This window comes from Condylostylus longicornis, unplaced genomic scaffold, assembly GCF_029603195.1.
Source record: "Condylostylus longicornis isolate FDR11 unplaced genomic scaffold, ASM2960319v2 ptg000040l, whole genome shotgun sequence".
In the NCBI taxonomy this organism is placed as follows: domain Eukaryota; kingdom Metazoa; phylum Arthropoda; class Insecta; order Diptera; family Dolichopodidae; genus Condylostylus; species Condylostylus longicornis.
The window spans coordinates 13233018-13349718 of record NW_026578009.1 but is presented as its reverse complement, the minus strand read 5'-3'; the positions used below and the strand labels follow the sequence as shown (position 1 = coordinate 13349718).

Sequence of the window (116701 nt, the reverse complement as noted above, 5' to 3'; positions counted from 1 at the left end):
AAGTAAACAAGTAGAAATTTAAGTTAATTTCAAATTAGACTACAAGTAAGTATTTTATTTCTAAAATTAAGAATAACATTATAAATTTTAGCTATTTTTTCCTAAATATTTCTTTTTTGTTTCAAAAATTTGGCCTATAATTTTTTTGAAGTGGCAATCGTGGTATATACGTAAACATATTTCAGATGACATCTTGACATTACAAAAAATTATCACTATTGTATGATGTCAATCAAATTTTTAAGTTTGAAAAAAAATTTCCTGTGACTCAAGAAAAAGATACTGAGATCAAGATAATCTCATATATAAAAGCCTATTTTGACAACTCATCGGTTAAGGGTTCCGGCAGGCATACATTTTTTAGTTTAATAATTACAGTTTGATCGCAAATTAATTATATAAATAAACAAACTATATATTTGAAATTACTAAATTATTGATTGCTTAAATGAATGCGATCATACAGCTGCATGTATGTGAGCTTGAATATAAACATATGGAACATGTACAAATAAGCATTGAAACAAAGTTAAAAATTGCATGTTTTTCTCGGCCCTAACAAAATATATGTGTGATTACTCTAATTTTTAAAGTACGTTATCCATTAGCCCTTATGCGTTCAGAATAAAATTGGTCATGAATACTGGACAATAATTATAGAATTGAGTTAACAAGTGGGAAAACATGCTGCGACTTCAATAATGTGCTTTCGACGTAAATTTCACAAAGTATCAAATTCTAAAAAGTTTTGTAAAAGCTCTTGACATTCTACTTTTACTAAATCGATTTATACGTAGTGGAGACGTAAAATAAAAGTCAATCGGGTATTGAAAAAATCGAGCACCCTTTTCTTATACCTTGTCATAATATATAATTTTTTTTTTTTTTTTTTTTTTTTTTTTTTTTTTTTTAATTTGTAACTAAAACTGGTCCCAAAGGACCAACCATCAGTATTATTTTGTTGATCTTATAAGCTACTTAATGTAAACTTCAGGTAACCCAGTGGTCCCCCCAAGTTGAATCTGATGTATCAGGCATGCCCATATGTGCCAGTTAACAGAAGTTGGTTAGATCAATTGGTTTGGTTCTCTTGAGTCTTCTTGTGATATGAGACTCGTCAAGAAGCCGTTTGGCTTCAGCGTTGACGTGATCTCGTAACCTGTTGTTATGCTTATTGGCCGCAATTTCAATTTCATCTTTGACAAAATTAATTTTTAAATCTCTGTGAAGGTCGAAGTTACGAACGTACCAATGTGCGTTGACCATGTTTCTCAAAACCTTGTTTTGGAACCGTTGTATTTTCTGAATATGTGTCTGCTTTGCGCATCCCCAAAGTTGTACGCCGTATAGCCATATTGGTTTTATTACCTGGTTATAAATCAATATCTTGTTACCTATTGAAAGCTTGGAGTTTCTACCCAATAGCCAATAAAGTTTGCTGTACTTCAGATTCAGCTCGGCCTTTTTTATTTTGACGTGCTCTTTCCACCTTAACTTTGTGTCTAGAGTCATCACTAGATACTTTGCGGTTGTCTGGAATGGGACTATTGTGCCGTTTATGTAGATAGGTGTGTGCTGGTTTATATGTTTATTTGTAAAGTTGATGTGAACTGACTTTGTCTCGTTTAATTTAATGTTCCATTTTTTTGTCCAATCGTAGACAAGGTCGCTGGCCTTTTGTAATTTGCTTGCTGCTTTATTTGGGTCGGCATCGGTTGTTAGCAAAGCTGTATCGTCAGCAAAGGTGGCCACAACAACGTTTTCTGGTACCGGAAGATCGCATGTATACAATAGGTAGAGGATGGGGCCCAGGATACTACCCTGTGGAACTCCCGCTTCGATGTTGTACAAATTTGAATATTCGTCTCTTACCTTTACTCTGAATACCCTGTCAGACAGATATGATGTTAAAAGACTCACATACTGTTTAGGCAAACAGTTGCCAAGTTTGACCATAAGGCCCGCATGCCACACCTTGTCAAATGCCTGGGCTACGTCGAGAAATATGGCAGAACAAATTTGTTTTTCTTCTAAGCATTGTTCTATTACATCTGCAATGCGATGAATTTGATCAACCGTTGAGTGTTTCTCCCTAAAGCCAAATTGATGGTTGGGGATGATATTTGAACTTTCGATAATTGGTTTTAGTCTTCTCAGAAGAATTTTTTCGGAAACCTTAGAGATCAATGGCAGGAGTGAAATGGGCCTGTAGGATTTTACGTCGTTTGGCGGCTTTCCAGGTTTTTGTAACATAATTACCTCTGCCACTTTCCACATGCTGGGGAAATGTTGCAAGCGAAAAACTGCATTTATTATAAAAGTTAGCATAGTTACCGCTTTTTTTGGTAGGTTGTTAAGGATCTCGTTTGTAATAAGGTCAAATCCTGGGGCTTTCTTATTTTTACAGCTGGACTTAATTTCATTTCTAACTTCAGCTTGGGTAACCAGAGTAATGTGCGGATTTTCGAGAAATACATTATTGTTTGGAGGTAAGTATTGAGTATAGGTGTTAGGTTTAAAAATGTTTGCCAAGTGTTCTGCAAATGTGTTGGCTATATCTTCATCATTTCTCGCCCAAGTTCCGTTGTTTCTCCGGATTGGAGGAATGTGAGAAATAGGTTTTTTTAAATTTTTTGTGACCTTCCACAAGGAGTATTCGCCTTTTTCATTTGCCGATAATTTTTCCAGGTAACTCTGCGTCGATGTTTCTTTTAATTTGCGTATTTCTCTTTTTAATTGTTGAGTTTTGCGGTTAAGTAAGTTCTTGTCTGAGGGATCTCTTGTATGTTGCCATCTTCTTCGAGCTCTTCTTTTCTCATTGACTAAATTTCTTATTTCTATGGGATATTTAACTCCTATCGTTTCTAAACTCAATTCCTTCGTACTGCTCCAAGCAGCTTGTTGAATCGCATTTGTGAACTTTACTACTTGATCTTCTAATTGTTCCGTCGTGCGAAGTTTAACTTTTAAGTTGATTGACCTTTCTAACTGCTCTTGAAAGTTACACCAATTCGTGGAATTGTTAGTCAACATGGGTTTAGTTTCCCTAGAAATAATTTTGTCGCTCAGTGTTAAAATGACTGCTGAGTGGTCAGAACTCAGATCATAATTATCCTTCAAATCTATGAAATTTGAGGACACCCTCTTACAGATGAAGAAGTCCAACAAGTCGGGGATTTTATTGGGATCTGTGGGCCAGTACGTTGGTTTACCGGTACTATGTAAGTCGCAGCCCAATTCAGCCGTTGCCGCTCTTAACTCTTTACCTTTCGTTGTTGTTAATCTGGAACCCCAGTCGACATGTTTGGCATTAAAATCGCCGCCTATAATGAATCTGTCCCCCATAGCCTGAAGAATATTCAGATAATCGGGTTTCTTTAAATCGTATTTGGGCGGACAGTAAATTGCACCGACCGACAGTTTTTGTTGCATGGTTTTGATACCAAGAATTGTAAGCTGGATATCTTTTTTTTGAATACAGGATACCTCGTAAATTTTTATATTCTCCTTGATAACAATTGCACTACCTGCCTGAGCCTGATTGTCCGGGTGGTGAGTTGAATACGTTTCATAGCCTGTAAATTTTTTGAATGACTCCTTTGTCCAATGGGTTTCAGACAATAAACAGATATCAATTTTTTGCGTGTTCAGGAAGACTTCGAATTCGTGAAGTTTGCCGTTTACTCCATTTGAGTCTGCTATTCTGATGTCGTTACGAGTCATCATGGTTGCGGGAGAGCTACAGCTCCTATTGTATTTGCTTCGATAGCGTCAAGTCTGGTTGACAAAACTTCGAACATGTACATAACATTGTTAAGCATTTCCGTAATATTATTATTGTTATTATCTTGATCGCTATGATTATAATACACGACGTTAGCGTATGACCTTCCCAGTATAACTTTTGCGGATTTATTGGGCCGGTTGTGTTGCGTTACCTTTTTGTTATAAATTTGCTCGTACCTCCTCTTTTGGAGCTCTTTAGCGACAATACACCCCCTGTAGTTTGCAGGATGCGGGTGTCCACAGTTTGAACATTTTGCCGGGGTGTTTTTTGGTTTGGTACATGTGATGGTTGCATGGTTTCCAGCGCATTTAACACAAATGTGACCTCTCTGACAGTATTTTTGTGTGTGGCCGTGCCTTTGGCAGCGTTTGCATTGAGGGATTAGTTTGTTGGATTTGACAGGTTCGATTTTAACTTTCATGTGATTAATACATATATTGAATGCTATAAATTTTTTTAACATCCTCAGTGTTTTCGAACGATAACATAAATAAAGGCAGTTTGATTATCTCTACCTTTCCGTCATCAAGTCTTTTTTTTACGAATCTGTTGACCACTTCGGTGATTTTAAATCCTTCGTTTAGAAGTTCGTTTTTTATATCCTCTGGGTTGCAAGATTGGTGTAAGTTCTTGACCATTACCCTAATCGGTCTTGTTTGTTTGTTTTCGTAACTGTGCCATTCAATTTTTGCATCATTTGCAAATTTGGTTAACTCTCTATATTCATCCGCAGATTGAACATTAACCTTAATTTGATTGTTGTTCATTAGGCTTGCTTGAAATTTTATATTTTTGGCCTTTAGGATTTCCTTAATGTCCGAATAGTTTTTTATATTGCTCATAATAACCGGGGGTGGTCTTAGTGATTTGGTTTTGGTTTCTTCACTAGTCTGTATGTGCTTTGTTGCCTTTGGAGTTGTAGCTGAGGTCTTGTAATCCTGGCTAACCGCCTTGACAGATGGGTTATTTTTCGTGATATTCCGTTGTAAGGTCGAATTTGTTAATATAGTGTTATCGTTTATTTTCCTTTGCTTTGGTTTCGGTGTAATGTTTGGAGTATTTGATTTTACTAGAGTAGCTTTTTTCTTTCTGTTTTTTTGTAAAATCCACGCTGTTTCCTTGGCCACGTTGGTGTCCTCGATATCTATGTCAACATCGACTCCAATCGCATCTTTGACCTCGTTATCTGGTTTTTCAATGTCTCTCTTTTTTAAAACATTTATAGTGCGCTTTAGTTCTTGAATTTCTGCTAAGGCGTTCCTAAGTTGAGATTCGAGATTTAGGATTTTGATTTGGTCACTATTATGAGTAGTTGGAAATCCCGCGAATGCTTCCTCAGGACTAGAATGAGGCGACATTGGTCTTTTTTTCTTTTTGTTTTGTGGCTGAAGTACCTTTTCTTGCGGATTAATGTTAGTTAGGTCTGCTAGAGACTGACTTCTCGTTTTTTTCGGTGATCTGAGTAGTTTATTACTCCTCGCAAAAGGATTTGGTAAATCCACATTGGAGTTGCTTAGAAGATTTGATCCAGTAGCTGTATCCAGCACCATGGCCTGGTTAACCACCATTGGTGCAGAGCGGTCGCTTGATGACGGTCCGTGGGAGCCCACTCGTTCGCTCACTTCACGTACCGGTTCTGGGGTTCCGATCCCCTGTCCCGTAACTTGTTTTATATCATTATTCATTGTTATTTTTTTTTTTTTTTTTTATGTTGTTGCGTTTTATCCCTACTGCCAGGTCTAAGAACTGCCGTCCCACTGGGATCAGACGCAGACCAGGGAGCCGCCCATTCTGGGACAGACGCTTCTGGATTTTGCAGTTACTTCGATTAAGAGACATGCACGTGGGAGTCCAGATAGCTATGCTACCAGTCCCACCGTACAAGTCCCCCTCTCTACTTCCTGCACGGACTACCCATTAGCCTGATGCATCAGTTTCCAGGAGGAACCACTTGGAGGTTGGTAGAGCCGATTTCCCCCTCCCTAATAATATATAAATGTTGCCAAAAATAACCGATAAAATAAACTAGCATATATTTTCAGCAATAAACTGCTAGTTATCAAGTTTTTTCCTAAAATGCAGCATAAAAATGTTGTTTTTAACGATGTGGTAACGTTTTATAAAAATGAAATTTTCAAGTAAACGTCAATATTGTATTAATATGGTAAAAATTGTATTCTGAAATGTGCGAAAAGCTTTAGTTGTTTTTTTTACAATGTAAAGGTATTGAAAGCTCTGAGGCGGTAGTACAACTTATTAATACCGTACTCAAATCTTTTTTAAAACATTATTGAAGTCAAGGATGGTTTGCGAAAATACGATTTTTATTAATAAATTTAAAACACTGACTTTTACTATTTTATTTTATTAATTCTTATATATTACAAAATATTTATACAGATAGAAACTTAAATTCAGTACATATTTGTAATAAAAGTTATGTAATTTAAATGATTTAAAAAATTGTTTACATTTTTGTTTAGACTACTTTTGTAATAAATTAATTTTCTTTTATCGACAACTAAGTAATTATGTAATTTTTAATTGTATATATATCTTAAATTAATATTTCTGCAAATAGTATGTCTATTTCATTTATAAATCATTATCGTTATTTGATGATGCCATATATTGATCAAGCTCCTTATCCAAATCTTCTTTTTTGATGTCCTCGCGTTTGGTATTGTTATTGCCACCTAAAATCAAATATTTTATTCAGAATAATATAATGACTGAATTTCAAATTATTAATGGTTATAATATCCACAATTTTTATGGAATATGAAGCGTTGAATCAAATTTTTCACTGCTATGAGACTTCACTATTGTGAGTTAAAATACTTATGGACTACCTCTAGTGGGGCCACGACCACCCCGACCTCTACTACGGCTACGGCCCCTACGATTGACCGTTGCACTTTTTGTTTGTATTTTACCGCCGCGTTTTATTGATCGACTTCTTGCCCGACTGCGCGATCTTCCTCTTTGGCCTTGTACAGCTACGGAATTCCTGAAAAAGTATTTCTAATCAAAATTTAATTTACGACAAGATTTTACAAAAACCATACCTTATTCTAGATCTTGATCTGCTTCGCCCTTGTCGCTTCATACCATTTTGATTAGTTGATAAAACAGAATTAGAAATTGATGCGCCACCGGTCGAATTCATCCTTTTAGTAATCCTTCCACGAGCAACACGGCCAATTCCACGACGTCTATTTAATCCGCGAATTACATTTTTATTTTGTACAGGTACACGTTTTATTCCTAATCTACTGTGTACTGATCTAGATTGACTGGTTGATCGAACATTTCTATTTGTATTTAATCTTCCTCTACTTCTTGACCGTGATCTTGCTCTTCGTTGCTGTTGTTGATTTTGCTGTTGAGTTATATTCATAGCTATATTTCTTCGTGTCAAATTTGAAATAGAATTTGATCTTTGTCTATTTCTACTGCGAGAACGAGATCTACCCCGAACTTGATTTATTGAATTGTTAGGTATATTATTATTGCGCCTTAATCGCATTCTTCTTCCACCTTGTGGAGATATGCCAATTTGACTAGAACGACGTCTATTGATACGTCTTGGTAGACCAACACGACCACCTAAATTAAGGCCTGAATTCGACCGTTGTAATGGAGCGACTGGCTGAACTAGATCTGCTTTCATTCTGTAGGAGAAAGGTTTGTATATTTTTTTAAAAAGAGAATAGTGATGTGTGTTTCAATATTAATAATGTTTTTAATATATTTTTCAAAGTTTTTATATGATGAGTCCCAAATGAAACCAAAGTAAAATTTCTGTTTCATTTTTCTTTCTGTCACAAAATATATTATTTTTTTTATATAAAACTTTAAAAAAATCATTTTTAAAGTTCTCTTCGTTTTTATCAATCCTTCTATTGATGTGCTTTTCATAAGTTTTCTTTTCAATCAAAATCTAAATGCTTACGTTGCGACATTTGCTAAGCTTCTTGCTTTTATAATTTTTCCGTTAGGTGCTAATCGTAATGCTAATGCACTAACATTCTTACTCCGACCACCTCTTTGTATTCCAGCTTTTAAGCTTCTCTGTAAATTGCAAATAATCAATACAAATATAACAATAAATTAGTTCATAGTTGTTTCCATTTAGTAAAAATTTTTTAAATTTTCAAAAGCATCAGATTTTTTCTCATTCTTGAGATTCTAACTAAAAACTGTTTTTGTTCTAAGCAACGTTACTGATCTGATAATTTTCAAATAATTTCTGTTATTATAATATTAAAAATATTGAATTCCATACTCGTTTCAATTTGAGTGCAGTTTCCATTTTATGTTTTTTTTCCAACTGTTGTAAAAATTTTCTGTTCGCAACAGATCCATTTTCACTTAGAAGAAATCTTGATGCAGAACGTGAACGTTTTTTTTGTTTTTGTTGTGTAGTGCTGCCAAGTGACTGCATGGCTGTGAATCGAGCATTTAATGATAAACCAGTTGAATTATTCACATGAATTCTATTTACAGACGGTGATGGTTCCATTTTGTTGAGTTTTATTTTAATATTATTGCGTTTTAATCAATTTTCTCGATATTCTATTGTTACCACTTTTTTTTTTATTTAATATAAGTCAATCCAAATGTTTTCAGTTTTTTGCAGTAATTTGTGATATTCTCTTATTTCTTTATTAAATTTATTGCACTGGGAAATTTCAATTTTTTATATCTGAAAAAATTAAAGACTATAATTAATAAAATATGTATTTGTATTTCTCCCTGCTATTAATACCCGCGTAGGTATATTTAGACGGTTAAAATAAACTTGCGGCTGAATAAGTTATTTAGCCATGTCTGACTGTCTAAATTTCTTTCGATGAAAATGTAAATTGAAAACAGAAAAAATTAAATATTGCAAGTATGGTTCAAGCTAATTTTAACTACCTGTAAAATGCAAGAGAACTATGTTATAACAGGTGCACATGTAAACGTTATACATTGTGTACTTATTTTCTTTGAAAAAATTTTTAGAAAGGTGGGATATTGAAACGTTTAATTTTCAGAGATAAATATACATATGTATACTTTCTCAATATAGTCAGTACCTATTTACCAAAAACCACCTTTTTTTATATTTGTGTAAAATAACTATGTACCAATGTGTGATTATATAAATTAAGTTTTTAAAAAAATAAATTTTGAAGGACGGCGAATTATTAGAAAACTACTGCATATATAATGCATATTTGATAAATATATATAGACTCACAAAAGAATATGCTAATATTATATTTCAACTTGCAAAACCTTGTAAATATTTTATTACGAATATTTTTAAACATTGTATATATTTTATTACGAATTTAAGAGATAGTTACATACCTACCCACATAAGTTCGTAAAGGTATAGTGGTTCTTTAATCGGAAAATTCATTTGTGTAGTACGAGGTGGACCTGTGGTAATCAATGGTAATTTTAAATTTTTTTGGAAATTATTAAAATATTAGATTAGGGAAATATAAGACAAATGGCAAGTAACAAATTCTTTCATTATCTTTTTCAAAGTTAAATTCATGTACCTTCTTATATGTATCACATCGCCAAATACATTATTACAATGCATATACTAAAACTACATCAATACATATATTATGTGCATAGTAATTTTAAAACACAGAATCAGCATATTTAAATAAAAATTTTTGATCCTCTTTATAAATTTTAAAAAATTCTGATGAGGCAGAGTCAACAATAGCTGATGTGGTATGGACAGTTATGGAACGCATATTATTCAAATTTTAAAAATATTTCCTGTTTCCATTTCAAATTTCAAAAATAGAATTTATGTGTTTTTTTATTTTCACATTAACCAAATGTACACGAGCATACTAACTATGAGTACAAATATGTATGTACATATATACATATATACATATATGCATGACACAAATTTATAACTACATACATACACACATATGTATATACATGTATTTTGTGTTTTTTTCAATGCTTAGCATTAAACGTTTTTTTAGATTAAATTTATTTTAGTGAAACATTATGTTTCATATATAATAATTTATTTGTTTTCTTAGTGAAAAAAATTTTTTTTCTGGCTGTTGAAAAATAATTGCAAGATTTTAGCAATATGTATGCATATATATTCATAAAAATGTGTACATATTATATACATATATATCTGTACGTACTTACCTCTGGCGAAATATGGTCCGAATTCTTATCAAAATGTTAAATTTAATATGCGAAAACAAGTTTGTTTTAATATGCAATTTGATACTGAATTTATTAAAATTTTCAATTTTATTAAACCTGCGTAGGTAATGGTACTTTATATTTGTTTTGTCGATATTTTAATTTTCTTTTATTCAACCTCTTTTGTTTGCCATATAATTAATCTTTCGAAAATGGCCGACTTTCTTTCAATCTTACTCTTTTGCTTTTCAACTTTTTTATTGTCAAAATATTTGTTCTGCTTGTTTTCTTTTTGTTATACTAATGATGACATTTAAACCAAAGTATATCTACTAACAAGTAGTTCGACTCTCCGTTTACATCACACTAATGCAATCACTCACCAATGTTTGTATACAAAAAATTCCCTTAGTTAAAAGAATTAAGCAGTATAGCTTGTTATTTTCATTTTTATACACATAAGAATATTTGGGAGAGGGAAAGAGCACGCAATAGATGTCAACCTATTTTTTTATAATGTATTTTGAAAGGCGACACTTTATTATTTGCTCGTATATAAAGTATAGGGAAAAATATTAAGAATTTTAAAAGCGACACAATATTTTCTGTAATTCATTCCAGTACAAGGTGGCAAAAAAGGTGTATTCATATTATAAAAGCGAAGCGGAAAAAAAGTGTTTAAAAACAATTATTATAATTTATATGAAAAATAATAAAAATAAATTTTAAAAAGACGTACAATATTAAAAAAAATTTTAAGTAGTTGTAAAAAAAAAATTTTTTTTATAATAATGGGTAAACATTAATGGAGGCAAAAAAGCCGACACGAAAATTTAATTTGTTGCCAAGAGATGTGCAGAGCTTTGTTCTTTTAAATGAATCGGTAATAACTATATTTCATAAAGTAATCAGTATGCATACACCTTTTTTTCTTTATAAATGTACATGCATGTGTACATTCATACATGAAATTTCAAACTCTTTTGCTTTCATACATTCGAATTTTTTACCTAAGTTTTATAAAATGAAAAATAAATTTTGTTATTATCAAAATAAAAATAACAAAATTTTTACATAACTTAATTTAATTTTATTTTAGTTCAATGTTTTTGATACACTCGTTTGTTTATAATATTTTGTTTCTTTCTTGCCTACACAACTCTTATTACCATCTATGTCTAAAAAAAAATGGAATATTTTAAGAATTTGGAAGCAAGATGCAAATGAAAACTAACGGAATGGAACGAGTCGAATTACTTATTAGTAGATATACTTTGATTTAAACATTACATCCCTTTTTAAAAAAAAATATACGTCAAATATGTACTGGAAAAAAAACGTTAAGTTTACGTACGTATTAAAAATACTACATTGCCGAAATTTTGTAGATATATTATGGTAATAAAGTTGAGCCTTAAAACAATAACTAAATATTTTAAAAACAAATGTTTACTTCATTTCCTTCGCAATATAAAAATGAAAAAATAATTCAATTAAATTTTAATAAATAATAGCTCATTTAAAATTCAATAAAATAATAAGCATAAAATAGCTAGTGTCGTTAAACGATTAAAAAACAACTAGTTTATTTTTTGACAACGTCAAAGTTAAAATTAATAAAATAACTGAGTTAAAATTTTAAAGAGTTACGTGATGGAACTTATTTTATGTATGTATCAAATAGGCAGTATTATACATAGTAGCAATTAAAATTTTTATGTAGAAAGTTTGTTTCTTTAAAGAAAATCTGGTATCTTAGAAAATAAAATACCTATCAATTGAGTTCAACCTATCAACAAAATATACTCAATAAAAGCCAAAAAAAAAATTAAAAAAGTGGCACCTTTTATGGCTTTATGAATTACTTTTTAAAGTGGACAAGAAACTACACTATTCAATTTCCTTTTCTTTTGTTTGATGTTGTTTGATGAAATCCAATAATATATTTTTTGAATCATTATTTGGCTATTAATTAAAATCTAATTTGGTGATTCACATCCTGTCTAGTATAACGACGGCGAATTATTAGAAAACTAATATATACATATTAGATATATTATGTAGACTCACATAACTATCATATCATATCTTTAAAAAATGGGATGTTTTACTTAGTAGTCATAGCTATTTCAGTTTTAATAAATAATGAATTGATAGTCATATTATTTAGAAATTAAAAAGTTTTGAAAAACGTGTTTTTAAAAAATTAATAGTTTTAGACAACTGAGTGAAATATGAGCTTGTGTAACCCTTAAATTATTTGGCCCGATCATTGAAATATTTGTTTTACCTGGTAACACTTATAAATATGTCAGTTTTTTTTATCATAAGAACATTAGAAACAAATATTAGCGTAAAAACACTTGTACTAATAAAAAAAATGAGCTTTTAGAATTGTTTAAAGTCAATAACATTGTGGAATCATAATAGAAAAAATTACCAAAATATTAAACAATCATGTAGAGCCAAGAACCCGTTTGAAGTCGGCAAAAAATAAAATTTAGGTAGCTAACTTATGAGCCTAATATTTAAAAGTTTAGTTTGAAGTATATTAGCTATAAGGTACAACGTGTCGTATTTTAAGGATTAGTAACGTAAATATTAATGATAAAATTTAGGTTTCATCTCAATTTAATAAATACTAAATAATGGGGAATATTGTTCCAGATATTGTAATATGGTTAAAAAATTATATATAACTTATAATTTTAAGTTAATTTAAAAATCAATTTTAGTTCTTTCATCATTGGGACTTTTGGAATAGTTCACTTACTTTCAAATTTTTTGCGCCTATCTCTAGGTGGAAGTGAGTCTGAATTGACTCTATCGCAATTAGTAGAAATTCAAAGCCAGGAATATGGATGGTTGCTTAAACTTTTAGTTAACTCTTTTGGTTACAGTTGTGTATTCGTACCCGGAATTTTGGTATACAAATATATAAATCGAACAAATTATTTAGAAAAAACTGGTAAAAGCAGTATTTCAAAGATAAATTTAATACATATTAATATAAATTTTTATTTAAGATCCAACATTAATTCACAAAGCAGTTCAGAGTTGTTTGAAAGGCACCACAACTTCCCCAGAAATCGATGATAGAATAGATCCTCAACAAAAAATTATTAAGCCGAGCAGAACCGCTACTAGAGATGCATTTTTATTAGCTTATTGTTTTTTTGGCTTGATGGGATCTTATCTAACATGGGGTGTTTTGCAAGAAAAAATTATGACCCAAGAATATACTGATTCCAATGGCAAAAAAAGTTATTTTAAGGATTCGCAATTTTTAGTATTTACAAACCGCCTATTAGCCTTTTTTGTTGCGCTACTATATATTATATTAAATCAACAAAGTAGACATCGTGCTCCATTGTATAAATATTCGTATGCTTCATTTTCAAATATTATGAGTGCCTGGTTTCAATATGAAGCTTTGAAATTTGTAAATTTTCCTACACAAGTTCTAGCTAAATCATGTAAAATAATACCAGTAATGTTAATGGGGAAAATAATTTCTAGAACGAAATACGAATGTTACGAATATTTTACTGCCGGCCTAATATCAGTCGGAATGATATTATTTATGACTGGTAGTACGGATGAAGGAAAAGCTTCTTCCGTAACGACTTTAACGGGGGTGTTTTTATTAGCAATGTATATGATATTTGACAGCTTTACAGCAAATTGGCAAGGAGATTTATTTAAATCTTACGGAATGAGTTCAATTCAAATGATGTGTGGAGTCAATTTATTTAGTTCTATTTTTACAGCTGCTTCATTATTAGTTCAGGGTGGATTTTGGGCTTCTTTTGATTTTGCTGTTCATGTAAGATAAAATAAAATCGAAATAGAAATAATTTTTTAATAATGAGAAACATTTAAAAACAATAATTTCAGCATCCTAAATTTGTTTTCGATTGTGTGGTTTTGTCTATTAGCTCAGCTGTTGGCCAGTTATTTATATTTTATACTATCTCAGTTTTTGGACCAGTGATTTTTACCATTATTATGACTTTGCGCCAGGTAAGATCAAAAAAATTTTTATTGAATCATATTAAAACATTAAAAGTTTTATGCAAATGAAAGTTCAAAGTACATAATATGTATTAATTTTTAAAAATATATAAGTTTGAACGTGCTTAATATAATCGTGAAATTAACTAAATAAAACCAAATTTTTGGTTTTTTTTTAAAGCTAGAGCAATTAAATTAATACATTATTTTGTTAATAATTAAACAATGTATCTATTTGCGTACATTATTTTGAAATTAAAGACAGCTGAATAAACTAAAACATTTGCATATTCAATACGTATTTTATGTTATATTTTTGTGTATTACTTTTTAATTTCTTTTTTGAATTTTAGGCAGTGGCAATTATGTTATCATGTTTTATTTATAATCATAGTATATCTGCATATGGTATTGTAGGAGTTTGTGTAGTTTTCTTAGCTATATTTATTAGAGTTTATTGTAATCATAGATTAAAATTATTGAAAAAGCGACAGGAAGCTAGCAGGCCGAAGATGCAAGTATAGTTCGTTAGTGTAAATTTTAAAAAATAAATTTTTGAGTAAAAGCAGTTATGTATTCAATTAAATTACTTTCATCTAGTATTCAATTACAAATTATTATGATTAATTCAGATAAATGATAGAAAACTAAGTTATGTGTATATAGAACGAATTCGTTGTTGATGTTATAAATGTAATTGATATGTGCTGTTTACTGTTTTATGTAAAAGATATATATTATTATTAAAAATAAAAACCTAAATGTACATACATATTTATGTATAACTAATAAGTAATGAATCATATATCATATATACTTAACAGCATATAAAAATAATTTTATAAAAGAAGTAACAAAATTTTTATGTGGCTTGTATTATAATAAATTAGTTGAAGCAGTTGCTCAATTAAGTTTTAGACTATTGAAAGAATTTTATATTTTATCTTAATCATTTTACTAAAATAAAATTCAACTATTCCCATATACTTTGAATTTTTACATTAAAATAGCAACTCCATTCATAATTTTAAAAAAAAAACTTTGCAATAAAAATTTTGCTCTATCTGATATAAGAAAATAGTTGAATAATTTCAGTTTCCTTTTGAAACTGAACATGAGTTTCCCACCTTGCGAAAAATTTATAATAATTAAAAATACATTCTTATATAACTTCAATGTATGAGTCTCATTTTTTTTACTTTACATATATACATATATAACATGAATAAAATTAATAAGTTTGCAAGGCTGTGCATGGTTTTTATAGTTGCACAGGATTTAATATTTTATGGATTTAGCATATTTTTTTTAAATTCGGTTAACTTGATTTATAAAAAAAATTTAAGCTTTAACAAGAAAAAATAAAGAAAAGTTGAAAAAAAAAAACAATCATATTTCTGTGTATGTATAAAATCAAGTAAATAATTTGGAATAAAATTTATATGTATCTTATACTTTTAAGATTTAAGATGAATTCATTTGGACAGATCTGGAGTCAATGTGATACTCTTGAGTTTAAAATTTGAAAAAAAAAAAATAATAGTAAATTAGCTGCAATGTTCAATAGGAAAAATTAATTAAAAACAAAATATGTATATATAAAAACTTACATAAATGTAAATATATTTGTAATTTTTCAATATTAAAATAAAACTTTTAGTTAGGAAAGAAGTTATAGCGTGAAATCTACATGAAAGTTTTAGTATCCTTTTGTTATAAAAACTTATTATTGTCTAAATGAATTCAAATTTACTAAAATAAAATATTGGTTTTTATTTTTACTTTCCACATGAAATGCACAAAATATTATTTTTTACTTTTATTTGTTTTTCGTTAGTGTATTATATATAAATATGGATGTTGTAAAAACTTAATATGTATTTTAAAAATAAACTATAAAAACAAAGTCGTGAAATTCAATTATTGTTTTAAAATTTTGTTTTCTCGTTAGTACCAACAAGTTTTAAGTAAAAACAAAAAACTTTTTTGCTTACTAGTAGAAAATATTAAAATTAAGAGTTCAGAAGTTTTAAATGAATTCATTTATAAAGATTATTTTAATAAAATTAATTTTTATATTCAAATTTGTTTAATTTGTTTTCATTTAATTTTTTTGATATAATGAAATTGTTTCCTTAAAAGATAACTGTTGAAAATGATTGGAATCATGTTTACGTATTTATAGAGATAATTGGAATTTTTCTAAATTAGTTAAAGTTTATTTTTGGTTTTTCGTGTTGATTTCTTTTCTTTGTATTATGAACCCAAATTTTGTATGGTAATTGAAAATAACTACCATCCAATCGAAAGGTGAAAAATTACATGCATGAAAGAAAAAAGTATTTATTGTTTTAAAATTTCTGTATTTATTCAACTGGGATTTTGTATACGTAATACTAATTTTCTTGGATATACTAATTAGTTCGGAATTAAGGTTTTTTTTTTGAGAATTGACATATTTGGAAACGTGATGTTTATTTGCTTACTTTTTTGGTTTACGTACACATATTATTTTAATTTTAGAAATGAAAAATTGAAAAACACATTGTGTACATAATGTACATCTTATTTGTATGACAACGAATCATAAAAAAGCGTTTAAATAGGTTAAAAATATACTAATGCGTTTGTTTCTTTGAAAAAATAAGTGATAAAAGAGATAAATAATTTGTTTTTTTATTTATCATTATTATCGTAAAACATTGTTTATACATATTTTATGCGTGGTAATTCTTTTTGTGATCCACTATGCGTTTTTAAGTTAATTGTTTTATTATAATACGACCCGGACTTTTGTGGAATTGTAAGTATCTTATTTTATGTTACATTATGGTTTTTATATTACTAAGTATCCTTCAACGAAATCTTGAACCAAACGGTATTTTAAATACTATTAATCTCAATTTTTCTCTGATTCTATTTTTGAATTCTATATAGGAATTTCAGAAAAAGATAAAATATAGGTCGTAGCAGAGCTGAACATGTATAATTGTATGATAAATATAATTTTTGAAAATCTTTGTAAAATATGGGATATTCTAGCTAAATTAGAAAAGATGAGCCAAATACATATTAATAACATATAATAGCTCATATCTGTATGTATGTGCATTAATATAAATTAAAACATTCATGGTATAGCGCAATTATATATACATTGTGCATTTTAATAATTTCTTATCAGTTATCAGTTAATTAATTCAACACTAAATTACAATATTTTTTTTTTCGATTTTCATGATGTCATACTTGTAGCTTGTTTAGTAAGGCACAAGAAACATTATTAACCTAGCAGAACAAATATTCAATAGCAGCAAACGTAAACAATTATAAGTGACAATTAATATGGAGAAACAGATTAAAAATTTTCATTTTAAATATAATTTTAAAATTATATTTGATACTAGAAGGGCCAGAATACATAATACCAAATCATTGTAAAGTCTTAAAATCGACAAGAAAACTACACGTTACATATTTAGATATATATATATATATATATATATATATATCGCATGGTAGCCAATAATATAAGTATATATATATACATATGTATACTTAATAAATAGTAAATATGTTTACATATTATTACATTTTGAACAAAAAAAAATTATGCTGGGCTTTTTTTTATTTGTGGCATTTTAATTTTTTATATAACAAAAGAAAACAAAAGAACTTAAGTAAAATTTAAAATAAAACTAAAATATCTACTTTCTTTTGTTTTCAAATTACCTTCGAAAAGGAAACGAATACAATTATAAAGGAGAGAGGGGGGAAAATAGTTACCTTAATGATCCTCATGGATGTCCTTAAAAATATGATGAAAAATAGTAAAAAACAATTGTTTTCCTCATTTACTCATAGTGCAGTTTTTCTTCTCTTTCTACTCTTAACTTATGAATTTTCAATGTAAAATGTGAACCCTTCAAGGTCAGACATATTTTCTTTTTGTTTTTGCTAAGAATAATATAATTTATGGTTTATGTATGGTTAATTTTATATAAGTGCAAGCTGTTAAGAGGAACTTGACAAAATTTTTACTTATGTTACTTACTGGAAGAAATTAAAGGTTATTTCAGTTTTTTTGTTTGCATTTTTTCTATTTTTTTTTTTTAATTTGATCAACTAAAATTTTATAAAGCCGCTTAAGAATATTGTAAAAAATGTTAGCACAGGGTGTTAAATTTTAACACAAAAACTGTGAAGACTATAGTATAACAAATTGTTTTAATTCCATTTAATATTAAAAAATAAACAGTCCCTTTCATAGCGCAAGTAATGATTAACTTGCATTTTCTTACTTATACGGTATACCTAAATTTGAATATCGTGCAACACTTATTCTTTTGTAGATATGGTAAGTTAAGTAATACAAAAGTATTTAACAGGGTCCTTTTACAAAACAAATTTATCACAGTTTTTTTTTAATATTTTCAATATTTTGCTAAGAGAAAAGCTTTATAAATTTTATCTGATTTGTAGCTATAAAATATTAATGTTTTGAAGTAAGAATAGGAGAGCTATAAAATTTCAAAATAAGATTCTTCTTTTTGACTATCTTTTCCGAATTTAAAATTATTCTATTATGATTTATGTTGGCTGAGTTACTGTATTAATATATATGTAAGATTTCTTAATATCATATGGGTAAACAATTTATATTTCATGAAACGTATTGTTATTCCAATTCTAAAAAAAATTTTCCTTTTTATAATTAACATTTCATATATATATATTTGTGATCTTAAGAAATTGTAGCTTAATTAGTTCCAAATAATAGAGAGGCATTAAATGTAACTTTTTTCAAAAAATAAATTTAGAATCAAAAAAATTTGATTCTAGAGATTATTTTTTTTAAAAAAATAGATTTGTAGGTATACAATATGTATTTTGATTCATTCATGCAATTTGAGTACGCAAATGCACACATAACTTAATTCTTAAGATTTCAAAAAAATTATAAACGATATAAGTATATTATTGGGCATCATTTTGCATTGTTTTATTAAAAGTTATAGATATTGAATTTAAAACAATTATTATATGTTATATAATTCATTCCAGACTACTCTAAGGATTAAAATTTTGTTTTAAAAAGCGCTTATTCTGAGAACTAATTCATGTGATAGTGTAGTGATCATGAAAATATTAATTACAAGAACATATTAATTACTGTTAAATGCAAATGATTCAGGTCAAAAATAAAATTTTGAGAAATAATTTATGTTTGCGTCTTATTGTGCTTTCTAGAAAAGATTCTGAGTCAGTGTTGAAGAAATAGCTGAATATGTATATTAGCTGAATAATACATTGTATCAGTATCGAATTGATTTAAGCTACTACAGCTTTGTATAATATCCACTTTTAAATATTGTAGAATTATACAAATTAAAAATGTATTGATGTATGTACATATGTTGTATTTATAAACATTTAATTTTAGAATCATGTGTATACACATTAATGCTTTTTAAGTTTGCAATTTATTTTTATATTATTAAATTTCAAATAAAATATTAAGACTTTCCCTCCTATATAGAGAAAAAATATTGTATAACAATTATCAGTATATTATGAAATTTTATGATTGAAAGTGTGAATAAGAAAAATACATGTACATAAAAAAGAATAGAAAAAAATAAAAAAAAAATTAGATATTTTACGTTTGTGTTTTAAAATGATAAAAAAATAAAACAAAAAAAAATTTTTATAAATTTTTTTCAACAGCAATTTAGAAAAGTGCACATATCCTTTTGGCATTCATTCAAATTAAGGGGAGCATTAAAAGTATTTTACAAAAGTCGTCGTTGTTTTAAACAGAAAAATATTTCAAGGATATTTTAAGATTGTAAAAAATAAAAAAAAAATTGTTTTTTTTTTTTTTTTTTGAATATTTAAGAAAAATACTTTTTTTCAGAAATTTGAATTTCACAAGAAAACAAAAAAAAAAAGAAACTTCCTCAATAGAAAAAAACCAACCTTTTCAAAGGTTTTTATTTTTTCCTTTTATATGTGATACAGTTAAAGGTGACTACGGATATAACAAAGTCACATATGTACTTGTTTTTTCTTTTTGTAAGCACTCAACTTGCAAATATATAAATGCATATTATATGTAAATTAACATCTTTATGGTTATTTTAATTATTCTTAAGTGATATTTTGTATTGATTGTAGGCTTATATGTGGATTGTATTGTATATTTGTAAGTTTTTAACAATTCATTTAATATTTTTCCTTTTTAAATATAAAATTTTTTGAAATGTAGGACTGAAAGTGTAGAAACTAATTTTAAATTTTCCATTTTATAAATATTTCTAATTTGATTTTTCTTACCTTAATCCGGGTAAGGACTGAGCCAGTGTGTCTTCTTCATTTATTTTTTTTTTGAGTTATTGACATTTTCAGTCCAATTGATAAAAATTCGACTCTTTCTTATTCGAAATGAACTTTATATAATTTGAATTATGTTTTTTCTGAAATTGTTTCACGTAAATTAAAAGGAATTAATTCGTTCCTTTGATTACGTCATCCATCTGTTCTGCAGTTGCATGAAGAAATTTCCATTAAGTTAAAGGAAATTCGAAGTTAAATGTTGTGGTTTTTGATACGCCGCAATTTATGCAATAAATTTATAATACTTATTCTTGATTAGTAAGCTAATAAATATTTTTTCCCTTATTCGAGTCCGTTGGAGTGTAACTGAGTTCGTATGATTGCAGTAGCTACTCTGAATGCGTTTCTATTGCATTTAGTATGGAATTTTTCTTAAATATGTCAACACTTCAGAAGTTTTATGAAACAGCTTTTGCAAATGTCATCTAAGAATTTAAGATTCCTTTTAATACAAAATGATTGGTAAAAAAATCAAATACATATATACACAAGCACCATTTATATATTTATGTTTATAAGGTAAACGACACTAAAATATTAAAAAATATTTTAGTAACTGTCTTACAAATATATATTTACAAACTATTTATGCATTGTAGAATGTTGTTATGTAAGGAAAATTGAGATGCTCATTCTTTCTTTTTGTAAATTCGAAATTGTTTTAAATTTATTTTATTTATTAATACAATATTAATTAATAAAAGGATCTTTAATTAACGGTTAGTGATTAACTGAATTTGAACAGAAGAATGACTGTGCAATGACGAAAAATATCGTGAAAATAAAATATAACGGTAACATAAAATGTTCGTTATTATTTGCTTTATTGTGAGGTCATTAATTTGATTTCATGGCATTTTTACGAAAAAAATTATTCAATTAGCTTTCAGAAGAAATTTTTTAATATATAAGATGTGCGATCAAATGAAAACTGCAATTTATTAACATTTTTTAATCATTTGAAATAATATTTCTTATATAAGATTCAGAATATCCCTCATGGAAAATTAAAATATCTGTTTACATAAATACATTATACACACATGCAATTATACATTTGAATAATTACAATTACAATACATTTAAAAATTTAACAAATCCTGTTATTTTGTAGTTTAAAAATAATTGTTGTTACGTAATTGGTAATATTAAAATTTTTATAAAAAAAAAATGCATCAAAAATATCCACCACAATTTTCATGTTTCGTATTTTTATTAAAATATTTACTATAGAGAGCAAGATTTTTCATTGTTTTTCACAATAAAATAAAAAAACAAAAACAACAAAAATGATTTTAATTATTATACTTGTTCTTGTTTTTGGGTTTTATAAATGCGAAGGGTTAATTTACTGAAATTAAAGATAATTTTCCAAAATTACACTTGAAAAACATTTTTTTTTTTTTCAAGAGTATTTTCATTTTTGTTCAAGGTTGCTACCGTTAAAATAATGTCTTCTCACACAAATATTTGTTAGGTGTTCTTCCGTGACCTCTTTTGTTAATATTATCATGCCTATTATAAGTTGGCAAAAACAAAAACAAAAAATCAGGATGAAAAATTTGACTTGTTTACTTTTAACAAAAAAAAAATTGGTTTTTCTTCTTCCTTTTCTTCTTATAACAGAGGATAAATATAATCAATTTTTTAAATATTCAAATTAGGCATAAGGGCTCAATTTCAAATAAAAATTAAAACCTGTATAAAATAGTAGAAAAGAAGAATGCATTTTCTTTTTCATAAAGAAAAATAAATATAAAGGACACAAATTTATATTAACATTTACCTTACCTTTATAAATAATGCCCTTAAAATTAAAAAACGAAAAACAAGAAAATCAAATTTTGTATGTTTGTATATGTATATATGAATTACGTTGACGGTAAGTATACCAATTTTGAATTGCATATGTCAATCATAGGATATTAAAATTGAATGTAAATTATTTTGTATAGAATAAAATATGTCTATGACTATTTAAAAATATATGATTACGATATATTGTAATATTGAAAAAAATATTATGATAAATACTAAATTAAAGTTATTTAAATACTTACAAACTCATATTTGAAATTTTTCAGTAAAATTCGAATACTAGAATATTTTAATTTATTGCTTTCCTAAAAAAAGGAATTTTTTAAATATCATTACTTTCAGTGGTTGGATATTGCACAGCATAAAATAGACTTTAGTGTAGTTGTTTTCCAATATTAAAATTACTTGTCAAAAAAGTGACTTAGCGCGTTTTGGACGTTAGTCCAAATTATTAGGCCTCAGAAACTCTTAAAATTAGTATTATATGAAAAAAGAATAAATTATAGTTAATATTTTAAGACTTTCGGCAAAAACCTTAAATGTAAAACATTCCTTACAAAAATTCTCATGAATTCTGGAATAACTTTGAAATCAATAAAAAAAAACACGGTATTTAAAACGGTATCAAGCAGCTTCAAGAAGTGTATAAGTTTTCTGATTTAATAAAAACTTTTAGATTTAAAACTTCCAATAAAAAGAAGTTCAAAATGCCTTTTATTGCTGATTAAATATGGAACTATTGTTCTATTATGGAACAAAAAATATTTCATATTACGTACAACAGCGTATATGTATAAAGAATTAAATCGAATGTACTTTTAATGCAAATATTCCAAGTTTTTTATATAAGATAACTTAGATTCTGAGAAAATCTTAAATTTAGAATAGAATTTAATAATAAAGATTAAAAATCTCAGAACATTTTCAAAAATTTATAGAATTTCTATTCAACAAATATCACTAAAAATTCGCAGGTACATGCGTATGATTTATTGTGATTCGCTTATTTACGGAAGACTTTGATTGTAAGGGCACTTTAAAAAGTTATATTCGAAAAATTTAAAATTTTTTAATTTTAATATTTGTTGCCATTTTTTTGCAAATTAAACCACATAAAAACGAAATTTTATATTTTAAATCCTATACAACGTTACCCAAAAAAAAAATACTAAAAACAAAAATTTTTATAAAATATATTGAAGTTTACTTTAGTGAAGGGCACATAATAAATTGGTTAACACCAACTAAAAATTCGTAAAATTCACCATAGTTAATAATTTTCGTTTAAAATGTGCTAAGAGCATTTTTGACATATTTTTTTATTAAATTTTTTTTTGTTGCTTTTTCGTCTTGTTTATCCACTTCAACACTGTTTATCCACTAGAATGTTGAGTTAACAAAAATAAAAAAATAAAAAGTAAATTGTAAAAGTAAAACATAAGGTTTAAACCAAAAAAGAAAAAAATTGCACTGTTGACATCGTTTAACCACCAAACAAATATCTTAAATATACCGACTTTCTTGTAAATATACCGATTCTTGCATACACACATAAACATATAGCTATACAGGCTGTCCGAGACTTAATGGTATTTGCGATGCAGAGTGATAAAATTCATTCAGACGAACGAAAAATACCTAGTGACATTTTTCTTTTTGGGACCTTGTTCTCAAGTTATGGGGCCTCTAAGTTGAAACATGCAAATACTGTTTAATTTTCACATTTTTATTTTTCAAACTTTATTTCACTATTTATTCCAACTTAACAAACAACCAACGATATATCAGTAGTTGCAAAGACTTTTTTAATTTCAGAGATATTCAAGTGCAAAGACAGAATTTTTGAAAAATTTTTTTTACGAAATTTTTGTTTAACCGTCATTTACCCATAATTCTACGTTATTAACCTATCACTTTTTACAGGAAGAAGAGCCCTGTATTCTGCCCCTCATTTTAATATAACATAATGTGGGAAAAATTTTATAACTAACATGTCTATCACACGAAAAATTTAGGTTAAAACCTTAGAAAGCAAACAAAAACAAAGTATTTTTCAAACAAAAAACAAATTTTTTTAATCTTTATTACACGGGATTTTGGGTCTTTCCACGCATTTTTTCTTTTCGAAAATGAAAGACATTTGCATTACCTCTATTTCTCTACAAAAAATTTCCAAAAGTTTCAAGAATATCGTACCTACGAGGAAAAGTTAAGATCAAATTAAAAAAAAACTACAAAAACAAGTTTTTCCGCCACAAATTAATTATAATCCAAGTAATTCTCACCCTTCAACTTTCTTTGTATTTTGCATCGAAAAATGTATTATTCGAAAAATGTAATTAATGACTTTCAGGTCCAGCTAATGCGAAAAATTTTAATTCTCTTATTTTTTACAAGAATAACATTGCGTCCCGGACACTCTGTATATATTTGCTAAATGTTATAAATTTATATAACATTAATGAAAAAAATGTCCTTATTCTTTAATTTATATAAATTCAACGAAAAATTGTAGTTGTTTATTTTGTTAATAATTAAAAATGGACACTGTAACATAAAAAAAAATCAAAAACAAAAGAAAAAACGAGAATTAAAAATTCAAATTTAAATCGATGACACCTGGTATGTGTAAATTTTTTATTTCTTTTGAGGGTAGTTGGATAAAAAGTATGGAAGAAAACACTAATATACACAAAACATATTTAATTTATATATATATTTATGCATATAAGGATATACATTTGAATGATATATACACTTCAACACCAATTAAATATTTATTAATATTGTGTACATTTGATTAATATGTTGGGTCTGGTATTTAAAATATGGTCTAGATTACACGTAGCAAACAGATCGAAAACTGCTTTATTTAATATTGTAGTAAAGCAAACATACAAAAATTACAAGTAATATAGAGCGAACATATGGTGATTAGAACTAATTTATAATACTTATTTCAAAATTATTAAAATAAAAAATTAATTTATTAAAAGAATAACATATACACATATATGTATTTATTTTCGAAAAGTAAATGTTTTCTATTGTTTCCATTTTCCTTTTAACATCTTGAATTTCTCACCTTGAGTGAAAAAATTGAAAAATTTTAGATTTGTTTGGGATTTACAGAAAGCCTTGAATCATTAAAAAAAGATAATTCTACAAATGGTTTTCCTTACCGTTTTTACTTTTATGTAGCATTTTCAGTTAAATTCTGCATTCAAAATTTCGAAGTTAAACTCGATGATGGCTCGAAAAACTTCGAATTCTGTTTTGAGCAACAATATTAGTTATGGCAATTACTGCTCACTCCCTAAAAGTATGCAATTTTTTTTTTAAATTCAAAGCTTATAACATTTCTGGAAGAAATAATAAGATTAATGTCAATTAAATATTTCTTAAGAGGATGTAAGTAGTTACCACTTTAATATCAGTGTGTACCAAATATAAAAATGTGTTTTTTTTTTAAAATATTGCATGTGCGATAAATGAATCAAATCTCTTTAATTTAACAAAATATGTTGATGTCCAAAATAACTGAAAATATTTATGTAAAAATTGCCATCAATTGAACTTAATTAACAATTAATTTTATTTTAAGATCAGAATAATATAAGAATAGTAAGAGATTAAATGACTGTTATCCAATTTATGTATACAATAATTTGTTTAAAAGTGAATGCAACAATCTCCCATATATTTCTTAATTTATTACAACTGAAATCATAAAATAACTTATCACTAATTAAAATTTTGAAGAAGGAAACTTAAGAAAAAGATTCTTATATGATATTGTATAATAATAATATGCAAGATAATAATATGAATGTGCATATGTGTAAATATAGTTTCTGTAAATATGTGGTAGTTATAGAATCTTTGAGACGGAGCTTAAAATGTTAATTTTTGTTCAGTATATTTAAATATTATTATGGAAAAATAAAAATAATTAAATATTATTTATTAAAATATTTTAAATTTATTAAAATGTATTTAAAATTATCCAGAAAAAAGTGTTAAATAAGTTATTTCTTGAAGAAAAAAGCTTTAAAAAAATTATTATTCATTGTTTATACCTTAAATGCACAAATTATGTACAAAAACTCAGAAAAAAAATTTATATATGAACTTTATTATTGTTTATTTTTCTTTTTTTTTTTTAATTTTCATTAAATTTCTGTCAGCTTTTAACAAAATATTCTTATATTAAGAAAAAAATTTTTTTTTTTTAATTTTATTTCTTCATAGTTGTCTTCTTATCAGAACAAGTGTGCATTAATATTATTTCATTTTGTATATAGCTATATTTGAATGAAAGTCCTAAGGATATAATAAACTTGTCTTTTATTCTGTCAACCTATAGAAAATAATATAAAAATAATAATTCAAATTGTATTCATATATACGGATTGCATTGTGTATTATGTGTGACTGTAAAAGCACAAATCTATTGTGAAACGCAAAAATATTAAAAAAATCTATACATATGAATGTAATGTGAAATATTTGAAAACATTTTATATAAAAGATTATTTGTATTCTTACATTCTTATATACATATATATATAAAAACTAAAATATTATATATTATAGAAGATGCTATAAGAAAAATTCTTTTGTCTTTATTTTTCTCAATATAAGTTTTTGTTATAAATTGTATACAAAACATAAGAATTTAAATGCCTTTAGTTAAAAATAAAACCATTATGCAACTGTTAAAAGGCCATCTTTAAAAACAAGAGCAGCAAGAGTATAGTGTTAACTATACACACATTTATATCAGTAAATTATTTACTTGTATATTGCAGAATATTAAATTTTTAAGAATTTTTAATTTATGCGAACAGTTGTGAATAGAGCTTTAATATTGCGTAGATTTATAATTGATGCCCATATTTTACCCATATGATGATTCAGTATGTTTTTTATATAAGCTTATAAGTAAGTTTTTTTGATATAAGGTAATTGTTAAATATTTTAGGTTTACCCACCGTACTATGTGTACAATTTATCAATTTTATGTCAAATATCAATTTTATAATTCATTTCACATCTCAAATTTAACATAAACATTTCAAATTCACATTTCACAAATCGAATATTTACTATTAAATTATAATGTTTAATTTATAATATTTAGACGGTGTTGAAAATTTAGCTCTTGAGATCAAAATTAGTCTTCTGTTCAAAATGTGTTTGTTCTGTTTCTCCAACTTTGAAAAATACGTGATACGGTAAATTTTGTTTTTGTAATTTAAATAAACATTACGTTTATTTTAGAGTATCCAAGAATATTTCACATTAAAAAATACGATAACAGTTTCGATTTTCAAAATGTCAAAAGTTAATTCCATCATTTATTGTCAAAAGCGTCATATGTATGTCAAAAAATTAAATGAACTCTGCCAAATATAAAGCTTTTTTTTGGAGTGCGCTAAGCCCGATATGCAACACTTTTACTGTAAAAAACAAGCACGTATTAATTTTTTAACAAATCGTTTTTTAACAAAAGAATATTATGTTAGTACATTGGCTAATTTGAAATTACATATGCAATATGTTAAAAATATTATAAGACGTGGTAAAAAAAAAAAATAAATATTTTTAATATAAAAATGAAATTATTTTAAACCAATTGATGAAAATGTTACTAAATTTTTTATTATAGGAGTTGTAAAAATCAAAACAAAATAAAAAATTAAAAAATGTTCTTATGTCCTAACAGAAATAATAATTTTGATCTTGTATATGAATCGAATCCTTATGCAGAAACGAATAAATATTTAGCAAAATAATGCAGGTATTGAGAAACAATGTTTCAATTTTATCCTCTTTGGATAATAATTTTGCTTACTGAATGTGATTCTAACACTTTAATCTCATAATTTATATAAGACTTAGTTCAGCTTGTTAAAGAATTGCTACTTTATAAAAACATTTTTGTAATTTATATAATGTTATGGACGTTTTTTATACATACAGAAATGTGGAAATAAAGTATTAAATGAAGTGATTTGAATTTTCATTTGACTTGCAATTAAACTACATAAGCAGTTCATTTTTCTAATCAAAACTACTTATGAGTAGATAACAAATTTTCCGATAGTTATAGTTTTGATTACTTCGGGCCTTATCATTAAAATATTTTATGTCATAATATAAAAGGTCCATAAATAATTAAAAAAAAATTACATTTAATTAAAATTTGGAGTATTTCAATTAAATCAAAATTATAAACTAAATTTAATTTTTATTATAAATTATTGATAAATTATGCATAATTTACCAAATCAATTTCCACATGTTCTTTCTCAAAAATTTTCTATTACAAACACAAGCATAAAAATCAATTTGTGAATATTGTAATGTTTTTTTCATTTTTCTTGCAGATTTATTGCGTCAATTTTATATATATATATATATACGTATTTTATGTACATAGGCTACTATAATGATGGTATAAAAAAAGTACATAATTTTACGTGCCTATATAGTTTTCATTTATTTCTTTTATTTTTCTTTTTTTTTTCGTTCAAACCTACAAAATTCGATTTCAAGGTAAAGAATTACCAATTATCTTTATTATTGAGTCATTAAATATAAAATGAAATGAGGTGAATAATAGGAATTTGTGCTTTTCGTGACAAGTGTTTATGAGTATATGCAGAATGTAAATATCGTACACATTATATACTTTATATATGTACATTATATTGAGACTATATAGAAAATTTTTTATATTTAAATGAAAAAAAATGAAAATTGTGGTAGGTGTACATGCAAATTATCTGATTAAAAACATGAATTGTATATTTATGACTATATACTACAATAAATTAAATATGTTATAATGTTTTTCAACTAAAGGTAGTCATTCTAACTTAAACTAGTCATTAGAAGAGAAGTTTACACAAATTAATTTATATATTGCACATATTTATGAAAATAACTCTGTGATATTCGAATACATTTCACAAACTCTTATGATTTTCTTAGAAGAATAATATAATAAGGAAATTTCCTGTAAGTTAAGCAAGGTGAGTACGAATAACAAGGGAAAATAATTGACTAATTTCAAAAAGTTGAAATTTGAAACAATATTTCAAATTTTAAAGGGTTCAGGTATTTTTCAATTACTGAGAACAGTTAAAGGCAAAAATCGGTTTTAATTTTAACCTTTGACATGTGGTAAGTGGCTGCAAGCTCCACTGACTGCAATATTTCAGGACTCATAACAACTTTTTTTTTTAATTAATTTGAAATGAAAGAAAAAAAATCTGATGTGATCAACACATAACCGACCGCAATGTAAGCTTTTAGTAACATATCTAGAAAAATGTAAATTTGACTCCCTAAAAAGTTCACAAGTTAGTTTCGGTAATAACCAGAACTCAAATAACAAATTTCAAGAAATTCAATTAATCCGTTCCGTTCGGTTTCCGAGATGATCTTTCCAAAAAAATTCATTGTTTTGAGACCTCGAACTCAAATATTAAATTTCATGGAAATGGCCGCAAATATTAAATTTCATGGCCCGCAAAAATTGGCCTCGTTTAGTTATTGAGGTCTGATATATCGCAAAAGTGGATCAATCCCGGCCATAGCCAAAATAAACTCACATATAAAATTTCATAAAAATCGGTTTAGCCAAACTTGAGATACAAACATACACACAGATCGACAGGCCGACAGACCGACACCTCTCTAAAAATAGTTTATTTACGCTTCCCCGCTATGGAGAAGTACGTTCCCTCCGAATACCCGACATAGAAAATTTGGTGCTATCACATAACCTACTTTATTGTACATACAATGCGGTCGATAAACATTTGAATATAACTTTACAATTAAAGTTTAATTAATGATGTAAATGAGACTGACAAACCATTTTCCAATTTTACTTTTATCAATTAAAGTCAATGAATAAATATGAAATATAAAAACAATATCATTATATATGTCAAAACAGAGTCAATTGTCAAAATTAAGTACTTTCATTTCACAAGAATTTAAAACCTCGGAATACTTCGAAGTAGTTGAAGGTATGTAATTAGTACTCGTAAATGAAGTGTTAGCTTTTCTGTTGAAATTCTGTTATACAAGATTAAAATCTAACCTATAAATTTAAATAAAGAAGATTTGAATTTTATTTTCTACTGACATAAAAATTTATTATCAGACGAATTACTTGGAGAAAGCATCAACTATGTTATCATGTAAACTAGCATTGCATGAAAAAACAAAAACAATTATAATTTGGATTTTAGGGGTACAAAATGTGACTCTATCAAATTGTAAAGCAAAATCGTAAAAAGCAAAGAAAAAGGAATATGAAGAAAATGCTAGTAAGGACTAAGGTTTATTGGTATGGAAAACACACAAATTTTTTTTTTTGAAGCCATCTACTGAAATAAATAAGCGGGACTATTCCTTTACTTGTCTTTTTTATATAGGGTGATGTATTTGGGAGTATTTTATTCTGGAATATACATTATTATGCTTTTAGAGTGTTATATTCGTATAAAAAGGACTTATGCTCTTAAAAAATTAGTTTTTGTACATTAATATTAAGGTACGAATGTGGATGTGCCAGATGAAAGGGTAAGTATTAAATTAATTCTTTTCCTTATGTGTTGATATATATAGTTGGTATTTAAGAATTGCATTTTGAGGTTACAAATTTGTATCGCCAATTTTTGAAGTAAATATAACAGCTACCATGTTATATGGAGAAAAAAAAAACATAACAAATTTAATTTTTCATAAAACGTTTATTATTTCATTTCATATATCAATTTATGAATTTTTTTTTATTGTTTTTTTTTTTTTTTTGTTTTTTTTGAATTATAATCATTTCTATGTTATCATCATCAATTTTAAAATCAATTTTTATATCTATATAATTTTTTAGTTATACATAATATTATATTTTATGCATATTTCCTATACGTATATCATACAAATCTACATATATATACTTATATATGCATCCATATATATATATATATATATATATATATATATATATATATATATATCTATATATACATATATCTATATATACATATATATATATTTTGCTTAGGTTTATAATTTAATTCATTTCGTTTCTCTATGTAATTATATTTAATGTATTTGTCTCTTAATTCATATATATAACATAATTAACTTATTTCAACTGATTATATACATATATAATATATCCATATATATATTATATTTATGTATATATATATGTATATATATATATATATATATATTTCAATTTTGTTAGAACTAAACAAATTCCTTCTTTTTTATTATTTGTTTATGTTTTTTTTGTTTCTAGTTTTTGTTTTCATTGTTTTTTTTTGTTCGGTTTTTATTCTTATTAATTTATTAGGGATTCACTTAATTTATATATTCATTTTGTATCTGAATATAATATACATATATATATATATATTCAGATTTTCATTTATTTTACATATATAAAATAAATGAAATTGCATTTATAAATCGATATATATATATATATATATATATATATATAAATATATACATATATATAAATATATATTTTTGTCTCTATTCTAAAATAATAGGTAACTAACACCACCTTGCACGTTGGGTATATTTAAAAAAAAATTTTTTTTGTTTTCGTTCTATATATTTATACTATACATGTATGTAACTAACGGTAATAATTATTATTTTTTTATTTTATAAATTAAAAACAATTGTTAAAAAATTGTTTTTTAAATTAATTGTTAAAAAAATTGTATTTTAAAGTTTCTGTAATTTAGACAAACAATTTTTTAAAAATTTAAATTAAATAAAATTAACAGAAAAAATTGCTATGCCTGTGATTGGCGTTTGATTTTACGTAAAATTTAAGTTTTAAGTTAATTAATTTAATGTAATAGATTACAAAAATTTAAAATAATGCTTTATATAACAGAAAATATCAAGAATTACATTGAAATTCAAAGTATAGATTACAAATTATAAATTATTTAATCAAATAAATTCATTACACGTACATAAATGCAAATTGTCATTAATTAAAATGATCGATACTTTCATTAATGAAAATCAACAATTATTAATTATTTTCAAATAATTATTAATAAAATTTGACAGCATTGAACATGAACAAAAATTATTAATAATAATTAATAATAATTGATGAGAGATAATTTTGCATATAGTTTTGAATAATTTTTAATAATTAAAAATCATCATTCAATAATTTTAATTCACAATATAAAAATTTTCAAAATTAAGAAAATTATTTCCTTATTCTATACGAGTATATTTGATTATTATTTTAATTAAGGTACATTCAATTAGTATAATAAAATAATTAATAAAGAAATTTTTTGTATATATACGATTATACCATGTTATACAATAAGAATAGATCAATTTTAAAAATTAATAATTTAAAAAAAATCATTAAAAATTATAAATCATTTTTAAGTTAATTTCATTTTAAAAATATATTCGATATATACACAAACCCATGATATATACATATATATTCGTAATATACGCACGTATATGTGTATGAAACAATAATTTAGTAGTTATTTTTACAGAAAAACTTTTAAAATGAAAAAGAAATTTAAAGTTTTCTTGTATGTCGATACACGAATGTATGTATAATATGAGTATGTAATTATAATTAGTATATCCACGCAAACATTATAAATTTAATATTAAATAATTATTTATACGTATCTTCAGTATATAATGTCATTAAAATTTGGATTGGTATTATTTTGTAATTATGTTTTTCAATTATATGTATGTATTTCGGATTTAATTGATAGTTTGATAATTCAACTTGTAATTATGAGATTATTTTTACTATGAGGACTTTAAATTTTAAATTACGATATATTTTAGTATGTAGTATCATTTGAACCATATTGAAATAAAATATTTTGTGCAAGTTAGTTGCAAAAGTAGTTCTATTTGCTTTTCTTAAAACATTCGAAATATTACCATTGATTTATAGAATTCTTATATATTTCATAAAGATAATCATTAATTTGAAAAATCGATTGCAATTATACATATCAATAATTAATTAATATTATTAATTTATTTAAAATGTGATTGTAAAGTAATTTTTTGCATTTTCTGCAGAATATAACTGGTGTAATAATTATGAAATCCATAACATAATATTATTATACCTAATATATGGTTGCAAATACACTATTATACGTTTTAGATATGGTCGAATTTGACGGTGAGTTGAGAAAAATAATTATATTTATTGATCAGAAAATATTTACCGTTATCTTTTTTATTTTTATAAAAATTCGGAACAACCATGAAAATAAACCATTTATTAGTTTCAAGAAACTGTTAAAATTTTAGAGTTCCATAATTTATCATCTTCGAGAAAAGGCATATCCAAAATTTGATCAAAAGTAGATTGGAAAAAATGTTTACTTTTAATGTCTATTTTGTTATTACGAGTATAATATTTTCATTTTTTAATGCTATTTTTCCGACTAAATTGACAAGAAATTGGAATTTTTCGAAGTTTGAATTTCTATAATTTTTAGAGGGATAATATAGTTAGTGTATGCCTTTGTGAAGATTAAATATTAAAATTCTTGAATTGAATTTAAAAGCTTGATTATGATATTATGGAACTCAAGGAAGATATTTACTAGTATAAGGTATATTTCAATTTTTAATAATTTTCAAAATGCATGTGGGAATTTTGTTTTCACATTCAAAAGAAAAATTATTGTAATTAATTTAAAAGTTTAGATCAAATTAAAATTATGACATTTATCCCATATAACCTATGATTATACAAAAAAGTAAAAACTTTACTAATTATTATATAAATTTAATGTTTGTTTGTAAATAAATAAATATATGTACGTATATATAATGCATATTTAGTTTTCATCAAAAAATAATAAATAATTTATAATCAATGTAATTCTTGTTTTTTTTTTTTTTGGTTTTACAAAATTAATAAGAAATAATAAAATAATAAAAAAAGAACATAATAAAATATTGTTAATATCATTATTTTTCTTTTACTTTTACTATATATGTGTACATATGTAGTCTTATATAGATTTTTATCCATTTCCTGTTAACAACAATAACTCTGATAATAGGTTTTACTTGCTTATTTTTTTTTTTGTTTGACTCTTTGTTGTAGTTTTCCAATAAATATAACAGAAATAATAATTCTTAATGTTTAACGTATATTTTCTTATTTATGTTCATATATATATAATTAATTAATTATTAAGGATAATAATAATAAAAATATTGAAATTTTCATTGAAAATTTCTCATTTCTTTCATTTATTTTTTGTTTCTGTTATAATTAATTTATATATGGCTTCTAATTTCTTTATTTTTAATTTTTATTTTCTATTAAATTTTTTTTTTTTGTAAAAAAGTAATTAAACTATTTTGACTTAATTTTCATTTTTAAACAAATATATTATGTATACATATATATATATATATTGTATATTATTCATGTATGTATTTTATAATTTTTTAAAGTATCTAATAATATAAAAGTATAAGACATTTAATTTATTATTTTTATTTTTGCATATTTATATTACACATATTTAAATATTTATTTTGAATATATTTTGTATATATTTTCTATAAGTTTTTTCGTGTTTCAAGTTTTGTTAAAATTTAAATATATAGAAAATTAATACAATACATATAATATCTATGTAGATATATATATATATATTGTAAATAAAAAATATATTGAACATACATTATATATGTATATGATATTTAAATTCAATAAATAATAAAATATTTTTAATTAAATTAAATGAAAACAAAAAAAATTTTTTTTTTAATATTTAATATTTAATATTTTTATAGTTTTATATATTTTGAAAAAATTTCTGTCGTATCTAATGAAAATTATATATTAATATTATTTTCCTATTATATATATTTGTGTATATGTGTATAGTTTTTTAGTTTCTTTTATAAAAATGAAACGATTTTATTAATTAATAACAAATTTTTTTTGTTTAATTTATATATATATATATATATACGCATGTAGTTATACAAATTCAATACGACTTGGATCAGTCTTTCAAATAGGCATCTATATATAGTATGTATGAATGTATATAATTATTATGTGTAAATTATAATGATATTATATGAAATTCAATGATTTCAAAGTGGCAATTATAATTTATAAACGCAAACAAATCAATGATAATTTTCCTACGTTGCCCTTAAATCAGTGATTAAAAAATATAAGATAAAATGTGTGTTGAAATATTATATTTCACCATAATTTTAAAGAAAGGGTTTTGTTTTTTTAACCCTAATTTATTAAATGTAACCACAATCTTTTTATATTACAATTTTATTTTATTTGACAATCTGAAATAACAATTTTAATGTGTGACACTTTCAAAGTAAATAATATTATTCTTAGTGTCTCTTTAAAAATTCATAAAATTTATTTTTGTACAATATTTACGATTATGATGGTTTTCAAAAATTTATTAAGGTGTCCTTTCTCTAGTAGTTTCTTTTATAAATTCTAAATCTAAACATTTACATTTCTGCTTTGAAGTTTTAGCTTGTTCTTTGAAAAAAGAATTCGTCTACGTTTTTTTTATGCAAATGAGAAAATTATTATAAGATAATTATGTCCTCTCTCAAAATTTAAATTGCTTTGAAAGTTTTACAAAACATAACAGTAGTTCATAGTAACTAAAAGGAGAGTGTAACGTGAGAGAGTAATTGAATACGGTAGTGCATAAATTTTATGTAATGCAAATAAAGTTCTTGGTATTCGTATTTTATACAAAGTCAATGTACATGATATGTGCAATTCTAAGTAATTATTCTTTTACATCAGGAAAAAGATAACTAACATTGACTTGTTTTTTTTTGTGCTTTTAATATGCAATTCAATATTTAATTGTTTATCATAACATTGGTTTATCGAGCAATTTATAGAATAAAATAATTTGAAATTCAGCATTATTATTTCTATATCTGCTTCTATTCTCTTCCCTTCCAACAGAAAATAAAATAAAATTTTTTTTTTTCGACTTACACTTCGAGTATATCGATTAAGGGGTATTTTGAATGAAAAAGAAATGGAAATGACGACGTTGCAAGAATAATTGTTACAATTGTTTTTATGAATTCGATATTTAAATGTTGTCAGCAAGGATGTCGTACGTATTTAAAATAAAAAGATAGTTAATTATAACTCGCATAAATGTAAGATGTAAGTATGAGTACTGAAACGAGAAAAATATTTTATTATTTTAAATTTTTAAATATCATATACATATATAAAATATACCTGTACATTATTATATTTTTTAAATTCTTATAATATTATAATTATATAATTATATTTAAATGTTATAATAATTAATGATTTTTCTGAAATTTTTGCAACAAAATATAATATATGTATGTAGTATATAGGAAAACCAAAAAGGAAATTAATTTATATATTTTATTTGAATTGTTATAATAATTTTTCATATAGTTTTATAAATTATGTACCTATATTATTATATATTAATGAAATTTAGCATAAATATTACACGCAATTTATATATACTTCTAAAATCTAAATATATACGATATATATATATATATATATATATATATATTATTTATTTAATGTTTTCTTTTATTTCTTTATAATAAATAAATAAATTGTATTCAAAATTAATTAAATATTATGAAAAACGACAAAATTAATAATATCACTAATTAATCAATATACATTTTGTTTTTATTTAATTATAATATTAAATAAGTTGTATACTGAAATCTATATACATTTACCTATAATTTAATGTTAACGCAGTGTTTTTTTTTGTTTTGTTTTAATATTTTTGCTTAAAAATCGAATATAATATTTCAATTTTGTATAATAATGATAATGAAAATAATAATTTTTACTTTTTATATTATTTTATGAATTATATCAGTATATATACAGTAGCCTCGCATTTATACATATATTAACATTCTCAGATATATGAACAATCAATTAATGTGAATACATAATTTTTTGACAACTCTGTTATATGCGCTAAGGGTCACAAATATAATGTACTTTATTTATATTAAAATTTTCCATGTTTTAAATAATTTCAAATATTATTTGAATATTAATCGAATTAATATTTCAATAACTCTTAATACTTTACTTAATACCCTTTTTGGCTATTTTAATCCGCTGTGATGTTAATTAGTTATTATAAATGCAAGTCCACTGCAATTTACTATATACATTCATAATATAAATAATATAATTGAAAAGAACAAATTTTATGACAATTTTTTTAGGAATAATATCGCTTTCTTTATATTTATGTAAATATGTACTTTAAAAATGCAATTGTATGAATAAGAAAATTAATTTTAAATTAATAACTTTTATACATTCATTAATAAGTGTAATGAAATTTAAAGATTTACGAATATGTTTCAATTTTTATTTTCAAATTTAAGATGGGAGGAAAAATTTTTCAATTATTGTATAAGAACTATACGATTATAAAAAAAATTTCAATTAAAACACTCTCCAGAGCACTAATAGTAAAAGATCGAGAAAATGGTTGTTTTTTTTTTAAGAAATTTTAGTAATTTCGATAAATTTTCATATATAATATCGCAAAAGCATGAAAACAGCCAGCATCAAGTGCAATTATTGTTTTAAGCATAAAAAATTATTATTAAAATAATTGTTATGAGTATTAAAGTAATCACTTAATTATTTTGAAAAGTTTCTATTACAAAGCCAAAACTTTAGTTAAAATTCAGAATTCAAAAAACTATTTCTTACAGTTCACATGAATCAAAGAATTTCTATATGCCAATATCAGAGTACACTGAGAAAAATGTGAATTAAAAATTTGTTAAATGTAATTGAAAGATTTTTAAACAAATTTAATGCAAAAATATTAAGAAAAATTTTATTCTCTTTCATTCCATTTTGTCTTTGTTTATTTTGATTTAGGTAATTTTAATTTCGATGAAATTTTTTTCAGGCCTTTTATTGTTCATAAGAAATTTTGGTTATCCTCTTTTACTTTATTTAAGGTTATTGGTATTTTTTTTTAAATATTACTTTTAATAAAATTATAAATTAAATAAGTATAATCAAAAATTTTATATAATAATTTTATTAAATAAATAAATATAGCCGTTCATACGTATTTATACAAATATATTCATAAATGCAAAGCAGTGCTTTAAGTTATTCTCGTTGTTTATTTTTGAATTTTTGTTTTAATAAAAAGACAGGAAGTGATAAAGTGCAGAGAAATGTGTATATTATACATATATATAGGGAAAATATTTAAAATGCAATTTTTAATGTAAATTTGGGGGTTTTTAAAAATTCATCTCTTAATGCTAGAATTGTAAAGCTATAAAAGCTTTATATTTAATTTGTACGTCCAGTTTTAAAAGCTTTGAGGCCTTAAGAACCTTAAGAACTACATTTTCAAAATTCTGCATTCTTTGGCTTGTTCAATAATTAAAATTATATACTTGAATAAGTTAAGCTCGCGTTAGATCTGCATATAGATCACCCTGTTTAGACGCTTTCAGTTATGTTATTTAAAATAAATACGTAATATGATTGATAGCAATAGAAATTTTTATTTTAACAGTTTGAAATTTTTCAATGGAAATTAATACGTTAATTGAATTTTCCAAAATGTATAAACAGTTTCTTATACCACTGTTATTTGTGGGAATATACAGAATAGTTGAACACGATTGCAATATATATTTAATTTTTAACTAACAAAAACAAAAAAAATATATATATTACATAAAAATCTCAACGTTCTTTAAAAAAGTAGGTTTATTTTTTCAGGCGGAATTACATAAAAATACGAATATTTTTACATTATTTACCTTTGAGTTACACTTTTGTACTGGAGACGTATAATAATTAGAAATATTATTTACCACAAGGAATGCATTATTCGCTTCAATGCATTCAAATCCTACATTAGCATTTGCAATTGAATAATTCATAAATTTTTTACCTATTCAATTATTGAATTGGTATAGGTAACGTGCACTTGAAAATTATTTTAAATGTTAGCTCATATCTATTATATTGCTTTCATAGATTTCATATTTTATGATTTCTATTGCTTTACAAACATAATTTTATATAAAATTTGATTTAAGTTCTATATATGTATATATACACAAACAGTATTTTATAAATCAAGTGACTATACCAAATTTTTCAACTTAAATATCTCACGTCAGAAATTTATTAGTAACTTCTATATAAAATTAATAAAATAACCAATAAAATCAAAAACAATTCATTTCTACAACAAAAAACAATATTATGCAAAATACGATAAATAAATATTACTCTTAACTATATGTGTGTATGCATATGAATGCTCATCTCTAACAATTTTAATAATAATATTTTTAAACATTTTGTTGAAATAATCACAATGTGGAGAGACCAATAGTTTCCATATATTTTGGTTTTGTTACTGTTTCTATTTTTCTATTTAAAATTTAGGAGTAACTAAAGGAAAACTAATAAATAAAATTTCATTTTTTTAACCACATGTTTTTTTTTTAATTTTTTTTTTTTATAATTTTAACATATTGTCAAGCACTGTATTTTTTTAAATTTTTATATAGCTTTCTTATATATTCTTTTTTTTTTAAACTTCATCATTTCTTATTTACTTCTTATTTATTTAAAATTTTTTCCTATAGTTAAAATTGTGTTTTGCTTTGAACATGAAATGGCTAAATATAATTTTTATGTTTTTCAAATGGTTTTGATTTGCAATGATCAATTCTTTTATTCGTAAACATCAAAAAATATTTTATTATAGGCAGAAATTAACATTTAAAGCATTGTTATATTTATTTAAGTTGTAAAAATTATTAAAAAAAACGAAAAAAAAATAGAGTTGACCGTGTCAACTCTGGGATACCCATACGAACTTTCTATCCTATGTACGAATAAATATATCATGGCTGACTATGGGGCACACCATAACTTTAACTTACCATATTAATTTATGCAAAATTTCAGCACTAGGTTTTCAATTTTTTCTAAGATATAGCCAAACTACTATTGAAGTTGTATGGCAGCTACCAGAAAAAGCTAAGCAATTTCAGTGAATTTTATCAAGTGAAAACCTTGGTCCTATACTAATATACGTGAAATTTCAATACCACAGCCTTTATAGTTTCTGAGGTATAGAAAAATAAATTTTGAAGTATAGTATAGCAGTTACCCGAACCAGTGCCCCAATCATATCCAATTTAAATAGGGTTGTGGCATTTACCGAAGTAAATCACTTTTGAAAATTTGGTGAACTTAGCTCAATTAGTTTTTGAGTTATTGTTGGGACGGACAGACGGGCAGACGGACAGACATGGCTAGATCAACTCAGAATTCGAGGCTGATCAAAAAGATATACTTGCGTCTATATCTTAAATCATTATTTCTTAGCGTTACAAACGGTAAGGCAAACTTAATATACCCTTCGAACATAGGTTCGCACTGGTATAATAATTATGCTTCTACGTTTTTTTGATTAAATAGTAAATAAACTAAATAAAAAGAATTATACGTTAAAGTGTAAACATAAAATTTTAAAGTATTTATGAATATTTTTTAGATTAATACAATGTAGTCGAAAAGGACAATGATAATATTATGTTTTATGAAACCAGTCAAGAAAAAGACAAATGTCACCATGATGTCACAATGGATCACCAAAATCACCAAATGTCACAATGGATCACCATGAATAAATTGGCTTCCTATATTAAAACATTCAGCATACAAAAAAATCCCAAATATTTTTTAATGAAAAATTTGAGGAAGTTGTTGTTCAATATAATGAAATCTTAAAAGAAAATTCCGTTTATTAAAAAAAAGTTGAAGTATTGCCGCAGCTTCGATAATAGGTGAAATATGGAAAAAATTTCAAACAATTATGTACAAGAGCGGGTTTCGCTCATGTTTCTTTAATAAATATTATTACAAGCTTTACCCGACATAATTACAGTAATTGTTATTACAGTTCGATAGATTCTTAAATATTGGAGCTAACTGGTATTGGTATGAAATAATTATTTTGTTTTATTAACTAAAATATATTTGACATTTACGAATAAATTAAAAAATTTTTTTTCCTTAAATAATTTTAAATTTTTAAAAGAAAATTATTCACAAAAAATAAAAGCTCTAATTGCAATTAATATATTTAATTTTCCAATATTTTCAATTTCCAATAAAAAAAATTTTACCAAATCCTTTAACACACAAAATTATAAGGTACTTTACATTAAACTCTTTGTTTTTTTTTTCTTTAAAAATATTTAATAGTTTATTGAGTTTTTTTTTTCTTTGTTTTATTCTCTCTTTCATATTTTAATTTATAATAAAAATTTTTTGTAAAATTGCTTTTCTGTTGCATATTTTAAAAAATATGATCACAGTTGATATAAAATGGTAATAAGATTAATAATTTTTGTTTTTTTTTTCTCTTTTTACAAATTTTTCTCTCATAATTATAATTTTTATGCATACATATATATTCTCCATATATATATGTATATAGCATCAAATTGAAAAATTTCAAATTTAATAATTTAAAATTCCAAAATTCAAAAAATTCTTTTCATTTATTTGTTTTTAATTTTTTAATATTATCTTTGTTTTTTAAAATTTATAATTTAATCTTTAATGAATATATTTAAAGCAATTAATGGATGTGCAACAATTTATGTATTTAATATCTAATAAAAAATACATCCTAAGTATATTATATACATATATATGTATATACAATAAAAACTCATACACGTAAATATAGTATATATTATATACAAGTATTTTTATTTTATATGTATATATATACGGTTTAGTTATATGTATATATTTTGATAATTTTTTTTAAATCCTACAATTAATAGGATTAAAATTATTCTAAATCACTAAAAAATATTAATTAATTTTGTTTATATAAGATACTTGTTAATATATTATTATTAATATAGGAATAATTATATAGGGGGCGCAACCATATATACATAGATAAAATTTTTCGAATCATTTTCGATGAAAATGAAAATTGAATTTATGAAATATCGTACACAGAAATTTTTAATATAGAAAATATTTTCGAAAAGTTATAATATTTATCTGATATATTTTCTCTGCTCACTATATATATCACGCATAATATACGCAATATATAAATGATATGGAAAAATTAAAAGAAATTTTCATTTTCGAACCAAAGGAATTTTTGTTTATTTTAAATATTTGCGTGTTTCATTTGGCATTCTTCTGTAATTTTCGTGAACTTTAAATTGAAAACAAAAAAAAAAATCCAATTTTGAAAAATCATTTTAAAATTTTTGCCCTTAAAAAAGAAAAGTGGACAGGCCGAAAAATTGTGTTGGAAGATTTGTATATTTTTATTTTACCCAGAATTTAATAAAAAATTTGTGAACGGATTTAAAAACTTTAGGTTTTAGAAATTTAAATTTATTAAAATTATTTTAATCTTTAAGTACAAGTTTCTTTGTTTTCTTACTTTTTTCTAACATTTAAGATACTAATTTAAGTAGGCATATGTATCAAGATATAACCGAATTCATATACATACATAAATTAAAATAGATAATAAAAAATTAGATTTTTAAGTGAAATTACCACTTGTTAGTATTATTGGCATAACTGTTTTTGCTTTACAGTATTATAAATTATAATAACTATTATGCAAACAGTAGTATAATAACTGTTATACATATATATATAAAGACCATAACAATCCTCAATTCCAAGTTTTGCAGATTTTTTTTATCATACTTTTACGTATTACATGAATTGTAAAAAATTTCAAAGAAATTAAATCTGTTCTATTAACTTTTATACTCTGAAAAGCTTTACGCAATATTATGTTAAAAAAAATTAATAAAATAAGTACATTTTCTATTTCCCATATAATATATGCGTACATGTATGTATGTAAATATAATTATAATAAATACTATTAACTTATTAATTTTACAAAAAAAACTAACAACTCTAATTTGATTGACGCCCCCCACGGTCCCCCGCTTACTCTTTCATAATTTATTTGATTAAATATCAAATCATTCCATACATGTATATTATTTTATAATAGCTATTATGATTATATTATAACTGGTATGATATATATATATATATATATATATATATATATTAAATTATATAACTATATATTTAAACGAATGTAATTATACGATATAAGCACATTACATCAATATATGTACATGTATATATTTAATATTTTAACAAAATTAAATTTATAATACGAGAAACTAACTACATTATGACATATTGTGCCTACGATATATTATTAATTATTAAACTATCTAAACACATATATATATATATATATATATATATATATATATATATATATATATAAATAATTTTCTTTCATTTATATAATATTGTTTTTCTTTTAATTTTTTTTTTTTGGTTTCTTTTGACAATTTTCTGTATAAACATTTATTCTATGTTTAAAAAAAAACATAGAATATAGAATTATGTATGTACGTAGTATTATATAACTTTTTTATATAATATATAATTATTTATATAACACTATTGTATTTTTTCACCTCAGAATGCAACAAATTGCTTTTATTTTTTCTTTTTTTTTTGGTTTTTCATCAAATTCAATCTGTTAAAAAAAATTTTTACACACATTATAACAATTAATTTATTAATTTATTTAATTATAATTTTATTTGTTATACATCTGTTATACGAGTACTGTTATATATTCATATATATATATATATGTATATATGTATTTTAAAAGTCGGGTTTTCATTTTAATATTCTAATCATTCTACTATAATTTTTTTCATTATTTTTCTTCTTCTATATTTTTTGTTTTTATAACCATCTATTTTTTCTTATTAATTCCTTAATTTTTTCTTAATTTAATTCCGGGCAATTCTACTTTTTATTATTAATTTTATAAATTATAAATTTGTTTTTTTTATAAATTCTTTATTAATTTCTTATTGTGTAATTTTTTTATTATTATTAATTTTACTTATATTAAATTGAATTTTTTGTTTTCTTATTTTTTTTTTCAATATTTCTAATCAAATTCCATTGTTTCAATTTCTTTTAACTTTGTTTTTTATAATATACTTTATTAATTGTTTTTTTTTCTTTTTCTAAATTTGTTTACACATTATTTAAAATTAATTAAAGACTTTGATTGACACTATAATGGAAGAACAAATGGGTTTTTTTTCTATTTTTTTTTTAATTATTTTTTTTTCTATCATTAAGTAGCTATATAATTTAAATGGGCATTAGTAATTAAGCCTATGTTAAAGATCACTACTAGTTGATGGAATACCAAGATTGCTCTCCAAAGTGTCATCCTTATGTCAGAGTGGTGGTTTATATACTTCAATAGCTGGTGTTAGCATATCAACACGTGTTGATATTGATGTATCACTGAAAATTAAAAGAAAAATGGAGAAAAAATATATGCATTAATAATTTTAAAAAAAAATCGATAAAATATTTTGACAAATAAAATAAATGTAATGGTTATTTAAAAAAAAAAATGTATCATTGCAAAAAAAATTAATATTTTGTTTTTGAGAGAAATCAACGGATTATTTGACATGATTATATGCACGAATGTATTGAAAAAAATTGCACTTTATCTGATCTTCAAAAATATATTTTAAATTAGAATAAGTTTTGTTTATTATTGTATAATAAATTTTGTGCTACCAAAATCGTTACACAGGATTCCAGAAAAGCAAAAAAATAACAAAGAGAGAGCTTGTGCCTATTCTAATAATTCACAATCAGAAAAATTTAAAATAATACCTGAAATAATTTTTCAATTTGTTTCTTAGTATTTTTTATTGTACTTTATTTGGAACAATATTGTACTTTATTTGAAACACCATTGGGCTTTCACAAAACCTGTTATAATTTACCATACCAGAGGACAACGGGGTAGTGGAAGGAAAACGGCACATTTGTGCTAATTGAGATCTGGTGGATCGGTCCAAGACACAATTAATTTCACATTACCAAAAAGTGACATAACAAGTGACAAAACAAGACAACTTGTCTTTATATTAATTAACTTAAACAATTTTTTTTCTTCGATTGTTTTAGATATGAGAGGGTATGAGAAAAGGATTGTAATACAATTATAAATATTAGAATTTTTAAAATATTTGTTAAGGCATTTACCATAGAGCAATAGAAAAGCATTTGATGAAATAATAAGCTTTAAGATCTTAATTAGACAGCCATAACATTAAAATTATTTAATATTTGCAAAAAAAAATCTATATTTAAATAAAAATTATATGTATTTTAATAATAAATCAGTGAAATAAGCGAGAGATACTATCATAATGATTCACTGTATGCAAAATGAATTTTAAATTAAAAATTCCATTGAATATTATTCCAATATTCTATTGAAGATTATTAAGAAATATTTCAAAATATTTATAAGTTTCAATTTATTTTTATAGAAAATGTTTTACGTAAAATACAAATTTCATAAGGTTAATATCAAATAATTATAAGTATTTAATGACATGAGTACATATTTACGTGTATATGTTAAAATTATAGTTCATAATAATTAAAAAATTACCCTGAAAATCATTAAAATTATACAGAATCGGAAAAATAATTTACAAAACAAAATTTAAATGTATATAAATGCTATTAACTTCTATAAATGAAGATAATAAACAAATAAGGATATTAAAAATGAAGGCGGTTGAACTCTACAGAAACCTTAATTCTCACTTCCTCAATCTAGGCCCATTTTATTTAGAAAATAAAATTTCATAGCGAATTTCTTTGTAAAATATTTTTTTTTTTGTGAAATTATAAGTCAATTTGATAAAACAAAGTAAAAACCAAAATTCATTTTCCTCTCCCAAAAATTTTGAATCATTCATTAATTTTTAGATTAAAAGGTTAAAATCCTAAATGGAAAACATTCATATACGAGTATAGCTACTAATAATAGTTTTATTAAAAAATATATTTTTATACTTACGATAAGCTTTCCAAGAAAATTTTATTCGTACTCGTATAATATTTTTCATTAATTCATGGATTTTATATTTCGTGTTATTCGCAATTTTTTATGTAAAAAATTAAAGGTGCAGTTACTCGAGATCAATGCACTTATGTTTTTTTTATTTAATTATCAATTCCGTTTCAACGTTTTGTATTTTGATAATCAAATTAGAATTTCAGGGAAGTGAATCATTTATTTTAATATTAAAAGATAGCATAATGTTTAAATACTTTCCTGTTACGACGGCTCAGAAATATTATGGTTTGAAATATTGTCATGTAATTATATTTTTATTGAGCTTCGATTTTAAAACCGGTTTCGGTTAATTTTATTTGTCTTGAAACCTAGGAAATTTTTTTACAACTAAAAGTTTTAAAAAATTAAAAAAAATCGTTCCTAATTCAATTATTTAGGAAAAAATTTAATTGCAATCATTATTTTGAAATTAATTCATTCTTATACGCCATTGTTAATACTACATTGTCTTACCCTATCCTTATTTTGTGAATAATAAATGAGATTATGTATTGTGCAAGACTATGTCATAAATCTAAATAAATAATTTGAAATACTACAATAATTGTTAAAACTCTTTCTTTACTTGACATGCACATTAATTTTCTCATTATAAAAGTGTCAAAATAACATGAAAGAGAGTAATTGACATCTTTTTTTTTTATTTTATTTTTTTTTTTTGTTTTGCATAGTCTATTTATTACAATTTCCTTCATATTACTGTTGAATATTGCGAGAAAATCATAATATTTTTCTCTCATAAAATATTGCACATATTTTGTACATAGATAAGAAAATATGCATATAAGATTGATATTGTATTTCTGTATATAATAGATTCTTTATTACTAAAATCGAAAAAAAGAGCAGAAATTGCTTTGAAAGAAGAAGAAAATATAAAAGTTATTAAATGTTTTTTCCCCATTTTATTTTGATTTAATTTTTCATTTTTTAATAATCATATCGTCATATCAAAAAGTCAAATTTTAGACAAAGGAACGAGAAAATCAATTTTTTTGCGCTTCGTCATTTTCGTATATGTCAATTTTACCTAAATATATATAAGGTTATAGATAGTATAACACTTTTTATTATTATGTATACTTGTTATGTATTGCATGTGTACAAAAACATGTTCGTATAAAGGAATTGCCATATTACTATATTTTTATTGTTTTCTAGTTTATATTTTTCACATGTTTGTAACCTTTATAAATAAGCTATTGCTAATTTACGTATAAGCACATATGCTTGTTTGAAAGTATGTTGGCATTTTGTTAGTCAGCACATACAAAGTAGTAACCATATTCATTACTTATAGAAGTTTTAAGAATATTACATTTTCTATAGTTTATTTTATATTTTTAAAAGGGTGTAAACTACATTTTTTTTTGCGGGCCAATAAAAATTTGAATCATAAAAAAATTAATTGAATTTCATAGTATCTTGGATTTGGTAATTTCAATATTATAGTTGATTATAAGTTGAATTTATCGTTGGCTTTATAAGTCCCAAATTAGACTTTATTTAAAATTTATTTATGGTTTTATAAATTGTTAATAATTATAAGAAAAAATTTCATTTACTTAGCTATTTTTCTAATAAAAGATTTGGCAACTGCAATGATATAAAAAACTGATTTATGACGATAAAAATAATCCTCCGAAATTCTATTAAAAAATATGCAACAGACGAACTTTAAAGTTGAATATTATAAAGGAGTCTCAAATTTCTTGTATTTAACTTCAAGTCCCCTAAATATATGCAATTTTTTTTTTTTTATTTTTGTTTTCTGTTCGATAAAATTATTTAAATAGCCGAGCTATTTTTTCATATTTTGTTGAATTCTGCATATTTTATGAAGTTCACTATGAATTCAAATACATCAATTCGAAATTAATACATCAATTCGGCGAATCATATAATTTGAATTTGTAATGTGGCTATGGGGTGAATCATGCGAAACGATTAGTAGTTCGTTTTACAAGAATTCGGGATATTGGACTGAGTAAAAACTAAAATTTATTAGGATCTGGATACTGTAATATAACCGTAAGATGTATACAGTTATTGTCTGAAAAACATACAAAACACTTTAAATGTTCGTATTAAATTTCAAGATCTTCTTATTGATAGTGTGTAAATTTCTGTTTATTACAGAAATTTTTCAATTTACTATATCATTGATTAAGTGTTAAACACTACTGCTTTACAATTTGTGTATAATTTCGAAGTTACCTTTTTTTACATTGTACTAGAGTATAGTAAGTCAAAGGTTATCGATTTTCGTAGACGAAAAAAGTTAAACGAAAAAAATTTAGTTTCTTTTTTCCTGTTTTTATTTTTAACAGATTACAATGTTTTTTTTACTTATATATGTGTATATAACATCGTAGTTATTTTTTAAGTAGTATAATAGAAAAATTTTTTTAGTATATATGTGTAAAAATATTGTAATTTTATAGTAATTATAAATGAAAATTTTTCTTATTACCGTATTACAAATTATTTGCTTTTGTTATAAAAGTATAATACAAATTTTTGAAATAAAATTCTATAATGTTAACAATAAGCTATACTTGAGAAATTTTTATTTTGAAAGTATAAAGGACTATAGGTATTACATTCAAATATAATTTTAATATGCCATTGTTTAAGGTTGATTTAAAAGGATTCGTCCTTATAATTACTGCTGAGGTTACATTTCAAAAGTGATTTTAAGATTTCTTATTCAATTCACTTCTATATATTAATTAATTTTATTTTTTTCAAAATCATATCGAGATATAAAGAATCGGATTAAGGTATTTGAAAAATAACAGAGAAGGGATTATGAAAGATACATGTTATTTGAAACAACAACAAAAAAAAAGAAGGAAATCAACTTATTTTTTTTTTATTTTAAATTGAAATCTTGAGAATTTTCCCTTTTTTTTTATATATAATGATTTCAAGTAGCTGTCATTTGCAGATGTTGGTCATAGTTCAATTATAAAATTTTCTATAGAATTTCTCTTTAGATTTAGATTTTTAAATCATTTTAGATGTAAGAAGAGAAAGCTATTGTATAGTTTTTCCAATAGAATTTAAAACAGTTTCATTTCAAAAGTTTTTCAGTTTTCCTCATTTTTACATTAAGTACATAATTCAGAACAAAAAGTATTACAAGTTAAATTTTATGGTACATACAACAATAAATTGAACAACTTAGATTTTTAATTACTATTAAATATTTTTTAATTAATTCAGACTCTTCTCTTTTGTTTTATTATATTCAAGTTTCTTTAGTATCTGTTCAATATGAATAATTGAATCAATCTTTTTAATTAGAGTAGCTTTCAGAAAATTATTTCTAAAGTACATTAAATAAAAAATAATTTAAAATGCTCGTTTAAAAGCTTTTTATTATTACTTTTAATTGCGGCTTTTATCCATTTTCCAATGAAAGTATAAGCAAAAACACCTGCAGAAGAAAAAAATTTTGTTAAATATTTTTAAAAACCCTGTATATTTCGAAAAATATTCTAGCTCTGAACAAAAATTTTTGATTTTTTAAACGATTGTATATAATAACGTACTCGCATTGCTGATTTGCCCCGTACACATTTGTATTATATGTATATGTAATTCGCTATAAAACGGATTTGTCTAACCTAGCATAATTTCTATTTATTTGTTTCTTTAGTTTTGAATTGCTTTCTACAACACTGTGGTAAATTAAATTCTTCTTTAAGTATGTGTAACTTTTAAGTATTTTTCCTAAAACAAAGGCTTAGAATATTAATCTTAATAAATTTTTGAAAAATGCAATAATCTTTTTGAATATTATTTCTCAATTTAGCATATTTTTATTTATATAAATTCAGAACCACCACAGTTTCCTCTTAAAAAAATATAGTTATATTCAATTTAATAGAGGAACATTAATCTAGGTTCAACTGTATATAATTTGACGGTATATAGATTAATATACATAAGTATTTGCTTTCTATTTAAAAAAAAATAGAATAGTTTTAAAAAAAAAACTTTGTTTCTAACTATTTCAAATGAAACGAACAAAAAAAATATAACATAAATAATAACATTAACAAAATCATCAATATCGTAATTAAAAAAAGCGAAAAGAAACGAAAAATCCTTGTATAGTATAATTTTTTTGTAAGGACACTACGTATATAGTACCTAAAGAATGAAAAAATACAATTAATAAAATTCGATATAGCAATACGTATAGATGTATGAATGTGTGTATGACATACAACTGATTTATTCATAAAAGTGAGGTTTTATATATATACGTTGGTTTTTATGCAATACGTATGTAAATATAAGATGTACTCAAACTCATATACAGTTAACTCATTGCAAATGAAAATTTCTCGCAATCATGTTAGAATTGACTTTATACTTGTATACGTAAAGGATGTATATGTATAAACATATATATTTTTCAGTTTTTTTATATTCTTTACAGATTTTTATATTTTCTTTACTTGTTCTTGTTTTCTATTTTCACACATGTTCACATTGAATTTATTTCAAATGGTTAGCTTTGTAAAAAGAGAGAGGTCACAACTTATAATTGGCAATTATTAGAAGAAGAATAAAAGGAATTAGAAAGGATTTTCTTGTATTTTTGCTTTTCGTTTTACTTATAAACCATGAGGTTATTGTTTACTGTACCTAATAACCTCATATTGTGTACTGTATATAAAAACCTCATAGTTTAATATGTTGTCTTTTATGTAAATTTCTATATGTATACGTATATCGATTATGAAATTTTTTGATTGTTCTATAATTCTCATAAATTATGAGTTATACCTAAAAACTAATTAACACTAATGAAGTAATCAAAGTCATACTCTTGCATATAATTATATAGAATTTCCATTTCTATTATACTTGTATAATAATAAATACTGTAAAAAATAAATTGAGAGGAAGTTAATGATTTAGTAATGCAGCACATTTCCCTTTAAGAATTCAAAATATCAATACTTTGTATTTATGTATAGTATAAGGATTTTTTTGAATAATTCTTTTATCACTATTATAATTTTGCAAATATTTAATATTAAATCTTAGAGTCTTAGAGTGATAGTTTAAAAAAAATTATAACATTGTATAAATCTCGGACTGCATTGTATAAATTTCGAATTATATTACTAATAATTGATGTAATTAAAACTGTAACATTTTTGCTTTTACAGAAATCCGATAGAATTTTATTGTAATGTTTAAGAAAAATATTAAATTTTACAGGTTAAAAAGACAAGAATTTGAATTGCAGCCCCTTGAAAAAGTAATATTTTCATTCGATTTATCTATTTTTGTACAAAATTTCATTTTTTTACCTGAAGCAGTGTATAAGTTTTATAAATAGATGTTTGACTATAACGGCAAATTTATTGTTATCATAAAAAATGTGCAATAATATGCATAAAAAAAATGAATACAAAAAATTTTAATGAATTTGGTTTGACACCCAATACGAAATCATGACATAAAGAACATATACATATAAACGAACAGGGGATTATTAAAATTAATTAAAGATTATTTAAATTTATATACGTATGTTTATATGAATTTATGCAAGTTATTTAATTAAGATTATAAATAAAGAATAATGTAGTATTAAAATGATTATTATGAATATTTCATAAAATTTATAATCCTTTATAAATCCTTTATAAATAAATTTACGTAATATTACATAGATAACACATAATATTATGTACACACATATGTATGTATAAGAACGTACATGTAAATTATACATTAATTAAGAAAAATCTCGATGTAGCAAAATTTAAGGTCTATGGTTGCCCGTATAGTAATTGTTATCGTAATTATTACTGTTTCTTAGCCTAAACTGTTGTATGGGTTCTAGTATCCATAAAAATTACAATCAAAGCAGTTGACAAAAAAACTAAATTTTGAGTATTTTTAGGAACAATTGAATATTTAAATTTATGTATGTAAAACTATAAATACAATTAATAATATTTATACTTAAAAAATCTTTAATCCATAATTTTAATAATTTATTGTTCCTATCGTAAAAAATTGAATGACAAATATAAATTTTCATTATTATTTGGTACCTGATCTCTATTTTATTTATTTGTTTACGATCTTAGACGCAATTTTTTTAGCTTTTATATAACAGATTCTAAAAAAAGCGAAAAAAATAAAAATCTAACAATCTTAAAATTGTTAAAATTCCGTTTTCAATTTTCATTTATCTATTTTCCCCTCTCTTTCACGTAAATATTGTTCTATCTATAGTCTAAACTAAATTTTACTCATTTCGTTAATTAAAATATATTAAAATATCCGTCTAAACTTTATAAATATTAAGGACGTGTATGTAAGAACTAAAATGCGAAGAACATTATAAATTTATCGTTCTGTTTATAATGCTGAGAATAAATGCTTATGAGTATGCTGTAATATACTCATACGAGTATAATTATAATATATTTTAATATATATTGAGATATTCTTGCTCAGCCCTGGATTCTGAACCAAATTTGCCATATCTTTCTGTTCGTGTGTTCGTTCACATTAGCTACAATTCGAGGAATAATCGAGCTAAATTTTTACAAGTGGTTTATAATGAGGTATTCGAAAACCTTATTTAACTAGATAATATTTGACTATACATGATTTACTACTTATTTGACTACATAATTTAGAAACTAGAAATACTACAGCATTGAATTGTGTATAAATAAATATATTGATTTGATTATTATATTTTTGGTACAAGTAATGGAGTAGAAAATACACAAATTTTTATGTTAATTGACATATGTGATTTTTAAAACTATTCGGTCATATATCGGGAGCCAATAAAACTGCAATACTAAAATGATATACAAATGAGCACATTAACAGAATAATAATTTTCTTTTAAAATAGTTCAGATTATACGAATTTTTATCGTAACTGCAATGGAATATTGACATTAAATGAATTTTTGTGATAGCAGTCATACAAATTCAAAAGTTATTGCATTATTATTTTGGTACCTAAGATACAACATATTTGCAAGTATAGTAATAGGGTCATTAGTTTTCATTATTTCAAGGGTTATTAAATCATATTTTAGATAAAATATTCAAGCTACAATGATAAAATTGAACGTGAAATAAAAGAAGGATCATGGCTTTTAAAAACTGTAGATGGTATGTATCCCATTGGATAAAATTTTAATTGTTATTCATTCGTATTGGTATCACAGAGTTGACATGATCACCTCTACCTATTCTCGTTCTTTTCCTCTTATTATATATAATGCAATCACTACAAATATAATTTTGAAAGTCAACATTAAAATGCATGAACATAATTAAGTGTCGTCTTAAGTTATTATTATTGTGTATCTTGATGACGCTTTAAAATAATATTTACATTTTGTGCCGTTCATTAAAAAGAAGAAAAAAAAAATACAAAAAAAAAATATTTTTCTCTTTTTTCGTAAAAAAAAAAATATAAAGGAAATTTTTGCAACAAGTTCTATTTTTTTTAGCACAAAATAAAATAAAAGTGCTATAAATGGTGACACGGTGTGTATTTAATGAGATCTGGTGGTTAATTTTGTTGATATAGTTAAAAAGTAAAAAAAATGAATGCCATTTAGATGAGTTCTTTTTTGGAATATACTACGAAATTTATTATTTTTAAAAGTTCAAAAATTTTATTCTAAAACATTAGAGATTTTTAATTTTTTTTCTTGCTACTACATCTCGCGTATATACAATATTTATACAAACGATTATTAGTTTGTTATTCATAATGGGGGAGAGGAGGTCTAAAGTGAAATTATTTGTACAAATATAAATATACAAAGCAGCTATTTAGGAAAAAACAAAACGCATTGGAATGTTAAGTACATATAGAGAAATAAGAAAAAAAAAGAAACAAAAGAATTAAAAATACTATAGCAATAAAAGTAGACATTGGTGAAAAATGTTAAAGCGTGCAACTAATTAGTATACTGATAACCTTGCTCTTAAGTTTTTCGCCTTTAAATTTCTATTATAATGCAAGTGTCATTCTCATAATTAGAAGAAGGATGCTTTTTTTTTGTTTTTGTTTTTTATTATATTCACATAGCATAAATGGTGACGTGATTTTTAATAACAGAAGAAAAAGAGAAGGCAAAAAGAAAACAAAAATAGAGAAATTATATAGAAAATGAGAGAATAAAAAAAAAATTTAATTAAAATTCAACTTAATGTCAAGTTCAGAGTACACCTATAACTATGCTTGAAAAATCTTTTTTTTTTATATAAGTAGTCATAAAAATACAAAAATTTTTTATAAGAATTTTATTATGTTATTTGAAAAGAATATTATAAAGGTCCAGTTAAATGGAAAACAAAATAAAACCAAAAAAAAAGAAAAGGAGTTTATGCAAGTAATTTAAATTTTGTATTAATGGCAATTAGTTATGTTGATTTAGGTCATATGCGCAAATGATATCATAAAAAATGAAAAAGGTCAAGGCATAACAATAAAATACCCTTATATAATATATGTATGTATTTGTACGATGAACTGTTGAAAATTTATAATATTTTTAATTTTACTTATGAAATTTACATTTGTCAGGGTAATAAGCTGTAGTATGCGCGAATATTTCCATTTAATGAGCAAAAGCCAAAATTTTTTAAAAAAAGTTCATTTAACAAATTTAGACTTTGTGTTCGACAACTATTTAAAAGTGTTTATAATTTCATGGCTTATTATTAGTAACAATTCAAAAACGTTTTATACTGGCCAGATATTTTATGTGTTGAAGAATGTTCTTCAACATTCTGAAATTATGAGATTTTTTTTTCAAAAATATGCTTAAACGTATACGGGATTTTAAATATCATAAAAACAAAAATAAGAAAAGGCAAAACCTCGATTTTTGCTTAAATTCGAATGCTTGATATTTCGTAAAATACAAAATCAAATATCATGTTGTATACCAACAAAAATTCCATGAAAATTCGTCAAAATCGCTGTAAGTCGGCAACCTTTGAGATTTAGCCTAATCTTAATCCTACCTTATAATACTTAATCCTAAAACAAAGTTTTACCTATTTTAGACCCTCTACCAAATTGTATATCTTGCTGTACACCTTTCTGATTCACCATGTATAGTACATCTATATTTTTAAGAAAAATCAACAAAATTTTCTAAAGTCGGTGAATGTTCCCTATTTACTATGAATTACTTGTTAATTTTTTTAATGCTATATTTCTCACATTTATTTATGAATTTTATAAACAATCTTTAATACACAATTCAATGTATTTTTTACTCTTAAATATTGAATGAAGTAAATTTTTATCTCGTTTTTATATTCTAATTTAAATTGAATCTTACAAGAGTTGTAAAAATGATTTTTTTTTTTATTAAAGAGCATATAAAAATTTTTTCAACATATTGAATCACTTGTTTTACTTATTTGCAAAATGTATATACACACATTTTATCAGTCAAACATAACATCTACACTAGATTTACCCATTTTTTAATATTTAACGTGTAAATATTATATAAGTATGAATAAATTGAATTTATTTTGAGATAGAAAAAACATTGCTTTTTTTTAATAAACTATTCTTTTTGTAAAAATTTCTTTAAAATATGTTGAGGGATTTTACATTTTTAAAATAGAAAATGCAAAAAGATGAGTAAAAATTGAAATGAAAACACTATACATAAAATATTAAAAATGAAAAAATAAATAAAAATATACATTTACACAATTTTATATATATACAAACATATACATATTAAAAATATTTGTATTGTATACCTTTATTTCTGTGTTTACATAAAAATTCAATTAAATCAAACTAAATAAAAATATTCGAATATTAAAAAGACTTATGAAATGAAATACTCTTGCAACTCTATATAATATTTATGTGTTTTCCTATATGTATACATACATATATATAAAACATATACACAAAAACTATCATATTATTTATATATGTATGTGCACATAAATTTTCTTCAATAAATAAAAAAAAAAGTAGAATAGACATAAAAAAGAAAATTAATATAATGCCTGTCAATTCTAAGTATATTAGTTGTCAGATATTAAAACTAAAAATAATTTTACTAAAAGTACATGGTAAGTGGTTAGAGCTTACAGAACAGAAAGAGTGTTTGTCATAAAATTTCGATATTATAAAATTCTGATATTAAAAAATATTGCTTAAAGATATCAACAGTAATATTTGGGCTTATTTTCCTTCCTTCTTCCAATTAGCTATAGAACTCCAACAACCTTCTTTATTTTGCAGTTCTTTTGTTGGTACATGAACATTTTTACGTTGTCAACATACAATATCGTCCAAAAGTGTTTTAATTTTAGCGACCGTTCAAATACGATTCCTACATATCTTTTAGTGTTACATGTATTTTATTGAAATCGTTTTTAATTGATCAATTTGGTCCTATTTTTGGATTTTTCTCAATTGTTTCTGTGAAACACAAAACTACTTTGGTTTTCCCTATCATATGTTTTTTGTTATATGAAAATAGAATGATAAACAGAGTAACAAAACAGCAATATTTTATAACAGTTTTAAAACAAGCCGTAAAGTATGCAATTTTTATTGAAAGTTAAAACTTGCATTAATGCGTTGTAAATAGAAAATTGAATTCATTTACATAGTTCATTAATTCCAGCAAAAAAATTTTGACAATATTTTAATTTAGTATTGTTCAATTAAAACAGGAAAATTAAAATTTAAACAACTAGTTAGCTAGTTACACTAGTCTATCTATTCATGTATATTATTAAATTTAATTTAAATAAATTTTAAAGAAAATAAAAAAAACAAAAGAGGGGCTCATAAAATTCTATAAAATTTTCTATAGTGTTTTACACTAGTGTAACCTATTTTGAAAAACAGAAAAAAAAAACAAAATAAAAATGAAAATAATAATAAACATAAAAAAATTAATATAAAGGACGAAATAAAGAATGTTGAAAAAAAAGGAAGCGAATCAAAAATTGATTTTTTATAGCTTTTATGTAAATAAACAACAGCTGCACTATCAACCACCAGTCCTTAAAATATGCTCGTACTCATGATTTCTATACGTACATAAATATATGTATAGGATCACTATATTCATTTATATACTTTCATATTTGTAACACACAATATTTTTATGTATATAAAAAATTTATATAAAATTTTATATATTTTTATTTTTGCATAATATTTTTTATTAAATCCTTGATACAAGTACATATGTGTCTATACAGGGTGTCCCATAATTTATTTAGTATTCTCGAAGAAATTCATTATATTTTATTAATATATGTTAATAAAAGAGGGGTTTCACGAGCAAAAATGATTTCGTCGAGTTTATTTTGCCTCTAATATTTTCCGAGTTGTAAGGAGTTCAACTTTAGAGAACTCCAGAAGGAGGAGCAATAATAATGATAAATAATAAGGAGAATTTCTCCTATTATCTTTTATTTACATGGATCTATTTTGTTCACCCTATTTCGGGAGTACCATTGAGTCGCGGACATCCTGTACATGGAGAGAATTTATATGTACATATTAGCAGTTTTTTTTATATATAAAAGAATTATGATGTAAGGACATTGAACACAAAAATTTGCATTTCATTAAATTGTTATATCTACATAATATATTATAAAATGTGAAGGAATAATTTTTAAATATATGTATATATAGATATTAGGCACAACAATTATATGTATAGATTTTAGTATATGTATAGATACTGGGGTATAAAATAATGTATAATAAAAATGCATGAATTATATGAATTAAATTATTTTCTATTCAATATAAAAGATAATAATTTTATAGGAATGAATAAATATATAAATATAAATATGTGTTTATCTATGTATATAATTACTAAAATAAGAAAAGACAGCCTCTTAGTTTTAAATTAGTTGTTTCGGGTAAATTAATTTTAAAGATTTTCAGTACATACTTTTGGGAAAATTTGGAGGACTCTAAGCAAAATCGATATTATTCAAAGGTAGATAAATTTCTTTAAAAATTTTATATTTTAATTTTTATTTGGAATTTTTTTCACTATTGGCAAATATTTCGAATTATACAATACTTTTTCGAAAACTATTTGTTCAAGTTGCGAGGAGTATATTTTTTATTTTAATGTAAGCATTTCTCAATTATTGGAATTTAAGAAAATTGTACTGAATTCCAAATTTCAATTCATATTTTGAATTGAACTTTGAAAGATCTACTCTCTTAAGAAAATTAATTAATTATTTTAAATAAATTTTAAAAGCATTATCTAGTTTCAAAAATTTATTGTCATTTATGTAGTGCTGTTAACTGTTTTTAAAACTAGAGCTAATTGTTTCAGTTTTCAAATTTTTTGCTTTGTAAAAGCGCTGGCAGAAATAGAATTAAGTTTTAAGATCTACCAACATGAACTTAAATTATGTTCATTCATTGAAAGCTGAGTTCCAATATCATATTTGAAATTACAAATTATTTTTCAAATTTTTAGAATTTTTCTTAAAATAATTCTAAAATTGTTTTTACACTAGTGCAAACATTATCAATGCGTTTTTGAATACTGTTTCTGAAAGCTCAATATCAGTTTAAAGCCTGGTTTGTTAGAATACCAGATATTCTATAAATACAGAAATCCAGAATATTATGTCAATTAATAATTTTTTTAAATTTAAAATAATATGATTTCGAAAATTGAAAAAAAGAATTGCTATGAGAAAGCGAATAGTATTTAACATTAAATAATAGTAATGACGAGCCCTACACAACAATATGAAAAAAACTGTACTTTAATTGACTGTAGGAGAATTCGAAACTGTTCATAATATTTTCGTTCTTAATCTCTTAATAATTACTGTTTATTAAGAACCTTAAAGTTTCTAATATTCCACAATAATAATATAAAATTCATATTTATGTTTATTTCGTTCTCTGAAAAATGTCGGAATTTATTTAATTGAATATTAAGAAATTTTTGATAACAATTAAATATTTTTTTTTAATTTTGAATTTGATTGTAAGCGGAATGTGTCCTTTTAGAGTTTTCCACAAATTTTCTTTCTTAAGTTAAAATCGTTAAAATATAAACTATAGGCTTTCTTGCAAAATTTGTATTATTTTATTATTTCTGTGTTGCATATTTAATTCATTCAATACATTATATAGACTTTGCATAAATTATTATTTCAGTTTCTTTCATTTATACACTACAGCCCTATTAATTCTAAATTAAAAATAAAAAAATTAATATTAATAAAAATTCGAATATACGAGTATTCAGTTTAAAATTGAATAAGGAAATTAAATTTATATTTTATTGAATATCTCACACATATAAGATATGTGCGTGCACATTTACAAATTTATGTAAGTATAATATTGCATATTTGTGTATTTATAGATTATTAAAGTATTATGAAAGTATAAAAAGTATAAAAAATTTCTTTTTTATTAATTGGAATTCATATGAATATTTTTAGATATAGGCATATAGTATATTTTTTTTAAGGATAATTAAATTGTAAATATAAATTGAAAATATATGCAAATGAATTTAGAAAATAATTTTATAAGAATAAATTTATATGTGTGTATATATACCGGGTGATTAAAAATGATATACAAAAATATTATTGATTAGAAAATTAAAAGTAGGTCAAGTTTTATTTCCTTATTACTTTCATTCCAAAATAGTTAGAAGAGATTTAATTTACTCAGATAATAGAGGGCGTGAAAATTAGATATCATATTTTTTTGTCATTCATCCACTTTTCGAACGACAAGTATTTGAACTTTGAAAATATTGTTGTTTAGGTAACTGAATCGCCCTGTATAAAAACCAAATTTCCAATGGAAATTATCAAATATAAAAGAAGGAAATTTATTAAACAGGAAATTCTGATACTAAAATAAATTCTAATTTATTTCATTTTCCGTTACAATTAATTTTTGTTTTTTTTTTTTTGTATCATATTGCGTTTTAATAACTTAGTGAATTTATTTAATATTGCATAATTTTAGGGAAATTTATATATAGTCACTTCAAAATTTGCAGTAATATATGATTCGGCTTTTTTTTCTTTTTTCTGAATTGTATTTTAATATCGTATTATTACAATTTAAAGTAAAGGATATTAAGAAATCAATTAATATGTCTAATTGGATTTAAACTTGAAGGATAATATGTATTTTTGTAATCGCTAAATAAATTTTAAGTTAGTGAAGACATCTTGGAATACAAATGTCTACAAAAATTCCTCTGTTTATTTAAAGTACATGTAATGAATTAATTAGGTAAATGTGATGAGGCAATTACTAATGACTTACAAATAGTATACCAATAACATACAAATAACATTATTTTCGTAATATTTTATCGCAATAGCATACAAACTATAAAATGTTACAATTTAGTAATTAAGAAGTTAATATTTATTAAACTTTGACAATGTGTGGAACGCCAAGATATATATCCACATAAAATATGAGTACTTATATTTGGAATCGAATTCCAATCACGAGCAAAAACGCCTTTTTCGAAGATTTACTAAAGCAAACATTTGGAAAGGTAAAGCAAAAATTTAGTATGCATTAAAATGCAGAATATCGTCGAATAAAGGTCTCGAAAAATTCTCTATTCTATCTACTCGGAGACATTTTAAAAAATATTGTCTTGCGATGTCCCAGGTTTCGAAAGAACTTCAGAATTTGCTTGCAAAGATCGAGCTAATCAAGCTAAAATTTCATATTAATTGTCATTATAAAAGTGTTAATGATATCTATTAGGATAAACACATAGTTGTAATTACTCACCATTCACCAACTATTCTTTGCTCAATTTGTTGTAGTTTGGATAAAAAACAAGGACAATATGATACCTATATATATATAAAAGGAAGCTCAATATTAATAATTAGTAAAATTCTTGGAATTTATGAAGTTTATATTGTTATATGTATTTGAGCTCGTAATCTTACTATGAAATGGAAAATTTTGTTAAAAATTTTCAAAATTTTGATGAGAATCACTTAAGTAAAATTCCTGCAAAACAACTCGAATAATTTAGAGGCGCATAAATAATTTGATAAAGCATATTGAAAGTTTCTGATAAATAATTATTGAATAGTTATCAAAAATCATATTTTAGTAAAAAATAATATTAGTAGTTATTATGGCCCCCCATAATAACATTAAGACAGATTAGGACAAGAAAATCTCACTTTATTTATGGTATTCTAAAAATTTCTTCATATATATGTATGTTAAATATACAAACATCTTAATTAATTTTATAATTTATTTTTAATTAAAATAATTAAAAGTTCACGTATACGTAACGTATAGCCAAGAAGCGTATTACAAAAAACAAACTTGTAATCAAGTGTATATACAGGGTGATTCAGCAAGCAATAAAATTTTTCTATTAGAATTCGCTCCAGCTCGTTAATTTTAATAACTTTAGACGCCAAATGGTGTCTAGATTTCAAAAATATTTTTTTCAAATTTTTAAATTGCACCCAATCTGAGAAAAATGCATTTAAAAATTTCAAACCATATAGGTACCATTTCTTACAAAATTTGGCAAAAATTAAAAACCTATCAATTTTCTTTACCAAGAAAAGTTTCGAAAATAAATTTTTTGATTACTAGATTTTTTTTTTGTTTTTCGTAATACAAAATTCTTTTAGTTTTTCTTTTCAAAAATTTCAAATTTTTTAAAATCAATTTTTGTTCTTCAATTAAAAAGTTTGTATAAAATTTCTTTTCAATTTTGTTATTATTTGTTCACATTTCAATAAGAATATTAAAATTCAGATACAAATAACGGCTCTTAAAAATATCAACTGTTTTTTCGAGAGACTTTTGTCATCAGAAATTAATGATAGTTGATAATTACAGCGCTTAAAATCAACTAAAATCAAAAATAGTGAAAAATAAGGCTAAAAATCTTCACTTAGAAATGATTTTTGTGCTATATCTTCTGGTACCATAAAAAATTTTAATGCTTGAGCACTTAAATTATAATTCTATAAAAAAATTTCAAGGCTTTAAAAAATTTCTTACGAAATTATCTAGCTAAAAAAAACTGAAAAAGTAAAACAAGGGAAAAATTTAATTTCGAAGGTACATAAAATATAGAATCAAGCAGCATGTCTATTTTAAGTCCTTTACTAGACCTTTTAGAAACTATTTTTTTAAGTTCCTATCTTTTTCAGAATGGAAGTTATAATCCCAAAAACTTGGATAAGTAAAAAGTTCGGAACAAAAGTTTTACCCATTTTCGATCTTGTAATCAATGGTTGTTGTTGTATAGCTTTCTAAATCAACCTGTATATAATTAAAAAATTTTTTTAACTAAGATAAAAGTTACTATACTTGTTCAACTAGAGATTATAATAATTTAACGGTAAAAAATTACAAAGTGATATGCGGTATAGACCATCTTAATGAATGATCAAGGCAACTTTTATTATTACACGTATTATACATTTATAAAAATTATTATGAGTACATAATATTCATATCACGCCCTGTTATACATATAAATTTCAAAGAGTTTTTATTTAATTACAACAGTAAAGGACTTGGAAGAATAAAAAAAAATTAAAAATTCTAAATTATTTTTAATGGTTGCTTCCTTTAATATTCAAGTAGTTTTAATAAATAAAATTTAATTTTTATATACTAAAAACAAACATAAATTATTTTATAAAATCATGCTCTTAGTATGTGATTTAAGTATACGCTTGATGATAATTTTATCTTTGCGTTTGTAACGTTAATATAGGATTTTAATTGAAAGATGTTGTTATTTCGTAAAACAAGAACTAAAGAAATATTAATTTAGATGAATGCTTCAAAATTGAACAGATTATTTAAGGAGCTATAATCATTAATGAATAAATTTTCTTCTGAGAAAAAAGGCATACTGAAGAATAATAGTGAGGGTTCCAAATCTTAAGTTTACAATATTCAAATGCGACTGGTAATTACGAGTCAATTTCATATATTCTCGACAATTCCCTTCAAATTGAATTCATATTTAATATCTTGCAATTCTTTCTGTATTTTATTTTAAAAAACTAAATTTACCATTAAATTTACCCACTAATAAAATTGTTAACAAAAAAAATTTTAGCCATCATTAAAAAAAAATTGCTTAAGAGACGTTTTTGTTTTTGTAATAAATAAGGTGCTGTCGTTCGTAACTAAAGTTATAAGAATCCAATTAAAGTGCTTATAAATGCTTATAAATGCTTCTCTTTTTTCTTTACTTCATTTTTGTTCTGCGAAATATTTTGAATCCAATTATTAAGCAAAGCAGTTTCGTAAAGCATTTCATTCGTTTTCGTTGGAACTAATGATTACATTTCAAAATAATTTCTAAAATTTACTTAAAATCATAATAAATTTGTTTTTCTGTCATATATAGAATAGCGTTTTGTTTTTCTGTCATATATAGAATTTGAGCTCTTGTGGCACATTTTTGAAATATTTAATTCCTAATTTATTTCAAAAGAAGAAAACTTATTTATTAATGACTAACTTGTGTACAATTTCTAATTTTTTTTTTCATATTCCAGAAACATTTTAGTTATTAAAGTTCAAATCAAAAACATTTTCTTCCGAGAATCACCTGCTTAACTAAACATTAGTAGCGTGAACACAACAATAGTAAAATTTTTTAATTTATTCCTAAGCATAAGTGTGATAAATTAAAAAACTTTCTGCAATATGTCAGATAGCTAGCTGGCTATATTTTAAATTTTTAAGAATTCTATTTTATAAAATTGTTAATTGCTGTTTAAGTAAAATTTAAAATTTGACGAAAATAATAAGATTTGCTATATGGTACAGAAGAATAATTGAAAGAAAATTATTATGATTTGTATGTATATAGCTAGTATAGACAAATTTTGTAGTAAACACTCTATTTCCCATAAATTCCAATATTTCTAATTAATTTTGCATAATTTTAATATTATTAACAAAATGAGGTTAAAATTTTATGAAATAAGAGACTATGAATGTGGCGCAGCCTCAATAAACTTGAATATACATAAATGTATTAACATATCATGATTACCATGGTTTTCATATTGTATTTCGAAGAATTTAAAATTTTTAAAATCAATATTAAGCCCACTCTGCATATTCTGCAAATCTTTTTTTAACAAAAATTCTGCAAATAATCTGTTTTTACCGACCGCATTGTGTATACAATAGGTAGGTTATGTGTTGGCAACAAATTTTGCATATCGAGTTTTCGGTGGGAACGCACTTCTCCATGGTAGGGAAGTGTAAATAAACTATTTTTAGCAATCTGTCGGTCTGTCTGACTGTGTGTGCATGCGTGTAATTCAAGTTCGGCTGATTTCATCTTAAGATGGAATTTCTTGAAATTTGATAGTTGAGTTCTGGTTGCTACTGAAAGTAACTGCCGAGCGTTTAAGGGAGTTCAGATAGCAAAAAGCGAAACTCTACTAAGAGCCAAATTTACATTTTTCTAGTTATGTTAACATTAAACTTACTAATGCCCTAAAAATTGGAAAGAAATATTTTACAGACATTTTTATAATATTCTGTAACACTTTCACTTAACTAGACAATACACATTGCGGTCGGTTATGACCGTAGTCGATTTTTTTTTTATTAAATTAGTGAATTTTTTTTGTGGATATTCACTTTTAAATTGCAATTTATTCATTTATATAATGTCTCTATACAGATAATTTCTATCTTATATTCATTTTCGTTATCCATTTTCAGTATTTGCATGAAATATAATTGTATGTTAGTTAGAGTATATAAAATATAGCCATATAATTTATAAATTAAATGCTTATTATTATATATGTATGTTTTTCTGTGCCTTGTTATGTTAACATAAAATTTATATAAATTAAATTTCCTTTCTTCATTCTCTAAATTTATGTTTAACTCTATAAGTTTAACTCTAAATATCTTAAATTTCTTATAATATTTTAATATTTAATCAAATATTGGGTTTAATTATAATTTTAAAGTTCATAATGGTTATATATTACATAAATATATATGTACATATACACATATCGTTTATACATATAAAAGCACATTATTTATTAAAAATATGATTTATATTAAGTTGGCAGGCATGAATACATAGTGCTCCAATTTTCTTTTTTTATTCTGATGCTTTCTTTGGTTTTGAAAAATTTTTTCGAAAATTTTCATGTTTTTTTTTTGTTTTCAAAAACCCTTGAACTTATCGTTTTTCCTAAGGTAAAATACTATACATTTTATTTTATCTTTTTCTTTTTTTATTATTATTATTGGTTTTTCTTTTTTGTTACTGTTTGCCCTCATTGTTATCTCTTGTTTTCTCTTTCTATCTAGAGTGAAAAAAACAAAAATAAAAAATAGGTCAAAATGCATTTAAAATTATTTTACTATACAAACAAAATTTTAAAAACCAATACATATCCTTGTATACACGTATATATATAGTAAAGTATATAATGTACTTCCAAAGCAATGCATATAGTGTAAAGTGCATTAGTATATTATTGCATACTCACGTTTATATTAATAATATGTAAGTATCTATATATTTATATAGAGATGTAGTAAAAGAGTGTCTGAGGAAAACCGAAAAAATTTATTTTCAAAGGAAGAAAATTTATACGTTTTGTTTTTTTTTCTTTAATATTATTTTGTTTTTTTTTTTTTTTGAAAAAGAGAGGAGCAATACTCGTATATAAAAGGAGAATTAATTTTATATATAAAAGAAGAATAAAAGCCTCGACATTTTTGTCTTTTTTTTATTGTTGTTTCATTGAAAATTATGTAGATATATGTATATATGATGAGCTCCCCATACTTTTTTTTTGTGAATTTTGTGATTTTATTATGAAAAACCTAGAAAATGTGTGCCAGCAGCATTTTAATTACGTATACGTACATATATATATATTTGCACATAAATTTTATCTATGTAATATGGTTATTTATATACTATTAAGTAGTTTATACACAAATAAATTATGTACATTTAATTTCGAAATAAATCGATTCCATGTCCATGCTTTGTTCGTGATAATTTTTGAAATCAAAAATAGAAAAGATATACTTAAAAGTTCCGATTTTGGCTTTTCAAAAATATTAAGATAAATTGTATATGTTTTGTATTGTTTATATGTGCTTATGTGTAAAATTGAAGATTTAATATTATTTCAAATTAATAAAAATTTCTTGTACATATGCCAATTCTTTTTGTATAATAAGTTTTTATATATGCATTTAATTTCTAAGTACATTAACTATTTCTGCCGTCCTGGTTTATTTGCAAAGCTTAACATATCTTTAACGATGATGAATATTTTTAATTAATGTGAAGTTTTTAAATTTCAATTTTCAATAATTTTATAATTTTTAAAACTTTGCTAATATTAAATTATATATATATATATATATTTATATTGGGATTATTACTCGTATTATGCTCGTACACAAAGTTTATTACAATTTTTATATCAAAATTTTATGTCAACTCTTTATTTGAATGACTATTTAATTTTCAATGTTGTAACACTTTTTCATTCATTTTTAAGTACAAATTTACAAATTTTTAAACAAATTTAGAAAATTTCAATTAAGAAAAGATCATCTCCTAAAAATTAATACTTTCATGCATAAATATTTTATATAGACTTAGGGGAAGAGTAAGAAATTCAATATTTGAATTGAAAATATAAGCAAAAAATTAAGACCAGTATAGGTATTTTATTAAAACTGAATGAAATCAATAAAATTATTTACACTCATGTTAGTTAGTTTTGCCCACAAAGTTCCAAAGGGTGATGAAAATCACAAAGAATCATATTGTGATACAAATACTTACACAATTTTATATACTCTAAAAAAATAATTAATTTAAATTTGAATACAATAATATTTAAAAAATTTCATAAATGTTACGATGAATTATTTTGACCATATTATGAATTTGATATAAATTGAGGGCTCATTTTTCTATTAAAATTCCAACAAATTAAATTGATTTCAAATTTAAGGAATTGAGTAAATTGAAATACAGCTTAGCTCACGAATTTGTATGAAGAAAATAAATAGAAATTATATAAAATTATATTTTCACCGAAAAAGAGTCATAATAGCTACATGTAGCTATAATGAATATTTAAATTAAAATTTAAATTTAAATATTATGTTTATATCAATTTTACAATGATTTTCGAAAAAAAAAATTAATATTGTGTTCATTCAAAGAAGCATATGATAGCTTGTAACCTATTTCAATATCTCTTCAATATTTCAAAAAAAAATTTCCAATATTTTGTTTAAGTAAAATTTAATAGCTTTTAAAATTTTCAATAGGAAAAATAAAATAAAAATGGACATTTAAAGTTTTTATTTTAAAATTATACTCTCACATAAAATACAAAATATATTTCCATGTACAAACAATATATAATGATTATATTTTATATATAATCATTATAAACTGTAGGGTATATTGGTTTATATATACCTACATCATGTATATATGTATGTATAAGGAAAAACATAAATATACATTGAGGAATATAATAAAGTCTATACGATGAAATATTAAAATTAGGTCAAAACAAGGATATTCCATGTATCTATTATATACTTGATAAAAATATATTCATTCAAATATATATTTATATATATATATATATATATATATATATATATTTAACATTCATTTGATAGATAGGTATCATATAATTTTTCAAGTATACCTTTGTACAATGTTCTTAGTCAATATGTATATAAATTAATAGGTATATATACAGTAGGCATACTATATATATGGGTGTTTATTAAAATATTAAGATAGCATTTTATATTATACGAGTATGATATTTAAAGTGTATGATTCAATATTTGTTTTTATAAGATTTTTAATATATAAAATAATGATTTATGCTCATGTATAAATGTACAAACATATACATTTAATGGAGTTTATATTTTGAAAATAAATGAAATCATGATTCATATTTAATTTATTAATTATTTAATAATAAATATTTGCAAAAAAAATTACGTTAAATATGTTTTTTCTTTTTAATTATTTGGATATTGATGTTTTTCGGTTTATTAATATTATAATTGAAGAAATGAACAAATAATGAATATTGATCCTTAGAAATAATATAATATGGATGTATGTATGTATGTATGTATAACGAATTGGTGAAAATTGTTTTGGATTAATTCAAGCCAATTATTTGTAAAGTACGACTTTCTACTTAAATTTTTAATATTAATGCACCAAAATTATAATATGCAATAGATAATTATTGCATATATTTAGGATGAAAACAAAAACTGTGTATAATTGTTTTATAAATTTTAAATTTCATGTATAAATAGGTAAGTTAGATAAATAATTTCCTTGTATTTAAATAAAATTTTTATTTGAAGACAAGTGACAAGTTCTATATTGTTATAGAAATTGGAAAAACCTTACCATTATGGAATGATTTATACCCGAAAAAAGTGTATTTTTAAAGTGTAATTTATATCTACAAATTGTTAAAATCTTATGGAGAAGGTAACACAAAATTCTCTTCTACAAAGAACAAATTTGTCAGATTCAAGTTCCATTTGTATTTCATTATTATTATTTTATGAAATTGTTAATTGAATTAATTTAAGTAACGTAGAAATTTTATGCAGACACACCAAAAAAAGGCGAATAAACTGACATAGAGCGAAACTGAAGAAAGTGAAATTTTACTAAATTTGAAATATCGTAAATATTCCAATTTTGCAGGAAATGTACTAAAACGATTCTTAATCAAAAGCATATACAAGCAATACGATTCGATATAGTAAAATCGAAAATATTAATATCGAATCATTTTGGAAGAATTTAATTTTACAATACTGACATTCAACTGATCTCTATAGGATTTAGTTTTGCGTATACAGGAAGAGAATCAATAGTTCTTGTTAATAAATTTATGCAGCAAAATCTTGATCAGAAAATCTAGATTTAGTCATTTTTAAATTATTGATTTGATGTCCATCATTCGGGTTAAATTGCAATTCAAAAACTTGAAATAATTCAAATGATTAAAGACTTATAAAAATTACTTTTTCTTAATTGAAAATTTAAAATCTAAAAATTTAAAATTCATTTACATTCATTTAATAATTTAACGATTTAGAAACATTAAGTGGTGATACTCATAGTCGCGTGTTTAATTACTAAAGTTTATATACGTAGCTGCCATATTTGTATTTATATTTTTTTTATATAACTTTTAAACAAAGTTCATATTAAAATTTTTTAACTTTAAAAGTTATGAGTTTTATTTAAAAATTTTCAACTTTTATATTATTTTTTTATAGTGTTGTTTTATTCAATTCTGCTAATTGAATTTTAGAGTTCACTGGAATTCAATTAGAAGAATAGTTTAGTTTTTTTTTATTTTCTTTTTCATTTATGAATCTTTAATAAATGGGATCAAAAATTTGTGGGATTTTATGTAAAAGTTTAATTTGAAAAAGAATTTTTGCGGTAAAATAAAAGGGTAAAATTTTTTTGCAAAATTTTAAATTATAATAAAAGTATTTTAACTATGTTTAAAAACGTTTTATATTGTTATTAATTATTTTATATTTTAATTTTGAAAACTCTTATAACAATAAATAAAAATATTATGAGTTTATTGTGTGAAGAACTTTTGTATAACAAATTCAAGTTGTTCCGGGAAAAGGTGTTAATTAATTTCCTTATCAAACAAAGACTAAATTCCGAAAATTTCGAAATATTACGATTAGAAATTTTTAAAATCGAATTTTTTGTTCATTTTATGAAAGTGAGAGCATCTATAACTAAAGGCAAAACTAAAGGACGAATAAAAGTGTATAACAGTAAATAATTATTCTACAGTAATTGAAACCTGAGCTACAGTTTTCATTATAATTCAAAATATTCCAGTTTATTTAAAATATGAAGGAACATCTACAGCCAAATAAAAACAATTTTCCAGAACAAAATATGTTTTACCGCCATGCAAAAATTGCCGTAGGTGGAGGTAGTTGTATTAATCTCTATAATAATGCTCATCTTGAACTCCAACACTTTAAGTTTTCAGATTTCATGACATACTGGTACCAACCCAAAATAATATTTTTTTAATTTTTCTGCGCTATAGTTGAATTAGCGCACCGGTTTCAGTTGACATTGCGTTTCCAGCTGTTGTGCTGGGAACCAGTTAAATATAAGCCTAGGATAAAGTTAATATTTTTAATTTTTAAAGATTGCCAGATATTTTTTCTAGCCAAGGATTTCAATCGAAATCTTAAATCTGTTAAGTCTGAGTATGCTTATGTATACATGTATCACACATTCATAGATATTATGCCAGTTACAAACATAAACATACAAAAAAAAACTTTAGAAATTTCCTGTTATTTATTGCATACAGAATTTTAAATTGCAGCTCAATCGAAATTGTTAGTTAAAATCAAAAATAACTTATACGAAATCTCAAAAAACGTTTCTTACTTGATATAAGTATTTCTATAGCAATTCTTCTGCTTTTAGTAGTGAATAATAAGTAAACTAATTGTATGTTCTTTTCTCTTTCTTGTAAAATTTTAAAAAATCAGAACTTGGCTTAGAGCCAATTGTTTAACCATATCTGTATATAACTAATTTTCCAAAATATTCAATATTATAACTTACAAACTGAAAAGGCAAGAAGCAAATTTTTTACATAATACAAGTATATGTAGGCAAACCAGCGCGTTATCGTTTTTTTTGGATTATATGTTACTCACTTCAATACTTGACCAACGTGATGATACAAATCAATATGTTAGTCAAGTATTTTCCAAGTTTTACTTTAAATTTTTACAATTTAATCTTAATGTTTTTTCCCAAATTTGATTTTTTCGTGCATAGGAGGCCATTCCTAAATTACGTAATAAAATTTTCCCACCCTTCAATTTTTGGGAATGCAACAAATGAAATGCAACAGCATAGACATGAGACAAGCTTAGAGAGTCAAATAAATAAGAATTTGGAAAAAATTTCGAAAATTTCTGAAAATAAGTGAAATTATATGCGACACATTATTTGCAATGTGTGCTTATAAGTTTTGCAATATTCAACATTTCCACTATAATTTAAAAAGAATACTAATTTAAAATTAATTTTAATTTTTCGAGTCAAGAAACTTTAAAAGGATATAATAATTGTTCGCAATACTTATTTCTGTTGTCAAGAACGTAAGAAACGGAAATATGTATACAATACGAGTATATATGAAATAATAAAAACACAAAAACAAAAATAAATCAAACCGGAAACCATCGTTTTTGTAACCACATGTTGCAATTGGATCTTAAAACTCAATAAATATCTTAAATAATTTCAATATCGTAAATATCTTTGTATACTATAGTTGTATATATTTTTTTGGAAACATATTTTTTTTGGATATACATTTTGAAAACAATATAATACTTGTATAAAATATGTGCTATAAGCTCCTGTTATTTAGTATAGAGACAGTGTTATATTTATTATAATAAAATTTTATTCAAGCAAAATTCAATTTAAATTTATTCACTGCAATTTGTAGATTTGATATAATGTAATTTATAACAAAATTTATAACAAATTATAATATACATATATATTTATTGAACTTTCTTTTGAAAATAAAAAAATTAAAATTTTGTAAATTTTATACAATTTTAATGACTAATAAAATTAGCCATTAATATTGTACAAAATAATGTAAAAATTTAAAACTTCTTCCAAACCATACTGAATTCATAAATCGCGGCTAATTATAAGTCTCTGAATAAGTTTTGATCTTAATAGTAGCTAAGTGTTTGTAAATTTAAGTTGAAGACCTTACAGCAAAAAAAATCATAATGACAAATTCTGAATCCGTAACTTCATGTGTATTCAAAACAATGGTTTGAGATCTGAATTGACAAATATCTGATATTCAATAACATTCAATAATAAGATTGTGTCCATAATCTTGTCTTCTTTGATAATACTATAAATTTTTTGTTATTTTGTGTTCAATAAAGTTGAAAATTTCTGGAACATAGTTATGCACAGTTAGCGAATAAAGTTTTGGGTCAGACTACAAAATGCTCATCAAATTTCTGCAAAATATTTAAATTTATCAAATATGATTTGAATTTGATTCAATAACTTTTTGTTATCCGTAAAAATAAATTTGTTATAATGGAATTGTATTTTTCATCTTTTGATCTATGTGGCCTTTAATCATTGTTATACATTGTATAATTAATTTATTTAAATATTTAATATTATACGTATAGAAATTCGATGTTCGTGCTTTAAAAGTTTCAAAAATGAATATTTCAATATTAAACGAAAATATATTTTATACATATAACCATAGAATCATAATTAAAACAACAACAAGCAACAAAAATTTTTTTTATATCTTATCTGTGACTTCTAAAAATTTTAGAAGTCACAGATAAGATAAGAATTTTAAAAAGACCATAGAAAAGAAAAACTACACCGCAATTTAAATGGAAAGTAGCAAAAAAAGTGAAAAATTTTGTGAAAAAATAAAAATGGAAAACCAAATATATAAAATATTCCATAATTAAAATTCAGAAAATGTAGAATTTTCACCATAATCATCATCTGCACATAGATGTAATATGAATTGGTAATTTTAATTAAATTTTAATTAAAATTTTAAACCATTTTGGCTTTAATTTTTTTTTAAGTTGTGCGGTTTTCTATTTTATATTTTGAGAGTTTATGTATAAAAACATTTTTGTAATTGTTGTAATAAGCATAAAATTTTTACAAATATAAATTTTCTATTACCCACAGTCACTTTCTACCATAGTATCAAGAGGATTACAGTATTTGAAGAAGAGAGTATCCACAGGAATACTGTCTTTTTAAAACTTATTTCTGAAGTAATTGTTAATAATCTTTAAAACGCAACAAAAATGTTTTTAGCTTTTCCCAAAGTGAAAAGAAGGCATGTAAAAATGGACTTTTGTGAATGTACTTTGTGAATGGAATCGATGAGTATTAATGGACTTTCTCTTAATGAATGAGTTCTAGTGGACATTTTCCCTTATATATGCGATCGGTCATATTATCATTAAAATTTCATAGCAATTTTTCAGAAAGAAAATATTTTTGGCCCCGTGGAAGTAAACATTTTTCTGTAAGCCGATTAAAATCATATTATTTCTCACAGTTTTGCGTGCATTTCATTTTGTAATTTTAATATTTTCACTTTACATTAACAAATTTCAAATTTAAAAAAAAAATATCATTTCAGGTCAAATATATTTGTTCAGGTTATTTGGTTTCATCCAATAACACTATTAATTTCATAATAAATTTGAAATGGATTTCAAATTTTCCTTTTTTTTTCAACATTCCTATATGATATTCAATTCCATTTACGTCCATTTAGTTAAATGGTGTAGAGTTTGAGACAAAAGCATTGCAATCTTAAATAAAATAAAATAAATTCCATGTTGAATTTAATTTCCAATTGATTTTAAAAAATTTACTTTGAATTTGAATAAAACTTTCGAATTTTCAGAAAATTTCGTGCTGTAGAATTTTTATTTTATAGATAGTAGTGCTTACACACATGTCATATATGTTATTAGAAATATTCTTTAGCAAATATTTTAAAATATTTGCTTTATAAGTTCAAATAGAGGTATATGAAAGCATGAATTTCTTGTTATCATTCTCATTTATATGATATTTTGCTTTGCGGTATTTGCAATATACGATTGATTGCAATAATTGTCGTAATCATTGATAAAATGATGACTAAATATTCATACTTTCCAAAAGACATATTCCCTGAAAAGTTTAAATTGGCAAAACTTTTTTTAATTATTATTAAAAAAAAACAAATGTTATAATTAAGAAATGAAGTACAAATTTTTTAACATTATTGTTTAACTAAAAATAAAAAATCGTATAAAGTCTCAAATGAAATAATGCATCATCAGTGCGCTCTCGTCACAAAAATAATAACAAAAATTACCACTTTAGTATAAATATCACGAAAATGAATCTAGATTATTAAAAAACAAAAACAAAAAGAGACAAGCAAAAAAAAAACTAAAAAGTAAAATATTACGTTTTCCACCCACGTTTTATCCTTCGTAAGCTACATTCATACTGTTGTATATAAATATATGTATGTGAATAATAATATGCACCTAAGTATCAGTGACAAGTTTTTCATAACTAAAATTCTCATAACGAAAATTAATTTTCTGTTTTTTTTTTCACCCAATTTTTATAATGTATATAGGTATGTATATAACAGTATACGAATAAGGGAATTTTAGATTCAAAGGGGTGTGATCGGGTATTAAAACTTGTGCATAGTTTTAAAATGTTATAAATGCCTAAGACAATAAATAATTCTCAAAAACCTCCTTGATTAAATAAAAACATGCGTAACTTGCTTCCAAATTAATGCAAAAAATATTTTTTCAAATTATTTCAAAATCCTGACTTTTTAAAAAAAAATGCATACTTCCAGGATTATAAATTGTAATAAAATTATAAATTAAAGTATTTTGTGTTAAGTAAGGGTTTATGTAAGTAAGGGGAAATTCCCTTTAATTTACATAAAAATAAACTAATAAAATTTCTTAATAAATGAACATAAAAATTTTTTATTCAAAAAATTACTGAATCCGTACAAAAATAAACTATTGAATTTCTTTATTCTATTAAATTATTTTATTCTAAAAAGCTATACCATTTATACAGTGAAGAACGCCACTGATTTTCTCGTATTATTTATAATAATGTGCATATATTGTAATTATTTACCTACTATACTTTATTATTCTCTTTACACCCTCATGTAAATTTTTTTTTTTGTAATTTAAATAGATTTTTTAGAAAAATGAAGAGTATTACGACATGTAATGCAAACAAAAATAAGCAAAAGATGCCGAAATAATTTCATTGAATACGAAAATAATGCATTAAATGAAATGTAATTCAAAAAAAATTGTAATAATTTATAAGCATCTTTATGATTTAAGAGAATTTTAATTATAAGTGCCTATAATACCAATTGATTGTAATTTTCACATTTTAACATAAAAAAAAATAAGTAAAACTTAAAACGGAATTTTCGAAGACATAAAATAAATAACCCCCACATTTTTAAGGAACGAAATTATATGAGACCCTATACAATCTATGTAATATATCTAATCACTTATTATAGATATAAATAGGCAAGTAAAAGAAAACCAATATATAGTGGAAGCCACATACTATTGATGTTATTGATTGATACAATGAAAATGCAAAATGTTGGCTTAAAGTATGAAAAAAAGAAAAAAATTTTATAATTCCGAAAATTTTACTTATTTTAAACAAAAATTAATACACAAAATTCTGAAACACAAAATGCTATAAATTTTTCGATTCGGTTTGTAGCACTCAGAAATGAATGTCTGAGGTATCGACTTTATATATTTTCTTAGAAAGAATATAATCCTTAGTCGATTTGGCTAAATATGAAAAAAATCTTATTAAAAGAAATTATATAATGCTCTTTGTCATTAAAATAGCAGTTAAACAACTTTAAAAGCCCCTTGGCCATGGCTCAAAAACTCTTGAAGGTACAAAGTTCAAAATTTGCATGAAAAAAGTGATGTAAGAGGTCCTTTATTTATATTACTTGAATAATTATTATAAAATCATGTTTTAAAAAATACTTAAGCTACAGTGCAAAAATTTACAATGACGTACAATAATCAAATACTACAATCACTCAATGGCCGTTTAAATTATCCGTTGTCTAAAATTTTAGCAACTTTAAGAAACTAATAATGAAATTTATTTTGCTGGAAGAAAATTTTTTACCTCTATCCTCAAATTGTCGGCTCTCAAAGTTCAAGAAATCGAAATTTTCGACGCTTTATTTTTCCCAAAACAACAAGATTTTCCAAATTTTTATAAAAGCAAAAGGATAAATTCCAAGCCATCAAAAAATGTAATTATTTCTTAACTCATTTGACCGTCCAATTTAACCGTTTTGTTAATAATTCTTTCATTTTTAGCACTTTTCCAAAAAATTTTTTGAAAAAAGTGCTTATTAGTTTCACTCTGTCCGTCCGTCCGTCCGTCCGTCCGTCCGTCCGTCCGTCCGTCCGTCCGTCCGTCCGTCCGTCCGTGTGTCTGTTTACAAAACTTCTACACCCTTGAAGATAGAAAGCTGAAATTTTATATATACATAGATCTTTACTAGAAACTTATTTTCGTAGAACAAAATTTTTACCTATCTCCCCCCCTCTAGAAGTTATACCCCCCCAAAACCCTAAAAATGGCCTTTTTTAAATATTTGTTGCAATGAAACCATAAGTATTTTTGAAATTTTGCAAACGCAGAAAGGCAGCGGCTTGCTTCCCCTAGCGCGGTATACTATAGTTAAACTTTAGAAAAACAAAATGGCCGTTGAAATTTACCGTTATCTAAAGTCCTTTTTTTCCAAATTTTTGATGTCGTTTTTCTTCTAGATCCTATATTCTAGAACTTTGAAATTTTAGGGGCTTTTAGACATTAACAAATAGTTCATTTCGTTAGAAGAAATTTTTTTTCCATCTCCACCCCCTCTCAAGTTATCACCTCTTGAAAATCGTAAAATTTGAATTTTTGACACCCTATATTTCCGAAACCGCAAGCTTTTCCAAATTTTTATAAACGCAAAAAGCTAACGGTAAATTTCGTGACACTAAAAAATATAATTATTTTTCTTAACTCACACAATTAACCCTTAAAATCGAGCATAATGTTAACCCCTTTTTATGTTAATTTTTGCTTTATTTCAAAGACTGCATATATGCGTCATCCTAAATATATGCAATCCTAGTAATAGTTTTGTATATGAATGAAAATAATTTTTATAGTGTGATAGGTATACATAGACTGTATTTAAAAGCAGAATTTTCACTTGTTGAAGGGAAAAGTGCTACAATACAAACCATTGGTTTGACCCAACTTTATTTTCTCTATTCCTAAACGTATGCAATAAAATTGTGGTATGTATATGAATGAAAGTAACTTAAAGAATGCTTGTAGATTGTTTTTAAAAACAGTATTTCCACTTTCTTAAAGAAAAGGTGCTACTTTCCAAACCGCTGGTTTGTATTCAACTTTATTTCATTTCATTTATTTATAATTTTTTTTTTGTTTTAAAATTAAAATCTTAAAATAAATTTAATATTTAATTTAACTACAAAATATCTAAAATTACAATTTAAATGAAACCTCCTTTTTCTTTATTCTTTTGGAATTTCTACACCTGTACCAAGCAAATTTAATGCAATTATACGAGTACAAAATTCCTGCATGCTTTCGTTTGATACAAAAATTTAAAATAAAAATTTTAATATTGAAATTAATTCTTAATAATAATTATTTTTATATATATGTACTATTAATTATTATTATAATTGTAATTATTATAACTTCTAATATTATTAAAGGTTTTAGTTTAAAACACGTTTACACTGACACAATGTATAGTATATACATATATGTATATTAGTACTTACACAATGTATTACAAGTTATAAACAGTAATAATAAAAATTTAAACACTAATATTATGAAAATGTTAAAGCAAATTACATGTCCTAAAATAATTTATTTCAAGGACAATAATTATATGAGTACTTTATATACCCATAAGTGAAATTTATATATAAGAAAAAATCAAAATATTTATAAGTACATACGTCCTTATATACGAAAATATAAGAGGGTACCTTCCGAAAATTAGTAGTAATTTTGAAATTGAAATGTATACATGTGCATATATATACTATGTATATATATAGTTGTTTATATAAGGTCACAAAATAATAAAATTTAAATATTATTAATATTATATAGAATTTTTTATAATAAGTATAAGAAAGAACATAAAGCCATTTAATGTTCATTAAAATTTAAAATTCAACAAGAATCACATTATTGTGTTATATATACGTTACATATTACACTATGTTATATGTACATATATAGTTATATTTAGTAGTTTAGTTAATTATTATCACATGCGGTATAAAATCTAGCCATATAAATACACATGTAGATCTATATGCATTATATATGTTTACATTATATATACAGATGCTCAAACATTACATTATTTACAAATGTAAACAAACGATTTTTCCATTTATTGCTTCAATTCATAAATTTATAAATAATTTTTACCAAATTACTAAATACAAATTTCAAAATGTGTGTACTCTGTAATAAGAAACTATGTACGTATAACAGTGTATAACAGTGACAGTTATTGTTTAAACATTCGTATACCGTATATACAACCTTATTAAAAATTTTAAATATGCATTCATCCCTTAGGCTTTAATAGAAAAAACATCTATATAGATTTAAAAGAAAATTTTTGAAAATATTTTTGTTTATATTTTTTATATAACAGAAAAATTAACATACGTACATATATATATTTATGAATAATTTAAGTATGTAATTTAAACTTATGTTCTAATGAATTTTTATTTATTCATAAAAAAAACATACTGGTTAATATATCAAAATTATTTTGTTAAAACAAAGGTAAATAAAAGATTTTAAAAAAAATAATTTGTTAGTGTTTTGTGGATTTAGATGAAAATTTTGGCCTTGAGAAGTCCTAAATTACTAATATTATACAATACTAGATTCTCTCAAAATTTATCATTTCTTCAAAATTAAAATCACATAGAATTCAAGCAATAATTTTTAATTAAAATTTTTAATACTTTACTTAACTCTACTTGACTATTTTGAACAAAAATTTTTTGGAACTCCTCAGTCTTTCTCGCGAAATTCCTAAAGTTGGCAAAACATAAATTTTTGGTGCCTATTGTATACTTTTATGGTATGTTAATTATTTCAGGTATTGAAAAGTATTAGAACACAAGAAAATACAATTGAATCTGTTAAGTAAATTAAAAAACTGCCAATATTAAAATTATACATATTCCAATATAAAGAACATTTTTGTGTATTTAAAATATTTGGGTAAACTAAGTTCAATATTATTTTATGAAGACACTCTGTATTGCATTTTTTAAGTAACATACATGAAAATTGTCAATAAATTGTAAAATTGATTAATTAATTTTTTAGCTTAATAACTATAGTAACTTTAGAATAATTTTATTATTTGACATGTTTAATTTTTTCTAATACTATTAAAAATTAAAAATTTTTTCTAATAAAAAAAGCCTAAATTCATAATACATTTGCATGCGCATGTAGGGATGTTGTCATATCAAATGATTTTTATGTCTTATTGAATGACTTACCATAATTTTTGTACCCGAACGGCGTATGTTTGAAGGATATACTAAATTTGCCTTACCGTTTGGAACGAAAAGAAATAATGGTCAGCGTCGAAATTCTAAATCGATTTAACCATGTCTGCTCATCTATCCGTCTGTCTGTTTGTAAAATGGAAGCCATATATGTTAAAAGTTGTTGAGATTTCATGAGTGCTAGTGATTGCTGCTATACAACTCTAGAAGTTATTTGGTAAAATCTCAAAGCTTATTCACCGCATAGTTTTGAAAATTTGCACAAACAAATTTGTTAAAACTGCTATGTTTGATAAAAGCCGATGAAATTTTTCGACAGCTTTTGGTAGCTGCCATACAGCCTCATAAGCTTATTTTCGTAGCTCAGAAGTTATTGAAGCTACAAAGATGAATTTTGAATATACGAATTCGGTATTGTATAGCCACCATTTTCTGTAAAACTCTTTTAGATGGTATGAGTTTATATGGTAACTACCATATATGTATATGATAGCACTGGATATATAAAAAGCAAGAGGTTGCATGATTTTGCATGTCAATAATAGCCGACATTTAGAATCATTTATTGTCGTTTCATCTTCATTAGAACCATATTTATTGTCGTTTCAAAAAAAATTGTATTTAAATAAATTGCAAGTACCTAAATATAACAATACAAATTTATATATTACAAATGTACAATAATAATGTCAAATTGCCTTAATAATCTTTAAAGCATAATCTCTAAAGGAATTTAATGAATGGTTGAGATTTACCCGAGTTCTGTTATGTTTAAGAAAAAATCAATTTTATTAATTCACCGGTTATTTACTTTAGTACATTATTATTTCAATAAATAATTTCTTTATAAATTATATTAAAGGTACATTAAACCATGAAATTATCTTGTTGGTCGTCAGTTAGGTGAATTAATCAACTGAAATATTGAAAATAGCTAAATCAATCATAATTCAATATTAAAATTTAACGAACTACAGGTTAAAGACAACTTAATATGATAAAAACAAGTAAACATTTATGGGTGTAATTTGGAAGGATAAAGTAATTTATTGTATTCCAAAAAATAATGGCAACTTTCAAGAATATTAATAATGAAATTGTCGTTTCCCAATTATATCATTACTTGATTGTATTTATGTATACATACTAAAAAAAATTATTGAAATTGAAAAATATTGGCATTCAACCAATTAAAATTATTTCAAATTTGATTAGGATGTCTGAAATTATATGAATTTGCTTTCTAAAATTACGGTTTAGGGAGAACGGAAATATGTTAATATACTTAAGTTTTTCATATATTTTAAAATGATTATTTTCTCATCCTATATGACTGAGCTAACAAAGACTTTAGTAAAATTAAAAAATATATGTTATTAAAATGCGGGATAAACGAGAATTTTGAAAAGTTAAGCACTTATATTTTAATTATTTCTGCACGCATGATAAAATAATAAAATATATTCCTTCGAAACTATTTATAGTTGAAAAGTTTCTAATTCTAAAGTTGAAATAGAATTGCAATCACGAATTACAAAACAATTATTGGTCATTTAAAAACTTATTTTATTTCAGAATTTCTGAATCGAGGATATCGGAGTCACTCAACCAAAGCCTAGCAGTTCAAGTCGAGAAGTTCAAATCAAAAAATTAAAGTGAGAATTCACCAGTGTGACCAATTCTTGTCGGAATCGAAATTGGAAATTAAAAAACTGGAATTGTGATTAAGTAAGTAAATTTAATCATATTGATATTGAACTTTAAATTATAGACAAGTTTGTAAAATTTAAGTCTATTTCGACGGTGTTCAGTTATATAACACGCATTGTATTAGAATAGCTTCTTTATTAAACTAAAATTAAATTGCATTTTAAAATTATTGCTCTTTATATTAAATTAATTTTTTATGTGACTGAATATTTTAGATCTTTACAGAAACTAATTAAAAAACTCAGATTTTTACAATTCTAAAAAAGTATTCTGTATGCACATTTTATTTTTAGGGAGCGCATTTTTGCACAGTAAGTTTCCAAATATTGAAAATTTTTCATGTAGTTATAAGAAATTTTATTAATGACTTTTTTTGCGAAATATTTTTATTATGGTTTTTTGTATACCAGACCCAAATATTTAAATTAAATAATAAAGAAATTTAGAACTCTGACCCATAAACAATTGATCATTTTGATATCGACATTAAAATTAATACCGTACACATGTTGTGCTAAAATTCTCTTTAGTTAAAGAAGGACAGCTATATTCATTAAGTATATACTAATATAAAATAATGATGATTATATTGATCTATTTAAGAAAATATTATTTGCGAAATAATTGCTTAAAAAAATACAATTTTCTAAATTTTTACAATAATAATTATGTGAAAAGTTTCAATATTAAATTTTTGTATTTAAATCACTATGAGCTCAATATTATTTAATCATGTAATCATTATTATAATTAAATATATTCCGGTATATTTGAATTATAAAACGAAAAAATGAATTTACATATGAAGGTACCAATGAAAATTATACCATAAATATAACAGATGTGTATGAAGATGGTGCAATTTTATTAAATATTAGAATATTGCATAATCTCTCTCTGTCATAATATACGAAAATTATATTCCTCATATATTTGTATTATACGTGTGAAGTCATTTAGATTTTTGATATTATTATAGAGATCTACATAAAATGCAAGATACCGTAAATAATATTCATTTATATGTATATATGTAAATCTAAAATAAATTATTATTAGAGAACAGATGTGACAAAGAAAGAAAACTTTACTAGTACAATCTTTTATAAAAAGGTTACAGTAGCACATACTTATTATCTACATATATAATAGCATACAGGAACAGAAAAGGAAAGAGAAAAACATAATGAATATAAAAAATTTTCCATATTTTTTTTTTCTTTTTCTTACATAATTTTTGCATTTTAAAAATTGATTTTACGTCAAAATTATTTGCTTTTTTATATTTTATATACAATCTAGCAGCTACCATATTGAAAGTTGAAGGTGATTTTTCAAAAATCAAATTAAAGATTTTTTAAATTTTAAATATCTACATATTATATAGCTATATATATGTATGTAGGTTCATGTATACATTATTGAAGATATTTATGATTTTACAATATTTATAATTATTACAAGGTGAAACAATATTAGCAAAAAATTTTTTTTACAACACGTACAAATACTAAAAAAATGTCTAACATTTTGTTCAAGTATGCTTAATTTGGTATGTAAAATTCATAATTTATTAAATTAAAAATTGAATGCTCATAATTCAAATTAATATAGTTTGAAATATTGGAAAAAAAAATAAATTTCAATATAATTTTCTAGGAATATTTATAGATCTAATTTTTAGGTACCATTCATTATCTTGAATTATTTCAAGATAATACTTTCATAAATTTGAATTAAAATAACTAGTTTATTCGTAATTAACAAATCTAATCGGTTTCAAGTCAAAATTAATATTTTCGATTCTTTTAATAAAAGTTCCCCCAAAATTCTAGTATTCTAAGTGTATTTTTTTAAAAGAACGCTTCACTATTTTTTCCTTGTAGACACAAGTATATTTTAATTGATTGATCTCCGTTTTTTTGAAGAAATAAACAGTGGTGATTGACTGCAATGCTGCCAAAAATTATCTTCTGTATAGGAATTTGAATGTTAGTTTTCGAAATATCTTATACTTTTCTGTAATATAATCTTCTTGTTTTGTACTTAAAATTATCTGTTTGTTCATTTATCTTTTTTATTCCCAAAATATAATAATCAAACGACAGTGAAACTAATTAATTTGGGAATAGGAATCATTAACCTAAAAAGAAATTACTTTGTAAAAATAATTTAATTATTTTTATAAGTCTGAAATCATTTTATCAGTCTAGTTTCAAGAGGAATATTATCAAGAATGGTATATCGTGTATAAAACAAATTGTAAATCGGGCAGAATTCGATCATGTCCTTTTACAAACAAAATCAACAAAACGCCTGTAATTACGCTAATTTTGATATTAATTTTTGTTTTTTTTTTTTACAAAGAAATTTTATTAATATTTTCAATTTTATGTTCTATTTCAGGAAAAGTAAATACAATCAACTATATGCTATTATTATTTTAAACTTTTGGACGAAATCCATTACCAATTTATAATTTACGAAGCTTGTTGAATTTTGAAAGATTATGAAAAAATCACGTTCTACTTAAAATTACATTCCAATTAAACAAGTTATGATTATCTACTTTAAAAATTTGGATTAAAACTAACAAATAGAATAAGTGTTATACGAAAATTTTGGGTTCTTTTTTTGCACTCTGAATGATTATAATGTATATAGTTAATATTCTTTAATAATAATCATTACTTATATAAAAATATTGAATATCAGATGGGAACAGCACATAATCGACCGCACTGTTTCATAAGATTCTGAAAATATCCTTATACTGTCACAATATTTAATGGCATTTGAAATAAATTTTAATATTTATTGCAAGATCTACGAAAGATTGTGAGTAGCTTTTGGTTAACATAGCTAAAAAAATATACTAAAATACAAGAATAGTAGATTCACGTCTCCAATGGAGAAGTTTAGTGCCATCACATTACATCCTTTATTGTATGCAGCACGGTAGGTGAAAATACGATTATAGTCGTGCTTTATCTTATTTTCTACATAAAATAAAATATTAAAATTTTTAAAATAATGATGACTATGCAATTAAAAACAAACAATTTCCTAAAAATTATCTTAAAATTTAAATTATCCTTTTTAGAAATTTCCATCATAAGTACACAATTACAATATGATAAAAGTTTGTAATTTTTGCACAAATTATACGTGCATTTAAAAAAATAGCTTAGGTAGATAATGCTTCGGTGGAATATTTTTCTTTGAAATTATATTTTTAAAAGAATCTATTATGATTGTTATAAAACATTTTTAACTTACATATACATAAACATAAGTAGGTGCATACTGTACAACTCATTGTTTGCATAATTTGTTTATTAGCTTAGCTTTAAGCAAATGATTTTATCTTTTTAATAAAATAAATGCATCACACCCTTAATTTTGTTAAGGTACAATAAAAAACATGCGTTTTGTTAAAATTTTGTATATTATATAATAAGTGGCGTATAAAATGCAAAATTTTTTGATCTATACAAAATACACAGCTGACTAATAAATTTAATTTAAAATATAAATTCAATACTACTGTCAGGATGCGTTTCTTTCGAATAATTTTGACTATTTTCTCCACTTTTGGCTTAGATCTGCTTCGTTTTTTGTCATATAAATCGTGAGTGGGCAATTCTTAATCTTAAGTAATTCTATTTTTGGTGAAATATTATGATTTTGAAATTTAATCCAACCTAAATTTAACTCAATTTTACAACTCTATAATTCTACATCATTAATATACCATCATTGAAAAGTCTATTCAAAACGGTTTAATAAAAATTCAAGATTATTAATAATTCTTGTCTGGTGAGAGTAAAAAGCCCAAATTTTAATACTGATATCACCTAATTAAGAGAAAATTGATGGCCGAAGAAAGAAGTGTTTACTTGTGAATTAAAGATGCTGCTAAGGTATATATGGTATATTTTATAGCTTGATCACTCACTTTGTAGCTTGATTTTTGTCTTCAAAAACTTTCACAAACAAGTTAATTGAAATACTTAGTTAAAATATTTGCAACACTTTTATTTAATGTCTCAATATAATTTATAAATTTCTACATAAAATAAAATTTATAAATAATTTATAAATTATATTGTACTCTAACTGTGCCAGTATTTTCAAAACATTTTCCAATTTGTTCTGAAGAAAATTGGGTAATGAGTTTATTGCCTCATAACAGTTTATGAAATACAAGTTTTAAAATTTAAGAATCATTGAAATAAATTAATATGAATAGCCTACGTTTGATAAACTTAAAATTTTTCCAAATTAATTTTAACGATCTTTGTTACAAATGGCCCAATCCCAAGAAAAAATTATATTGAAATATCAAATGATGACAAACAACAAATTTATCGCAATTTATCTCTTCTTTGACTAGATGATATTGATTTTTTGAAAATCTTCTGCTTCTTAATTAAAATTTAAATTTTCGAAACTTTTTGAAAAAATAAAGTTCTAATACTTTTAATAAACTTTGGTGAATGCTTTTTTTTTTATAATATTCGAAAAAAGAAATAAAAATTTCAATTTTTATACCTTTGACACCTCCTAAATTTTAGTGGTTTGGGTTGTTCCAATTCTTCATACAGTGTCTGACTCACGTTATTTTAATATTCTAGCGCTATTTTGACAACTCTAATAATTATAGAAGTAAGTAAATATTATAGAAATATTAGAAAAAGCGATTAGGTAATCAACATAAAATTTTAATTAAATGGACTTTTTAAATAATTAGTCAGAATTATTTCATTAACATGTCTTTGTATGTGTAATACATAAAGGGGAGCTGTAATCAAAATAAGCTGAACAGCATTATATGTACAAATCTCGCTGACTAAGGGGCTAGCCCTTTAAAAGCAGTTTGGTCCTTTGGATACTCCGGTGATCATCTTGCTGGATCATTTTACTAATAGCTCCCCTGAGCAGCTTTATTTGTAACAAAATTTTCGAAAAAAATGTTCAACGGGAATTTTTCTTTAAAATTTCTCGTATTATAATAAAAATTTTATTTTCTATCTAAATAACGGTTCCTAAAAATGTCAACTTTTTTTTCGAATGATTATTTTAAAAAAAAATTATTAATGATTCAGAAAAAAAGCACTAAAAATTAATAAAAATAGCAAAAATTTGTATGAGTTTATATTTTTATCAGTGGTACATATTGTTGCATATAACTTTCTGAATCACCCTGTTTACATATAATATGTTTGTATACTATACACTTTGCATTGAACTAAATGTGATCCAATTTCGTAAAGTCTATTTTAAGAAATTTTAATTTTAACACATTTAATTAACATTAGTTTAACATTAACATATTGACTAATGAAAGCTTACATAAAACTCTAGAGGACTTAGAAACTTAATACATTTTGTTAAAATTAAAGCCGGAACAGTTAATTGCCTTTGAATATTTTAAGTGTAATTATTGTACTTTCTCGTTTGCTCAAATTTTATGTAGGTTTTTATTTTTACTTTTATTCTTTAATCTTGTACACTTTCATTATTTTAAAGTGTAAATTTTCATGTTTTCGCTGAAATTTAACGTACAATTCTCCTACACGTAATTTATTCAATTCCCAATGTATTATTAATAGATAATTACTTTGGTTTCATTATTATACACCATGTGTTAACAAAAAATTAAAAAATTTTAAAATTTTTCTAAATACTATTAATAACATTTCGTAATTAAAATTAAATTGCTACACATATGTGCACGTATAAGAACCGTCTAATTATTACTAACGTGATTGCCTTATTAATTATTAATTTAAAAATTTCTAATTTCATACTATTATATATATACATTATATAGATAATTTTACTGTAATTATAGTAGGGGATTGAAGATGGAATTGAATTTTTATGTTATATGATTGTGTGTTGCTTTTTTATCCCAGTTCTAATACCATACTTTGATTTCTACATATAAAATTTGCGTAATTTTTAAAAATATTTCAAAAAAAACTTGACTCTCTGAAAGGCAATTTCTTCAGTAAAAAAAATAAGATTTCAATGATATTTTTATTTTGAAATTTAAATGAAATATGTAACTATATTCATTCGGATAAAAAATTTATAAAAACAAAAAATTCTGTCATATTTCTCACATATTCTCGTTCGTTTTGTAATATAATTAGACTTGTGCACGAAACATGTACTTGTCTCAGATTTAGCTAATTAATTAATTGAAACATTCTGCATTGTGAATAAAAATTCTGAACTAAAATAAATTATAGTTATGCGGAGAAAATTTAAGTACAATTACAAAATAGTTTTATATACTTTATACTGCATTAAATATAAATTTAAAAATTTATTTTTCCATTTTTGCAGGCTGATTTGTTGAAAACATTATTTATTGGGCTTGTTGCTAAATTAAAAAAAAAACTAGACAAAATGAATAAAACTCATAATATAAGTTTTTTACTTTTTCAATGAACATATCAAAAATTAATTAGTTTCGTGTTTAAAATACAATTAACTCTCTGTATTCTACGAAAAATTAAATTTTTAAAGATGAAATTATTAATTATTCAATTTAAAACTCAAATAAATTTTATTTTGGAATTTATATATAAAAATTTTACTTATTATTTTCTTTATTCTTGTGCTGCAGTGTATCGATCAAATAATTTTAAAAAATTATGAACAATAATTAAACAATTTTCCTGTACAAAATTTTAAAGAGATCTTACCGAATTATTAAAATTAAAAATTTTATTGAATGTTTCAGGTACATTGCTATCTGTTTACTTTTTAAATAATTCTATAAAATTAGTTGGAAATTGCAAAATTTTAGCATATTTTTTATTCAGGATATTATTATTTCGAATATATGTATATTTTTCATAATATTTCATAAAATGTCTCATATTTTATTAATATTTAAATTTTATGGGCAAAATTTACCATTTGTAAAAATATCAAAGAATTGCTTTTATCTAGTATTTTTAAATAAAATTATTATCGCGTTTAGTCTAATAGCAAAATTAAAAAAATTGTAGTAAAATTAAACAAATACATTTCTCAATTAAAGAAAACCCTATTGATTAAACAATTCAACATATACACAAACTTGCAATAGATTTTCAAAATTTAAAGGACTAGAATGAAAAAGATTCAAAATGGCCTTAAAATTCAATGTGTTATAAGAACAAATTCATATTAGATGATCACTAAAATATCAAAGTATATAATTGTTGCATATACTATGAGAATAAAAGGAAGAATTAAAGAATTTAGTAACATAATGGTCGGAGTCATAGATCCCTATTTAGATTAGTTAGGATAACTTTATTCTATTTTTTAATGGTAAGATATTTACGTTTAATTTTTTCTTATACAAAAATAATTTCTTAAGAAGAAATGAGTGTCTCAATAGTGTGTATAATATTAGCTTTCTATTGAATATATGAGTGAGAATTTGGGATGATGATGTACGGTAGAATGAATTAAACAATTTTGCTTGAACATTACTAAAGAGAGGCGTGAAGTTTTTAAATAAAAGCTAAAATTACATACAAAAGAATTTTCAGATAACTGATATAAGTTCTTAGTTTTCCTACACGTATGTATATAAAGAGCAAGAATTCTTAACATAAGGAACTCAGGTTTAATGTTCGAATTTATCAAAAAATTCGAAAATGTTCAAATTAAAATCACGTCGCGCATATTGTCATTTTTAATGTGAATTCCATAATTCAATTAAAATAAACGTCCGTGCAACAACGAGTTAATGAATCGCCTTAAAGTAGGCAATATAATTTAATAAAAAAATTAGTTTTCTTTAAAGCTTATGAAAATTCAATTATCGTATGATTACTTATTTATGTGGATGTTTTTGTATATAAAAATATTTCCTGAAAAATACAAAATAATTTGTTAGAATCACTGTTGGGTAAAATAATAATGGTAAGCATAATGGTAAACCTTTCCTTTAATAAATTAATAAAACATTATTAATTTATTTGTATACACTGTAAAAAAGAATGTTATTGGAAAACCTGCATCAAACCATTATAAATTTCTTAATAAATAATATCAAAATTTTCACGTGAATTTCATTTTAAATAAAATAGAAAACACGTGCAAATGACAAAACGAAAATCAAATATACGTACAAAAAAAATCATTTCTAAATGTTTAGATTTCTTAAAATTTACATGGCATCCTAAATAACTAACTCTATTTAATCGTTTTCTAGTTTTTCAATAGCACTCGCAATTAAGAAATGTAAGAAAAGCCCTGCTATCAAATAGTTTGTATGAAAAAGCACATTTTTCTTATTACGCTAAAATTATTGCATACTTTTAAGATACGACTAAAAATTAAAAGAGGCCCAACATAATGGCCGAATTGGACGGCTTATTAGGTAAATTAAGATGAATAATTATATTTTTTGAATGCAACATATTTACTGCTATCAAAGATGTTTGATAGCAGTAATCTCGATCTCGCAAAGATCCATTGTAATATAAAATTTCAGCTTATGTTATATGGATGAAGAAGTTTTGTAAATAGATAGAACAGCTTCACGAACGGTCAATGTGAAAATAATCCGCTGATATTTTCCAATCTTAATGTAAATTTGCTACAATGTTAGTTATTTATAGTTGAATGCAATAGAAAGCAGAATTTTAAATAACAGAATTTTTTCTTAATGCATTACTTAAGTATAAAAATTTAAAAAGTTTAACTTTCATTTCTCTTTTTCATATAAAATTTGAAAACTAATGGTAGTCTTCACCTTAAATCAAAACCATTTAATGCCCATGAAAGTGAAACTAAGGATTTAAGTTTATTGCTTGCTAATACATATGTATTGTAAAATAAAAAAATTCAATAATATTATAAAAATTTAACCCAATTACATTCTCACCACACATATATGCATATGTACATGTTAGAACAATTTCCAAAAACACAATAAATTAAACATGTAAAATAATTCATGTGCAACTTTAAACTGTATAAAACACGAGAACAAATAGCATGTTAACCAGAATGTTACAGCGACTACAAAACAAAGTGTAAAAACAAAAAAATACAAAACATGCTAAGGTTTTTTTAGCATCTTTTTAAATTTGTACAGTAAAAATTTCATATATTTAAGAACCTAATCGGCATGACAGTAAAGATAAAAATAGAAAAGAAAAACAACTATTAAAAAAGTATGGTTTATAATAGCTTTGATCGCATACCTTCACATTTTTAAATTTAGACAGCTATAAAAATTAGATGAAATTATAATGAGAGAGAAGCATATCCATCACTACTACTCAAACAAAATTACTAAGAGAAAACAAAAAAATTCATTTGTTAAATACTCAAAAAAATTTTTTTTACTCTCCTTTCACATTCAGTTGCATTAGCCCTGAGATATTATTGTGTTGTTAGTAAGATATATAAAATTGAGTACACTCTGTTTTATTTTAGAAATGTACATTACGAATTTATCTCTTCGTTCAAGAATGAATTAATGAAATCTCCTATTTAATGTAATGAATCATGAAATCGCTTGCGTAGTAATAATAGTTTAGTTTTTTTAATACGAATAAAGTCTTAAGCTGGGTTCCTTGGTTCGTCGTTTTTGAGCTGAGCTATCGTTTTTTTTCTTCACGTATTACTTTTTTGACAAGAATTATATGTAATTGTAATAGTGTAGTACATAGAAATTTGACGTTTTAAAAAAACCTCCGCACTAAAGTTGAAGTTAATTCAACTTTTTGAGAGAGAGAAAAAAAGCTGTACTAAGAATAAGAAGAATGTCACAAATCCAAATTTTCGTGTAAAATACATTAGCTCGTTGTTTAGCTGACGAAATAATCAATCCAGCTTTAACGAACCGAACTCTTAACGAAAATATTTTATCTTTAGGTTGTAAGAATGTAAAAGAACAGTCATTTATTGTAATTTGTCGTTTTAATATTATTTAACAGTAAAAAGTTAATTAAAATTTAGTAAAGGTTTTTTCAAATTAAAATTAAATTATAAATTTATATTTGTAATTATAAATAATTACAATTAATTTTATTTCTAATTTTATGAATTTCGAAAACTTTATGCAATATTTATACCCCATTTAAATTAAACATGTTAAAGAAAATCGAAGGAATTCCAAAATTAAACTAGGATCAAACAAATTTCATCTATTTTGAGTCAAGCTTGAGGTGTAATATTATTTACTTAACCTTTAGGTGTAACATTATATTTTATAAAAAATCATTTAAGAAAATTCTCCCCAAACGAAGATTTAACACTTCCTACCAAATAGTCATCATGCTATCAGTTGGAAATTTTCCAATCATAGTGATCGCATATGATGTGCATATTTATATTATTCTAATATACACCATATAAAATATTATAAATTTGCTATTATAATTTTATAAATTTAAACAGCAATTGATTTCCCATATTATTAAATAACATTGGCAAGACCATTTTGCACATTACTGAAACTATTTTCATTTTATTTAATTAGTAAATTATCAGAAACATTTGCGCAGATATATACTATAAGCCTTTTAATCAAATATTTTCCAAATTCTATTTTTTCTCTGATAAAATTGATTAGTTCTGATATATATTGAGGTTAACATCTTATAATTTAAAGAAATTCAAAAAATTACAAATTAATTCATGTTGATATTTCCAAAAATAATTTGTCGTTCTACTAACAATATCAAATTTGTTTGTATTTTTTCTCTTGTTAATAATTCACCTGTACGAGTATTACAGCTTTAACCACAACAGTGTCTTATTTATCTGTAAGTACGTTTATATATAAATTTTCTTAAAAAAGTTAATTATTATTTGTTATAATAATATAATATGTACTGACATACACCTATACAGACTACAAGTACATATATACAAATTATAATTTCTCACATTTTTGACTCTTATTTTATTTTCTTTTTGTGTTTTAGTTTACTTGAATGCGGCACTATAACAAATTCTATTAAAAAGAATTATAAAAATATTTAAACCTCTCATAATATACAGGTTATCCTATATATTATATATACTAACAGATATACGCACTAATTTACAAAAGAATTATATCCTGTACGTTTTCTAATATGAAAAAGAGAAAAAAATGGAAAATGCAAAAAACGAACAAAAAAATTATGAAACAAAAAATGTAAAAATAAAAAAATAAATTGAACCTGATAACCTCGTGCCCAGTGTCTGGGAAATTTCATGAACCAAAAAAAAAAACAAAAAAAAAATGCAAAAAAAAAAAACGAGAAAGAAATAAAAACGCAAAAAAAAAATTTATTCAAAACAAAATTTAGAATGAATGTAAAAAAGAAATATAAATGCAAAAAAGAGCAGAGCAAAAAACACAAAAGCAAAAAAATAAATATAAACTCCAAGGATAATAAAAAGAGCAAAGAAAAAAAAAGAAAAGCAACAGCACAACAATAATAAAAAATTATCCCGTTTTGTTTTTTCCTTCACTTTCTCTTCTCCTCTCTCTCTTCTTCCTGACTTTCTTTCCTCCCTTCACCCCATACTTTTCTTTGATTTTTGCTTTATCAAAATGTAGGAGCGCGATATCATTTACATATTTATATGACATACATTATGCAAGTGTATATGTGTGTAAAAATTCGCGTATAAATGTATAAATACACAAGTATTCAAAAAATATATTTATATACATACAAAATTTCTAAGTACAAATTCATATATGAAATAAAAATAAAGAGAAAGAAAAAAAAAGGAAATATCCTTGTTTTTCTCTTCATTTATACAGTTAGGTTTTTCTTCTATAATAAAAATTATCCAAAAACAAGAACAATATACAAATATAAAAAATAATAATAATAATAATAATAAAAATAATAATATAATAAAAAGAAAAACAAACCAAACTAAATCCTGAATACAAAAAAAAATATAAATTTGAAATTTGAATTTAATGTAGCAAAGGATGTTCGCATGCATAATAATGTCATCATCAAATTTCTTTAATATTTCAAAATATCATATATGTTTGTACCCATGTATATGTATACTAAATATAGAAAGAGTAAAAATCATTTTTATATTATTTTTAAGAACATATACATATATGCCAATATATTAAATATATATACTATATATATGAATTTGCATATTACGTTAGTTTAATAAATGTAAAATAAAAGAAATTCTATTATTTTCTATTTGTGCAGTCGAATCCTATATTTGAAAAAAACAAAAATGTTTTATTTCAAAATGGTTTATCACATTAGTTGGTACGGCTAATGTGATAATTGGTAATATTTGTTGCTGTACAAAATCACCGAGCAAATCACAAAACTTCAAAACAAGTCTTATCGTATCTTATAGAATATACTCGAAAGAGTCTAACAAAGGCGCTGCTATTTTATTCGAATTTATTTGTTTATTTTTGTGATAACAGATATGAGTACACAATCATGACATTATATGTATCTATAGTGAGCAAGAAACGTAATTCAAACTACTAACCATAATAATTATAAGTTTAGTTCGTCTATTTATGAAACTTCTACCACATTTAAAATAGAAAGTTGAAACTGCTTTTAATTCTTGTTCGAATCTTTAAAGTACGCAGTACCCATTTCATTCTATAATTTTGGTACTAATATTTAATGAGTATATCAAATGAGAATAATTCGTTTTTTTACCAAAAAAAAAATGTTTTTACTCGTTCATAGGAAATGCGCTATTCTATAAATCATCAGTTTGGCATCAATTTAAATATTATTAAACATTTTGTTACAGATTTATACGTGATTCTTAGAGTTATAGTTATAATATTGATAAAATACATTATTTCATAATTTTGCACGTATTTTGCATGAATTCTACTGTATATAGCGTAAAAGAGATTATTCAAAAATATATTTAAAAATACGATTAAATTTTGCAAAATTTTTAATATCTAACAATTTTTTTTAATAATCTCTTGAAATAACAATTCAAGTTTGCATTTTATAAAATATTAAGGAAAATTAATTCCTGTGATTACACCTTGTATTGTTTATATAGTTATAAGACATTAAAATAATAAAAATTTTAAAATAAAAATTGTATTTGAAATAAATAGATATTTTTTCATACAAATCGATAGTTTTCATAAAATTCAATTATTACAATAAATATTAGGATAATGGAGAAGAATCCATCGAAATTTTTAAATTACGGGTGCTTTCATTGATAGAAGCATTAAAATCTGTTCCTGCACAAAATTACAACTTTATTCAGTAGACCATTCATCACCAAAATTAATTTGTATTCATGTAATTGTAATTTTTTGACAGTTACTATAATAATTTAAATTATTCGAACGGAGTTATTTTAATGGCCAATATTTTACAAAAACTACAAGAAATTTTAAAATTTAATCAAACAGTATTATGGTTAAGTTCAATTTTATATTAAAGTAGCTAGCTATTACAAAATAAATGTTTTGTTCTGTTCTGCTTTTTTTATTGTACATAACATTATTAAATTTAAAATATCTTTTAGTTTAAATACATTATTATAATAAATATTTAAGAGATAAAAAGCATATGCTTAGGCGACTTTATATCTTAATTTGGAAAACAACACAAAAAAAAAATACAATGAAAAATCATAAAAATAAGCGAAATTGAAACACGAATACTCAGTTGAGTGGGATATATGTATGCAAAGATATTCACAAAATGGAAACAACTGAATTTACATTAAAGCCAAAAAAAAAAGAAAAACAGCAGAAAAAAATCAAAATTGCATTCACTCTCGCTTTAATGGATTAAAAACAAACAAAAAAACAAAATAAAAACAGAAAAAAAGAGAGAAAAACAAAATAAATTATTAAAAACAACATTTCATATGAAGGACACACAATACACCTTTATAAAAAATAAAGAGAGAATTATTTGTTCAAGGTTGACACGACAAAACAAAATTTTGAATAACGGTACGTATATACGATGATTTTAATTAAAGAATAAACGAAAAATTACAAAATTTATCAAAAATATTGTATTTAAGACTCTTTATTTTATTAATATTATATAAATAACTACATATATCGTACGCATACATTCACACAAGTACACACTCTTATTTTCGTATATTACACATTGTACCGCATTAGAAAATTTTTAAAAATTATTTAATTTTAATTATTAACAAATTGATTAAAACGTGAATTGAATTTAAAAAAATTATAAAAATTAATTTTAAATAGATTTCAAAATTAAAAACAGGTTATAAGATAAATTTTTTACAAAATATCAATAATTAACAAATATCAATACAAAATAATAAGTGAATACTGTTGTAATAACGGTAATGTTATTATTATCAATATAATTTTCATTTGAAAGGTTCATACAATTTATTTTCAAATTCTGTTTTATCAAAAATTACCAAAAACATTTCCAAAACCATAAAAAGAAAATCAAGGATAAAAGAAGAATTGTTGGAAATTTTAAAACAATTATCCTTTTCTTTTAGAGGACGATCATTTTGTTCAATATTAAAAATATTGAATTAAAATTTAAAAATTAAAACGAATTGAATACCATACAATGAGATGTTATTTACTTCAAATATTCGATTAGAATATTTGCTGAAGTAACAGTTTTTACTGATATTTATAATCACGATGGTAATACAAAATTTCAATTTTTAAAATTTGAAATATAGAAAAATTCTCAAAAAAACAAACTCTAAAATAAAATAAATTTATAAAGTCATGGATTGCAACAGAGCCAACAATTCAAAGATCAGTAAAAAATATCGACTTTGATCCTTCCTTTCCTCAAACCCTCAGTTTTATCCTTGCGGTTATCCTGTTATAAAAATTGGTTTATAAAAAGATTATTTAAAATAAAACGGACTTACAGAGCTGTATCAATTAGGGACACCATATGCTATTGTCCAGGCCATTAATTTTTGCAAATGTGAGGAAAACTCGGTTGTTAAGTTGAACATTTGCATAACAGAAGAGAGACACCATTTTGAATGATTGTTGTAAATTTTTCTAAGTCATTGAAGAAAAAAAACGTTTAAAATAAAATGTGCAGTGCTGTATTTTTCTCAATAACCCCTAAACCAGAATAGGTTCGAAGATGGCCCATTTACCAAATTAAACGTCATTAGTCACCTAGAAAATTACATTTTTTCAAAAATGAAAAGTTAAAATTTCAAATATTTTGAACTTTAAAGTTTGTTGTGTTTCCGAAATCTGAACAGATTATAGCTAATGTAGAAACCAGGTCCTTGTTCTACGGTTTCCGAATTATATTTAAAAATGAACCTTTATAAATTAATCATATTTAGTAATGTTACACGCACAGGTACAGAGTTATCCTTAAAATTTCAAAAACTATAAAATCAGTCGAAATTGATTTTAAACCTCTATAACTCCGAACCTGTTGAGCTGTGAACATGATCTCCATGCAAAAGTTTTGTCTACTCATGAGGTCCTAAACATTGGTATATAGTAGTAGTGTACTTTTATACAGGGTGTCTTGTATAATTAAATAATTAAATATCAAAAAAACATATATATACGTCTAGAAAGCTCATTTCAAAAAATTATTGCGGATATATTCTTCAATGTTGTCACTCTCTATATAGTTTGAAAATTCAAGATTTCTTTAAATCGAAAATCTTTAGTAGAAAAAATTATTTATACTCATTTTCTTAATCCCAATTGCATCCAGAAATTTATTAATGTAGAAAATTATTATTACATTAAATGAATACACGTATACATTTATTTGGTATATATGTATGTTATAACAAATAAATGTAAAAATATTATGTAACACGCATTTTAATTTTACTGCTTTACACATTTTGAATTTTATATTATTAGCATAGATCCTTTTCAATCACATATCGCATATGAGTTAGCTATAATTTGTTATCTATACATGTATATCAACAAGTACATATACATACACCTATATTTGAACACCATTTTATAAATGAAATCATTTATGCAATATTTTTAAAAATCTTTTATTTTCAAACTATATTAGAAATTTATTTAGCTACGCTTTAGAAATTTGTTATTTATTTAACAAAATATTGTTTTCATTTTTTTGTTTGTAGTTTTTTTTTTGTTTTTGCTACTTTATATAATATAAACTATCAAAATTGTTGTATCTAAAAAAGAAAATTTCAATGTTATCTGTTTACTTAAATTGTTCTTTTTATACACAGATGAATAAATTTTTTATATAAACAATTTTTTTATTATGATTTATATTGCTTTTGAGACAAAAAAATAAAAAAAATAAAAAAAAAATGAATTCTTTATTCACAGTAGTTTTAAAAACATTTCCAACAAAATTGAAAAAAAAATATGGTTATTAGTTTTATTTTGTCCGCCAGTCCGTGCCTTTGTTACAAAAACTCTTACAGTCTCTACGAAGGGTAAAAATTCATTTTTCTATATAGAAGATAAGTTTTACGCTCCTTCCCCTCTTCTGAAACTTTTAAACTCTCCAAATTCTTAAAAATGACATTTCATGACAATTTATTGTGTCGCAATTGAAAAAATTTTTAATTCGGAAAATGCAGCAAAATAACAACTTGATTCTTCTTTTGATTTCACTGCGCAGACAGGAGTTACAATGATAAAATGGCCATTGAAATGATCAGTCATCTTCTCTTTTTTGTTCAAATTTTTAACATAATTTTTATATAGATTAGCCTCTTTATTAACTAAATGTTTTAGCTCATCAAATTAGCTGTCAAAAATCTAAGCAATGAATGGAATCCGATACGCTAATACTCCTTTTTGCAATTTTTTGTTTTCATCCTAATCGTGTGCAAAGAGAAAAATGCTACTTTGCAAACCATTAGTTTGATTCTAATTTATATCTCTTCATTTTTTATTTTTTTTTTTATAAAATGGTCCATAATATAAATAATATATTAGTATAATATTATTTCGATGTTTAAACGCCATAAAGAATTTTCAAAGAAGAACATAAAATATAAAACAAAACAGGTGTTTATATTATTATAAAAAGCTATTAAATTAGTTAAATATGTACGAGTATGTATATGTGCATTTTATATAAGTATTGAATAATGAATGTTTTTAAAATAAATTATGTCAACTTTAGCTGGTTTTTTGTACACATACATACGTAGATGGATGAATAAAACAACATGATTCAATACTTATAATGTGATGATTTAAGGATATTAATTTAGATAAGAACAAAAATAAGATAAGAAAATGTACAAATATTTTTAAAATTCAAAATTAAAATTCAAAATAAAAATGTATTTTTGTTATTTATTCTAAAAATATATTTTATGAATTACATCGTATTAGCATATAAAATGAGAATATGTTATAGGTATAATTGACCACATAATTTGTGTGATACCATGGTAGCAATACATACCACTTATTATTTTTAAATGTTGGTGCTTATGTTAACCAACGTAGTTTATGTTAAGCTTTAGCACTTTACTATGAGTTTGAGTATTTTTCAAAATAAAATTTAATTACTCTATTACTTTATTTGTGAGAAATTCCAATAATTCTCAGGATAATAGGGCCTTGAAATTACTTTCAAACTGTATAAATTTTTAATATTTAAAAAATTTGAAATTTGTGCTTTTATTGTATCATTAACAATCAATTAAAAAAAATTTGTCACAAAAATGTCGTAAGTAACTTAACCTTATACTAAATTAGAAATTTTGAATTTGGTCAGTTTATTAATAAGGATCCCACTTGATTTATTATGGGTTTAATTTATTAATTTGGAATTTCTGAACATAATTAGATTAATTTAAGATTTTTATATTAAAATATAAACTTTGGCTGTAAATTAATTATAATTAAAAAATATTTCAATTATTCTTCCCTTATGTATTTAAAAGTAATAAATAAATATGCAGTAAACATTCAATTATTTGAATTCATATTCAGAGGACTATAGAAATAATAAATCGCCTAATTATATGCAAAATAAAATACAATATGATAACTTTTAAAATGAAACTTAGTCAAGAATTAAGTACAACAGATTTACTTAATTTGTACATGTATATTATATATACAATGTTATACATTGTAACAATATATTGTATATATATATATTCATATATGCATACATTCGTACTAGAATTGAAGAAATTTAGAGAGGGTATGAGAAAAGAATAATAATTTGAATAAAAATTTTATGTAGAAAAATTATGAAATGAGCACATCTGCTTTATAATGTAAAAATGCTAGATTTCTAAGATATTATTATACTTTTGCCCTCATATATATTACATATTATTAATTTTATCAAAATTATATTGTGAAAGAATAAAAAATTCGATAAAAAAGCATATGGTTTGTATAAAAATAATTTCCAAAGGATTTTTTCATATTCTTTCAAAAAGCCAGCATAAATAAAATAAGAACGTAAATTATGAATTTACAAGCCTTATCGCTGTATATACAGATCAAAGTATAAATTTTATAAGGCCTGTATAATATATATAGGTACATATGTAAATGTGTATATGAATAATTTATCAAGGTACATTTGTTTTAAGAATGATGAATGTGTAAATAATCAATGGCTAATTTTATTGTTATACTCATTTCATTTTAAATTTAAATGAGTATACCTTTTATTTATCTCCATTTGAAATTTGTATAACACATGGTGCATAGATACGTACATACGCAACATTAATTATTTTTTAAATATTTTCATTCTTAGAATTATATATAAACAATACTGGTCGATTTGATATTCTTTTTAATGGAGGTTATAATGGGTAAACGAGTCGTTATTTAAGTAAGAATATGTTATTACGATTTTTATTTCCACACTAATCATTTTTAACATTCACTACTTTAATTTTTTCACTACGTTTCTCCTAAGCTAAGAATCTATGCTATTATTGAATTTATTCTTTTAATTTTTGCTATTCACATCATACTCGTATAATGTGTTCATATTAAGGGATCAATAGGAAATTTTCTTAACTTGCTGTCAAATTATTATAACTTACTAAAAAGATGTAAGATAACAGTCAACTTTATAACAGTTTATAAGTTATTTTAAATATAAATTAAAAGAATTGCTTTAATCCAAAAGATTCATTGCAGCAAATCAGTTCATAGTTTGGTTATAGTTAGAAAATTGATTAAAAGCGAAATTAAAAAATTATTCGTTTCAAAATTATTAATAAAATTTAAAATGTTCATATTATATTTAATTTCTTTTACTTTAAAAACAGATAGTAACGAATTTCATATTAACAAAAAAATCACATTTTACATGCCCAATATTTCTATTGGGAATTAAATTTGCTTTCATCTAATAATCTTCTTAAATAAGCATTTTATTCATTTTATGTTAATTCGCATTTGAATTTCAATAGTAAAGAAGAGAAATAATAAAAATTAAATCTTTTAGGAAAATTTATTTAAAATTGTAATGTCTTAAAATAGGTTCCCTGACATCTCATCATACGAGACATTTCATCATTGTAACATTTCATCATTGTAACATTTCATCATTATAGCAATTCATCATTGCACATTTCAACATTATAGCAATTCATCATTATTGTATTTCATCACCATAATATTCCATCATTGTATAAAGTGCATTTTGCAAACATAAGTACATGTAGGTGTAATTAAGTAATTAACATACTGAGCAATTTTGGCAACATGTTGAAGCAGTTTGCAGTTTTGCTGCACAGTGCAACTAATGGAACAAAAATTTAAGAGGATTAGGGTGTAAAGTAAATTTGTACAGGTAATTAAATTAAAGGACATATTGGTTTCACCAATTTTTGTTACTTATCCTTTTTGCCACGTAAAGGCTTGTCCCACAAACAGGCAATTTTGTTTTTTGTTTTTTCTTGACTTATTATTTCATATATTTATTATTCTACAACAGAATTCATTACAGTAAAACACAAAGACATTGCGCACGAAACAAATTTAATGTCGAAACACACAAAAATGTATCAAATCACTTCTTGAAAATATTTCCAACTTTCTGACTCGCCAGGTGCATAGACTCCTGTAAAAAAGGGTTAATAATAAAAAATAACATGACTGACTAGATTAAGTTTTGAGTTTATGGTCTGCTACTGCAAATTAGTTAATTTTCTCAAGTACTTCATTTTATCCTCTTCATTGTAATACCCCTGTACAGCTGCAATTATCTTATCATTTTATTACCTATACTTCTTTTTTGGTTGTGGGCGACCATCTTCAGTGATAAAATGTTATGGTGATGAGATACAATAATGATGAATTGCTATAATGATGAAATGTGCAATGATGAATTGCTATAGTGATGAAATGTTACAATGATGAAATGTTACAATGATGAAATGTCTCGTATGATGAGGTGTCTGGTCACCCTTAAAATAATATCAATCTTCGCGATTTATTTTCCATATGAATCAAAAAAAATTTACAATATTATTTTTTTCTAAATTTTAGCGAATAATATGCATGTTTTAAAAAGATAAGGACAGCTTAATCTTTGGTATGGTTAAATTATAATTTTTTTATCTTATTCAAAACACGTTTTTATACCCTGCACTTCGTGAAGGGTATATTAACTTTGGTATGGAGTTTGTAACTACTTGAAGGAGTCATCTGCGGTATGGACATATATATATATTCTTGCTCAGCGTAAAATTCTGCGTCGATTTAGACATGTCCGTCCGTCCGTCCGTCCGATCGCACGATAACTCAAAAACGAATAATGCTATCGACACCAAACTTTCACAAGTTTTTTCTTTTGTGCCAAGGACGAACCCTATTGTTATTGGACTAATTCGGACAACGGGTTCGGGTAGCTGCCATACAACTCAAGGAGTTTATTTTAAATATTTCGAAAACTAATAAAGCTATAAATATAAAATTTTGTATACATGTGTCCAATTATATTCTACACATGCTCTAAAAATTATAATGGGATAGCTGCACCGGTTCGGTTGGCTGCCATACAACTCCAACAGCAAATTTTTTATATTTGGCAAAATAATAAAGTCAGATTCGTGAAACTTGGTAGTCATGTGTCCAATGATAGGTCAAATGTATTTCTGAAGTTTTAGAAGAATTGCTTGACAGGTTCGGGTACCTGCCATACAACTCCAGAAGCTAATTTTAAATATTTGGAAAAACAATAAAGTGAGATTCATGAAACTTGGCAGTTGTGTGTCCGAATGTAGATCAGATATATTTGTGAAGTTTTAGTGGAATTGCTTGACAGGTTCGGGTACTTGCCATACAACTCTAAAAGCTTATTTTAAATATTTGGAAAAATAATAAAGTCAGATTCATGAAACTTGGCAGTTATATGTCGAGTTATAGGTCAGATATATTTCTGAAGTTTTGGTGGGATTGCTTGGCAGGTTCGAGTAGCTGCCATACAAGTCTAAAAGTTTATTCTTAATATTTGGAAAAATAATGAAGTCAGATTCATGAGACTTGGCAGTCGTGTGTCCAATTATAGGTCAGACATATTTCTAAAGTTTTGGTGGGATTGCTTGGCAGGTTCGGGTACTTGCCATACAACTCCAAAAGCTTATTTTAAATATTTGGAAAAATAATAAAGTCAGATTCATGAAACTTGGCACTTGTATGCCGAGTTACAGGTCAGATATATTTCTGAAGTTTTGGTGGAATTGCTTGACAGGTTCGAGTAGATACCATACAAGCCTAAAAGCTTATTCTTAATATTTGGAAAAATAATAAAGTCAGATTCGTGAAACTTGGCAGTTGTGTGTCCGATTGTAGATCAGATATATGAAGTTTTGATGGAATTGCTTGACAGGTTCAGGTACTTGCCATACAACTCCTAAAGCTAATTTTAAATATTTGGAAAAATTATAAAGTCAGATTCATGAAACTTGGCAGTCGGATGTCCAATTATAGGTCAGACATATCCGTGAAGTTTCTATAAAATGACTTCACGGGTTCGTGTAATTGCTACATAATAACGAAAGGTGCAGGGTATAATTCAATCGGTTTATACCGACTGAAACGTTTTTACTTGTTTTTATTTCTTTTTGGTCTAGTGCCCTCTTACAAACACTCGTCCATGAACGTAGAAAGAAGATACAAATTTGTTCCTGTATATTTAAGAGTAGATATGGGCCAAATCCTATTTGATATTTGTAATTCACATACGGTATATGATTTTACTTATAAAACGCTCCATGCATTTGTCAAAATGCGCCTTCTTGGATATTTTTATTATACCGTATTAAGTGCAGTCTTGGTGAAAAACGTCGTTTAAGAGATTTGAATTTTATGTTTGAACATAATTTTTCAATGGTGAGAATTAAACGTTCAGTGTTCACATCAGTAATTCAGCGATGAAAGCGAGACGGAATAACTACACTTAATATATAAATTTTAATTGAACATTTTTAAAGATTGCGGAACTTAAAATACAAATTGGATCTAAAATATTTGAATGGCATGTACCAAATGATTTCGACCTTTTTTAAGTCTTATTTCCAGAGTTGCGAAAATTAATTCAGAACAATTCGGGCAGAATTAAAATAAAACAAGATTTAAAAACTCAAAAAATTTTATAAAGTTATACGAGACTTAATAATGCGTAAAATATAATGCTGGAGCTTAGAATTAACTTAGAGATTAGATAAAAATAATTACGCGTAAGAAACATAATTTTAACATAAATTTCATACAAAAATTATCTCAAACAAAAAATTATTGAATTTATTATTATTATTATATTCAGAATATCTAGAAAAACGTATGCATCACATGTTTGTGTATATGTAACAATATAAAATAAAATAAATTAGTAAAATAAAATTGTAAAAATACAAATATTGAACTATTTCCCTTAATCATATAATTCCAAATTTTATTTTTCTCTATACTACCACTTTTTAATACTTTAACTGTCAAAGAGATTACCTTCTGAATATAATAAGGATTATTTATCCTTTAATAAATGTAATTGAAATTGTATACGATAATCAAATAAAAATAAATAGAATTTTATTCAAATACACTGTAAAAAAATTTGATGTAAAATTGCTGTGTAAAGAATCTATGTTATTTACATACGTTTTAACAATATTATAGTGGAAATTTGATTGTGATTTTAGTTGTCCTTTGATAAACAAAGTGTTGCATTATGAGACAGCGTCAACGTACAAATTGGACAAAATGCAACTTTCATATGCTCTAGCTAGATGGACGATTGTAAAAATAAACCGAAACGAGGGCTAAAATATAAAATTTATTATGAAATATATAAGTAAGTATTGGTCGAAAATGACACAAGAAACAAAGTTTAATGTAAGTTTTTTTAATTATTCACACTGTTTAGTCAAATTTTCCAAGTTTCTATAAATTTGATAGTAATTTTCGAAAAATTTAGTGAATAAATTAAACTTTGTTTAAATATATTATTCCTAGGACTGATTAGATTTAATAATTATTTTATCATAATTTTATTAAATAATTGCATTAGCTGTATATTATCTACTGAACTGGGTAAAAAATTCACCACTCTGATATAGAAAAAAAAACTAAACTTTATATTTCTTCTTACCGCAAAATTCAGACCATTTTTTGCAGTGTACTCATGCATATACATGCTATAGAACCTAAAAATATATCGTTACCTTCTAAAATTCTTTTATATAAACACGTAGTTCCTCTCTACAGCCATTACATTGAAAAAAAAAAACAAAAACAAAAGGGTCAATAGTTTTCTTATTTAAAGGTTTTTATTATTCGAATAATTTCAACTGGTTTATTTCAGATCAAGAAAAAAACAATAAGAAATAACAAGAACAATTCGTATTCTTTGTTCAATATAAATTGCACCCTTTTTGAATTATTTATAAATTTAATACACTATAGTTAAAGTACAAATTCAGAAAAAAAAATTAAAACCATGTACAGTCCATATTGCTAGGATGTGATTGTATTACTAGTGTATGTGTATGCTTTTTTTCAGAAAATAATTTAGTATGTGCAGGAATTTTATAAAATCAAATAAAAACTTTGTTGGTAATCTTATTGTGAATTTTCTTTTAAATTATTCGATTGTAAAAATAAATTTCTTTTTTTTTTTTTGTATTACAACTTCATCAGGCTTTGTGTTGTAAATTGTATACATATTGATACTGCAAACTGCTGCTGAAATAGTAGATTCATCTAAAATCATTATCATAATCCACTTTGCTTAAAATTTTAAATCTAAAACAGATTAAATGTATAAGAGGTTTATAGTGTTATACGAATATTATTGAATTCTACTGCGAATCTAGCATAGCAATGAGGCATAGAAATATTTTGTAATACATTTTCCGTGCCACATTCCCATATTTCAATATGGTCTTTATGGTTTTTGGTTTCAAAATTTTAATAATACTTCAAATAATTGTTAGTGCACTGTTTTACATTAATAAAGTATGAAATATTCTTATATAGGCTACAGCAGTATAATCGAACCATTTAATTTATCACAGTAATTTGTTAACGTGTTCACGATTTTAAAATTTAGTTTTTGGTTTATAAAAGAGAAATATGTGAATTCAATGTCTTATAAGAGTTGATAAAGGCTAATTCGAAAAATTGTGTTTTGAATAATTCAATTTCATATTTTAAATCTTATTTTCGTGATTCCACTTTGGATATAGCTTCAGAAATAAGTGGGAAAAATTATAAGTCTAGAGTAGACAAAAATGGTAATTCAAAATGAAATTAAGAATGCTTCGAGATGTTACAGACTCTGTGTCGAAGTTAATTTACCCTTTCTTAAATAAAGGGTAAGGTACAGAAACTAAAATTTAATATACAATGATAAATTTAATACAATCTGGACAAAATTCTGTAAAGAATTTTTCTGTAAAAAAGTTTCAAAAAAATTCTTAAGAAATTGTCGGGACAAAAAAAGTAAATAAAAGATGAGTAAATTTCAATTTTTCCAAAGTTCTAATGCTTGTATTTCCGAAAAAAACATGCAAAGCCAAATAACCCGCTGTTCTTTATTTAAAGCCTTCTTAAAACTCTTTTCAAAACTCTTTGTTTGAAACTCCTATCTTTTTTGGAACTTTAAATAAACAAAAAACTTCAAGTATGTTAAAATTTCGAAAAATTTTCTTAAAATCCTTCTAGCTCGGAAACGATTCCAATTTGACATGTTCCGAACAAAAATTTTACTCAATTTCGACCCTCTGCCCTGTGTTATATGCTCCTAACTAATCCATGAACTTGTATACAATTTATACCATTAAGGTTAATTATGATATTTTGAATTTCCTATAAGAAGTTTTACAACACAAAATCGACCCTATTTTTATATTTGCCCTTAGATTGGTGACTATAAAACCAATATTAATTTCTTTTTTCTTAAAATTTCTGGAAAAAAAAATTTTTGAGCCTTGTTGCTCTCACTTGATGCTAGTGTTATTGCTATAGTATAATTAAAACGAAAAATTATTGAAGTTAAATTGGATCGGCTTTTAAACTCATTAAAACTCAAATATGATTTATTAAATTTCAGCTTAAGCATTCCAAATAAAAATTTAAAATTTTATTGTTACTCGTATATTGAAAAAATTGAAATTTTAAATAAAATTCAGATTTGTTCTTGCAATAAAGTTTGTACATAAAGTTGTCTTCAACCAGAACTTTCGCTAGTTCTGCGATATTTTACGCAAAGCAATCTGGAGTTTCTAAAATTTGCATGCTTTACTTTTTTTTTTAATATTTACTCAAAAGCAAAAGTAAACTAATTTTTGAATTACATTTTTTATGTTTAGAATATGTCGAACCTTTTTAATTAATTTGGGATTATAACTATCCTATCATCTGTCGCTCAGATCTATATATTCTTGTACTTTGACAAACTTCTCGAATGTACCAAAATATTTCTGTTAATACCCTAAATTATTGCGCGTCTGGATTAGTTTCTTCTTAAATCAATTAAAATTCATCAAAATAACAGTAACAAAAAATTCGTAAATTGTGCCTAACACTTAACATGTTTTTTTTCTGATTTCTAGAAATCTCCCAAAACAGAGATTATAGATCTCACTGAGATTTTTGCAAGAATAAATATGCGAATAAATCACACACTTATAAAAACACAATTTCACATTAGAAATTTTTGATATTTTAAAACAAACTCCCCATATTTCCAAATCAGCAACAATGACAATATGAAAATTCTAATGAATGAAGGAACCAATTTTGTTCATAACTAAACTTAGAATAATTCTAATATAAGGCGAAGGTATATACGTAGGTATATATAAGAGAATGGAAACTAAAACTAACATTTTATAATAAATTCGAGATTATTTTTTTTTTGTTTCTGCTCCCCTTTTGTTAAAGAACAAAAAAAACAAAAAAAGTTAAAAATAACTACATATACACATACTTTGAACCTTGAAAACTTATTATAATACCATATAATTTAATAGAATATTTACAAGAGGATATTTTATTCTATTTGCTGTAAACATTTTACTTAATTTTTATAACATATGTTTAATATTAGATTGGGGAATTGCACGTTTGGGATAAATATTAATTTTGTTTTTTTGTAAATATATGGAAAAAGTTATTTTGTTTTCTTCTTTTTGAAAAGTTTTTTTTTATAAAGAAAAGCCAAACAAAAAATAATTTTGTTTTGTAGATCTTGTCCCTGTGTAGTGTTTGTTGCGCGAAGAATTTTGATTTGGAAATAGATTTTTATTAAATAATTTATAAAATTTTCTTGATTATGATTAGAATAAAATTAATAATAGGTTTTTACAAATGACAATAAATTTAGGCTCCAATCAGATAAATAAAATTACATGACTACTCGAGTATACGAGATTGTACATAGTTCTATTAAGTTTAATAGTATTCAGCATAATTGCTAAATATTTCAGCAATTTTTAAAACCAGAAAATAAAATTAAAATTGACTTTAAAAAGTTACATTTTAAACAATGCACGAGATCATGTAATATTATAAAAAAATCACATTAAGTCCTGTAATTATGCATCGTTGTAAAAAAAATCCTTTTAGGTGAGCCACCTAGCGCAAAATTTAAATTACAAAGTAAAAAATTACAGGTAATATAAAAAAGCAGTATTGTAATATAAAAAAGCTTAAATAAATGTTTAGTGGTTCCTTTCCAACTATTATTTAAATTAGGCACTAGGATTATAGATCGAATATATTTCAAACTAGCAAAAACAAAGCAGTTTATATTTTTTGTGCATGAAACAACAACAATATTTTCCACAAAATATACAAAAATGTTCCATTGCTCCGATGATGGACTAATTTCCAATGCTTCGCCAAGACCCTTTTACTAAAGAAAAAAATAAAAAAGTTAATTTTTGTTTTCGTCTAAATTTAATGCCAAAACTATAACGGAATTCAAAAACTCGGAATTGAATTCTATAAAACTGAAATCAAAACTTGAAAACTCGGTAAATTTATTAGGGTATTTTAAAAGAACTACTTTGAAATTTGTATGTACTTAATAAGTATTCAAATTATTTTATTGTGGCTATTAATTAAGACTGTGGCTATAATCAAGAATATATTCTTGATAATCTTTAGAAAATATTGAAAAATTTGCGTGCAAAACTCTATTAGTATTAAAGTCATAAATTCATTATGATCATATTAAACCAGTATTTTAAAGGACTTTAACCTTGAACTGTGATGTTAGAACAGTGATGTTCAAAGTTTCCAAGCAAAAGATGTAGACGTTACGAGTGTTTTTTAGCAATAAAGAGAAGTACCAGTTCAATCTTGTTCATTTCAAAAACAGTTCTACATATAGTAAAAAGTATACATTTGTGCCGAATTTCAAGTATATAATTCTGCAGTCTACGTTCTCAAAATAGCGTTTCAACAACCAAATTAAAATTTGATTCCGATCAAAAATATATATGTTATGGAACTGCAAATGTTGTGTTACATATGTCGTAGCAGAGTGGATATACACTTTATATAACATATAGGAGGGTTGCAAAAAAATCTATAACGTGGCAGCAATAATTGACAGAAAGGTGTCCCCTTTGAATAAAATTTTGAGGTTCTAATTAATTTACTTTTAAATATAAGTTTAACAGAAATGTTTTGCAAGATTGTGAAAATATTATTAAAACATGTTTAATAATATTTTCAAGTACATTAACTAAAAGATTAATATATGTTTTCAAATTTTAAGAAAACTGTAGTAATCTTTCAGTTAATGTCAAGGAGGAAATTAAATCATTAGAAGTTCACTTTTTAGAAACCAAAATATTGTTAAAAATAAAAAACATTAGAATTCAAGAATCAAATTTCAAGAAATTTCTGAAATTATTAACTAGTACATATGATATTCCTTCAGAAACGAGTAGCTCGTCATTTATCAAACAGAGGTCATATATAAAACTTTTCAAAAATCTTTTAACTTTTAACGATTATAAAAATCTTAATATATATTCTTAACAAAATTAAAGCTAGTTAAAGAGGATAGTAGGCTAGAGATTAGAGAAGTAAGACAAGATCAAACTTATAATATTAATTTATAAACAAACGAATATTTTTAAATTAACATTTCACTGAAAGAAAACATAAAACTAGAAATTAAAGTACGGGCCAGATATTGATTTTTAGTCGGGTTTGAAATATGTTATATGCCCCAAAAATAACTCCAAAACTATAAGTAACTCATACAATTTCCTTTAATATAATAAGTCATAATTTAAATTTAAGCCTACAAGGAATGCACAATATGGTTCGAACAATTTAATTAGAACTTCGAAAGAAATTAGAACGTATTTTAGTAACTTCTGTACAAAGAAATTTAGTAAAACGTCATTGTTTCTGAGAACGATTGTCGAAATATTAAAGAACCTCTGTTGCTATTTAATCATATCTCACTTATAGCATGAATTTAGTAACTATGATCATCATTGTTAAAAAAGAAAATTGTCGAGTTTGTAACACATGCAATCATCATCAGTTCATTCAGAAATAACACAATAATTCGTAATCTTATTTTTATTAAAAATTCATCAAATTTATTTATTTCATCATGATTTCTATATAGAATAGCAAGTCTAAAAATTTCTTATCTAATAATATATAATTTTATATACATTAAGTATATTAAAATATCTAAGATAGTATTACCATAAAAAAAAAATTAATTAAAAAATTATATATATATACATATATGTAGGTATACCTAAATTTTAGAGAAACATCCTTAAAGTAATCATAAAGCATTTCAATACGAGTATATAAAAATTTCTCGTCACTTTATAAAGAAAATATAAATTTATGTATGATCATGCCTTTCATACTTCTTTATAATACCAAACATATTTTTGAAATTTCCACGTAATTTATTGAAAATTTTAAAATTGATGTTTAGATAAGCTATATACGAGTACAATATATAAGATTTATTTAACAAATATAAGTTTGCATATAACACTATTATATATACACAAGTCTCAAACTTTAAAAACGCGAGTATGGAATTCAAACATTTTTATTTTTTACGGTAGAAAATTTCTATTAGCCTTTTTTAGCTCTTAATTTTAGTGAAATCAAAGTGAAGAACCACAATACTTTTAATAAAATTATAAACCCAGAATATTAAAATATACCAATTAACATGGACCCCAATATAAGATTTTAAACACATTGTGAAAGAGAAATTAAAAGAAAGAAAAGCGTGACATATCATTAAAATTTTCAAATTAACTAAATAATTTATCAACTATTATAATAATTAAAACCTGCAGTCTGCATCTTGTTTTTTCAGTCACCTTTTTTGATTACTTTCACATGAGAATCCTATCTTTTCTAATTAATGTACTGTTTTTCAATTGAATGTCTTACTTTTTCTCAAAATATTATGAAAATTAAAAAAAAAACATGTTTAAACGTGCTATTTTCGGAATCCAAGCTATTGTATTCGGAGTATAATCGCAGTCATATATTACTAAAAAATTGAAAATGATACGTGAAGATTGCTATCATGTAATTGTATTAATAAAGAGAATTGCGAACGAACTTATGTCGAACACGGCTATTTTAAATAATTTAGCTCGTACATAAATATATAGATTTAATATTATTTTGAAATATTTATAGAAGAATAGGCATATAGTACGAGTATATTGAATATATTACTAGGCTGATGAAAATTATAAAAATAATCACTGTATGTATATAATATTATACATACTCTTATACATCATAAATATAATGTTTTCACGAATTTAGTGAAAACAAAAACAAACAGCCAAGTGAGGAGCACAAAGATGAACAGTTTTCAATGCTCTTTATATATTTATTTCGTATATTTTATAACATAGATATACACAGTATATCTATACATAGGTTTACACAGTAAATATATTATTTATTTGTACATAAATATTATAAACAAATAAATAATCAAAATTTTCAATTAATCTAAATATTTGAAACGAAAAATTAAATTTATAATATTTTCTTAACATTTTATAATACACGAGATTTTTACAATCACTCTTTTTGTTGTAAACGAAAAGTAAGAAAGCATACAAATACAAATAAGAAGAAAAGAAAAATAAAACGCCTGAAAGTATGTGATTCGTGATATTAAAAGAAAAAATTAGAATTTTTTTTTATTTTTTTTTCCACCCCCTACTACAACATTTGCACGTTTCATTTTTATCTTTAAAAAAAAAATTCTATATGTAGAGAAATTGTCGCTTGAAAAACATCAAAACATATTTTTTTTGTTCTGTTCTTCTTGATTTTTTTTTTGTTTTGTTCTTCTATTAAATAAATTTCACATAAATTAAGAATAATGAGAGGAGAAAACACTACTTACAAATATCACAACAATTTTACGATTTGAATTAATAAAAAGTTGAGAAACAAATCGATTTATCGATTTTAGAATCGAATAAAATTCTTTTTTATGTAAAATGACACAAAAAATTAAAAAGGATATATGAGAAAAGTCCAACATTTTACGCTTAAAGAAAAAATAATTTTTTCCTGTTTTTTTTTTTCACTTTTTAAAAAGGTTTCACTTTTACTATTTATTTTTATTTATTTTACACGTATATCTATATGTAATTGCTTACATATTATAAAAAAAACTGTTAAACTAAATTAATCAGCTTAAATAAATTACACAAAAAACACAAAAACATAAAACTTTTTAATTAAAAAAATGAAAAAAAAAATAAAAAACACTTACCTTAAATTATCGATTCTTGGTCGTCTCATTTGACCGCGACCTCTTCGATGACTTCGATCTTTTTTACATCTACAATCACAATGCATAATACATAAACCTATTGATGATATTACAGTTACAACAAATGGTATTGCAAAAAAATTTACAATCATTGATATTTGTTCTTCGCGATTATATTTTGTTAATACAACAGTTTTATTACGTTTTGAATAATAGCACGGATAAATAGCACCTTCAATACCATAAAAATCATTAAATTGTTTACATTTAACACTTGGCGGATAACCGCAACCTTTAATATTAACTAATAATGTTGCTTCATCTGATTGTTCCATATCCGATGTAAAATTTGTTAATATACTACTTGTATAATTTTCTGGTATTGTTATATTTTGTTCAATAAATGTTACAAATATATGTGTACATTTGTACATATCTGATGTACAACCTTCGCGACATGAACTCCATGTACAATTAAATATACCAATACGATCTTCACGTCTAACAGTTGTACATAATGTTGGTGTATCAATAAATTCATGACTAAGTGTTGATATAGCTGGATCAACATATAATGGTACCAAAAATAATAATGATGCACCAGCTGTTACCGAAAAAAATGCCAATGTTGATGTACCATAAAAACGAACACGTTCACGCCATGATTTAAAACGTCGATTACCATTTTTCTTTTTAGGCGCCAGTTCCTTTATTTTACGTAACCGTAATTCTTGTTGTTGCTGTTCGAGTAATAGTTCAGAACTGCCACTCCTCATGGTCATCAAATTGAAACAAGTTAAGATGATATTATTTTTTTATTTTTGTTTTTTTGTTTTATTTTTTTTGCTGCTATAAATTGATGTTGTTTTTGTTATTGTTTCTGTACTTTAATATGAAATTTATATTTTTTGTTTTTTTTTTTTCTCTAAATAAATATACGTGTAGTTTTTATACTTGTAGTTTTAGTTCAGATTTTGAATATCCTTTTTTCCGTTTTTCTTGTTACTTTTGTTTTTGTAATTTTATTGCCGTGAGAGAACTTACAATATACTTTTTTTTCATTATTATATATGCGTATATATAAAAAAAGAAATATAGAAATTGTTTTTATATTTTTTCTCTTTTTTACATTTGTATATAAAATGGGACATAAAACTAATTGTTTCAAAAAAAAAATATGAAAAGAAAGGAAAAAACAAAAATTATCGCAAGGAAACAAAAATTGAGGTGGTAAACCACCCACAATTCGAGGTCAAATATAATTTTTATTCTGTACTATATCCTTGTATATTTACTTATAATGTAGCCAAAGAGAGAGAGAGAAAACATAAAAAGGGGAAAATTTTACAAATTCGGATGCTGCAAAAATGTTGCTCTAAAAACTTTTCTACTCTCTTTCTCTCTTTTTTGTCTTTCTCTCTGCGTCTCTAAATTCTTTTGTTTCAATATGTAGTTTTCCTTTTCTACTATAATTTTGTTGATTTTTGAAAAAACTATAAGACAAATTTTTGAGTTAATCAAAGCTGACTGAGAGAGTTCACAAATTTTAATTTCATATGTTTTATATTGTTGTTGCTATCCTATATTTAAGAGATGATAATTATTCAAGAAGCTGGCTGATAAAAATAATTTTTTGATTTTTTTCGTTTTTGTTATATAGGTATTCTTCTAAAATATTGTAATTGTTGTAGATACATAGACTGTGTTGTATGCTTGTATTTGTAAAAACTTACATGAAAGGAACTTTTATTTTCTTTTATTGAATTTGTATTTGTGCTTTTTGCAGATTTATTAATTTTTAGTTTATTTTTTGTTATTAATATAAATTTTTGTTCTTTTTGTTTTATTTTATTAAAATTTTTATCATACTTTAAGAGGTTTTTGTCTAAAAGGAAACTTTTTATTGTAATATCCTTTCTTGCCTTTTAAAAAAATGCCATAATGTTTTTGACCTCTTATCTTCATTTTTTTATCATAGTTATTTATATATATTTAAATATTATAAACTCATGTACTGTATATGATTTATTTCTTTAGTAATATATTAATTTTTTTAATTTAAGTAAATAAATAAAATTGTTCTTAATTACAAAAAAAAAATTAATAAAATATTTGAATTAATTCTTTAATATTTTAAAAAATATAAAAAAAAACTTATTTAATTTAAAATTTATAAAATACTTTTTTTTAAATGAATAAAATATATTTGAATGTATAAATGGAATAATTAAATATACTGAAATGTTTTAATTATTTTAAATATTTAATATTATCAATCACAATATTATTTATATTTAACATTATTTTAAGTTATAAAGTTATAATTCAAATTTTAACACTTATTTTATTAACTATATATGTATATATATATATTAATTAATACACACATAATCAAATATAATTTTTTATTAAACATTTACTTTATAATCAATCTACACATATATTATGTATATGAGTATATCACAATTATTCTACTATTTAACAACATTGTTGCACATAAACTGTTGCATTTTTAATTGTACATATTATATGTATATATATATGGTGTATTATTACACTCTGTAATTTGAAATAAGGTATAAGAAAACAACAAAAAATAAAAATTTAAATTCACCACGTTATTCAATATTATTCAATTCTTTTCCCCGAAAATTTATGAAACTATTGTAAGAATTTATAGGTGAAAAATTTTCAGATTATTAATTAAATTTATAGTTATAAGAGTTTTAAACACGTATGAATTTTATTTATTTTGTTTTTTTTTTCTGAAATTTTAATTAACAGGTGTGTGTTCATTTTATTTACAAAAATTGTTTTTTATAGACCTATAAACATCTTTATGTATATAAACATTGTTTATTAATGTTGAATATGGTGGTTGCTGATGAATTAATGTTGCCATTAATTTTTTCATATAAAAAATGAGAAATTAAGATTTAAATTTGAACTTTTATTTTTGTGCTTTCAAAAGAATTAATTTTAAATTTTTTTTGGCATAATTTTATGCATTTTAAAGTTTTAATAAAATTTCATATTAAATTCGTACATAAATATTTTAATTGTATGTTATTTTGTTATTTAAAAAGTTTTCCTTGTTTGATTTTTTTTTTAGGTTTTTAAGGAATTAAAATTTAAATTTCATAGAAAAAGAAAAATAAAAAGGAAACCGAATTTATTTGTTTGTATTTTAAATTTTAAGATTTATTTTCGATATGTTGTTATACAATTTCGGTGGACTATATATATATATTTATTACACTGTGTTCGACACAGTTTTCATTATTATATTTCAAAAATTAAATTTTTTTTTTTGTATTTATTCAAATGTTTGTTGTTTTTTAATTTAAAAATTTCCAAAATTTTATAACAGAAAAAGAAAAAAAATTAATGTTTTTATAGACAGAAAAGCTTTTTAAAATTTGTTTTTATATAAAGATCATAAAATAATTTGTTAAGGCATTTTAAATTTGAATAATTTCAATATTTTAAAATTTTAATGCCATTTCTTTAAACAAATTAAAATTTTTAATATTTTTATGCATGTTTACTCTTTAGTTTTTATTTTTTCTATTAGTTTTGATTTTGAATATGAAAAATTAATATTTAAATTTTGTTATAGCTTTAATATTAAATTATTATTCTCCATCATGTTTTCATTTTCATATCTATAAAAAAAGAAAATTGTAATTATTAGACTCAATAAATAGATAATTATTTTGTTTTAAGAAAAATTAATACGCTCCATAATTAGTGTATTTGGTAAAATGTAAAGTACAGTAGAATCCAATTAAAATCCCATGAAAAATTTCATGAATTTGGTGATAATAACCGTGAATTTTAATATTAAACAAGGTTTATTCAATTTTACACTATATGAAACTAAAGGA

The 116701-nt window shown here is 23.9% G+C and overlaps 3 protein-coding genes across 4 annotated transcripts; 1 reads left to right on the top strand and 2 right to left on the bottom strand.

Moving 5' to 3' along the window:
• Window positions 1-6033: 6033 nt before the first annotated feature.
• Window positions 6034-10223, bottom strand: LOC129609583 (uncharacterized protein DDB_G0287625). 2 transcript variants are annotated; one of them, XM_055521587.1, is made up of 6 exons: window positions 9973-10223; window positions 8076-8495; window positions 7743-7861; window positions 6856-7461; window positions 6640-6797; window positions 6034-6483 (listed from the first exon to the last, which is right to left on the bottom strand). In XM_055521587.1, exons 2-6 carry the CDS (start codon window positions 8310-8312, stop codon window positions 6383-6385), a joined length of 1221 nt encoding a protein of 406 aa, XP_055377562.1. In that variant the 5' UTR covers window positions 8313-8495; window positions 9973-10223; the 3' UTR covers window positions 6034-6382. The 2 variants fall into 2 exon arrangements, with proteins under 2 accessions (XP_055377562.1, XP_055377560.1); XM_055521585.1 differs by having other exon boundaries at window positions 9977-10223.
• Window positions 10224-12296: 2073 nt separating this feature from the next.
• On the top strand, window positions 12297-15808 carry LOC129609600 (adenosine 3'-phospho 5'-phosphosulfate transporter 1). Its single transcript, XM_055521618.1, has 6 exons — window positions 12297-12538; window positions 12595-12656; window positions 12712-12944; window positions 13003-13802; window positions 13874-13999; window positions 14344-15808. The coding sequence occupies exons 2-6, from the start codon at window positions 12625-12627 to the stop codon at window positions 14512-14514; spliced, it is 1362 nt and encodes a 453-aa protein (XP_055377593.1). The 5' UTR covers window positions 12297-12538; window positions 12595-12624; the 3' UTR covers window positions 14515-15808.
• A 27935-nt stretch (window positions 15809-43743) lies between these two features.
• Window positions 43744-114745, bottom strand: LOC129609589 (protein tipE). Its single transcript, XM_055521600.1, has 2 exons — window positions 112815-114745; window positions 43744-44756 (listed from the first exon to the last, which is right to left on the bottom strand). The coding sequence occupies exons 1-2, from the start codon at window positions 113594-113596 to the stop codon at window positions 44687-44689; spliced, it is 852 nt and encodes a 283-aa protein (XP_055377575.1). The 5' UTR covers window positions 113597-114745; the 3' UTR covers window positions 43744-44686.
• Between the last annotated feature and the right edge of the window lie 1956 nt (window positions 114746-116701).

Coding starts and splice junctions, on each gene's coding strand:
- LOC129609583 (XM_055521587.1), bottom strand. CDS start 8,312: ATGGAACCATCACCGTCTGTAAATAGAATTCATGTGAATAATTCAACT. Junction 7,862..8,075: donor CTGCACTCAAATTGAAACGA/GTATGGAATTCA, acceptor TGCAATTTACAG/AGAAGCTTAAAAGCTGGAAT. Junction 6,798..6,855: donor AGATCAAGATCTAGAATAAG/GTATGGTTTTTG, acceptor ATACTTTTTCAG/GAATTCCGTAGCTGTACAAG.
- LOC129609600 (XM_055521618.1), top strand. CDS start 12,625: ATGGGGAATATTGTTCCAGATATTGTAATATG. Junction 12,657..12,711: donor GTTCCAGATATTGTAATATG/GTTAAAAAATTA, acceptor AATCAATTTTAG/TTCTTTCATCATTGGGACTT. Junction 13,803..13,873: donor CTTTTGATTTTGCTGTTCAT/GTAAGATAAAAT, acceptor CAATAATTTCAG/CATCCTAAATTTGTTTTCGA.
- LOC129609589 (XM_055521600.1), bottom strand. CDS start 113,596: ATGACCATGAGGAGTGGCAGTTCTGAACTATTACTCGAACAGCAACAA. Junction 44,757..112,814: donor CCAAGAATCGATAATTTAAG/GTAAGTGTTTTT, acceptor TTTAATTTTCAG/TGATACATCAATATCAACAC.